Source organism: Rhamphochromis sp. 'chilingali' (assembly GCF_963969265.1).
Source record: "Rhamphochromis sp. 'chilingali' genome assembly, chromosome: 3".
Lineage (NCBI taxonomy): Eukaryota > Metazoa > Chordata > Actinopteri > Cichliformes > Cichlidae > Rhamphochromis > Rhamphochromis sp. 'chilingali'.
Genome location: NC_137931.1, coordinates 10,932,133 through 11,076,311, shown reverse-complemented (window position 1 = coordinate 11,076,311; position 144,179 = coordinate 10,932,133).

Below are 144,179 nucleotides of genomic sequence, written 5' to 3'. Positions count from 1 at the left end.
ATTATTTAATGATAGTGATGCAGTAGTGAACCCAGCCAGGGAACAAGTAAAGGGAAGAAATATGAAAACAGCACATAATGATGTTTATTATTTTAGCTGTTGTTAGCAGTAAAACGTGTCTTTTGGATCGTATTGTAGTCTTTTCTTTAATTCCATTTTTCAAGTTAATAAGCTAAAACGTGGAGCACCTATACACTAATTTAGTAATGTCCTCATTTAGTGGCAGCCTCGCTTTATGTATTATTCAAATAGAAAAGAACAGTGTGCTCGCCTTCGTCAATTAAAGCAGCTTTTCACGCGATGTAAGACAACACAGCTAAATGCTGTCCTTGGCATGCTTACCCTTATGTTTCAAGACTAATTTCCCCCATGGGACTGCCCCAAGTGTTTGCATAGCAGAAAGGTGGAGGGTTTTATACATATGGAGTTTTGCGTTACGAATAATACCATCAATTTTTTGGGTTGTCCTTGAGAAGGCAAAAAAAAAAAGAAATAAAGCGAACGCCATGGTGCTTATTAAATGCTCAGTTTAATTCTGTGGTGTATTCAACAGACACATGAAAATCTAGGGTAAAATTTAGAAGATGCCTTAGAAAACGGCATGCACAAATAATACTGATATTTTATTCCAGTTGAACACTGATAAGAGAGAAATTTTAATCATCTGTCCCAATCCCTGAGCTCCCCATCTTGTCACGCCGGTATCCAAGAAATTTGTATTTCGATTCGTCTTTGCATTTCAATCAGCACATTACTAAACTGCTTCTTCCAAGCTTCTTTCATCACAGGGATATCGCTAAGATCAGCTTCAATGTGTCATTCCAGGACACAGAAGGTTATTCATGACTTTGTCATACCCCATTAGGAGTACAGTCGTTCATCTTGTCTTTATTCATCTTGCAACTCCCTTTTAATGGATTTTGCTATTTTTAGATGAAAAATTTGTTTAATGTAAGTTTTTTTTCCTTCTACACCAATCCAGAAAATACCTTAGTAGTTAAGAGGACCTTTTACTCCCCTGCAACCTTTTTTTTTTATTTACAAATTTACAGATAAATGCTAGGGTGTTAGTGTACCTGTTCAAAGGTGGATGTGCAGTCTCTAAATAAGACAAGAAGTTCTCAGAGAGCAAAAACCAAGGCACCTCACTCTCTGGGCAGTATTTTGGTAAATTTGTATTTTGCAATGTGTATTATACACTCTAAGAAGTTTGTAGTGTAGTAAAAATGCTGTATTGGTCAGCTTGAAAGAAAGATACATATAAATGGTAAAGGTGAGATGGGTCGCTCTCAGGAGCTCATTGAAGTACCTGTGATAGTATCACCGATGCAACAAGTCCAGTTGTGAAATTTCTTCACTACTAAATATTCCACAGTCAGCTGTTATTGGTATTATAACTAGGGATGGGTACTGGTATCTGACATAAACGGTAGTAACCAGACCAAAAAGCAGCGCACATTTCGGTGCTTTATTTTGGTGCTTTTTTTTCCTGAGATGTGATGCACTTCAGATTCTAGCCAATCATTTTATGTTTCCAAGGATAGTAGGCGGGCCCAGGTACATACATTCGTTTAGAGAAGAGCTACAGATTAATAAGGCCCAAGACAAAGCAGTCAAAAGTCTGGCTGTACTTCACAGCAAAAGATGCAAACTCAGCAGCCTGCAACAAGTGCTTTAAGGTGATACTGTGGAAAGGAGGTAACTCCTTGAATCTGATGAAACACCTGGCGACGCATAGCGCTTTTTTTCAAAGCCAAAAAATGCACTGTACCTACTACGGGTGTGGTTCCTGTTATCGGACCCGGAGTTAGCAACATCCCCCAAGAACCCGAAGAGTAGAGTCTTGGCCCCTAGCCCTGCCAGTGTAGCAGAAATGATGACGGATGATGATGGCAGCAGCAGCCGTTCTTCTCTGCGTGAGTAGCTTAATGTTGTTTGTGTGTAATTTACGTTGAGTACGCTTACCACGTTTTTACATTAATGCATGTAAGGTGAACTAGCAAACACCTTCGTAGTTACATGCACCTGTCTTCTTGTTTGATGGCAGATACTCCCTTCACCCTGGCCAAAAGGCTAAAATGACCAAAGAAAAATTGGAAAACAGCTAAACATGAGAGGTTTTTGGACAAAGCTTGTGTTTTTTCCATTGTTTAAGCACTGCTTCCAGCCAAGAGTGATACCATATATGCCCTATAGCTGCAGAAAAGGCTAACATTGTTATCTTTTTACAAAAAAACAGCTAAACATGAGAGGTTTTTGGACAACGTTTGTGTTCTCCATTCTTTAAGCACCGGTTCAAGCACTGTTTAAGCACCAGCACCGTTTCAAATGTACCGGTTTGGCACTGGTATCGGATAAAACCTAAACGATACCCATCCCTAATTATAACAAAGTGGAAGCGATTGGGAACAACAGAAAGTCAGTTATGAAGTCATATGTCATGTAAAATCAATAAGCAGAGTCAGCAGATGCTCAAAGGCACATAGTGCATAAAGATCAACAACTTTCTAATGATTCAGTCCCTACAGACCTCCAACCTTCATGCGGCCTTCAGATTAGCTCAAGAACAGTGTTTAGAGAGCTTCATGAAATGTATTTCCATGAGCAGCTGTATCCAAGCGTTACAACACTAAGAGTCAGATGCATTTGTGTAAAGCACACTGGCACTCAACTCTAGAGCTGTGGAGACGTGTTCTCAGGAGTCATGAATCACATTTCTCCATCTGCCAATCCAAATGGCTAGTCTGGGTTTGGCGGTTCCCAGGAGAACAGTTCGTGTCTCACTGCGTTGTGCCGACTGTAAAGTTTGATGACAGGGGCAATATTGTGACATAAGACATTTTGGACAATTTCATGCTCTTAACTTTGCGCAAACAGTTTGGGGATGGCCCTTTCCTCTACCAACATGACTACGCACCAGAGCACAAAGCAAGGTCTATAAAGACATGGATGAGTGAGTCTGGTGTTGAAGAACTTGACTTCCCAGCACAGAGTCCAGACCTCAACCTGAAAGAACACTTTTGGAATAAATTAGAGTGAAAACTGCGAGCCAGGCCTTTTCATCCAACATCAGTGTCTGATTTCACAAATGTGCTTTGGAAGAATGGTCAAAAATTCCTATAAACACAAAACCTTCCCAGAAGAGTTTCTGCTGTTATAGATGCGATAGGTGGGCTGACATCACATAAAACCCTATAGATAAAAAATTAAATGTCACTGAAATTTATATATGTGCGAAAACAGATGAGCGAGACTTTTGGCGATACAGTGTACTTGAATGGAAACTATAATCTGATTTTTAGAATACAGCGGTCCCTCGCTATATCATGGTTCACCTTTCGAGGACTTTCGTGGATTTTTTTTGTGCAATTTTGTATGCTTTTGTAATTTTTTTATTTTTTTTACAGCGCATTGTGTTCTGTGTCCTGATCTGCTGTAGACCATTGTCAATCAATCTTGTGCTGTGTCTCCTGTACAGTACAGAATGTGTTCAGCTTGTCAAATTTACATAAATATTCGATCGCTAGCAGTGTGACTCTGAAGCGCTGTACTGTATGTTTGTTTGTAAGTTTTCTCCCCAATAAACAAAACAATGTCGATGAGACCTTTTGCACCATCAAAGGCAACTGCGGGTGCCTTTGGTTTACTGGACTTATTTTTCTATGAAGGTTTCAACTTTGAGAGTGTTTTCACACTTTTCTCTCTTGTATAAAGTGTGTAGTGAGCCTTAAAACATGTATAATAACTTAAAAAAAATAAAGTTGGCTACTTTGCAGATTTCACCTATCGCAGGTTATTTTTAGAACGTAACTCCCGCGATAAACGAGGGACCACTGTACCTATATACCAGTATCATTTCTAAATTCTACTTTAGGGCACTGAAATTCATTGATTAAAAGATAAAATGCTTTTTAGAAAGTTTTGTCTCAGTTGAAACATTTTAAATATCTATGTAATATATTTTACATCTTTTTATTGTACTTTCTATATATTGACAACACAGTTTATAATAAGGTGTTTTGTTAATCTTCAACAAATAAATCAGTAAGTTGACATCAACAATGCAATAATTTGTTTGTTGGCAAGTGTCTTGATTTTATCAGCATAGTGGCATTTCTTTGCTCAGGTATAACCCGGTATTATGGATCCACCGCCCAAAATATGTATACATATAGATTTCATGAAGTCTCAGTAATTTGGTGACACATTAAAAAAGATCCTTTCTGGCTGTTTTCTGTTTTGCCTCTGTGGAGGCTCTTAAGGACAGCCCGGCTGCTTGCTGTTTTGTATAAGAGTATGCAGAACCTTACTGTGGTCTGTTATCTGGAGGGAAGATGGAATTCAGGTGCATGTATAAAGACATCCCTATGTGAAAGGATAAACTCACAGAGCACAGATGACCATACCTGCTGTAACATGTGTGTTCATGTCTCTTCTTTATATTAAATATTTGCATAATCTGTATTTTATACTTCATCTCATGAGAGATTATTTCAGCAGGAAGAAAACCTTATCTTATGATATTTTTATAACGGAACTCACCAGAAAGCAAAATGAAGGCAGTCAAGCGCAATTTTATGTTAACGACGTAATCATCATTGTATAGTCTTCACTTCCTTTCCATTAAATCTGAGCATCTGAGTTGAGTTAGAGCTAACGCAACCTAAAAATCTTACTCCTCCTGCTTCATAGTAAGTGTTTAGACAGAGAAGGTCCCAAAATCTTTTGGTGTGTAATTTCCTTATCCACCTCTCAAGGATGTCAACGATGCATCAATTTCTTACAGAGAAATGCAAATGGAAAAAATAAGAAATAAAGAAATATATATATTTCTGTGACAGCTATTATAATACACTGAGGTGTATTGAAAAAGCTTTGCCTGAAATATTCTTCATCAGCTGCAAAGTGTGTGAATATTACAAGGGATTGTGATATTAATGACAGTCTGGCGAGAGAACGACAAATTGGATTTCAGCGCATATATGCATGAAAATACATTTTTAAAGACGAGTGGAAATAACACCGAGCAACACAAAATTGTGTCACAATATGAGAGCAAAACACCTGGTAATGTCAGGTGCCAGAGAAGCAGCAGCAGCTGGAATGAAGCAGGATGTGAGCTGATGACTGGAGGGTACAGTTTAATTACTGTGGCAGCATATGACATAAAGGTTTATTAAGAATCAGAAAAATGAGGCATGCCAGTAAGTAAGTTAAGGTACAACAATGGTAAAATTATAACTACACGCATAGACAGATGTTTGCATATGTGTGTTTATTAGCTTTACCCACATGATTGGAGCAGAATTGAATGAAATCTGTGTGTCTATAATCTGCAAAAATGTTTGTACTCAAGATTTAAAAATACATTCATGCAGTGTGTGATTTTGTGAAATTTTATGGTGTCATTGTGACATCATGAGGCATTGTACTGGAGAATAAAAGGTGTGTTTTACAGCTCTCCTCATGTCCTTTTACATGATACTTATATGGTTAGTTGCAAAGCTTTTCTAAGGTTGACTTTAACCATGGGTGCTAACAATAAAGGTCAAGGTCAAATGGTACTCATGTCCTTATGTATATTATTGTGAGTAATATACAGGGTGGGCCATTTATATGGCTATACCGTAATAACATGGGAATGGTTGGTGATATTAAAGTCCTGTTTGTGGCACATTAGTAAATGTGAGGGGGCAAACTCCTCAAGATAGGCGGTGACCATGGTGGCCATTTAGAAGTCGGCCATCTTGGATACAACTTTTGTTTTTTCAATAGGAAGAGGGCCATGTGACACATCAAACTTATTGGTAATGTCACAAGAAAAACAATGGTGTGCTTGGTTTCAACGTAACTTTATTCTTTCATGGGTTATTTACAAGTTTCTGACCACTTATAAAATGTGTTCAATGTGCTGCCCATTGTGTTGGATTGTCAATGCAACCCTCTTCTCCCACTCTTCACACACTAATAGCAACACTGCAGGAGAAATGCCAGCACAGGCATCCAGTTCCATAGTTCCAGGTGCTGCACATCTCGTATCTTCACACCATAGACAATTGCCTTCAGATGACCCCAAAGATAAAAGTCTAAGTGGGTCATATCAGGAGACCTTGGGGGCCATTCAACTGGCCCACGACGACCAATCCACTTTCCAGGAAACTGTTCATCTAGGAATGCTCGGACCTGGCACCCATAATGTGGTGGTGCACCATCTTGCTGGAAAAACTCAGGGAACGTGCCAGCTTCAGTGCATAAAGAGGGAAACACATCATCATGTAGCAATTTCAAATATCCAGTGGCCTTGAGGTTTCCATTGATGAAGAATGGACCCACTATCATTGTACCCCATATACCACACCAAACCATCACTTCTGTTGTTCCAACAGTCTTGGAGGGATCCATTCAATGTGGGTTAGTGTCAGACCAATAGCGGTGGTTTTGTTTGTTAACTTCACCATTTACATAAAAGTTTGCCTCATCACTGAACAAAATCTTCTGCGTAAACTGAGGGTCCTGTTCCAATTTTTGTTTTGCCCATTCTGCAAATTCTGTGCGCCGATCTGGGTCATCCTCGTTGAGATGCTGCAGTAGCTGGAGTTTGTAAGGGTGCCATTTGTGAGTAGCTAATATCCACCGAAGGGATGTTCGACTAATGCCACTCTCCAGTGACATGCGGCGAGTGCTACGCTGTGGGCTCTTGCTGAATGAAGCTAGGACAGCCACTGACGTTTCTTCATTAGTGACAGTTTTCTTGCGTCCGCATTTTGGCAAATCCAACACTGAACCAGTTTCACGAAACTTAGCAAGCAGTTTGCTAACTGTAGCATGGGAGATGGGTGGTCCCGTAGGGTGTCTTGCATTGAAATCTGCTGCAATGACCCGGTTACTGCGTTCACCAGATATCAACACAATTTCGATCCGCTCCTCACGTGTTAACGTCTTCGATGTGTCAATGGCTGTGAACAAAGAGAAACTTGTAAATAACTCATGAAAGAATAAAGTTACGTTGAAACCAAGCACACCATTGTTTTTCTTGTGACATTACCAATAAGTTTGATGTGTCACATAGCCCTCTTCCTATTGAAAAAACAAAAGTTGTATGCAAGATGGCCGACTTCTAAATGGCCACCATGGTCACCACCCATCTTGAGGAGTTTGCCCCCTCACATTTAATAATGTGCCACAAACAGGACTTTAATATCACCAACCATTCCCATTTTATTACGGTGTGTCCATATAAATGGCCCACCCTGTAGTTTTAAAGTTTTTACTTAAAAGACTTTTACATTTGGTGTGACCTTGGCACAATTATCTAAATTATTAAATCGTCTCAAGCTGGTATTAGTCTCTACAATAACACCAAATTTGATCACCTTGGAAACTGTGGATGTTAAAGTGCTAACACTAGAATGCTATCAAATGGACAGATTACTTATATTTTATACAACATAAGGACAAGCGTGCCCTGGTACAGTAAAGTGAATCCAGGACTGAAACAACCATATTATACTGCTAACAGAAGCTGAACTTTTTGCAAGTACCGGCACACACAGCATACAAAGCTTGCCAAAAACCCTGAGTGATGATAATGCTGATCCCAGTCCAGCAGCCAGAGCCTGAACTTCACCAGGTAACAAAGGAAGTGGTGAACAGTCAGGCTTACAGCACTGATGCCTCCACTTCTACCTGTTTATATTTCTATAGTTGAATCTGTGTGGGCAAAGTCTCTTTGGGATGGTTTTTCTTTTTGCTTTTTGTTTTCAACATTGTGTTTATATATAAAGAAAGAAAGACCACATCTGTGTCCTCGTGAGGATGGGTATGTGTGTTGTGGGGGACTGTAGACTGTAGGTTTGTATTGCTAAGTAACAATTATGTGACAATACTTTTACGGCCATTTATGGAGTAATCTGAAACTAATGTGACAAATACTGTAGCAAAATATTTTCTCTGGTGAATAATTAAGTGTGTGCACCTATGTGTGTATTGTACTATAAAGTTTCTAGTGATATTTATTAAGTTTTTTGTAAATGCCTAATTGCTCATGTCACGAGAATGTAAGTGTTATTATCTCTTATTAGCCATGATACAATACACGTTCCAAAATGAAATTAACGAATCAATGGTTTATTGACTACCTCAGAGACAGGGGGACTATGACACTGTGACGGGCTGAGTGTCTGAGCTCCACAGGGGACTTTTCATGATCACACACAGTACGACATGCAGTGAAATGCTTATTGCTGTGTTATTCCCAACCAGATACAAGAATACAACTAAAATTAAAAATCAAGCATAAAATTAAAGTTAAAAATTAAGATTAAAAAAGGTGTGCAAATCAGCAGTGTGTGGATTGACAGTGAACAGTCAATAACAATTATGAGGTATATTATTGAAGTACATTATTCTTATTAAGTGCATGTACAAGAAGTTCCTCCTCATTTTCTCTGTGTTGGCCTAAAGGGAGCGTGATGATGACATGATAGTAAAAAGGGAATGATCTGGAGGATATCAGCTGCTTCTAAATGGAGCTAAAACCACAGAGGTTGTGAAGAAAAAAGAGAGCAGCTGCATGATTAACACAGGGTCTTGGCAGTGGAGGAGTACAGGTATCTGTGCTTTCACATCGACCTACTAGCAGTATACATAAACACATGTCGTTATCTTACTCCTACAATATTTTTCTCACACTATTTAATGGCAAATAAACATAAATTTTAGCATTAGTAATGATAGTTAACTATTTAAAATAGCTTAATTTGCTGTTAATTTGACTTTTCAGTTTTGCAGTTTAAGTCATTATTTAAATCTGTAAAATTAAAATCAAAGCTTTCAGGCACTGGCTTACTTGGTGACATTTAAATCTAACAGAAATACTCAGACACAATAAAAGAAAACCACAGGCTTGTGTTAACAGTGTCATTGTAAACCTCCATGCAAGTCATCCATTTTAGACAAATCTAGTAGACTCCTATAATCCTTTTGTGACTCTCACTTGGCCAGCCCCATGGGTCCCATTTAAAAAGCCTTTTCAGGATTGTCCCTCTAATCCTCCTATCCTGTCCTATTATGGCTGCTTGTTTGGCGGGGATTGTTGGATTTGTTAAAGGTTGTTTGTGTGTATCTAAGTATGTGTGTGCATTTTCTCTTCCTGCCCAACACTTAAATGCTCATAACTTGATTTTGACGAGCATAGTATTCAGTTCTGAGAACCAGTCAAAGCTGTTCAACAGTGATTTCAAAGATACCAATACTATCTTAATGTAATATGCGTTATTGCATATTATGTATGCAAAATTTATAAAAACTATTATAGTTTACATGTTGTGTTCAATCAGAGTCAAGATTAAGTTATTTAACCCCAATACAAGGATTAGCCCAACCTAAGCACCCTATTTTGTAAAACATTCACCCAAAATTCCAAACTATTTCTTGTGGTCTTGAATGTAAATCTAATTTTGTTGCAATTTAGACAGCATTTACAGCATTGCCCTGGATTTCCCATACAGTTGCAGTTTTAACTCAGCTGACCTTAACTGAGGCAAATTCCTTAGATGCTCTTTAGATGTTGTTCTGGGTTCTTTTGTGACCTCCCGGATGAGTTGTCAGTGCACTCTTGGAGTAATTTTGGTAGGCTGACAACTATACTGTTCTGTTTTCTCTATTTGTGGATAATGGCTCTCAATGTGGTGTGCTGCAGTCCAAAAGATTTAGAAGCGGCTTTGTATTCCATACAGTGAAAACTATGCCAAAAGAAATGACAGAAATCAGGATAGGAGGCAAATATTTTTTTCACAACACTGTAGCTTACAACAAAATAGAACACAGTTATCAAAACCCAGGACTGGATCACCACCCTCAGCATGTCTTTCATTGTCAGGGGAACTTCAGCTTGGCAAGACTTCTGTTTATCGCTTCTTTTTTTGTTCACTTTTGCAACTTCTCTCTCATTTTCTTAATCATTTAAAGGTGTTTTCCCAGGACTGTGTCAGTGGCCCTTCACTAATCTCTTGACCCTCCTTGGGAATATTGATTTTCCCTGGCTCAGAGTCTTAACTTGGAAATTCTCCCTGCCTGAATTACTCATATTTTGTACACACACTTGTTCTTCTCTGTGTTCCCCATATCACTGTTGACTACCATTGAATGTGTTGTGAGGCCACTCTATTGTGTGCAATCTAATGAAGCATGTCCAGTTAATTACAGTTAATACATCACTGCATCTCATCCCTCTTTAATCTATAAGAGTCTGTAATAGCTACTGGTACAATAAAAATGGCAAAATGTTCTGTGTTAAATGTCATTTTTCAACAACTAAAGAAATACATTTTAAAAACCTACTTTTCCACCAGTACGTGACTCATTTTACTGATGAATTTTTATCACGCTTCTCTACAATGACAAATCAAATGTAAAATTGTTTGTATGCTGTTAAAGACATGGGTCAGTAATTCTAATTTTCTCTAGTCAGACCGTGAAATAGTGTGAAACCCATACAGTATTTCATCCCTGTTGTGCTCATGTACAGTCTACTCTACTCTTTCGTCACGGTCAGCAAAGGTCCTGCAATCATCTCAAAATATACATAAATCTTCACAATGTGGCTAAAAATGAAGAGCGTCCCCCTCCAGTTGCATCCCCTAGCTACTCAGCAGCATTGTTAAAACCATTTTCTCATTAATCTCAGTATATTGGCTTGTTATCTTAATGACTGCTTAATTAGTCTGAGCTGCAGTACTAGACTGTGCTAAGAATGCTCCTATAGACTGAGGCAGAATTGAAATATACATGAATAATGCTGACTGAAAAGTCTATCCACCTTCCTTTCAGTTCCTCAAAAACCTTGAGAGTTTTCTGCAACTTTCAGTGAAATATTTCTAGCAGGAACTGTGGGGCAACAGTGTGGCTATATCACCTCACAAAAGAATAAAGCCAGTTAAATGGCATTATATCTGCAGGCAATGAGGCACGACGTCATTTGAATCCCCCTTAAAAACTGGCAGATGCGGCTTAATTGGAGCTTTAGCTGCAAAAAATAAAAAATAAATTTAAAAAAGTTAATGAAACTACCCTGTTTCTTTTGTAGCTTAGAGTCCTATTTGTTGCTGACAACAGCTATCACAGTGGCAAGCAAATAGGAAAATACCCTGAAGAGAGGAAAAAAGTAAAATTCACTGCATTTTTATGGCGCTTTGAGTAATTTTGTTTCACAGGGTTCACAGCAAGCTCAGATAACTCGAACCTCTTTGTTCAGTTACCTAACAACTGAAGAAAGATGAGCTGATAGCTGCTCACTTTGGTTGAAATAACTCAGCAACTCCTTACTGATTTTCTGTAAAATGCTTTGAAATTCAAAGCACTGTATGGTTAGATATTAATACTTCCTTTTCCTGTGATCTCTATAGAAACTGGACGGTGAAATATCTCTAAACATACAGTGAAATACCTCCATGTATTGATTAATTGTTATGTATAATTGTTAGAGTTTACATAACAGCTTACGTAGCACTTTTTATTGTTGTGGATTCACTATTTTAAAAAATCACTAATTAAGTGTCATATCCTGTATAAGATGATCTTCAGAAATTGTGTTATGCTTTCAAACTTTTAAGTTTTTTATTTTTTTATTTTTTTATTTACTTTTTACAAAGAAATGCCTGGAACACTTTGCATAAGTGTTGCATGGGTGAAGTGTACAAGAATGAAGACTGCTGCAGATAAAGTTGAGGCCAAAATTAATAGCCCTCCTTATGAAATTAGACAACACTCTTGATTTCAATATGAAAATGTCCATTAACAACAAGTGTTTGGAAACAGATACACTTTAAAAAACAAAGTAACAATGTCCACTACGTTTAATTAGGATATTTATTGATGCACCAAGTTGAAACAAGAAAGGGCAAAAATGATCCATCCAAAATTATTAGCCCCATGGCCATTAATAGTCAATACCGCACCCTTTCTGAGCCACAACTGACAACAATTGCTTAGGATAGGTCTTTACTAGGCTGGCACAGGTCTCCTGAGGGATTTTGGCCCATTCCTCCATTGGAAATTGTTGTAGCTGGTCCTAATTACAAAGTTTTCGAGGATGGACATTCACTTTGATCACTCGCCACAGATTCTCAATACTATTGAGGTCTGCACTTTGTGTGTGCCACTCCAGGATCTTGGTTTTAGTATCCTTGAGGAACTGTTGGACTAGTTTCGATGTATGCTCTGGGTCATTGTCTTGTTGGAAGACTCAGCAACAACCTAAGTCTAGACTACAAGCAGATATCTGCATCTTCTTACTCAAAATGTCAACATAATTTTCTTTTTTCATGATGCCATGCACCTGGACAGGGCTCCCTGTGCCCAAGGCTGCAAAACAGCCCCACAGCATGATGCTCCCACCACCATGTTTAACTGTGGGAACAGTGTTACTAGGGTTGAGGGCCTCTCCCTTTCTTTACCAAACATAACCAATATCTATGTGCCCAAACAGTTCCAGTTTAGTCTCATCAGACCAAAGTACAGACTTTCAAAAATCATCTTTACATTTCAAAAGTTCATGGGGAAACCCCAGTCGGGCTACGATGTGCCACTCTTTGAGTAAGGGGCTTCTTCTGGGACGATGCCTCTGAAGCCCACCATAGTTAAGAGCGCTCACAACTGTGTTTCTTGAAACATCAACTCCAGAAGAGGCCAGGTCAGCAACAATCATCTTGGCAGATGTCCGTGGTTCCTTGATGACATCTCTTGACCATTTTCCTCTCCAGAGTTCTTGAATTCTTGAACTTACGACCACTGCCAGGTTTGTTTCTTATACAATTTGTCTTCTTGTACTTGCCAATGATGCAATGTACAGCAGTTCTAGACACTGTGAATTGCTTGGAAATGGCAGCATAGCCTTGCCCCTTATCATGAGGCTCTACTATCTTCTTTCTGAGCTCCAGACTGACTTCCTTTGTCTTTGGCATGGTAAGTAACAGTAGTCCCTCTCATGTGTTCAAGTGCCCTGTTCCTTGGAGTCTTTAATGCTAAATGAATGTTGTTAGGAAGCCAATTGACTGCACAGGTGTGGTTCAAAGCTGATTGGTTAATCACTGTAGGTGTGTTTTAAAAGCAAACATTCACATGGGGCTAATATTTTTGAACACACCATTTTTTACTATATTTGAAATAAAGCAAACCTAAAAGTGTATTTTATATAACAAAATGTACCAAAAGCTACTAAATAGCACTGATGAATGTTTGATTATATCAAGTTTAATCAATCCTGCAAAAATTATGAAGAAGTGTAGGAAAATGTTCCATAATTCATGGATGGCTAATAATTTTGGCTTCAACTGTAATAACTCTCGGCTAGGCTTCACTGTGCTAATCAACAACACTGAACTGAGCCTCTTTAACCCTTGTATGGTGTTCGGGCCTGTGAGACCCGTTTTCAGTTTTTTTCAAAAGAAAAATTAAACAATTAATTATTTTTTCAACCTGAAATTCATTGGCTTTGGCTTATTTTCTGCGAAGAACATAAATCCGAACTAATTTTCAATGACCTCATACTGTACCTCCCCCCACGCATTTACATTACATACAAGGTGTTCGGGTCCACTGGACCCAGGTCTAATAAAAGTGTTGAAAGTGCAGGTCCTGTGTTCCCACACTCTGTCTTCCTCCTTTCTGGTGCTGCTGATAGTGTTTTCTTCCTCTCCTGCTCCCGCACAAAGTTGCAACATTGTTGAAAATTCAACTATCAACACCGTCTGCTCTTACATTCCCACACATTTTACCCTCTTTCTTGAGGGATCCAAATTTTATGTTCTCATACCCTGTCCCACCTGCAAATTAGGGGCATAATACTATAAATAAGACTTTGCCAGTGTGGTTCTTTATCACAACTGATCAAGATGGCAAAAGATTATCTGCTGCGAGGGCCATCCAATTGATTTTGGAAGAGAGAGGGGCTTCGGATGATGATGTTGACAAAGAGGTTTCAGAATATTTCACATTTCTGAAAATTCAGAGTCTGACAGTGACTTTGAAGAAGAGGATGAGGTCGAGCACCATTTAGTAACAAAACGAAGACGAGTACCCCATCTGCAGCCAGCTCCAGGACCAGAACAAGCCCACCAGACAGCAAGTGAAGAAATATGGACGTCAATAACTGGTGACATTGAATGGTCTTCTTGCTCAAGAAATGAGCCACCCTGCAGAGCTGCTACTGTGATAAGCCAGGGCCAACACGGCTGACAGTTACTCATGTGCAGGACATCAAGTCTTCATTTGAGCTTTTCATCCCAGATTCCATCCAGAAAATTATTCTGGATTGCAGTAATCTTTGTATTGTATTGTATTGTATCTTTATTTGTTTCAGACATATAAAACAAAAAACAATATATACACACTACATATATTTTCATTTACAGATACGAATATATATGTAGATATACACACACACACGTATGTGTTCAGATAAACAAAAAATATATAATGAAATAAAACAAAATCGTCTGACATAATGTAACAATGTTTGGTCTGAAAAGGAGTAGGAAGAAGTATGAACATACTTATTAATTCCTACCCCTGCTCAACATCTTATTGATCCCACATAATTCACCTAATTCCCATCATCACATACTCCACACGATACACGAGGAGAACCTATATAAACTTGGCTACCGTGATTGATATAATTTGGATATAATTTGATATTTTTATACATACAATGGGTGATCATCTTTATCGGTATCATATTCTTCCAAAATCAGTTTTCGAAGTATTTTCATGAACTTACTAATTCCTGAGCATTGCTGTAGATCTATAGTAAAACTATTCCACAGTTTTACCCCATAAATAGTGACACAAAAGGTTTTAACCTTTGACCGTGCTTTAAGAATCCTTAGATTCAATTTCCCCCTCAATTCATAGTCTCCTTCTCTGTCATAGAACATCCTCTGTATATTTCCTGGTAACATATTGTATCTGGCCTTGTACATAATTTTTGCAGTTTTATATTTTATAAGATCCATAAACTTCAGTATTTTTAATTTCAAAAACATGGTGTTAGTATGGTCTCTATATCCAGCTTTACTAATTATCCTGATTGCTTTTTTTTTAATTTTACATATTGGTTGAAGTGCAGTTTTATATGTGTTTCCCCAAATTTCCACACAGTATTCCAAATATGGCAATATAAGTGAACAATAAAGTACCCGGAGTGATTTGGAAGGCAAAAAATATTTAACTTTACTTAGTACGGAGATGCTTCTTGACAGTTTGGCTTGTATATGCTTTATGTGAGGTTTCCAGCAGATTTTGTTATCTATTATCACACCCAGAAATTTTGTATCCGAAACTTGCTCTATTTCAACATTGTTTACTAATAATTTTGCTCCTGCATCTTTTTTACAATTTCTGAATAACATAAATGTAGTTTTTTTCCAAATTTAATGATAGCTTATTTCTATCAAACCATGTTTTCAGTTTAATCATTTCTTTTGTGACAATTTCCAAAAGCTGCTGTAAATTCTCTCCAGCACAAAAAATATTTGTATCATCTGCAAATAGAATAAACTGTAGTATATCTGATGTTCTGCATATATCATTGATATAGAGGATAAACAGCTTTGGTCCCAATACTGACCCCTGCGGAACTCCACAAACAATGTCCATACACTCTGATTGATATTCCCCAATTTTCACAAATTGCTGCCTGTCTCTCAAATAACTCTTTACCCATTCTAACACCACTCCTCTAATGCCGTAGTACTCCAGTTTATCAAGTAATATGTCATGATTAATTGTGTCAAAAGCTTTTTTTAGGTCAATGAATACACTAACTATACATTGTCTTTTATCTATATTGTTGGTGATATTTTCGATCAGTTCCATTAATGCCAATGATGTTGATCTATTTGATCTGAAACCATACTGACTATCCATTATTATTTTGTGTTTATCTATAAATTTGTCAAGTCTATTACTAAAGACTTTTTCCAGTATTTTTGAAAATTGAGAAAGTAGAGAGACAGGCCTATAATTTGTGAATTGGTGTCTGTCACCATTTTTAAACAGTGGTGTTACTTTAGCTGTTTTCATTTGTTTTGGGAATGTACCAGTTTGTAAGGACAAATTGCAAATGTGTGTTAAGGGTTTGGAAATGCCCTCTATCACTCTCTTAACGATTTCCATATCAATGTCGTCAGAGTCTGTAGAGTTTTTTGTTTGTGATTTCCCAACAATATCAATGATTTCCATTTCTTCCACCACCGTTAAGAACATTGAATGAGGATTGCGGTCAATGAGTATAGTTTCTTTCTCTACAGAATCTGTTATATCAGGAATTGTTTCAGCCAAGTCTGGCCCAACACTTACAAAGAATTTATTGAACTCATTTACCACATCTCTCATATTAGTAATATTTCTATCATTATTTGTGAAATACGAAGGATAGTCTGCCTGCCCCGAGCCCTTTTTGATGATGGTATTTAATGTTTTCCAGATCCCTTTAATATTATTTTTATTCATAATCAGTAATTTTTCATAGTATTCCTTTTTACATGATCTTAAAATACTCGTTAATTTATTTTTATATTTCTTGTATTTATTTTCAGCTTCTGTACTTCTGTTCATTATAAATTCTCTGTATAAGGTATTTTTCTTCTTACATGCATTTTGCAATCCTTTTGTAATCCATGGGCACTCTGCATATTTTTGTTTTTTACTATATTTCTTTACTGGGCAATGACTATTATATAACAGTTTAAATTTTCCTAAAAAACTCTCATAAGCTTTATCAATATTTTTTTCCTTATACAGCATCTCCCATTTTTGCTTGAGTAAATCACTTTTGAATGCGTTTATTGACTCTTCTGTTCTCACTCGTTTGTATTTTATTGTGTTTTGCTGTTTAACCTTCCTGTAATTGCTGTTATACACTATAAAAACAGGTAGATGATCACTGATGTCATTAATTAGGAGACCACTTATGGTTCTATTTTCTATTTCATTAGTAAATATATTGTCTATTAGGGTTGCCGACTGTGCTGTAATCCTGCTGGGCTTAGTGATCACTGGAAAAAGTCCCAAGCTATACATTGTATTAATAAATTCCTCTGTCGCTCTCTGCTTGTTTGGATTTAGTAGATCTATGTTAAAATCCCCACAAATGAACATGACTTTTTGATTTGTCCTAATGAATGTTTTATCTACCCACTCCTTAAAAATTTCAATATTAGAACCTGGTGTTCTTTATATACAGCTTACAATGACATTTTTCTCTTTTCCCATACTAATTTCTATTGTTACACACTCTAATATATTATCTACCGCCATCGTCATTTTTTCTACCATCTTGTATTTTAAATTTTTATCCACAAACAAGGCCACACCACCGCCATTCTTATTCTTTCTATTTGTAAGATTTAATTCATATCCATCTATTACAAAGTCCTCTCCTTTCTGTTTATTAATCCATGTTTCAGATACTGCAATCACACTGAATGGATGTGTAAATTTGCTTAAATATTCCCTTATTTTGTGAAAATTTGCATATAAACTTCTACTATTAAAGTGGATTATAGATATTTTGCCGTCGACCTTGACAGTTTTGTTGAATTGTTCTTCAGTATGATAGTAGCAGGTATTTTTGATGTTAAAAAAGTTCAGTTCTGGATCAATGTCCTGCTCTGTGAAGTGTGTTTTGTATTCCGTGTTTACTGGTGAATTTATCTCCTGATTAGCAATCCTTTGTGGTAGCAATGTATAATTCCCAGATAATGAATTAATTGATTGTTTCATCCTTGAATACGTTACGCTTTAGCTTCCGTTGTTGTCTTCTATTACCTGCTTTGATGACTGTAGATTGTTTGTCCCGCTCCTTGCCTTTGTAGTCAAGTGACCTGTTAATATTTTTCCAGATCCTGGATGCATTTGATGACCAGCACCTTGGCTTCCTCCGGTGTACCGTTGAGCTTTATAAATATTTTACAGTTTGCAGTCCAGGTGTTCTGAATTTTACCCAGTTTCTTTAGGTATCGTGCTTTCTTCGCTATGTCAGCATTGGATTTGGTTAGATGGTCATTCATGTAGACGTTCGATCCTTTTAGTTTCCTCCCCTGCTTCAGCAGTGCATTCTTGTGTTTCCTGTTTACAAATCTTATGATGATAGCTGGTTTATCACTAGCATTTCTCCTGGGCAAGGGGTGGCATGCCTCGATGTTATTACAGTCCAGGTCGATCCCTTTCGACTGCAAGAAACCAGCTACTTGTTGCTCCGCAGAGCTCCCATCCAGATCTCCTTGCTCCTCTTTACTGCCAGCAGTCACAGCCCGAGCATATGACCGGGGTTTTATGTACAGCCCTGTGATGATCACGTCGTTCATTCTGGTATATTGCTCCAGGTCCGCGACCCTGCTCTCCAGATAGACGATCCGTTTCTCCTTCTCTGCATTCTGGTTACGTAGCGACCTTATTTCCTCGACTAAGTCTAGGATATATCTAGAAGGAAGGTGTGTTTTTGGAGAGAGGTGGAAGGAGATGGACCAAATTGATCTAAGAACCCCAAAGGCCTACTTTGGGGTTCTTATCCTTGCAGGAGTTTTCAGGTCCAAAGGGGAATCCACAGAATCCCTGTGGGATGCAGAAACCGGCAAGAACCTTTCCGTGCATCAATGTCTCTGGAAAACTTCCACAAAATTTCCAGGATTATCCGTTTTGATAATCGAGACGACAGACCAGCTCGACGGCAGTGAGACAAGCTAGCTGCCATCAGGACAGTGTGGGATAAGTGTGTGCACCACCTCCCCCTGTTTTACAACCCTGGGCCCAATGTCACCATTGATGAGCAGCTGATCCCATTTAGTTGTGAAACATGTTGCTTCACGTGTAAATGTGTTGTGTCTTTCCACTCACTCCACTTGATTATAACTGATTTTTTTTTATAACATTTTATAAAAACAAAAAACGAGAAGCACATTAATTCATAAATGTGATCTAACAAAGGTAAAGGAAAAAAATTAACCATGTTTGCTGTTCATATGGCTTGTAATTGGGATGAAGTAAATATCTGTTGAGTAATTTAACATAAAATTGTTTGATAGTGTTAATTTGGAAAGCCAAAACTCTAGCGGGTCCACCAGACCCATGAACACTGGCTGAGTAACAAAAATATGAACACCACACAAGGGTTAAAGAAATTTCAAAAATAATAATTCTCTGACAAATACAATGGCTTGTTGTGTCTTACAGGGATTCTAAGATGTTTTTGCTAGTATTACTACTCTGTTACTGAGTGTTTATAAAATTTATAGATGAAGCTTGCTATCCAAGCAAGGTTAGCAAGCTTGCAAAACCAAGCTCCTCCTACTCAAGAGGGTGGAGTGATAACTTAGTAATAGAACTGTCAACACTGGCAAACATAAGACTAGCAATGACGCTTTAAAATGTGTGTTTAAAATAATACATGTAATTCAAATAATGGGCAGCATGGTGCCATAGTGATTGCCACTTTTGCCTCACCGTAAGAAGGTCCTGAGTTTAAGTCCACCACCTGGCTGGGACCTTTCTGTGTAGAGTTTGTATGTTCTCCCGTGTTTGTGTGGGTTCTCTCCGGGTACTCTGGCTTCCTCCATTAGGTTAATTGGTAATAGGTGTGAATAGTTGTCTGTCTCTATGTGTCAGCCCTGCAACAGACTGGTGACCTGTCCAGGGTGTGTCTGCCTCTTGCCCTAAGACACCTGGGATAGTCTCCAGAGACCCTGAGAAGGATAAGCAGAAGAGAATGGATGGATGGTCAATAAACCAGAACGTTTAAACTTTTTTTCTTATTTGCAGTAGTCTCTGAATTGAAGATCTTTCTTGATAGTATGCATTACTTAAGTAGCTCCTTCCCAAAAAGCTCTCCAGAGAGTGATCCGTACAGCAGAACGCTGCTGCAGGATTGCTCTCCCCCCGCTTCAGGACACCTACACCAGGAGATGCCGGACTAGAGCAGCACAGATACTGAAGGACCCGTCCCATCCTGGCAACAAACTGTTCCAACTTCTGCAATCTGGTAGAAGGTTCCGCATCTTCCGGGCAAGGACAGAGAGACTCAAGAGGAGCTTCTATCCCCAAACCATCCGTGCCCTAAACACACACACCCGCCCTCTCACATCATCTATAATTGACTGAGACAGGACTCTTCCAGACACTAAACCAAGGCACAATGTACATTTCAATTCCTTTAATTTTAAATATGTTTATATTGTCTATCCTGTAAAATAGTCAGATGTCTATTCATATTAATGTACAGAATTCACCTGCTTGCTGCTACTACTGCACATTCACCCAATGTATATACTATATATATATATATATATATATATATATATATATATATATATATATATGTATATATATATATATAATTCCTCTACACCCCCCCCCCCCCCCCCCCCCAAATTTTTTGCACATGTCGAAGAGCGTGTCAGGCTACATTTCACTGTGTGTTATACTTGTATAACTATGCATGTGACAAATAAAGAACCTTGAACCTTGAACCCTTTTCTAGAAGTCTAATTTTTTGTATTTCATTTCCATGTCTTCCTTATTTCCTTCACATCTCGGTCACCCACTCCGGTTTTTTGCCTTTCCACATTTCCATTTCTTACCCTCTGTGACCTCCACACCTAGCCTTAGCAACACCAGCCCCTCCTCCCCTGATCTCTGAGCATCTCACTTCTGACTTCCCCAATCCACCCACCCCGCTTTTTCCCACCTCGCCTTGTCATTTTCTTTTCCTCTGCACCACTCTTTCTGTTCCCATTGCTCCTCCCTCCCTCCCTCCCTCCCTCTCTGTCTCGCCCTCATTCGCCCCTTCTTCATTTAGAGACTTGGTGTGGCTCTGATTTCTTTAAATAGCTCACATTGCCTCCAGCAGGTTGAAGCTGCAGTCTGGTTCTGCTAATAAATGACAGCGAACAAATGTGAAAGTTGAATCAATCGCATTGAGACACACAGATAGGCAGACAAAAACTCACATCCAGTAATTGCATGGACACACAAGCCACATCAGATCACACAAAATGGAAGGACATCTTTTGCAGAAAAGTAAAACTCTTCTATTTGGTTCCCCAAATCCATGTGGGGAGTTTCAGCTAAGTTAATGAGTGACAACTACACAAGCATGGTTTTAACCTTTTTTAACTGAACGTTAATGTTACTCTGTCAACAGCCTATTGTCTAAATTACCGAGCTAACAGAGCTACGTAAACAGAATGAACATGAGAGCAGCTGACTGCAGACGTCAACAATGCAGCGCAATGGAATAATCTCCCGATCTTTGCGAAAGTTATAAACCGTAATCCAGTTAAGGTACAAAAAAATCATTTCAACAAAAATAGTGATGCAGTTCACTCTTTTTTTGCTCAGCCCAACTGTCTCTGTTGATGTGTGGAGCAGCCCGTGTCAGTCGCCTCCTTCACATGTCACTCACTCATCCAGTCATGTTCTGCGGTCTCATAAAGAAACTCAGCGTTTTGATATAAAGTTTTTCCTTGTTCCCGAATACAAATATTTTTAAAAATAAATATTCGTAAAAAACACGTTATTTGTGCCTTTCCGAATACCATATTCAGGTTCGGCTCCACCCCTAATCTCCACTGTCTTTTGAGCGTTCAGCACCAGGTTGTTGTGGCTACACCAGGACACCAGACGTTCAACCTCCCTCCAGTAGGCAGACTCATCCCCATCCGAGATGAGTCCGATAACGGTGGTGTCATCTGCAAACTTGATTAGCTTGACAGACTGGTGGGTGGAGGTGCAGCAGTTAGTGTACAGGGAGAAGAGAAAGAACAAAGCCTTGGGGCGAGCCGGTGCTGATGGTCCGGGAGTCCGAGACATTCTTTCCTAGTCTCACGTGCTGCTTCCTGTCCGTCAGGAAGTCAGTGATCCACCGGCAGATGGGATCAGGCACATTCATCTGGGAAAGCTTGCCTTGGAAATGGTCTGGAAGGATGGTGTTGAAGGCACAGCTGAAGTCTACAAACAGGATCCTGGCGTAGGTTCCTGGGGAGTCCAGATGCGGCAGGATGAAATGTAGAGCCATGTTTATAGCATTGTCTACAGACCTGTTGGCTCTGTATGCAAACTGCAGGCGGTCCAGGAGGGGGGGCATGGGGGTCTTAAGGTAGGAGAGGACCAGGTGTTCAAATGACTTAGTGACCACAGATGTCAGAACCACAGGTCTGTAGTCACTTAGTCCAGTGATCCTTGGCTTCTTGGGGACAGGGACTATGGTGGAGGACTTGAAGCAGGAAGGCAGGCACATGACATGCTTGCAGTGAGGAGATGAAAATGCCAGAAAAAACTGGGGCCGGCTCATTTGCACAGGCGTACATTGGAAAGGAAGATCCCAGGAAGAGCAGTTCGTAGTCCGCGCCTCCTTGGACGCACGAGTGCGCCAGTTCTCTTTCCTCTCCTTCGGCGTCTCACTTTCCTGATCAAAGTCTGTAGTAAATCCGTCGCAGATGCGATAAATACTGGAAAATAAATCCACAGGTGTAGCAATCCTGTAGTTAAGAAGCTCTTCTCTGGTGTAAGAATATTCCGAAGAATGTTCAGACACACAAATTATGCACAAAAACAAAACAGAAGTAACGCACTGAAGTACCAGGGCATCCATATGCAGCGCCATCTTGGAAACAATCATGCCATATCCTTCAGTGGAGTCACTGTGATATCAGTTCACTTTATCTACCTTGCATTTAATTATTTAAACCCAGATTATCGAGCTATGACTAGCCTTTTAAATCAAACAGGTGACCAATGAGCACAATGGGGAAAAAACCCACTAAAACTAAAACACTACTAAGTTGCCCTCTGTAATTACCATTTTCCTGAAACTGGGATTTTTCATCAATAATGAAAGTTATTGTAGATTCAGAATATTTGACTGAAAGTTTGAATTGAATGCTCCCATGTAATTGCAGGGAAACGAGTTTAAAAATTTTGTTATCCAGGATATTTAGGAAAGGTTCAAACTTAAAGATTTTTGTTTAGCAATATCAAATAAGCAGTGTGGTATACTTTGCTGAGTATAGTACTTTAAGTCTTGTAGGTCTCAGAGGGCAAACTTGAGTTTTGCTTCATTGTTAGCTTTACCGTTATCCTCATCCTATGCATTGTTGATGAAGGATTCAATTGAGTTTTATTTATCCAGGGACAAATCACAGCAGCAGTCACCTCAAGGTGCTTTAAATTTAAGGTACACACCCTACAATAACAGAGAGAAACCCCAACAATCGAATTACCCTCTTTGAACTCCATTTTAACAGGAAGAAACCTTTGGCAGAACCAGGCTTATGGAGGGGCAGCAATCTGCCATGAACAAAATTGGGATTTACTGCTTATTCTGCCAATAAAATATATGAATTGGCTTTTGTTAGCTTGTAATGAACACGTCTGTTTTCTTAATTGTCAAAATGTGTGTGATATTGTAAAAACAATATTTTTGATAGAGAAAGAAAGCTGCTCTGTAACTGACCTTTGACCACATCGCAGTGTTTTCAAGGCATCCCTTAATATTCAAATCTGACCACAATGGACCACTGTAAGTAATTTGTCAACCAATTAATAGTTCCATGCCTGAAAAAAAACACACAATCTTAAAAATCAACCCTTGGCATTATTGATCACACATTCATTAGGGCCAGAAAGACAACTTTATATCTCAGTTATTCTCATTACATCTCATTATTTGTAAAATTGTCATGATCCTGGGTCCTTTTGACCCAGCGTTTTGTGTTTTCTCTTCGCGATTTTGGTTCTGTTCTCTAATTGGTGTTTACCCTGTTCCCCCCGTGTGTTCCTGTTTTATTGTGAAGGTCTGCGTCTTATGTGAGTGTTTTCAGTTTGCCTCCCTGGTCTCGTCATGTTAATCACTCCCAGCTGTGTCTCCCACCTGTGTGTAATCTCCCTGTGTTCTGAGTGTATTTAAGTTGTATTTTCTGTCTTAGTAATCGCTGGTTCGTCTGTGTTGTTTCCCCTCGGTCTCCCTGTATGTATTTCCCCGGACCTCCCTGCACCGTCATTCCTGGTTTGTGTTGTTAGTTTACCCAGTTTAGGTTTCGGTTTCATGTTCACACCCCGTTGCTGTTTGTACCCACTGCTGTAAATAAACACTCACCTGCACCAGAGCTGCCGCCTTTTGGGTCCTTACTACAAATCCACACGGCTTGCCCCGCAAACCGTGACAGAACGAACCAGCCACCATGGACCCAGCGGCAGTCAATCCGTCCGAGGAGCTCCAGGATGACATCGGCTACAATGTGGAGATCCTCCTCGGGCTGTGGCTGGAGAATCCTCCGTACGAGCTTCGCCGCGCCGTGGAAGGTCGGCTACAACGTCTCTTTTCCGGCCTGCCATGGCTACTGAATTCACTTCCTCCGACCATACAGGCTTTTCTCCGGCACACACCTCACCTTCTCTCAGCCACTCCTGCCTCACTGCCCGACTCGCCGGATGTGATCTTGCCCGGCCTGTCGGAGCCGTCTGCGGGGAGGAAACGCCGATCGCGCCGCAAGCGCGCCACCCCACAGCCGGACGTTCGGGCTTCTAAATCGCCGGCTGTGGTGAGTGAGGACTCTTTTTCATTTTCAGACTGCATGACTATTCATTCAGGGGCTGCGTTTTGTGTGGCGGATGTCAACGCAAGCTGCTTATCGCCTGTGCAGCTACCGGCAGCTCAGTTAGCTCCCCCGCAGCCACTCTCAGCTCGGTTAGCTCCCCCGCAGCCACTCTCAGCTCAGTTAGCTCCCCCGCAGCCACTCTCAGCTCAGTTAGCTCCCCCGCAGCCAGTGCTCCTCTCAGCTCAGTCTCCTGTGCCTCCTTCAGCTCAGTCTCCTGTGCCCCCTTCAGCTCAGTCTCCAGTGTCCCCTTCAGTTCAGTCTCCAGTGTCCCCTTCAGTTCAGTCTCCAGTGTCCCCCTCAGTTCAGTCTCCAGTGCCACCCTCAGTTCAGTCTCCAGTGCCACCCTCAGTTCAGTCTCCAGTGCCGCCTGTAGCGCAGGCCCCAGTAGCTCCAGTGCCGCCTGTAGCGCAGGCCCCAGTAGCTCCAGTGCCGCCTGTAGCGCAGGCCCCAGTAGCTCCAGTGCCCCCGCTACCCGTAGCTCTGGCTCCAGCAGTACCGGTTCCACTCATTCACTCCATGCAGGGAGAAAATTTAAGGTCCAGTCAGGGAGTTTCTCGCGCTTTAGCTGCTTCAGGCACCGTTCTGCACTCCAGGGCTTCCCCAGAGGCTAGGTCTCAGTCCCCAGCTGATTCTGGACAACTGAAGATTAAGCAGCCCTCAGAGAACAACTCCGTGTCAGTGCTGTCTGAGCAGGGCCAGTGCTCAGCACAGCACCCATTGCCTTCATGTCTGCCAGAGGACTCCATGCCTGCTGGCTTTGTGATGGCTTCTGCTGGAGGGTCCAAGGGGCCCGTCCAGCCTTCGTCTCGTGTCTCCGCTGGAGGGTCCGAGGGACCGCTCCGGCCTTTGTTTCCTGTTTCCGCTGGAGGGTCCGAGGGACCGCTCCGGCCTTTGTTTCCTGTTTCCGCTGGAGGGTCCGAGGGACCGCTCCGGCCGTTGTCTCCAGTCTCCGCTGGGGGGCCCGAGGAGCCCGTTCAGCCACCTGTCTCAGCTGGAGGGCCCGAGGAGCCCGTCCAGCCACCTGCTGCAGCTTCATCATCATCCTCGCCGGCTGCAGCATCATCATCATCCTCGCCGGCTGCAGCATCATCATCAGCCTCGCCGGCTGCAGCACCGTCATCATCCTCGCTGGCTGCAGCATCATCATCAGCCTCGTCTGGTCCAGCCTCAGAGCCTTCAGCCTCGCCTGGTCCAGCTTCATCCGAGTCTTCATCCTCGCCTGGTCCAGCTTCATCCGAGTCTTCATCCTCGCCTGGTCCAGCCTCATCCGAGTCTTCATCCTCGCCTGGTCCAGCCTCATCCGAGTCTTCATCCTCGCCTGGTCCAGCCTCTGCAGCCTTGCCTGGTCCGGACCACCATCGCCTGAGTGGCCGCCGTTGCCTTCCGCACGGCCGGCCCCCGGACCGCCATCGCCTGAGTGGCCGCCGTTGCCTTCCGCACGGCCGTCCCCCCGAACTGTGTCCACGTCGCCGCCGTTGCCGTCCGCACGGTCGGCCCCCCGAACTGTGTCCGCGTCGCCGTCGTTGCCGTCCCCACGGTCGGTCCCCCGAACTGTGTCCGCGTCGCCGCCGTTGCCGTCCGCACGGTCGGCCCCCCGAACTGTGTCCACGTCGCCGCCGTTGCCGTCCGCACGGTCGGCCCCCTGAACTGTTTGGACTCCTCTGCTGTCGGCCCCCTGGCCGGCCCCCTGAACTGTTTTGGACTCCTGTGCTGTCGGCCCCCTGAACTCTTCTGTTTTGGACTCAGTTTTTTCCTGTGTTCTGGTGTGCTTCGTTTCTTTTGGTTTTGGGCTCGTTTTTTGTTTTTGTCTTTTGGCCTTCTGGTGCTCCGGTTTTGTTTTGCTTCGGGCCCTCCTTCCTGGGCCCCCGCCGCCCGCCCTGGTCGGGTTGTTTTCTGATTTTTCTGGCTGTTTTGTTTCTTGTTGGGCTGTCTGGAGCCAGCCTTTGAGGGGGGGGGGGGGTACTGTCATGATCCTGGGTCCTTTTGACCCAGCGTTTTGTGTTTTCTCTTCGCGATTTTGGTTCTGTTCTCTAATTGGTGTTTACCCTGTTCCCCCCGTGTGTTCCTGTTTTATTGTGAAGGTCTGCGTCTTATGTGAGTGTTTTCAGTTTGCCTCCCTGGTCTCGTCATGTTAATCACTCCCAGCTGTGTCTCCCACCTGTGTGTAATCTCCCTGTGTTCTGAGTGTATTTAAGTTGTATTTTCTGTCTTAGTAATCGCTGGTTCGTCTGTGTTGTTTCCCCTCGGTCTCCCTGTATGTATTTCCCCGGACCTCCCTGCACCGTCATTCCTGGTTTGTGTTGTTAGTTTACCCAGTTTAGGTTTCGGTTTCATGTTCACACCCCGTTGCTGTTTGTACCCACTGCTGTAAATAAACACTCACCTGCACCAGAGCTGCCGCCTTTTGGGTCCTTACTACAAATCCACACGGCTTGCCCCGCAAACCGTGACAAAAATGTTGCAGCATGAAAACTATGAACCATGAGCTTGAACTAAAAAGCATGCACACAGTCATAGACTCAACATGTAAAAATTCAAGAGAAAACAAAGTGATCCGTGAAAATCGAAACACGTTCATTTAACAGCCGCCCTTACCAGTTACATGCCTAAAACGTCTCACTCGATTTAATGGCAGGACACTCCATTTGCTTGTCTGTCTGCAAAGTGCAAATGGCAATTTTTCTGTGTGAAATTGCATGCTGACAGTTCCACTGATGACCTCCAATCACAGGCGCTAAAAAAAGGAAGGAGACGATTGTGAGCAGATACACAGTGACAGGCAGACAGAAGGTTCTTAGAGTCACCAACGAAGCGTGGGTCTCTAACATCAGTCATCATAAACCTCACCTTCAACAAAGACCCTGATAAGTCATGGAGTATGCTTTCTATCAGAACGTATGGAGTTCAGTGCAAGGATTTATGACAAGGTTGTATTCTTGCAAGCAAGGGTGTAGTATTGAGGAAGGTACCATCTACTTGTTATAGGAACATCGCTATTGTCCAACGTTTCATCACAAAGTTAGATTCAGGCAGCTTCTTTTTTAAAAGAGCAACATTTACAAAAATAAAAGTAGTGATTATGCGTACTTTGAAACCCAGTAGAAAATCTAGGTTTTGTTCTTCAGATGTGGAGCAATTGTAGCAAACACTGTAGCTCAAACAGAATAAATAATTATTCTGTCACTGGGCTACGAAATGTTTTGTCACCATCTAGGATGGAAGTGATCCGCTGGTAATGCTTTTCTAATTAAGTCACACTATTTTCTCTGGCTTTTTTTTTTTCGCTAACTTGGCAGCCACTTTAATCACATCCCCAGCAGCTGTTGACCCAGCTCTGTGGCACTCTGTCTGACAACCTCTGACAGATGCTAATTTGTTATTGTTACTTCCTGCAAACAGCGTCACCTGCAGGCATGATTGACACCACGGCATGTCAGTCTATCTGTCATTGGAGACAGCGCTTGACTGAAGTGGTTTGGCTTTAAATGGGAAGGTAAGGGGGGAAAAAAATTCTATATGGATGGAAATTTTATTTAAGATGCCAGGAATCAGTTGAAGAATACCAGGTAAGTAAACAGTTATCTCCAGTGAGTAGCATAACAGTGTGTCTGTCAGAATGCAGGAATCTAATGATTTATACAACAGATACAACATAACTGAGATTTTGAGAAAATAAAGTAAGCAAATGCAAGATTTTCATTTACAGTGGATGAACTGAGCGCATAAGCATGCAACATTTAAGATTATTTTGAACTTTGAACTATGAATCCTGGAAAGCTACTTCAGGGCAGTTCAGGAATAAACATAAGGAAAAGTGGAAATGAGGTTGGAAAAATAAAATGTAGACCATGTATGATATGGTACTTGGTAGAACTACTTAATTTTTTCTTACTTTCAGTTATTTTTGACTGCATCCTTATTTACTTTGTGTTGCCACAGCAGGTCGCTCTGTATGTTTGATTTAGCACAGTTTTTATGCCATTTCACTTTTTCATGCAACAGCCAATGAGATTTGTGTATACCTTCACATTTTATGAATTAAAAAGTGGACCTATTTCTGTTACATATATAGTTTTACACTGGGAGACTATGGAACGCCAGGACTGCCATAATGAATTAATTAAATACACCATTAAATAATTAATTAAATGTGGCAATAATTAATTAAAATTGGAATTAATTAATTAAATAAATAGTTATGACACATGTAATTAATTAATTATTGACACATTTAATTAATTATTTATGTATTTCACATTTTAATTAATTATTGACACATTTAATTAATTAATTATTGACACATTTAATTAATTATTTATGTATTTCACATTTTAATTAATTATTGACACATTTAATTAATTATTGACACATTTAATTAATTATTTAATGATATATTTATTTATTTCATTTTGGCAGTCCTGACGCCTGGCTCTCATCATGAAATAATTTTATCTGTCAGCCTCACCCATCAAACTCAGGGGGCGGGGTTAACGCTGATCGAGTCAAAACCATTGCTTTGGCCTGGTGGCCATTGTTTCTAGCACACAACAACCGGCATGTGGAAGCTAACAGAACTGAGCTTTGAAAAACCCTGTTTGTGTGTTACCAAATACCGTTTTAATATTTTTTTAGCCGAGAATGTAGTGGTTTAATCTTCATGTGTCTGGTCGGTTTGTCAAGATACAGCCTCTTTGCAAAAGTGTTTCGATGATTTCGGAGATGTATGCCCAGTCTCACGGCAAAGCGTGGGATAGACCCGCTCGCCTCGCAAGCAATCCCACCGACAAAGCGCAGGCCCCGGTACACAGCTGTAGTAACCCCCGCTGACTTCTTTTACTGAGGTTATATTTATCGATGTTTTATTTCCTGATGTTCTTATGTGTCCTACGTGTTTCAGTCGCCAATTCTGAATTATAACTAACATTAAAAACATGTTTAAGGAGGAGAGAGAGCAAATAAATCTGTTTAACATCTGATCTTTGGGTTTTTGTTCAGTAATCAGCGTGACCTGTGTATAAACACATAAAAGAGATAACGTTGGTGTTTCCGTCATGTAGTAACTGCTGGCTTTAACTGTACAAAGGTTGTTCGACACTATGAAACACATACAGACTTCATGATGTTCGGCTAATATTTTTATTGTGAATATTAATCATGCTGACCTCGCTCTGTACACCACGCAGTGAGGTCAGCATATCCACGATATCCTCAGCTCCATGAGTTAACACAAAGTTTCCCAGCTGACTATCTAACTTCCAACTATTCCAGAGACGTGAAAATATACAGCATAAAGAAAAGTGTAAGAGACTCAGCAGCAGATTAGAATAACAGTTATACATTTAATAAATCACCAAATGAATCCAAGAAACGAGCAAACCTGTTCCGACAATTTGAATTTGTATTCCCTCAGCTGCAGACTCGCTGCTGTTTAAATGTTTGAAAAGGAAGATTAGATATAAAAAACGTCAAACATAGACTCAGTCTGCCTTCACATTTGATATGAGGCCAGCACGTATAGTGGCCTCAGCAGGCTATTACTGAAATACACGTGCTATATCATAAACTATGATATAAACAGGGAGGTCCTATTAACATGTTTAGTTTTAAAGGACACCTTCCTGCCTTTAGTCTCATTCATGAGCAGTATTAGTTTTCTTCTAACATCCAGAAGTCTGCACAATGTGTTTCATAGTTTGTAACAAGCCTTTGACAGGTAAACATAACATGACCGAAAAAGCAAAAAAAAAAAGAAAAAAAAAAAGAGAGAGAGTGTTGACATAAGAAGAGAAAATTCTCTCAATTATGGAGACAGGCAAATGGTTCATTTATGTTTGATGTGTGTTTATTCCTCCCTAAATATCGTCGGTGAAGTTTGCCATGCACGTCAGATTTTCCTGCGCATTTTTATACCTCTGCCAACAGAGAGAGAAAAAAAATCACATTCTAACAGACAGCTGGTGCTTAGAATACAGTTGAATAACTATTAAAAAACAGATGATATTTAGATGATAGTTCAGTCTAACACATGTGCCAGTGAACCATTAAACGTCTGTGAAACTATGCAGTTATGAAACGTAACTTTAACCTCAGCCAAACCGATTTGCTCAGTTGTAAATAAAACAGCGAAGTAAACGTGACCCGACAGACAGAACCTGAGTGAATGAAGTCCAGCGTTTAACCACTGAGAGCTAAAACTCAGCTGAGGTTTGAAAGCTGTGTGCCGGTGATTGGATAAAGCTGTTCGCCTATAAAGTGCTCTGTAAGGAAACGAGCTCCAGCAGCTCTGCGCTCGGGGAAAACACTATATTTACTTATCTTGTGCAGAAAAATGCGCTGACATTGCGTTATATCGAGCACCGGCTGCCCAGTTAAACTGTGACTATCACCAGGTAACTAGGCGTGTTTCTTGAATTAGCAGCAGGTGTTAAACAGCTGACAGATGAGGAGGAGGATGCATGCAGGTAAACTGAGGGTCTGTTGAGCTGATCGCTGGTTTCGTGAGAAAAATGTCAGCTCGTTCTTTATGTTACAGAAGCACAGAGACACAAGACCAGGCGGAAAGAGACGATCGTTCGGTGAAAATGAGAATCTGCGAATGCAACATGTGGAACACGGAGAGTGGAATATGTAAACAAACCGGTTAACGTAACCCCCTCGGTGCACTCTGCATGCTAACTGTTAGCAGAGCTAGTGAAATCTCTGAAAACATCTGAGCACTTTTGCAAACATGTTCTATGTTGACAACCTGACCAGACATACGTCGCGACATTCGCGGCTAAAACACTGTTAAAAGTGTAGCTGGTGACAGAAAAACGGGGTATTTTAAAACTACACCACCACCATTGCTGCCTGTGATTTGATCTGCATTCTGGGATAACTGGCTGCCCCAAGTCTACACAAGCAATCGATTTTCTAGGATCGACCTGTTTTGACTTACTTTGCACGGCAACCAATCAAATGTTAGAGAAGCTGCATGGGCAGCGTTAACCCCGCCCCCTGAGTTTGATGGGTGAGGCTGACAGATAAAATTATTTCATGACGAGAGCCAGGCGTCAGGACTGCCAAAATGAAATAAATAAATATATCATTAAATAATTAATTAAATGTGTCAATAATTAATTAAATGTGTCAATAATTAATTAAAATGTGAAATACATAAATAATTAATTAAATGTGTCAATAATTAATTAATTACATGTGTCAATAATTAATTAAAATGTGAAATACATAAATAATTAATTAAATGTGTCAATAATTAATTAATTACATGTGTCATAACTATTTATTTAATTAATTAATTCCAATTTTAATTAATTATTGCCACATTTAATTAATTATTTAATGGTGTATTTAATTAATTCATTATGGCAGTCCTGGCGTTCCATAGGAGACACCCATACTGATATTATTATTTGAAGTGTAGGTCATATTCAATATATGTATAATTAATCCATGTGATCCAAAAGCGTAGGCGTGAGAGTGCACTAAACACTTGGTTTTTGTCAGTTTTTCTACTTTCTACTTTGGTTTGATTATACTGGGAGAGGATGCTCCCAATATGGTCATCTCAGGCACATTTTACCTATGAGGTCAGAAGCCCCACCCACGTTCTGTTGATGAGTGGCAGCCAGTAAGAAGAAAGCTTGCTTAATTGTAAGGGGAAGGGACCTAAAATGGTTTGCTTTAGGAAGTGGATGAAATGAGGAGTTGCACCAAGGCCAAAGCTACTGTAGTATAGTCCAAGAATGAAGTATGTAGCTGTATATATAGTATAACAGAGCGCCATTAAATTAATAGGTAGCAAAGCAAACCTAGAAAATTGTTTATCCTTAATCTTTATTGTTGTGTGATTATTATGGTCCTCAGGTTTACTTGTCATTTTTTAAAGTACTCATATATTTATCTACTCACCATCGTTTTAATTCACTTTGCTCTTTTCATCACCATCAATGAAATAAAAAGTTGGAATAGACAGAGGGAGAAAACAAAACAAAAATGTTTCTACCTTCACCGATGGTCACAAGTGCTTAGTAGTGACCGAAAGAAAGAGATCACGGCTACAAACAGTAGAAATGAGCTTCCTTCAAAGGCAGGTGGGCTCTCCCCTAGGTTAAACCTTCTAGTTCTCAACATCAAAAGGAGGCAGTTGAGGTGTTTTAGGCAAGTCCTACTGAGACTAGGCCCTGAAGCAGACTCAGGACAGGTTGCAGAGATTGTATCTTGTTTGTGGTTAGGGAACACCTTGATGTACCTCGGACGAGCAGTAAGAGGTGACTGAGAAAAAGGAAGTCTGGGTTTCTCTGCATTGACTGCTGCTCCTGTGACCCAGACCAAGGTCATTACAGATTACTAAATCTAAACTTAAAACTAGACTTGAAAAAATGTTAGAGCAGAAATGGCTGGATGCTTTGAATTTTTATATAATTTGTTTTGAGCTTTCAGTCAAGTTCAAGTTCAACTTTATTGTCACTTCAACCATATACAGTTTAAAAATACAAGTCTTTGGGTTGATGCTGCTTCCGCTGCCAGGCCTGCAAACAAAACAGGCCCGGCATAGTTCGACCTGATGCAGTCCCGGATTGCACTGCACCATGGGAATTGTTCCTCTGGCATCACGGGGAGCGGGTAGATCTCACACAAGAAACCACTGGAAAAAAAAGTTTACCTGGAGTGACTTACTTATGCATTTCTTCAGTGCAGATATTCCAATTGCGGGTTAAAATAAAGAGTAGAATTCCTTGAAGACAATTTTTGCATTAATAATATGAATCAGAACCATGACATTGACTAAAACAAATCTGACAACTTCTGATGTCACTGGCTACACGCAGGGTTAATTGATAATTAAAAGCTATCCTAGCTTAGCTGAGGATAGTTTAACATCAAAAAAGTGGGCCAAATGATGCCAGAGCACATGTGCACGCTTCCAACAATCAGCCCTTCTGCCAATTAGCATAACCTGGACTCGTAGTTCATGTCAGCCCTGGTTCATACAGGTTCCCCAATGGACATAGTACCAATGCATCCCACTCAGTGACACTGATGTCCTAATAAACTACATCTGTCTCATCTTATACGCTCAAACCTGAAAAGCAAATCCTTGTCTGTTCTCATTTATCACTCAGCTGCTAGTATTCCAACCCCAGCTTTCGATAAAAACACACTGACACAAGCACACACACGCGCACACACACACACACACGCACACACAGAAAACCCCAAATATAGTCCAACTTCCATTACAAAGCAGAAACAGTGTCATTTATAGGAACTTTTTATTTTACACTTTACAAAAATGCACACATCGTAGATGTTTTAAGCCCTCTAATTGAGAAATACATGGCATCAGCAAGACTAGATCTCTATTTTTTATGTATTCTGTTGGCTCTAGGCGCATTAAAAAATGTATATCACACTAATAAATGAAGGAATCTCTCCTTCTCTCTCCATTAATGCTCCCTGAGTTTTTCTCACACTTACTACTTTAGACTTATTAAGCTTAAGGTCGTTAGGACAAAGATCAGAGGGTTGTACTACAAAGCAGGATTGTGAGCTTAGGAAGGTAACTATACTAACCCTGGGTTTTTTAGTTTTCAGAATATAATTCACCTCTTATTGGGGCACAAAACTTATGCTGCAGGACTAACCTGCTCCAATGAAGCTTGTGTTTGAGCTACAATCCCAACAACTACTGATCAATCAACTCACTGAGTCATCGTTACATGAAGATCTTGCAGAGACTGGTGTTCGTTTTTGATGACCACCTAAAATCATTTTTCTTTGCATAATGAGCATCATTAAGAAAGAGTTACAATATTTATCTACAAAAAAAATAAACCAGGTGAAAATATACAAAAAATCCCACCAAGAAACTGAATCCTGATTTTAAAGTAACACTATTGCTGCTACTACGACTACAACAACAGTGAAATCCATTACACATTTTCACACACTGTATATAAAAGATGGTCATGGTGATGTGACATAACCCATTTGTTCTGGAGTGGACATTTTCAATCCTCAGTGTTTTGTGCCACATTGTTTTTTTTTTTTTAATTGTTTGTTTGTTTTAAAACCATATTTAGACAAGAGACTGGAGTGCCTAAAGTTATTAGGTAAGCCTAGCAAGCTAGGTCAGCAAGCTGCATCCATAAATTGTAAGTAATAAGCTAATGAAGTACTTCACTCACCAAAACCAAAGCGCCAATCCAAACGTAGTGAAGAGGTCCGGTAAAGGTTACTGTCAGTCAAAGAGCCCACACTGCTACCTTTAAGCCTTAGGCCTAAGTAGCACAAGGTTAGAGACTGGTTGGCAACCCCCTAGCAACCTCCAAACACAAGTAAAAAATGTGTATTTCCAAATCAGCTGATGAGTGGTTGCTATAATTTGCTGGCTGTTACCAGTAGAGCAAAGAGGATGCTGCACCACAAACCTCCTCGCTGCGTGACACAAACCATAAATGGAGATCATTCACCTTCAAAATAAGAGCTGTGCCTTGACGCTGCAGCACTTTTCAAACGCTGCAACTTTTAATTTGAAGGTGAACAGTCTCTGTTTCTGGATTGAGCCACACTCTTTTCACTCCCACTTAATCAATATTTTGTGATCGCTTCTGTTGCTAGCAGGTTGCTGTGATCCCCAAAAGTTACCATGGAAGATACTGACTGGTCTGCAAACGCTCACAAAGAGGTTTTTAACCAGTTTCATGCCAACGACTCCCACCAACTATTGCCAACCAGTTATCATATAAACACTTTAAAAAAAGTAATTAGCAAGTCACTCAGAGTTGTTACAAAGGCAGAAACTATCCAAAGAACAAAACCAAAATCGTCATACTCAAGCATCAAGCAAACATATTAAAAAATTTACAGACATCATGTTATTGGTAGAGAAACAGGCAGACATTGATGTAGGCTTCTTAAGGGCAGCAGATGAGACCCCATGCATGATGTAGCACTAGAGTTTAAAAAAAGCAGTGTCTTCTGTGCAACAGCAGGTCGTCTACTTAGATAAAACCAGCCCTTATGACAGATTTTATGTCCTTTGCTTGTAGGTGTGAGAATTTGATGCATTACTATAAAGGTTCCCTTTCACTTTTGATCCACTTGTTTTGGCCGCTTGTGTTACACAATAAAGCTGTTAAAGTCTCCATAACCTCAGAATGGTTCAAAGATTCTGACTTCGCAGCGCTGCATTTCAACTTGCATGAACTTGTCTGTCTCTGTGCGATCCTGCTTTCACACGTGGCGTCATCTTCAGGACGGCAGCAGGAACCCTGTCTTGTAGTAATTATTCATGCTTCCATAAACATTAAATATACACACGCACACTTACAACATATGGTGTAAATGAGAACAGCCTACACATACGCAGAGCTCTATACATTTGTCCAGAGTGCAGTCATTTATAGAAGCTGCCTGGCCAGCTGCACGCTGTGCATTGCAGAGACTGTGCTTTATAGCCATAAGCACATTTTTTTACAGCATGCAAGCAGTTTCCTTTTTGTGTGAAATTATCCCCCAACCCCCCAGCCGCAAGATTGCTTCTAATTTAAAGCCGCTATCTGGCTACATATTTCAGGTCATATTCACTTAGATTCTTAAAGAGTAGAGGAAAACTTGTTAATGTAAGCGTTTTCTTTTTTTCCTTTATAGCTGTTGCGAAAATTCAGGCCACTGTATTATGAAGCAACTGCAGGATGAAAATACATGCAAAATTATTCACATTTGCTGAGTGTCATGATAAAAATGACAGATTTTAAAAAACAGTAAAAGTTGCTTCCTTATTGTTTTTTATGCTTAAAAGGATGACACAGATACTCTTTAATGCAAATCTGCCACTCGGATAGATATTTGAACTCTGTGTAAATCAATATGATATCAGGTTATTGCATCTAACTCATATTGCCACTGATGTTTTACTAAATATTTTTTTTAACTTCTCTCCTTTATCATTGAGCCAGATTTGCACATGAAGGCCACTGCAGTCCCTGGGAGGCTGATAGCATTTATAGTCAGCAACAACAAAAGAAAACCAAAGATGCACACAATGTCTTTCTGACATTAAGGTGCGAACATGAATGAACATTGTCACTGACAGCTCTTCTGAAGCTTCCTTTCTGAAATTAGCAGGTAGCTGTACACTCCCTGGCCACTTTTTCATCTGTTCTATTGTTGCTAAGACATCTCAGTCAACCAGATCTAGCCAATATCATGACAACAACTTAGTGCATTTAGGCATGTAGACATGGTCAAGATAGCCTGCTGAAGTTCAAACTGATCATGAGAATGGTTGAGAAAGGTCATTTAGTCATCTTGAATGTGACATGGTTCTTGGTGCCAGATGCTTCAGTTTGTATATCAAAAGCTGCTGATCTCCTGGGATCTACTGTGATTTTACTTTCAGTTTACAGATAATGGGACAATATACACTTAGTGGGCAAAAGTTCCTTATTGATGTAGGAGGTCAGTGGAAAAACATTGGTTGGTCTAAATAGTCTTAATCTCATGACAGCAACTTATTGCATTTCAGCATGTAGAGATGATGTGAACATGAATTCAGCAGCATTCCTTCAGGACAAAAATAAGACATAAAATAAATAGTGAAGTGATCACTCTCCTTTCATCTCAGACAGCGCTTTCAAAAAGCTCCTCGCCTGTTGATTATTATGTGCATCCATACTTGACATTACTGCCATCTTGTGGCCACAGCTGGCCATTGTCACTGAAAGCTGCAAATAATTCCGTTTCATAGGAATCGAACTAATGTTTGTGGGGGTTTGCGCATGTATATTGTGGCTAAACCTCTGGTCTTTGAGGGCAAACTGACGGGAGAGCAACATGTTTAAGGCAAGCTGCTGTTGGCTAAGCTTTGGTCATATATATTAGCACTTCACTACATAAGCCAGCTAATAAGCTAGCTAATTAGCCAGCTTGCCATTCCCCACCTTTATAATGCAGATTTTTGTTAGTGTCAATTATATTCAGTTAATAAAGTCGGAGTCATTTCCATTCATGGCTAATGCAGATCTGCTGCTAACTGAATTATTTGCTGCACATAAGTGTACACAGAGGAAGAATTAAGTACTTGGCTGTAATTAAAACCATATTGTGTGTGAAGCCTGGATCTAATATAAAATGTGATGGGTAGATGGGTTTCGCAATGATGGTTCAACTTCCAATTCCATACAGGACAGGCAATAACTAGCAGGTTATTTAACAGAGCTGAGCAGTGTAGCTACCATTAAGGATAAAGACTGCGGTTCTAACTTTATTTCAATTATACATGGTAATTTAATATCAAAGCATAATTATAGCGATTTCACACTTCACCTCCGCTTCTCCGCTTCTCTTTGCTCTTTTTACAGCCTTCTCTCATCCTTGCTGGATTCCTCTCTGCTCCACTTAGGATTTCAACACACAGCTGGAGAACCACGGCTTGTCTTCAGAATCTGAAAAGTAGCCTCGAGTGTTTTTAACCGGGAGATGTATTAGATGTCAATACAGGCACCAATCAATGTGTTAAAAGGAAAAAAAACTATAAAGCTTTCATGTGGTGAAATCATCAAAACGTAATGATTATTTATTTTAAAAATGGATTTAGGACAAAATTATTAATTTCTGTTGTGGTGAAGCACTATGATTAGCACGCTTTCATCACAGTCAGAAATTGAAAGGTCTTTTCAAGTTGTTAAGGTTTGAGTATGCTCTTCTGGTGTCATGCAGAAGGGAAAATTAAGTGTTTGAATTGTGACTGTTTCCTACTGACCAGGCACAGCACCTCTAATCAGATTATACCTTTAGCTGATGGTTAAATTAGTCTTAATCCTGAGCGCTGATTATAGAGCAGCAGGTGCCATTAGGTTTAAGTAAACCTTGTACGAGTAAGCTATGAGGATGCTATCAGATGTGCCGCGTTCACCACATATCACTGCCTGGTTGACTGTATTTGTTTTTCTGACACAAACTGAGAGGCGAGCTAAAAAGACGCATAGCAACGAAATGCCACATCCATTGTGGCTGCTGTGCTTCTCCCACTTGCTTACAATACAGTTGTCATGACTAAAATGAGGTATCGCTCTCAATGCCAATCAACTGGACTTTTATTTCCATTGTTCCCAGTTGTTTTTTCACAAGCAAAATGAAAAATATGATTTCAATTCCAAAATAATTACAAGTCCAAAAATGCCATAGCAGAATCAGGACACCCTGAGCTGCAGTTTGACTGTATCCAACAAAAACAGATAATACCCTGAGAAACAAAGAACAGTTTTCTTCTGTTCCATGTCTACTGAAAGACTCCTTTTGCTCTGCCAAATATAGGTATTAACCCCTACTTCACATAAATTGCAGCACAGCAAACTTTCAGAGTGTACCCACTTGGCTTAACAGACTTTTAACTTGATGCTGCTGGTTATGATGTGCTGTAACAACCACCCAAACACATATAATTTCTTCCCTATCCATACTTCCCATCAGAAAATCACCACCTAAAGCAGCAATTTGGGCATGTTGCTGATTTTTATAACAGAGAAGAGGAGATGCAATTTGCTGAGCATCTGTGTTTTTCTCTTGTTGGGGGTCTGTCAGCATATATGCTTCCAGATGCAGTAGGAAGCAGCTGGAGCTTTGAGACACCCTGTTTCTTGATTTAAACTTCATTTTTATCCCATAATACAGTCAGAAATAGCTCAAGCAATGTTTGGATTAAAACAGACCTTGATCAGGTCGGATCAGAGACTGGTTAGCGAATGTTGATGAGTTTGCTGTCCCCAAAATACTGCAAAAGAATACATGATTGATGACTTAATTAGTTTTTTGTCTCATTTCTTCAGCATTATTTTCCTAGGGACATCTGAAAATTACCCCATCACCTCTTTTTCAAGTGGATGAGCAAATTAATTTCATGGTGCCACTTTCTAATAAGACACTGAACCATCCTCAAGATGCCTTTTCCACAACTAGATGTCTTATGCTGGTTCATGGTACAATTACTTGAACATAATTTCTCTAAAGTTCAGGAGTTTAAACTCTTCCGTCTCTGTCAGGGGCATCTACCATGCCCAGGAGCTTCATTGAAAACTTTGTCCTCATCTGTTGATCACCACTTCTAATTCCATTGTCAACAAACCGTCTTTGACCAATTTTAGGATTCTGCTCCTTAGTTTAGGTAGAGTGGGAGGATCTGACCACATGAGTTGGTTTGCAATAACAAGGTTGGTGGATTCTTGCCACCAAAATCAGGAAACTTTCCCAGTGTTTTTCCAAATGTGTTCAAAAGTCAATTGTTACTAGATTCTGATCATGTTGATCAGAATATGAAGTTAATTGATAACAACTGAGGTTATTATTATTGTTTTTATTAATATTAGAGTTAGAAAGGAAGATGCACAAGATTCATTGACAAATCACATTTCTTGCACAAGTTGTTAGACAACAAGTGTACAGGACAGACAGCCAGACTCAACCCTCATTTGTCATGTCCAGTTTCAAGACACAAATATTACAATATCAGAATGACTGGCCAGCACGCCATGGAGTGGGTGGGAGGTATTGTCCTTATCTTGGACAACATCCACCTCTCCAACACCACCTGAAGGGAGTCCAGTGCCATCCCCACAACATTACTGACACATGTTTAAAGATCTCAGCTGCCTCAGAAAATATATACCACTCTGGCTTTTTTACTAAATATCCATCCATCCATTTTTTTTCATGCTTATCCGGGTTCAGGACGCAGGGGCAGCAGACAAAGCAGACATTTCTCTTCTTCATTGATATTACCAACATCTAAATGCCAAGGTTCTTTTCTTTTTCCTTCCTTTGTGTGGTTCAACTGTGCTACATCACTTAACTGAAGTTTAATCACTGAAATACTTTTATTACCTAAAATGTTCTTTCTAGTTTTGAATAACATTTAAAATTGCATGCAAGTCCAGCTGTTGATGTCAAATTAGACTGTATTATTGGCTAAAAAACACTGAAGAGGGAAGACTGTTCAAACTCCATCTGGCAATGCAAAGAAAGGCAGATGTCCAGTATTTCTTTTTTGTTTGTTTGTTTGTTTGTTTGTTTGTTTGTTTTATAGTTGGAATGCATCATCTCACAACCCACAGTAAATCTAAAGTGCCCTTTAGAACATTCACTCATATTCTGACTTTCATGGGGTAAAATGGATAAAGAGAAATCGCGCTGCTCTCAAGGCCATCTACAGATGTCCTCTCATCATAGGTTATTATTGCACTGGAGGGCTTTTGTCATCATTCCGGTACTTTTATAATCACTGGCTCAAATCAAAAATTACCATTCAGGCAAAATAAGGTTGATGTTTCATTCATGTATCAAATGCAGCAGAAGTATTCAGTGTTCTAGGCAAGACAATGGAAACACATCGATTTGCCCAAAAATCTATATGCCACCATCCTGTGCATAAGATTCTTATGGAACACTTGTTTTACAAGAATCTGTTAAATTAATACACATTTTTAAAAAGCCCATCAGCCTCCTTCAGCAGTTAGTGGTAGTTCCTCACTCTGCAGATGAGCAGAAAAAATACGAAATGTTCAGTTTTTTGTTGTCATTTAAAAAAATGTCATAAATGAAAATAAATAGCTGAAGTTATTAAAATTGGTCAAATTTATTGTCCATCTAACAATAACTGAACACATTCAATTTAAAAAAAAATATCGAGAAATTAGGAATAATTGCATGAACAAAACAATAGGTTTTTTTTTTTTGTTTCTTGTTTTGATTTTTTAGTGTGACTCATACAGAAGACATTTAATTTTTTTTCCATCCATCCATCTTCATCCGCTTTGTCCGGGGCCGGGTCGCGGGGGCAGCAGCCTAAGCAAAGAGGCCCAGACCTCCCTCTCCCTAGCCACCTCCTCCAGCTTATCCGGGGGAATACCAAGGCGTTCCCAGGCCAGCCGAGAGATATAATCTCTCCAGCGTGTCCTGGGTCTGCCCCGGGGCCTCCTCCCGGTGGGACATGCCTGGAACACCTCACCCAGGAGGCGCCCAGGGGGCATCCTTGTCAGATGCCCGAACCACCTCAGCTGGCTCCTTTCGATGTGGAGCAGCAGCTGCTCTACTCTGAGCCCCTCCCGGATGGCCGAACTTCTCACCCTATCTCTAAGGGAGAGGCCAGCCACCCTTCGGAGGAAGCTCATTTCTGCCGCTTGTATCCGCAATCTCGTTCTTTCGGTCACTACCCACAGCTCGTGGCCATAGGTGAGGGTAGGGACGTAGATCGAGAGCTTCGCTTTTACACTCAGCTCCCTCTTCACCACGACGGACCGGTGCAGCGTCCGCATTACTGCAGCTGCAGCCCCAATCCGTCTGTCGATCTCCGGCTCCCTTCTCCCATCACTCGCGAACAAGACCCCGAGATACTTGAACTCCTCCACTTGTGGCAGGAACTCATCCCCGACCCGGAGTGGGAACTCCACCCTTTTCCGGCTGAGAACCATGGCCTCAGATTTGGAGGTGCTGATCCTCATTCCTGCTGCTTCACACTCGGCTGCGAACCGTTCCAGTGCGAGCTGGAGGCCTTCACCCGATGAAGCCAACAGAACCACATCATCTGCAAAAATCAGAGATGAGATTCTGAGGCCACCAAAGCGAAAGCCCTCCGCCACTTGGCTGTGCCTAGAAATCCTGTCCATAAAAATTATGAACAGAACCGGAGACAAAGGGCAGCCCTGGCGAAGCCCATCACCCACCGGGAACGAGTCCGACTTATTGCCGGCAATGCGAACCAAGCTCTTGCAACGGTTGTATAGGGATCGAATGGCCCGTAGCAATGGGCCAGACACCCCATATTCCCGCAACACCTCCCACAGGACACCCCGAGGGACACGGTCGAATGCCTTCTCCAAGTCCACAAAACACATGTAGAGTGGTTGGGCAAACTCCCATGCACCCTCAAGTATCCTGGAGAGGATAAAGAGCTGGTCCAGTGTTCCGCGACCAGGACGAAAACCGCATTGTTCCTCCTGTATCCGAGGTTCGACTAACGGACGAACTCTCCTTTCCAGCACCCTGGCATAGACTTTCCCAGGGAGGCTGAGGAGTGTGATCCCCCTGTAGTTGGAACACACCCTCCGGTCCCCTTTCTTAAAGATGGGGACCACCACCCCGGTCTGCCAGTCCACAGGTACTGCCCCTGATCTCCACGCAACATTGCAGAGGCGTGTCAACCAGGACAGCCCTACAACGTCCAGAGCCTTCAGGAACTCGGGGCGGACCTCATCAACACCAGGGGCTCTGCCACCAAGGAGTTGTTTAACTGCCTCAGTGACCTCGCCCCCGGAAATTGGCGGGTCATTCCCCTCATCCCCAGACTCTGCTTCCTCCTCGGAAGACGTGTCAGTGGGATTAAGGAGGTCCTCGAAGTATTCCTTCCACCGCCTGACAATTTTCTCAGTCGACGTCAACAGAGCTCCGCCAGCACTATACACAGTGCAGGTAGAGCACCGCTTTCCCCTCCTGAGACGTCTGACGGTTTGCCAGAATCTCTTCGAGGCAGTCCGAAAGTCTTTTTCCATGGCCTCTCCGAACTCCTCCCACACCCGAGTTTTTGCTTCAGCCACTGCCCGAGCCGCATTCCTCTTGGCCTGTCGATACCTGTCGGCTGCCTCCGGAGTCCCACAGGCTAACCAAGCCCGATAGGACTCCTTCTTCAGCCTGGTGGCTCCCTTCACCTCTGGTGTCCACCATTTGGTTCGAGGATTACCACCACGGCAGGCACCCACCACCTTGCGGCCGCAGCTCAATGCAGCAGCTTCGGCAATGGAGACTCTGAACATGGTCCATTCGGACTCAATGTCCCCAGTCTCCCTCGGAATGCTGTCGAAGCTCTGCCGGAGGTGTGCGTTGAAGATCTCGCGGACTGGGGCCTCTGCTAGACGTTCCCAGCACACCCTCACTACACGTTTAGGTGCACCAGGTCTGTCCAGCGTCCTCCCCCGCCACCTGATCCAACTCACCACCAGGTGGTGATCAGTTGACAGCTCAGCCCCTCTCTTTACCCGAGTGTCCAGAACATATGGTCGCAGGTCTGCTGATACGATTACAAAATCGATCATCGACCTACGGCCTAGAGCGTCCTGGTGCCACGTGCACTTATGGACACTCTTATGTTCGAACAGGGTGTTCGTTATGGCCAAACTGTGGTTAGCACAGAAGTCCAATAACAGAGCACCGCTCGGGTTCAGATCAGGGAGGCCGTTCCTCCCAATCACGCCCCTCCAGGTCTCGCTGTCGTTACCCACGTGAGCATTGAAGTCTCCCAGCAGGACAACAGAGTCTCCAGGTGGAGCACCCTCCAGCACCCCCCCCCCCCCCCCCCAGGGACTCTAAGAAGGCTGGGTACTCTGAACTGCCACTCGGCGCATAAGCGCAGATGACAGTCAGGACCCGTTCCCCGACCCTAAGGCGCAGGGAACAAACCCTCTCGTCCACCGGGAAAAACCCCAACGTACCGGCAGCAAGCCGAGGGGATATTACGATACCCACCCCAGCCCGCCGCCTCTCACCAGGGGCAACTCCAGACTGAGACAGAGTCCAGCCCCTCTCCAGGAGACTGGTTCCAGAGCCCAAGCCATGTGTAGAGGTGAGCCCGACTATATCTAGCCGGTACCTCTCAACCTCACGCACTAACTCAGGCTCCTTCCCCACCAGAGAGGTGACATTCCATGTCCCTATTGCCAGTCTTGGCAGCCGGGGGTCAGTCCGCCAGGGCCTCCGCTCCTGGCCGCCACCCGGCACACAATGCACCCGACCCCTATGGCGCCTCCTGCGGGTGGTGGGCCTGCGGGAGGATGGGCCCATGTCTCCTCTTCGGGCTGTGCCCGGCCGGACCCCATGGACTAAGGCCCGGCCACCAGACGCTCGCCCTCGGGCACCCTCCCCGGGCCTGGCTCCAGGGCGGAGCCCCGGTAACCCTATCCCGGGCAGGGTAAACTGTTCCCTCGGTGTCCTTTTCATAAGGGTCTTATGAATCGCTCTTTGTCTGGTCCCTTAATTTTTTTTATTTAAAAAAATTAAATGTCAGAATAGTCAGCATCCCACAATATTGTCCTTTGAATTAGTGGTTTCAAAGCTTAGAATATGATCCAGAAAAGCACAGTAAAAAAATGAAACAAATAAACTAAATGATTTCAAAATCAATCATTTATTTAGTAAACATGAAGCTTCCAGAAGGCTTCTCTGGTAGCACAACAGAACCAGCCGAGAATCTATTACATTTCTAACCTGACCGACCTGTGTTAGGGGGGCACATCAGAGTCATAACACAGGTGTAGGTACAAATGTGTCATTCTACAAGTCTGTTCATTCCTGCTTTTACTACCTGCTAACAAACATATTTTGACTGCTTTGTTGGGGTTTCCATACCCTCTGGGTATTCCTCGCTGTTAGCTTTGTGTTAGCATCACTGATTGTGTAGCATGTTTGCAGGTCATTGGGAAACACTGATGTTGTTTTTGTGTTTTTTTGCAGTCTAATTATCCTTTTGCTCAATAGATTCAAAGTAAGTATCTAAGTAACTAAGTACAAAAGATATCCTGCAAGAACTGGCATTCAGTACTAAAAACTTTGGAAGTCATTGCTCCCAACACTGGTTGCAGGCCACACAAAAGGTTCTTGAGGGCAGACAAAGGCCCATGAGGCTACTTTGAAAGGTTTCAAACAACTTTGAAAACTTTGGATTTAAATTGAATGTGAATGGTTAAGTCCAGCTTTTTTTCCATGTCGGGATCTGTATCTTCTATCGGCCAAGAGAAAAAAAAAATCCTCCAATGCTGCACTCACTTAATGCACTGTTTGCTTGGCTACATTACAACAAAAGCATTAGTACTTTATAGGTGCTGGGGTGGAAGGCTGAAGTAAAAAAAAAAAAGAAAGGAAAAAAAGAGACATATTTGTGCTGTGCCAGCACTGTGCTGTGGTAAAAACTAAGAGAATTGCTGGATAAAATATGCAATCCAACGGAATGGAGAAAATGACGATGAGAGAAGATAAAAAAAAAAAAGTGGTGTGTACTGTTGTGCATCGCGCAGTTAAAGCCGGGAAAAAGAATGAGCATCACATAACAGAGTAGCCCGAGGCCAGAGCTGCTTGGGGCTCTGCAGTATGGAAAATGCATGTAGTTTGCTGCTGATGCATTAAAATAGGGGGAAATTCAGGAAAGATGTTATTTCTATTGACAAACATGGGCCAAACATGGTTACTTGGATCCGAACAAGGAAGCGCAGCAAAGCCATTCATCCACTCAGACTTAGCTTGCGCAAGAGAGGCCGGATCAATACGACAGAGAGCTGCATCAGGCAAAACTAATTGTGGAGGTGGAGGTCGGGCAGTGCACCGTTTCTTTAAAGTGCTTTCAAATGTGCAGGGATCCTTCTGCGCAGAGGTGAGACCCCTTCACAAACTCAAAGTACTGAATGACTGTTTGATTGCTTGTCTGCTGGCTCAGTTAAAAAATAAATAAATAGAAAGAATAGTTGAAGTCTTCAGGTGTTCAAGCCAAAAGGATTTAGAAGTTATTTGACTCTTTTACAGCAGGTGGAGGCTCAGTGGTTAGCACAGTCACCTCACAGGAACCAACGCCATCTGTGGCTCTTTCTGTGGGGAATTTGATTGCTCTCCCTGGACTCCTTCCTAAATTTCAAAGTCAGATTGATTGGAAGCTGTGGGGACAAGTGTGAGTGCTGAGGATGACTTCCTCCTAATGTATGCTGGAGCAGACTCAAGCCACAGTTTCAGCAGGGATTTATACTAAAAAGTGTCCCCAAGGAGGGCACCGAGTATCTGACGTGTGACCTTGGAATATCAATAAAGCATCACAGAGCACAGCTGTGTCTTCGTACAGACAGGTGACAAATTAAAGATAATAGAAAACATAAAGCATCTTTCTAAGCTACTGGGTCAATTAAAGTGCTTGAGAGGTGATTTAGCTTTTTGAAACAGCTTGATATCAATGGCTAAATGCTATATGATACAATTAATACACTGTGGATAGGTTTTCTCACACTTAAAATTATAAATTTAAATATAATACAGGGCTGTTTCCATTCTGATTATACTTCTTCCTTTAGATAGGCTTGACGGTTTGCTTTAAAGCTCAAAATAATCAAGAGTAGATCGGGGTGCTTATCTGAATCAAGCTTTGGAAAGCTGTTGTGGAAACCGATGTCCTAAACTGTTAATAATATTGCAATTGTTGCAGTTGTTAATACATATATACATTTTGTTTATAACATCATTTCCCATGCACAGACAGCATAAAACATCCATGCAGCTTCGTCTTATTACTCAGTTCCTTAGGTAAGAAATATCTTGTATGTTTAGTGTATCAGGGATGTCATGATCCTGCTATATATATATATATATATATATATATATATATATATATATATATATATATGAATGTTTAAAGAGTTTTTTGTTAACATGAATGTTCAAGATGTTCAATAAACATGTTAAGTGTGTATATTTTCCCTTTTTTCTCGAGTCTGTTTGCTCATGCAAAATGAAATGCGATTACTATAGAATAAAAGCAAATGATATTAAATTGTGATTAATCAAAATGAATCCACAGTGACCCTGTGATGAATCTGATTAAACATTTTAATTGTTAATTGCACTTATATACAGTGGGGCAAAAAAGTATTTAGTCAGCCACCGATTGTGCAAGTTCCCCCACCTAAAATGATGACAGAGGTCAGTAATTTGCACCAGAGGTACACTTCAACTGTGAGAGACAGAATGTGAAAAGAAAATCCATGAATTCACATGGTAGGATTTGTAAAGCATTTATTCGTAAATTAGGGTGGAAAATAAGTATTTGGTCACCTCAAACAAGGAAAATCTCTGGCTCTCACAGACCTGTAACGTCTTCAAAAAGACGCTTTTCTGTCCCTCACTCGTTACCTGTATGAATGGCACCTGTTTGAACTCATCATCTGTATAAAAGACACCTGTCCACAGCCTCAAACAGTCAGACTCCAAACTCCGCCATGGCCAAGACCAAAGAGCTTTCGAAGGACACCAGGAAAAGTATTGTAGACCTGCACCAGACTGGGAAGAGTGAATCTACAATAGGCAAGAAGCTTGGTGTGAAAAAATCAACTGTGGGAGCAATCATCAGAAAATGGAAGACATACAAGACCACTGATAATCTCCCTCGATCTGGGGCTCCACGCAAGATCAAATTCAAATTCAAATTCAAATTTTTATTTGTCACGTACACAGTCATACACAGTACGATATGTAGTGAAATGCTTGGACAACTGCTCGTGACCTAAAGAAAACAAAAAAGGAAAAGGCTATGAATAAGATAGGAAATAAATATGAAAAATTAAAAAGGGTAAATTTAACTAGGAAGGAATAAAATATAAATTAAGGTTAAAAATGAAATAACTGTACAACACAAATTAGAATGAAGGGTAAATTTAACTGGGAAGAATAAGATAAAATATATAAATTAAAGTTGAAAATAAAATAACTGTACAACAAAATACACAATATAGAACTATATAAGAATGTATGAAGAAATCTAAATATAAATAAATATATACACAATAACAGCAGCTGTACAAGTATTAACCGGAAATGAAGAATATAGTGACCAGTGTTGTGCAAAACCAAAGTCCAGAAAGTCCAGTGTGTGTGTAAGGGCAGATGGGCAAATGAACTGAATCATTTCTTCAACAGATTTGACTCAGCCATGAGGCAGTCTGCAACATCGGCTGCAGACTCACCCACCCCCACTGCTGCTGTTCCACCTCAGACACTTCACACCTCCTCTATTCACCCTGCTCACTCCCCCCCACCCCCAACAACAGCATCCAATACACACTCAACACAAGGCTCCAGCCTGTCTCTCTCAACCACCCAGGTTAGGAGGGAACTGAGGAGGATTAATGGCAAGAAGGCAGCGGGTCCAGATGGCATCAGCTCGAGGGTCGTCAGGTCCTGCGCGGACCAACTGTGTGGGGTGATGGAGCACCTCTTCAACCTGAGCCTGAGGTTGGGAAGAGTCCCACAGCTCTGGAAAACCTCCTGTGTTGTACCAGTGCCAAAGACTTCACGCCCCAAGGACCTCAACAGCTACAGGCCGGTGGCTCTGACATCCCACCTGATGAAGACCCTGGAGCGGTTGGTCCTGGCTCAGCTTCGGCGCCTAATAAGCTCATCACTGGACCCACTTCAGTTTGCCTACCAGCCTGGCATTGGAGCGGATGATGCCGTCATTCACCTCCTACATCGTTCCCTCGCTCACCTGGAGACCGCTGGAAGCACTGTGAGAATCATGTTCTTTGATTTCTCCAGTGCCTTCAACACCATTCTTCCCTCGGTTCTAAAGGACAAGCTGGTGAACTCTGGAGTGGACCATCACCTCACTACCTGGATCCTGGACTTCCTCACCGACCGACCACAGTATGTGAGGACTCAGGGCTGTGTGTCGGACAGGGTCGTCTGCAGTACGGGGGCCCCACAGGGAACGGTTCTGGCTCCGTTCCTCTTCACCATCTACACTGCAGACTTCTCCCACAATTCCACCCAGTGCTTCCTGCAGAAGTTCTCTGATGACTCTGCAATAGTCGGCCTCATCACTGATGGGGACGACAAGGAGTACAGAGGTCTGACCCAAGACTTTGTGGACTGGTGCCAGCTGAACTACCTCCAGATCAACGCCAGTAAAACCAAGGAACTGGTGGTAGACTTCCGCAGGCACAAGCATTCTCCACTGCAACCACTGAACATCCAAGGTATGGACATTGAGGCTGTGGACAGCTACAGGTACCTTGGTGTTCATCTGAACAATAGACTGGACTGGACTCATAACTCAGACGCCCTCTACAGGAAAGGGCAGAGCAGGCTGTACCTGCTGCAGAGACTCAGTTCGTTTGGAGTGGAGGGCCCACTCCTGAAGAAATTCTATGACTCTGTTGTGGCTTCTGCTATCTTTTATGGCGTGGTCTGCTGGGGCGGCAGCATCTCTGCTGGGGACAGGAAGAGACTGAACAGGGTGATCCGAAGGGCCAGCTCTGTTCTAGGATGCCCTCTGGACCCAGTGGAGGTGGTGAGTGACAGGAGAACGGCGGCTAAGCTGTCATCCCTGATGGACAACATCTCCCACCCCATGCAGCAGACTGTGACAGCACTGAGCAGCTCCTTCAGTGGGAGACTGCGGCACCCACGGTGTGGGACGGAGAGATTTCGCAGGTCTTTCCTCCCCACTGCTGTCAGACTCCATAATAAAGACTTTAACTGATCAAGCACACACATCCATACATATGCAATAATACTAAGTGCAATAATCCTTTCTGTCATCGTTGTATTTTTACTCAGTTGTATATAGTATTTGTATTTGTATTCTATTTTTATCTTATTGTATATTTATTTTATTTTATTCTACTGTATATAGTATTTTATTTTATTCTATTCTGTACAGTTGTGTACTGTATTTATTCTTATTGTATTCTAATTTTTGCCTCATAACTTTTGCACTGTCCACTTCCTGCTGTGACAAAACAAATTTCCCACGTGTGGGACTAATAAAGGTTATCTTATCTTATCTTATCTTAAGAACTGTATGTGTGGGTCAGTACTGTGTGGTGGTGTGATTGAGAGACCGTATCGCCTGCGGGAAGAAGCTCCTCCTCAGTATCTCTGTGTTGGTCTTCAGGGAGCGGAATCGCTTTCCTGACCTCAGCAGAGAGAACAGTCTGTTGTTGGGATGGCTGAGGTCCTTCACGATCTTCCTGGCCTTGGTCCAGCACCGCCTGCTGTAGATTGAGTGCAGGTCAGGGAGCTCGGAGCGGATGGTGCGCTCAGCTGACCGCACAACCCTCTCTAGAGCTCGTCTGTCCTGCATGGTGCTGTTCCCGAACCAGGTTAAGATGTTTCCCGCCAGGATGCTCTCTATGGTGCACGAGTAAAAGTTCCTGAGCACCTTGGAGGGCAGTTGGAAGTCTCTCAAGCGTCTGAGGTGGTAGAGACGCTGTCGGGCCTTTTTCACCACAGTGTTGATGTGACAGGACCATGACAGGTCCTGCGTGATGTGAACTCCGAGGTATTTGAAGCTGTCCACTCTCTCCACTGGGCACTCGTTGATGACGGGGGTCTGGTAGTTCCTCTCCTGCTTAGTGCTGAAGTCCACTATCAGCTCCTTTGTCTTACTGACGTTTAGAAGGAGGTTGTTCCTCTGGCACCAGTTCTCCAGATTCCTAATGTCCTTCAGGTAGGCCGTCTCGTTGTTATCAGAGATCAGGCCCACCACGACGGTGTCGTCAGCAAACTTGATGATGGTGGTGGAGCTGGTAGTGGCCACACAGTCATATGTGTACAAAGAGTACAGCAGGGGGCTCAGAACACACCCCTGGGGGGCTCCAGTGCTGAGAGTGGTGGAGGCTGAGACATGTCCGCCCATCCTTACTGCCTGTGGTCTGCCAGTTAGGAAGTTGGAGATCCACTGACACATAGATGAGCTGAGTCCCAGATGCTCCAGCTTGGTGGTGAGTGTGGAGGGAATTATGGTGTTAAATGCAGAGCTGTAGTCTATGAAGAGCATTTTAACATAATTCCCCCTTCTAGTGTCCAAGTGAGTGAGTGATGTGTGGAGGAGATGAGAGATGGCATCGTCTGTGGAACGATTTGGACGGTAAGCAAACTGTAGTGGGTCCAGTGTGTCTGGTAGTGAAGAAATGATGAAGTCTCTGACCAGGCGTTCAAAGCACTTCATCACTACTGAGGTGAGGGCTACAGGGCGATAGTCATTGAGAGAAGCAGGGTGGGGTTTCTTCGGGACAGGAACAATGATGGACTCTTTGAAGCATGTGGGGATCACCGACTGAGATAAAGAGATGTTGAATATCTCAGTGAACACAGGAGCTAGCTGGTATGCGCAGTCTCTGAGGATACGACCTGGGATGCCGTCTGGTCCTGCTGCTTTCCTGGTGTTCACTCTCTTGAAGGCTCTCCTTACTTCATGCTCGGAGATGACGAGCACGTTTCCGGTGCTGGCAGTATCTTCCTGTCTGCAGCCGTTAGCGCCGCTAACACTAGCATTGTTGGAGACCTTAGCTGCAGCCTTGAAGCGAGCATAGAAAGTGTTCAGCTCGTCTGCCAGAGTCACGGCCGCGTTCGTCATACCGGTTGTTGGTGCTTTATAGTCCGTTATTGTCCTTAGTCCCCGCCACAGGCTCCTAGAGTCACTCTGTTGGAGTTGTGACTCTAGTTTCCTCCCGTAGCGCTGCTTCGCCTCTTTCACCGCCCTCCGCACGTTATATGACGCGGATTTGTACGGGTCCATGTCCCCCGTCATGAGTCCCGTGTTGTAGGCAGCGGTGCGGGATCTCAGAGCGTCGCGGATGGTTTTATCCACCCACGGCTTCTGGTTGGGAAACGTTGTGATAGTCTTTGTCTCCACGGTATCATCCGCTAGTTTCCCGATGAATCCCACAACCGCTTCCGTAAACACGTTGACGTCATCGTCGGAGCTGTTTCTGAACATGCCCCAGTCTGCGTCATCAAGTGCGTCCTGTAACGCGGCCACCGATTGATCCGTCCAGCGCGCGACCTTCCTCTGAACCGGAACTTCCTGTTTCAGCCTTTGTTTGTATTTTGGCATGAGGAAGATGGCGGCGTGATCAGATTTGCCAAACGGGGGGCGGGATTGTGCCTTGTAGCCGTCCTTGACCGTAGTGTAGCAGTGGTCCAGTGTCCTTTCACCCCTGGTGGGGCAGGTGATGTGTTGATAAAAGTTCGGCGCTGCACGTTTGAGGTTGGCGCTATTAAAGTCCCCCGTCACAATAAGCGCAGCGTCCCGGTGTTGTGTCTGGTGCTGTGTGAGTGCCTCATGCAGCTCGCATAAGGCGGTGACCGTGTCCGCTTGTGGTGGAATATAAACGGCACTTACAATGACCGATGTAAATTCCCGAGGTAGATAAAAAGGATGACACATGATGGACAGTAGTTCCAGATTTGGTGTGCAGGAGCGTGTGAGAGGAACAACGTTCGCACTGTTGCACCAGTTGTTCTCATCCCATGGGGTCAAAATGATCATGAGAACGGTGAGCAAAGATCCCAGAACCACACGGGGGGACCTGGTGAATGACCTGCAGAGAGCTGGGACCAAAGTAACAAAGGTCACCATCAGTAACACACTACAACGGCAGGGAATCAAATCCCGCAGTGCCAGACGTGTTCCGCTGCTGAAGCCAGTGCATGTCCAGGCCCGTCTGAAGTTTGCCAGAGAGCACATGGATGATACAGCAGAGGATTGGGAGAATGTCATGTGGTCAGATGAAACCAAAGTAGAACTTTTTGGTATAAACTCAACTCGTCGTGTTTGGAGGAAGAAGAATACTGAGTTGCATCCCAAGAACACCATACCTACTGTGAAGCATGGGGGTGGAAACATCATGCTATGGGGCTGTTTTTCTGCCAAGGGGACAGGACGACTGATCCGTGTTAAGGACAGAATGAATGGGGCCATGTATCGTGAGATTTTGAGCCAAAACCTCCTTCCATCAGTGAGAACTTTGAAGATGAAACGAGGCTGGGTCTTCCAACATGACAATGATCCAAAACACACCGCCCGGGCAACAAAGGAGTGGCTCCGTAAGAAGCATTTGAAAGTCCTGGAGTGGCCTAGCCAGTCTCCAGACCTCAACCCCATAGAAAATCTGTGGCAGGAGTTGAAAATCCGTGTTGCTCGGCGACAGCCCCAAAACATCACTGCTCTCGAGAAGATCTGCATGGAGGAATGGGCCAAAATACCAGCTACTGTGTGTGCAAACCTGGTAAAGACCTATAGTAAACGTTTGACCTCTGTTATTGCCAACAAAGGTTATGTTACAAAGTATTGAGTTGTATTTTTGTTATTGACCAAATACTTATTTTCCACCCTGATTTACGAATAAATTCTTTAAAAATCCTACCATGTGGATTCATGGATTTTTTTTTTCACATTCTGTCTCTCACAGTTGAAGTGTACCTCTGGTGCAAATTACTGACCTCTGTCATCATTTTAGGTGGGGGAACTTGCACAATCGGTGGCTGACTAAATACTTTTTTGCCCCACTGTAGTGTACAGGAACATCTGTGCCGAGTATAACCTGGAAGTCCCGAGGTCAAAATGGGAGATGCCCCCAAGGGTGATGGAGAATGACCGAGCTAAGATCCTGTGGGACTTCCAGATACAGACGGACAAAATGGTGGTGGCTAACCAACCGGACATAGTGGTGGTAGACAAACAGAAGAAGACGGCCGTAGTGATCGATGTAGCGGTTCCGAATGACAACAATATCAGGAAGAAGGAACACGAGAAGCTGGAGAAATACCAAGGGCTCAGAGAAGAGCTCGAGAGGATGTGGAGGGTGAAGGTAACGGTGGTCCCCGTGGTAATCGGAGCACTAGGTGCGGTGACTCCCAAGCTAGGCGAGTGGCTCCAGCAGATCCCGGGAATAACATCGGAGATCTCTGTCCAGAAGAGCGCAGTCCTGGGAACAGCTAAGATACTGCGCAGGACCCTCAAGCTCCCAGGCCTCTGGTAGAGGACCCGAGCTTGAAGGATAAACCGCCCGCAGGGGCGTGCTGGTGTTGTATATACATATATATATATATGTACACACACACAAGTGTATATATAAATGTTGTTGTCTTCTTCTTCTTTTTCCAGCAGTTTAACTGTACAAAGGTTGTTTTGACAGTTTTTTCAATAAAGATTTGGTGGGTTTTGGTGAATACAGTTCTTCTCGTCTCAGATTTCTCTCTTGCACTCCAGCTGGGGAGAGCCAAGATATGAGACGTGCAAGTGAGGGATAAAGAAGCCACATTACCCAAATAGGAAGCACTCATGGATTTACAGTCACTCTGAGCGTTTTCTGCACATTTTCATATATGATGACTGACATCAGTCATAATTTGATACACTCTGCTTTACAGCTTTATGGGAACATGTGCTGCCATTTGTCCAGAAATAGGATAGAAAAAGGATGAAAGTGATACACTGCATGCAATTTTAGCCAATTTAGTCTTCACAAGTTGAAACATTGGCAAAGACATAAACTGAAACACCAACATGTATCACCATAAATATATTATGAATTGTATATTAAAAATAGTAAACTAGCATTTATTGGAAATCAAAAAGACGTGTGAGTGATTAGAAGTTAACATGGAAATAACATATTGACTACACTAATGGATCAAACCTAGAAGCAGTTATTCATACATGTAATGATATGTTGAATCATTACACCACTCTACAAAATGTATTGCTCACTTATAATTTCTACCTTTGTGAAATTGTGGGGGTTGACCTTTAAAATGAATAAATACAAAGTCCTGCTCCAGAAAACAATCTATGTATTTCATATTTAATATATGTAACATATTGTTAATGAGGTCGGTTACTATGCTTGCACTATTTGACTATTTCTAAATTCCTACAATAGGATATTTATAGGATATACAGAACCTAAAAAAAACTTGTTATTAATTAAAGTGTTAAATAAAAGAACTACATTGGCGCTCAAACACTAGTGGGACATAGACACTCCTTTCCTTTATATGATTTATTGATGGCTATACTTTTGGCATTATACATCAACAAGGTTGTCATCTAGCAGGGATGATTTTGCTAGTGGTAACAAAATCAAGTTAGATGTAACTCGCCAGCATTGCACAAATGGAGAAATGGTCTGTTTGTAATGTCAGCTGGTAACGTCATAGCAAAATAACTTTTATACAGAGTTTGGGTGGCTTCATTTACCTTAATGAATGAAATCGTCATTTGAAAAGGGAATTTTGTATTTAGTCAGGTTATCTTTGTCTACTATTAAAATTTGTTTGATGATCTGAAACGTGCAAGTTTGCAAAATGACCAAAGTCTCATTACATAAAAATGGCTTTCTTCTGGCTAATGCTAGCCAACGTTAGCTTACCGGCTAATGCGGACAATTTAATTATGCTTTGAGCTGATAATAAACTGATATTAGAGGTCTCTCATTCTAAACAACCTATTGTTGCCTACTGATGATGTTGGGAGCAGAAAAGGCACTGAAGCAAGGAACTCTGGAGCAAACATAAACCTACCTTTGTTTATACTTTGCATAACGTTCATTTTTTAGACATCTGTTTAGTTCTTTCATTTTCTGCAGCTTGGGTTTCATGAGGCAGGGAACCAAATTAAGTTGTTTACCTGATGTTTTATGAGTTTGTAATTGAACTCTTGGTTTAGAGGAAAATGCTTCATAAATTAGCAGCTCTTCTGATAAATAAACAATTCAGCAAAGAAAGAGCCAGTCTCTGGCCCCATCTGCAAACATCCACACAGACACACAAAATCTGAATTGTTTTCAGTATTGCCTCTCGTCCATCCGGCAAGGAAAAGAGGGGTCAGTTGGAATCTAATGAAACAGCAATTTCATATGACAAATTGAGTCTTGATACCAAAAATTCAATTTAAGCCAGAGAAGGCTACAATAACTGAATGTCTACACATGATTATGCAATTTCCCTGTTAGCCAATGAGACCTGGCTGATGTGATTGGATTTGAGGATGCATGCTCATAGAGGCACTCATATGTTACTCCGGACAGCTGTTATTGGACACTTTATGTGCACACACATAATATGTTTATGTGTATTATTAAGCCTACAAGATAGCCTAAAAATCAGCTGATCTTAAGACTTATTGAACAATCAGCACTGTGATTATATCAGGAGCCACTAAGGTGATGTACTAGACTTCATAAAAAGCCCTGGAAGGGCCCTTCAAGCTCAAGTAATGTGAAAACAAAATGTAAAATTAATGCAATGTCTGACTCCGACAAATCAGAGGTCCAGATATCCTTAATACGCCTCACTAGTTGCAGTGATGGAAAACAAAACAGTGACATCTTATATGATATGGAATATATATGTCAATCAATCAAATCTGTATTTCAAAAATGGTGTTGCTAGAGATAAAAAAAATAAACACAAAACCACTGAATGCTTTCTTATTCACAAGGAAAAAAACTAAACAAAAACAAAATGCTGACAATTTCCTGTTTGAAAAGGAGCGAGAGGAAGCAAAGCTTGTCAAGTCCTAGCCCTGTCTACGTCATGTAACCTTTGCAACTCGTATGAAGATACGATATATGAATTGTTATAAGGACAATTAAAATACTAGGACCTCTAAAAAGCTAAATAACCTGATTTCCTCTTCTCAGTAGAATATTGATGAATGTCAAAAATATATTTTTTTAAAAAGTCTCAAAATAGAGCTGCACCTATATTGACTGATTTAAAATCTGCAACAAGAGAGAGCCATTAAATCCACTTCCTGCTTCACTACCATCCCCCCACTGCTGATGCCTGAGCCAGTCGGATCAGTGAGAACAATGAGAATATGACACAATAACCAAAAATGACGATTGCCCACTTATACACAAAACGCAAGGAAACTTTAACTTTAATTATCAAACAAACACACCATACAATGAGTACGTGTTAATTTATTTTCAATATTCACAAATAAATGAAGCAGGAAATGGAAGTTTTCAGAGACTAGACAATTTAAATTTGTACAGTTGTCTTCATAAAAGTAATTTGTGCAAAAATGTTTAAATTGCTGTTGAATTGTAGATTAGGCTTAAGTGTACACTGTTAATTAGATTGATAAAAAAGACTTGGCTTCTCACTTCTTAATAATTGACACCTATTTTCCCAGAACAAATCAGAGGCACATGGAGCAGATGTGAAAATATTCTTGCAATAAAAAGTAGCTGAAATGTTCAATATGACAGAAGAAAATCTGTGTGGTGGAAAATTGTGTCTCTGGGGGTAATAAACAAATCTGTTTAGCTATAAAGGAAAGGAGTTACTGTGAGAGCATCCAAAAGAAGTCTTTCAAGACATCAGAGACCTACTGCAAAGAGTTGGATCTATTTTTCTGACTAGCTTCCCTTTGTACTGCTACCCCTCCTTTTCAACTTTTGAAAGCAGGGGATGAATGAGAGAGGCAGATTTAAGTCCTCTGGCAAGGCCCTTTTTTCTCTTTTCTTTAAAATGTAAAAAGAAAAAAAAAAGCTTTTTCAGTTTGTCTGCTGATCTCCCACTTAGCTGGTACAGTATGTTACTGAGAGCAAAAATGAAATGAATACTCCTATGTCTTCATAAATCCTATTTATGACTGTTTAACTCTACAAACAAACAGTATTTTTGACATTTGCGCACAAGTACCTTCATCTACTCTGCAGCTGTTTAAAACATTTAAAAACTGGCCTTAGAATTTTTTCAACATAATATAGCAAATCATCAGAGCCCTTTGTTGTAGCCACCTACACACAGTACCTTGTCAAGTTGTTATTGTAAGCCTTTAGAGTCTGACAGAAGCTGCTGGGGTGCTCCATTTTCTCTCCAAAAGGCTCATATTTGGAATTATGTAAGACTGAAACTTTTAACTCCATGCAGTGAGCTTTGCAATGAATGTCACAGACCCTTCATATGTTGGAGTGAAATATTTGTCAGGCCAGTGCGTCATTTTCTTACACATGCTGATGTGGCAAGTAAATGGCAAAAGGAAATTTAATATAAGAAGGTAACTATAAAGAAGCCCTTAATGGAATTTTCAGTTGTTTATGGCACTGGATCACCAAAGGTTAATGACATTGTAGTGCAATGTTAAACAAGTCCTGTGTGGGTTGGTGTATTGAAAACATAAAGTAAGTAAGTAAGAAAGAAAGATAGACATGCAGTATTGTGCGAAAGTCTCAAACCAACCCTTATTTATTTATATTTTGTTAGGAAAATGGAAAATAGTTGCAGCAATTTACAGAAACATTCAAACATGTATGGAATACAACATAGTTTGTACAGTTGTAATAAACCTGAAAATTTCACAAGGCCACCGTTACTCTTCAACATAGTCTGACGTCTCTTAGGCAGCTTTCTCATAATTTCTTTGAGTAGTCTTCAGGAATAGTCCTCCAAGTTCCTTGAAGCACACTCCAGAGAACTGCCTTTTGTTACTTTTTCTCTCGAGATAATTCCACATTGCTTCCATGTAGTTACATGAGGTTTAGGTTCTGGGGAGGCCAATCCATGACTGATAGTGTTCAGTTGTGTTTTCTTTCTGAATGTGCGAATATGTATTTGGGATCACAGTCATGTTGAAAAGCGAAGACACTGCCAGATGTTTTTCAGATGGTATGGCATAGGTTGGGGTTCTGACTTCCTCTGCACATACTGACAACTATTTGACTCAGAAATTTCACATTTAGAGTTATCACTCCATCAGACCTGTTGCCACTGATTTTCAGTCCAGTTCTTGTGCACTTTGGCGTTTTCTTAGCCTTTTCTCCCCATTTCCCTGCATTAAGTGGCTTTTGACAGCCACCCTGCGACTGAGATGTCTGATGAGGCTTCAGTAAACAGCAAAGGGACAGATGCATCTCTTAGGTCCAATGTCCAGGAACGTTCAAATACTGTTCATCTGCTGTAGATTGTTTTTTTAGATTTGGGATTTTACTTTCTCTTCTCTGGTGTTTTGTGTGTATGTGTGAGAGAAAGTGGTGGTGGCCAGCACTCCTCGTTTGTAGTTCTGCTCTATTATACTGTACAATTCAAATTGGAAGTCCCACTCATACCCCACTGGCCTTTTCCATTTGACTCAAAAATGTGTCACATTACAGAAGCTAAAAGTGCTACAACTACCACTTCATTGTGAATTTAGGACACACTGTGTCCCCAGCATGAACAGTGAAAATGCTGTTGGAAGCTTTTTTTTTCTACTCCAAGATCAAAACGATCACCTGTTTTTCACTGTGACAACCTACACTAGCTTTATGGATATTATTGACAGTACAAAAGAGGCCTAAAGGAAAAAAGGTTCCCAAATTTTGCTCTTTTCATTTCAAAACACTCCCATGATGTCATTTTATGTGTGGATTCTTTTTTGTCTGTTCAGACAGCCAGACAGAATGACAAGTACTTGTTTGGCCTTCCGTACAGGTCACTTATTCATGTCAAACAAAAAGCAGAGAAAATACTACACTCTTCACATCCCTCCATGGGGTTGCAGTTTCACATTCGACCCACAGTGACATGCTAAAAGGCTTGACTTCAGCTGGGTTTATGCTGTCAGGCTGGCAAGCGGGATGTGACTGTTAACATGGCAGCCTGACTAGAAGCAGCTCGTACCAATGAGAGGTGACCTTATAGCATCACAAAAACAAAACAGAGGTGTAGGCAGCCCCAGGAGAACAAGGGTTCTGATGTAGTGCAGTTAGAGGAGACAAGCTGGACTCCTGTTACTGATGTTGGGATAACAGGTGTGCCAGGCATTAAAAGGATTATCTATTCGATTGGTATCTTAACTAAAAGGGTAAACATGTCAAATGTAAGAATCCACAGAATACAACCAACTAGTAACATGAATGTAAAATTAGTAATGTAGGTAGGCATGTGACAAATGGTTATTTTAGAAATGGCTAAAAACTTAATGACCTTAAATTTTTAAAGATGCATTTTCTGGGTCTAATATGCAGTCATTTAAAATGTGTACTTAACTCAAAAGACAACAATTCCTGAATAATGCAAAAGGCATCTGGGTGTTTACTGTGAACATAACCAGAATCTTTTTCTATCTTAACTTATCCTAAAACATCGGTCATGTGAAGGTGGTCATTATCATCAATACACCACTCGGGGCTTTCCAGTCTACGTGTACATGTACATACAAGAAGAACTCCAAGAGCACAAACCAGTGGATGGCAGCATGCACTTTTAAGGGATTATATTTTATGCATATTAATTTTGCTTTCTTTGTTCTTTATAAAACTACCTTAAGAAGTTTGTACTGCCGTAAAAACAAGTTGACAGTACAAACAAGCAGGTGAAACCATTTTGATATACTTGACAGAATGTGTAACATTCATATTTAGAGAGTTAAAACTTGTTCCTGCAATGTACATAACAATGACATGTTAAAGTGCTGTTTAGAATTCCCATATATCATCTATATTATATCTATATCCCCATATGCACAAACAATGACAGTAAGAAACATAGTTTTAATAAATAGTTCTATATAGCATTTTTATCATTTTGACTATTAGATCAATCTGTTGACCTTTTAAGAGATTTCAGAGGTCAAATAAAACGTGATACCTTAAATCTTTATACAGTACTTTCTATATGCTGGTAATACACCACCACTTGTCAGAATCATAGTTTCTAAGTTCTAATGGTTTTTGTCAGTTTTCAGCCAATAGATCTTCAAGGTGACCTTGAAGACCTTGGGGGATGTAAGCCAAATTTTAATGGACTGTTAACATGACCCCACTCTATACCCCTACAGTTTTATCAGAATTCATTCAAAACTATTTGAGCTGTCGTGTTGGCAGACAGGATGACGACATGCATATCCGCAAGCTAAAAAATATATAATCTCCTATGAAGAGGTACAAAGGGTTGGTTTTTGGTTTTTGTAGCAAGTGGCAAAAATGGCTTAAATATGGACTTTAAAGTAAAAAAAAAAAAAAAACAGATAGAAGGGTGCATTAAAAAGTACCAAGAGGTTAGAAAAATACAGTCTACAAGCTATGTTATTGCTGGAATGTGACTCTATAGCATGCATTCATTAACTTGTTTCAGTTCAGTTTAATTTCCATAGCACCAGTTCACAGCAACCATCATTTCAATGGACTTTGTACCATAAAGACCTAAAGTCTTGGGGATTATCTGATCGCTGGTGTTCTCTCTAAGAGCAAGCACTTGACAAGACCAGAGAGAAACAGAAAGCGATCACTGACAGCAAGCCAGACAAAACACAAAATACTAGAGAGAACAGCCAAAAGTTAATGACATGCTATAGGGGCTTATAAATGCAGTGGGTATGAAAAGATGGGTGTAGAAGAGAATTATTAAGTGCTATGGGGTCAGAGGCCTGAGACCTAAGCCAGATCTTAAAAATAGAGAGGGAATCTGTCTACTAAACCCAAACGGGGTGCTATTTCCACAGGAGAGGAGTGTGAAAGCTGAAGCTCCACCAGCCTGGGCTACTGCCATAATACAAATCCATGAGTTCTATTAGATATGATGGGGCATGATTAATCAAGAGTTTGTATGTTAGAGAAAGATATTAAAGTCACTTCTGGATGTTATATTTAACAGTTTAATGAAGGCTAATACAGGATAGATATAATCTCTTTCTAGTCACTTTAGTACTCTCGCTGCAGAATTATAGATCAACTGAAGAACGGTCCAGTCCAGAAGCAACAACTGGATTTGCAGGCATTAAAATACATAGACTAGTTTCTATGAAAGTGTTTTAGTATCATTGCTTCACAGCATTCCTTCAGTGCTGATCGTGATCGTGATCTTCTTCAATATGCATGTCTGGTGATGTTGGTTTATCCAAGAGCCAGAATTCAAATCGGTAAAAAGGCTGTTCTGGAAATTTAAAAAATAATCAACAAGTAGGCCAGAAGCCATAGGAACCCTGTTTTAGGATTATGCCATATTAAGGGTTTTTAGAACAAAGAATTAATGAAAATTGTGCCTCAAAAGTTGAATTATAGTTTATAGTTTATACTTCTTATTGATCCTGATAAGACAAATATCAGGATCAATAGGCTGTCTCTAAACAGTAGATCTTATTATCTGAGGTCAACAGTAACTGATGGGTTGTACTTAACCTGGTGTGCGGCATAAATAACCATGACAATGATGCCACCTTTGTTACCCTGACAACTTGAGGGTTAAACCTGAAGTAATCTCATTAAGCTCATCACCCTGCTTTGTAGTAAAGCACTCCAGTCAAATGCTTGCGAGGTACATGAAACGCTCTTTCTCAACAGAAAGTGAGCTTTTCAGATGGATAACTGTTTCATTTCCTTAACAAATGTGTGTTGTAAGAAAGCGATGATAGTTGCAGGACTCTGAAGTGGTAAAAGAGCTGGACCTATCCATGGGCAGAATAATGGGAAACAGCAGTGATAAATATTGAACATCCTCTAATGAAAGAAGATCAAAAAGCCTGAGCCGAAGACGTGCGGAGCCGACACATCTTCGTCATAAATAAAACATGAGATACTGCGGGCTTCTGCTCCCAACCCAGATTTAATGAGAGAAATAATAACAAACACATATGGTGGGACGTAACTTTGCAAGACACTCTCAGATTATGTCCCAGCAGGGGACAGTGGTAAAGGAAACCCTAAAGATGATTTAAAAATTACTGTCATTAATGTATTTGCTTCTGTTAGGGAAAAAAGGGGCTTCTTGTTAAATTCCAAGCAAGGAAACAGTACATGAAATTATTTTCCTGGGCTCAAGGTGTTTCATTTTGCTAATCAAAATGTGTGCATGTGCAGTATATCATTTCAAGGTGAGTTCTCCATACATAAAACATTAAACAGAAATCTCAGTTAGAATCCTATGATGTTATGTCACTATATTTCTCATTTATTCATGGCTAAACTAAGTAGAAAACAATATGTGTGCAGTATATGTTAATGTATGCAGACATCACTGTCAAAGTGTGATCTAAACCACATTCACTGTAGTAAAGAGGTCCAAAAGAAACGGTTCTAGTACAATTTTGCTGGAATCTATTTGGACATACTCAAGAAGAACATGAATATGACATTTCATTTTTTTAAAGTATCTTATTGTGTTTTTTATTCTGCTAGAAGCAGCACTCAGCTATGTCCACCCCTTTATGTGGTCATAAAGAGATGGACATGGTCAGCAATAGCACTCAGGTAGGCTGTGCTGTTTAAATGATGCTCAGTCTGTATTCAGCCAAGAAAATATCCCCCACACCATTACACCACCAGCAGCAGCAGCCTGAACAATGATAGAAGGCAGGATGGATCCATGCTTTCATGTTGTTTACACCAAATTCTACTCTCCCATCTAACATTTGGATGGTCAAAACTGACGCATCAGACCAGACAACAATTTTTACAATTTTATCTCCTTTTTGTCCATCTGTTTGAAGGTTTGGCATGTGGTGCATTCAGAGATGCTCATCTACATACTTTGGTTGTACTGAATGCTTATTTGAATTACTGTTGCCTTCCTATAAGATGAATCCTGTGACACCAGTTGTTTCATATGTGATGCATGGGTTCCTGAGACTTCTACATTATCAGTGTGATTTTTTTCCCCTGAGAACCCTGATATATACCATCGGGCACATGCATGTTTTGGGGTAAGTTACTAAGCGGTCACATGAAGGTGGTTTACATTATCCCTTAGCCAGTGCTTTCCAGTTTAACTATGGGTACATTTACATAATGTACCCATAATACATTTACATCCAGGGCTTATCCCAACCAAAAGCCCTGGATGACCCGGGAGGTCAGGCAGCTGCTGAAGGAGAGGAACATTGCGTTCAGGTCTGTCCATATGGAAAAGAAATAGTAAAAACTTATATGTGATTACTCATAAAAGTGGCCACTTTCATGAGTAAATCATATAAGGCTTACATGATTTACTCATGAAAGTGGCCACTTTCTCATTACTTTCATATATTGTTTTAGTAAGTATCCAAAACATACAAGTTTCATTATATCATTTTTCAAGGGATCTTATATCTGTTTTCACTCTTATATGCTTTTCATATAAGTTTCACACAAGACAGATACAAACTTTATAAGATTTATATATATCTTTTCCATATGGGTGGCAACAGGGATCACTACACCGCAGCCTGATCCAACCTGAAGAGATGCATCAGAGAGGCGAAGGGGGACTATAGGAGGAGGATTGAGGACCATCTGAAGAGTAACACCACCTGGCAGGTGTGGCAAGGCATCCAGCACCTAACCAACTATAAGATCAATCTCGGAGCTGCGGACGGTGACCTGGAGCTGGCAGAGGAGCTGAATATCTTCTTCGCCCGCTTTGAGACCAGGGTACCGGAGGTATTGGAGCCACAGCAGCAACACGCCACCCATAGCAGTACCACCCTCACCCTGGAAGAGCACGAGGTGAAGCGCATGCTGCAGGCTGTTAACCCGAGGAAGGCGGCGGGTCCTGATGGTGTGCCAGGTCAAATATTGAGGGATTGTGCAGAACAGCTGGCTGGAATCTTCACCAGGATCTTCAACAAATCCCTCACACAGACGCCTGTCCCACTCTGCCTGAAGTCCTCCACCATAGTCCCCTTGCCTAAGAAGCCCCACATCACCGGCCTGAATGACTACAGACCGGTGGCACTCACCCCAGTGGTAATGAAATGCTTTGAGAAGCTGGTCCGCAGACACATCACAGCAGCCCTGCCCCGCAGCCTGGATCCACACCAGTTTGCCTACAGAGCAAACCGGTCCACGGAAGACGCTGTAGCCACAGCCACTCCATGCTGCATTAACACACCTGGAAGAGCATGGTAGCTATGTGCGGATGCTCTTCGTGGATTGCTGCTCAGCTTTTAACACCATCCTTCCACACAAACTGGTGGCCAAGCTACAAGACTGGGGCTTCCATACAGCACCTGCATATGGATCAATAGCTTCCTCTCGGGCCGTAGACAGAGAGTCAGAGTTGGCCATCACACATCCTCAGCCCTGAGTCTCAGCACTGGCTCACCCCAGAGCTGTGTGCTCAGTCCACTGCTCTACTCTCTCTACACACACGACTGCACTCCTCGCCACCACAGCAACATCTTTGTGAAATTTGCAGACGACACCACAGTGGTGGGGCTCATTTCCAAGGGAGACGAGGCTACGTACAGAGACGAGGTGGAGCAGCTGACATCATGGTGTAAGGCCAATAACCTCCTCCTCAACACTTCAAAAACCAAAGAACTCATAATAGACTTCAGAAGGAAAAAGGCAGAGATTCAACCACTAATCATTAATGGGGACTGTGTAGAAAAGGTGGCAAGCTTCCGCTTCCTGGGAGTCAATATAGAGGAGAACCTTTCCTGGAGTGTGAACACCTCCGAGCTGCTGAAAAAGGCCCAACAGAGACTGTACTTCCTGAGAATTCTCAGGAGGAATAACATCACACAGAGACTGCTGGTGTCCTTCTACAGAGCCACCATTGAGAGTGTTCTAACCTACTGCATATGTATTTGGTACACTAGCTGCACAGGGGCTCAGAGGAAAGCACTCCAAGGGATCATTAACACCGCCCAAAAGATCACTGGCTGCCCTCTCCCCACACTGGAAGTTCTACACAACATCCACTGTCTTAAAAAGGCCCAAAACATCATAAAAGACACCTCACATCCTGGCCACTCCCTGTTTGAACTGTTGCCCTCAGGCAGACGGTACAGGGCAATCAGTGCAAGGACTAATAGACTCAAACACAGCTGTTATCCAACTGCAATAACACATCTGAATGCTACAAAAAAAATGCCCATCACGCCACTCTTGTGTTAATCTATGCACGGTCTGAAGCATGTATGTGGGAATGTATGTGAATGTTTTACTGTTACGTCTTATTAGTATTTTAAGTATTCTATTTTATTTATTGAATTTTATTGATTTATTTATATTTTGATATTGCTAGGGATGATGCAATGATCGGGGAACATTCTTAATTTCTTTGTACCTGTGACAATGACAATAAAGTTTCTGATTCTGATTCTGATAAGATAGGTTTTAACAATATTTCATCTTTTTCAGACCATCCTCTGTAACCCCCTGCAGATGGATTTGCAGGAAGATTGCAGTAGGTCAGCAGTTTCTGAAAGACTCAGACTCAGGCCGTCTGGCACCAACAACCAAGTCATGTTTAAAGTCCTCTGAATCACCTTTCTTTGCCATCCTGATGCTGTCAACTTAGCAAGTTTCCTTGGACATGTCTGCATGCCTAAATGCATTGACTTTATGGTCAAAGGAGCTTGCAAAGAAAAGCGTCTGGACTTCTTTAAGTTACTTGAAGACGTTTCACCTCTCATCCGAGAAGCTTCTTCAGTTCTAAGGTCAAATGGTGGAGAGTCCCAGATATAAACTTAGTGGGAGTGTCCCCCCACAGAGGGACAAAAGGACCCCCTGGTGATCCTCTAATCACCTGAGCCAAGGTGTGAAACTGGGTGTGGGTCCCAATCAGCCAGAGTTCCGGGTGAGTTCATTGTGAAACCTGGCCCCACCTTATCATGCGAATTCCTGAGATCAGGTGGCCCAGGATGTGAGTGGGCGTTAAGGCGTCTGGGAAGGGATCTCAAAACTGGATTATAGATGGCAGAGGCCGCCTCTGTTCAAAGATGGTCGCTCACAGTGGACATAGATGGCTTCTTTCACTCCTCTTTCAAACCATCTGTCCTCTCTGTCCAAAATGTGAACATTGGCATCCTCGAAAGAGTGTCCTTTATCCTTAAGATGCAGATGGACTGCTGAGTCTTGTCCTGTGGAGGTGGCTCTTCTGTGTTGTGCCGTGAAGTGGCTGTTTGGTCTTTCCAATGTAGAGGTCTGAGCATTCCTCGCTGCACTGTACAGCATACACCACATTGTTAAGTCTGTGTTTTGGCGTTTTGTCTTTCGGGTGAACCAGTTTTTGTCTGAGCGTGTTGCTGGGTCTGAAATACACTGGGATGTCATGCTTGGAGAAAACTCTCCTGAGTTTTTCTGATACACCGGCTACATAGGGGATGACAATGTTGTTGCGTCTGTCTTTCTTATCCTCCCTCGCTGGTGTTTGATCTTCTTTTCTGTGCCTCTTTGCTGACTTTAAGAACGCCCATTTAGGATAGCCGCACGTTTTGAGTGCTTCCTTTACATGTGTGTGTTCCTTCTTTTTTCCTTCAGGCTTAGAGGGAACATGTTCTGCCCGGTGGTGTTTGGTCCTAATTACTCCAAGTTTGTGTTCCAGAGGGTAATGGGAGTCGAACAGGAGGTACTGGTCCGTGTGTGTGGGCTTCCGATGAACTTCGATGTTGAGTTTGCCATTCTCTTCAATTTCTTTTCTGTGCCTCTTTGCTGGCTTGGACAGTCTCGGTCGTTGTGTCCTTGGGCAAGACACTTCACCCGTTGCCTACTGGTGGTGGTCAGAGGGCCCAGTGGTGCCAGTGTCCGGCAGCCTCGCCTCTGTCAGTGCGCCCCAGGGTGGCTGTGGCTACAATGTAGCTTGCCATCACCAGTGTGTAAATGGGTGGATGACTGGATGTGTAAAGCGCTTTGGGGTCCTTAGGGACTAGTAAAAGCGCTATACAAATATTGGCCATTTACCATTCATTCTTTCTGTTAACTTCAAATTAAAGGTGATTTGGAGCATAGGCAAATGAGGTTCTCCCTTGGGGCATCACCAAATAGATAAACACCAAAGAGAATTTAATTATTTGTAATTAATTCCAGACATCGAATCTGCTTTTAAAGGTCTGTCACAGATTTTCTGGGTCGCTTATGGTGAGGTGAACCATGGAACAACAAAATAAGCTCTTAATGGAATGGCAATCGGCAATGGAATGAGAGGAGGTGTCAAAAACAAACATGAACAAAAGTGCTTTGTGTTGTAAATAAGGTTATTTAAGGACTAAACGTGACCAGAAAGCCTTTAGAAGGGACACCTTCTATGAAGCATCTACAGGACAGCACACAAATTATGGGAAACCACGTTACATTTAGCACAGTGCCAACAGCTCTCAAGCCTTCAGCTGCGTAATTCTGACTGCATAGTCCACATGATGATGCTTGCAACTCAAAGTAGAATTTTAGTCATGCTCAAATCAAGAGACAAGTGGACTATTTTCACAGCATTCCATCACAAAAGAGCAATTTTGATTCCTCAGAGCACCGTCCCTTTGGCCCAAATAGATGACCCAACTACACTGTCCAGACTTCATGTGGGTGAATCCTGCCATTTGTTGATCTTTGAGTCCCCTTGATTCTGCTATCTCTTGACAAAAGGGGAAAAAATATTGCATTTTCAAGCCATATAAGCTACATGAAATTGTTTGCTATTATGTATTTTTATAAATGTCATGTCACTGCTGACTATGAGGCGTAGCCTTTACTAGACAGCTGAATTGACCATTTTGCCTGTTTGCATCAGTGGGTGCTCCTTATCTGGTTGCAATATATTTCTATTGTCATTTTCACATTAACCATGACACGATTGCCAACATCCTGTCATATTGTTGACATATTGCAGTTATTTCTGTCAAAACTGAAAAGAAAAAAGAAGAAGAATCCCTCCATTTTCTTCTGCTTCTCCAATTCAGGGTCACGGGTGGTCTGGAGCACTATCCCAGCTGCCATAGAGTGAGTGAGAAGTGGGGTACATCAGTTTGGACAGGCCACCAGTTTGTCACAAGGTTAACACAGAGAGACAATCAACCATTCACTCTCACATGCACACCGTAATTTAGAATCACCAGTTAACCTAACCCCACTAACAGCATGCCTTTAGACTGTGGGAGAAAGGTAGAACATGCAAAAACTACACACAAAGGCCCCAGCCACATGGTATAATAATTCCATCTATTTGGATAATGTTGTTTAACATAACATAAACTATACTGATATCTTGTGGTGGCAGTTGTCTATTGTTGTGCTAGACGAGATACTCCCCACTCTTTTCTGAGATCACTTACAATCTGTGTATTATTACACACATGCCCAGATATGTGTGTAAAAACAGGGACACCAGCAAGTAAACAAGTAAATAACTGTGATTTATCAACTTAACAGATAAGTATTGTTATCCCTTTTCTTTTTTTCTTTTTTTTCTTTTTTTTTTTCTTTTTTTTTTTTTTGCCTGTCCCGTTTGGCTCTTTTGCCATCAGAATTGTTGTCTAAAGGCAAAGAAAGATGCCCAACGGATTTACTTTACCAAATTGACCATCCCAGCCTTGCCATAATGGTCCATATGATTCACCTTTTATTGTTTATTTTATTTTCACTTACTGAACATGGGACAGACTTGACTGGGGGAAAGAAGGGGAGAAAGAAAGAGGGAAAGAGAAACAGCTGAGGAGAGGGACGGGGGAGAAGGGCAAAAACCAAAAACCAACAGAATGAGCAGAAAAAGAAGAAAAAGAAGAAAAAAAGAAAAAAAATGCATATATCAATCACCTGGGTCACCTGCTGAGAAAGAAAAAAGAAAACAAGCAGAAGAGAACAAGAGTAATAGAATAAACAACATCACAATGATATATGGGAATATGACAGTAAATACTAAATATTAAACATTATTGTGCAGCACATAAGATCAACAGAACACAGTGTGCTTTGAGGTAGGAGCCAAAAAGGGTGTAGTTTGTGGGTGTGATCACCCGTGTGTACACCTGTGAGCATGGACGCGCTTGTTTTTTGTTTTTTAAAAGGTTCCTTCATGTAATGATCTGCTAGAGGGTGTGGGGGGGCCACAGCCCCGTCCTCCAGGGCATGAAGCAGGTATGGAGGAGATCAAAACTCCAGACATCCAGAGGCCCCCAGAACAGAAGAGACCAAGGAAGACCAACAGAGGGGCAGCCGCGCCACTGTCCCAGAAAGAGCTGAGGAGAGTCCCAGATGAGGGCTCACTCAGCAGCCGCGGAGCAGAAGCCAGGGGGAGTTGCAGTGACGCGCCCGTGAGCTCCGCCGGCAGCCAGCCGTGCCTGAGTGACCGAGCCCCAGGCCGAGAGGCCGGGGGCACCCCACCTCCGAAGTGGCCCGAGCAAGCCCCAGGCTCCAGGCCCCGATAAGCAGCCGCCAAGGAGTGAGCCGGTGTGTACCTGGACGCCCATCCCCGGACACAAAGAACCACCAACGCACCGACGTCTGAGGGAGTCCGCCACTGGCAGGGGAAGTGGTGGTAGGGAGAGATAGGCCTCCATACCTTGGAGGGCCTAAGATGTCCCCAGAGAGGTGGCGCCTGACACCCAACCTGACATATAGACACAGAAATACAGGCACACACATATACAAACATCCATTCCCACCCTCATGCTCTCATATACACTTACTCCACACTCAACCAACGTGGAGACAGACATAAAGAGACGCTGTACACACGATCACACTCCCCAAGCGTACTCTAAGCCCCGGGTCTAGGTACCCTTGCCCCTTTTCAAGGTGTAAGCCTGTTTTTCTTAGCTCTTTCCACACGCTGTAAGAATGTGATTTTATAGAATATAATGCATTACTGTAGATTAAACAAAATTTTAAGTATTTAAATTGAGCTCAACCATCTGCACTAACAATACTAATGCTTATAACACTAATTGGAAACTTTTTTTTTATGCAGAATAAATGCTTAGTTAAAATTTGCCATAGTGTCGTAATGCTTCTTTTTCAGAAAGAAAATGGTTTAAAAAGATTTCTTTAGGACTCCTTATTTTAGCTAATACTGTATAAGTGTAGTGTACCATGTGACTAAGTCTCCACACTTCACTGCCTTGATGACACCTGTTTACAATCTTATGAGTATCCCCTATGCAACTTGAAGTTTGTAGAGTTGATTGTCGTTGAAGTTTTCTTTAAATACATATTGACCAGCTGTTATACATTTAAAGAATTTTGATTTATTAGGGCAGTTATTATGTATCTAAAAACACATTCGGTTTAATTGTTTTATTACGTTTGTATGACAAATATGAATCACATTATGTTAACGCAAATGCTAAGCAGGGAAATTGTGCAAAAACATGAAAATATGAAAATTATTATGCAAAAATTTGAAAATCGATATTTTATCATATACCTTATTCATCATGTATTTTCTTCCTGTCATAGAATTATTTGTTCAGGGAACTGATCAAATATTCTTCACCCTTTCAAACCAGAATATGGAGACAAAGCTTCTCATGTCGTAAACATTGTAAAAGTGTCCATTTTAACCTAAACAGCGTCCTTTTCCTAAAGCCAATCAGTGATTAAAAACCAAATTAAAAAAGTAATTAAAAATATAAACTAATAATAGTCCCCAGTCTTCTAGTAATGATCCCCAGACTACTGGATTAAAGTCTTTAGGCTTCAAAGGGAATCTCTGTGATTCATCTCGAGGTTACCAGACAAGGAAAGTCAAGAATTCTCAGTATTCAAAGCAACAGTACAACACAAGACGTAGTGTCTACATTGTGGACCTTGTAGTAAGTGGGGTTACAGCGGTTGACCAAGAGCTTCAATTCAGACTACAGTCAGCTATAGAAAGCCACTTCTTTGACTTGTGCACAGTCTGTAGAACATCATTCAAAACCACACTATTGCAGAAAACAATCAAATTTAATTCCAATGCCATATCTCTGCTATTCCAATTAATTATACTGTGTCACTGTGTAGTTTTGTATTTCTTTGAGGGTACATTTGTCCTGTTTCCCACTTAATGATTTCCATTTAACTTAATTAAGTGCATTAGCCACCTGGCTGGATATAAAAGAGTACCAGGCCCCTGGGACTGAGATAAAGAACTGCTGATCTTGCAATAGTGAATCATTATGGCCCAAATTCCTGTAGGTTCTTGTTGTAATCACTGATTAGAATGTGTTCAGTCAAAAAAAAAAAAAAAAAAAAAAAAAAAGATCTTTGAATTCTCTGCCATTGCTGCTAAGTTGTAATAAAAACATTTACTTTTTGGTTTGTGACAGCACACTGCAAAATAGTTTCATTCACAGTGCAGTGGACATTAAAGACTTGTAAGCTAAAGACCTGGCATATAAATTGTATTAGCGTGCAAAAGCAGGCAGACTTCTTGTTCTCATTAGTGTCAATTAAAGCACCTTTTTAAATATATAAGTAATGCACAACATTGCTTATATGAAATATTGCATCTCCAATGGGTAGGGTAGTTCCATATTTGGTTCCAAACTAAGGGTACAGGTATGCTACAATGAGAAAAGGATTTTTTTTATTCCTCTGGAAACAATAACCCATCAGTCCACAATGGGAATTAACAAGTTCATTTCACATAGAAGGATGGAAATAAGTCTGATAAGGTTAACTGAAATAATTTCAAGTTTTTGCAGAATACAAGAGCTCATGTAAATGATTGGAAGTAAAAATAATTACTTCGCTCTTTGAATGGGGCAACATCCCAATTAAAATGAATCAGGTTAATAAAATTCCAATTACCTGTGTTTGGGAAAAAGCAATTCACAATAGGACCAATGTGTCTTTAATTGCCTGTCATATAGGTAAAAAGCAACCTACGTCATTAATATTTGTAATTTTTCTTGTAAATAATGTGCGCCTTCTCTTTCGAGTTCCTCATGGATGCCAATTACAGCTAAAGCCTCTTTGTTTTCTGCAGCTATGGGAAGGAAATAGGCCTGGGCTGCTGCCAGTCAAATGTACTAAAAGCATTTGGAGGGCCACATTAATTAATAGTCTGTAAATACTTGGAGGCTGGTTAAAAAAGGTGACTCCTAATACACCTCAAACTCTTTCTTTCTGACCGCATTAACTTGTCAGTCTCCTCATTTGAAAGCCCCTGAGCTCAGTAATTACACTTTATACAATAGTCTGCATGCTAAGTTGCATAATTATGTCCTGATTTGAGGCTTTCCCAGCCTCTATCCCGTCCCTTTCTTTTATTTGTTGGCCTCATGGGTAGAGTGAGTAGAAGGCAAAAAGGAAGGGCAGTTTAGAAACAGGCGTGCAGGGTGACTCATCACTTGAAGCAAGAGGATTACCACCACTGGGCATAATGTTCACAGTGGAGTCAAAACTGATCATCAAGTGTGACTAAAGGCAGGTTAGCTTTTGCACGGATCATTCTTTTCGAGAGCTGACTTGATGCTCTGCTATTTAATATTTCACTGCACCGTCTCGCTCTGTGAATATGAATTAACACTGTGTTCCTGACATTTTTAAACTGGTTTCACACTGATGTATAACAAGGCAGAAATTTACTGGTGTATTATTACTTGGAGCAACATTTTTGTCTGAGTCGACCTCTCTTCATTAATTGGGTGCCAAAACCTCCTCTATAATATTAGGGCATAACATTTTTTATTTTTTTAATGTGACATTTATTAGTTCATTACCTAGTGCCCTTGTAATGACATACATCTGATTAGTCTTTATATATATGACTGTATGTCATACAGCAATAAACTGTGATTCAGCAGCTACCACTTTTAGCACCAATAACTTGAAGTGCTCGTTCTCAGTTTGCCTTTATCACTCCCACATTGTTCTGAAATCATTTTGACCCACTCTTTATAACAAATTGAAGCAATGCTGTTATCCACTGAATTCATTCATTCATTCATTCGCTGGTTTGTGGGTATTTATTTATGCACAGCTCTTTTAAGGTTGTGCCACAGCCTTTCAATTCGCATAAGTTCTATACTATGACTGAGGCATTATAACACTTTGATTCTTTTCTTTTTCAGCCATTCTGTTGTAGATTTGCTGATACCCTTAGGATCATTTTCCTGTTGCATGAAATGAATTTGGCCAGGCTTTGGCTGTCAGCAGATGACCTCCCAACAGTATATAAACCACAGACTTCTCAGTATACCAATGTGCCCAGGTCCTGTGCCTGCAAAATGCCCAAGTCATGACCAATGTTCACTCTAATTTTTCATGTGTCTGAGTGAACACACAAACTCCCTGAGCGGTCCCTTGGCAGCAGCAGTGTGGTCACGCACTGTGGTCACGCCAGCATCGAATCCATACAAGTTACATGGTTTATTAAAATAATCAAATTACAGCATTTACATTTATGTTAGACGTCGACTGAGAAAATTGTCAGGCGGTGGAAGGAATACTTCGAGGACCTCCTTAATCCCACTGACACGTCTTCCGAGGAGGAAGCAGAGTCTAGGGATAAGGGGAATGACCGGCCAATTTCCGGGGGCGAGGTCACTGAGGCAGTTAAACAACTCCTTGGTGGCAGAGCCCCTGGTGTTGATGAGGTCCGCCCCGAGTTCCTGAAGGCTCTGGACGTTGTAGGGCTGTCCTGGTTGACACGCCTCTGCAATGTTGCGTGGAGATCAGGGGCAGTACCTGTGGACTGGCAGACCGGGGTGGTGGTCCCCATCTTTAAGAAGGGGGACCGGAGGGTGTGTTCCAACTACAGGGGGATCACACTCCTCAGCCTCCCTGGGAAAGTCTATGCCAGGGTGCTGGAAAGGAGAGTTCGTCCGCTAGTCGAACCTCGGATACAGGAGGAACAATGCGGTTTTCGTCCTGGTCGCGGAACACTGGACCAGCTCTTTATCCTCTCGAGGATACTTGAGGGTGCATGGGAGTTTGCCCAACCAGTCTACATGTGTTTTGTGGACTTGGAGAAGGCATTCGACCGTGTCCCTCGGGGTGTCCTGTGGGAGGTGTTGCGGGAGTATGGGGTGTCTGGCCCATTGCTACGGGCCATTCGATCCCTATACAACCGTTGCAAGAGCTTGGTTCGCATTGCCGGCAATAAGTCGGACTGGTTCCCGGTGGGTGATGGGCTCCGCCAGGGCTGCCCTTTGTCTCCGGTTCTATTCATAATTTTTATGGATAGGATTTCTAGGCACAGCCAAGTGGCGGAGGGCTTGCGCTTTGGTGGCCTCAGAATCTCATCTCTGATTTTTGCAGATGATGTGGTTCTGTTGGCTTCATCGGGTGAGGGCCTCCAGCTCGCACTGGAACGGTTCGCAGCCGAGTGTGAAGCAGCGGGAATGAGGATCAGCACCTCCAAATCTGAGGCCATGGTTCTCAGCCGGAAAAGGGTGGAGTGCCCACTCCAGGTCGGGGATGAGTTCCTGCCCCAAGTGGAGGAGTTCAAGTATCTCGGGGTCTTGTTCGCGAGTGATGGGAGAAGGGAGCCCGAGATCGACAGACGGATTGGGGCTGCAGCTGCAGTAATGCAGACGCTGCACTGGTCCGTTGTGGTGAAGAGGGAGCTGAGTGTAAAAGCGAAGCTCTCAATTTACCGGTCGATCCACGTCCCTACCCTCACCTATGGCCACAAGCTGTGGGTAGTGACCGAAAGAACGAGATCGCGGATACAAGCGGCAGAAATGAGCTTCCTCCGAAGGGTGGCTGGCCTCTCCCTTAGAGATAGGGTGAGAAGTTCGGCCATCCGGGAGGGGCTCAGAGTAGAGCAGCTGCTGCTCCACATCGAAAGGAGCCAGCTGAGGTGGTTCGGGCATCTGACAAGGATGCCCCCTGGGCGCCTCCTGGGTGAGGTGTTCCAGGCATGTCCCACCAGGAGGAGGCCCCGGGGCAGACCCAGGACACGCTGGGGAGATTATATCTCTCGGCTGGCCTAGGAACGCCTTGGTATTCCCCCGGATAAGCTGGAGGAGGTGGCTGGGGAGAGGGAGGTTTGGGCCTCTTTGCTTAGGCTGCTGCGAGGAGAACAACAGCCTGATACCTGCAGGCCTGACAACAGGAGATGTATCACTTCTGTAACACCTGTAACATTCAGCAGCCGCCTCATTGTTCTGACACACACAACAAAACTATTGACTACACTACACACTAACTACACAAGATTTGTGCTAAACGTCGAAAATCTCTCACATCTCAAACCAACGCCGTCACTCCTAAAACTTCCCCCTTCCTAAACAACTAAATGCCATGTTGCCATATAATTTTTTGATTGGTCGACATGGTACATTTTTCGACCAATAGGAAAGGGTGGGGTTTTTTGGTGTTGTTTTTGCTCACAGGCGGAGAGTGCTTTCAAGTGTCTTCCTTATAAAACGCCGTTTTTACCATTTCTTCCCGCAGTAAATATAAACAAAGATAGTATTCAGGAAGGAAACCAAACATTGCATATATTTTTTATCATAACTCTGGTTTTACATGGCCTATCAACACAATTTAAAAACTGGTATAAAGTCCACACTTTTTCCATCAATTGTTCCGTCTGTCCTGTCATTCCTGTCATTAACGTGGCTTCACTCCACATCAGCCACGCCGCTTTGCTAGATAAAACACCGGTGTCGGCACATAAGGACACTGTCATAGCCTGTCAGCGACGTTGAATAGCTGCGTATATACGACTGTGAATCGCATTATTGGCTGGACTATAGGATAAGGTGGCATCGTTCTAATCCCATACGGGAGCAGCCAGTCACTCACTGACTAACACTGCAAAACAGAATTGTTAAAGTATTCATTTTAATTTCAATTCAGGTTAGATTTTTTTTTGTGCGCAGCACAGATTTTCTGTGCGCAGACACCGTGCCAGCAGTGCGCAATTGCGCACGCGCGCAGCTTAGAGGGAACATTGGTCATGACCTCACCACAACCATGCTTGACAGCTGTTTGTGCCGATAGGCTTGTCTATCCAACCAATGATCTGTTAAGTGCATTTGATTTGTAACACCTGGCTACTATTTACCATCCTAATTTCTTCTGAAGAGGTAAAGGTGAACTCATTAATCATTAATAGTTGGTTAATCCTGTGAAAAGGAAAGTGTTCACAGGACTTTGTGCAGTCCCGCAAAGACTTTCCATGTTTTTTTTCAGAGATAAGAAGGACTTGTTGCTATTATTGCAATGAAGAATGTCAGCATCGACTCTAATGAAGTCTAACCACACTTTAAAATGTTCAGTTCTCTGTGCCTTTGTGCCTCAAGGCCTGCTTGCATTGTGGTGAGAAAGACAGCTACCCCTGCCCCTTGCAGATAAGCTCAGAGAAACTTCTGGAACAGGAATAACAAGAGTAAAGTCTTGTTCTTATTGTCCATTTTTTTTAATCTTTTATAACTGGTAATTAGGACATTGTCCCAAAACATATTTTTGTATTGTTAATTGAGAAAACAGCAAGAATAGTTTTGAAAGTTATACATACATTTTTGATGGTCTGACCTAGAAAATGGTTACCTTTGCGGATTCTATGACGGATACTCATTAGAGCAGGAAACTGAGACATTCAGCTTCCATAGGTTAAACTGAAAGAAGCATTTTTCAAAAGGGCCATATTCTCACAACTAGACAAATCTGAGTTAAAAATATGAAATTCTAATTCATGCATACTAATGACACCAACTTCCAAGACACCTAGACCTGCACATCATATTGATTCTGGTGTGTTGACTCAGGGTGATATCTAAAACCTGCAGGACACCGCCACTCGAGGCCTGGAGTTCGACACCCCTGCACTAAAACAATGACACACGATTATCTTACACAGTGGAAGATACTATGGTAAAACAGTTTTCTGTTGTTGGCTAGGGCAGAGTTTTCCCATTTTGTCACTCAGTTCACACAAACCATGAAAGTGTTACATTTTTATTCTAACCTTGCTTTGATATCAATATTTCTTTTATGGTGGCTCACAGAATTAGTTTCAATGATAGTACTGGGTGTCTAGTATAGAAATTTGAAATAAGAATGTAGAATGCAAAGGGAGAAAGTGAGGGTCCATGCAGCGCTTTTAAAAATGTGAACAGAGGGAACTAAACTTTTTGGGGGGATATTATATTTGACATTTCATTTTGAACATTTGCAGTATTCACAGGTAAACTCACAAAACACTTTTGTGCAACACAAGTATCAAACAAAAGTATCCAAAAACCTTCACACACAATCACTAAAAGTGAGCATAAGCCACAAGGAAAGGTGTGTCACCTCTACCTCTTTATTGATGCTCCATTAGGAGGATGTAGGAAGCAGGTAGAAGCAGCAAAGGACATATACTGCCTGTACAGAGTAGCACCCCTGCAGGACAAAAGGATAAAATATATTTTCAGAGCTTGTTTGTAACATCACCGAAGTTCACAGCAGACCAACACAATTCTTGAGCTACTGGGAAATGTCCTGAATATTCAGATACTGAAACTGTCCTGGCATTTTCGTCTTTTGTGCGTGTGGAGTCCGGACAACATTGTCCATCCAGCCATCCATCCATTTTCTTCCACTTATCCACTTTAGGGTTGGGTTTGTGCCCTGGAAAGACAACCATTCATGGTGACATTCACACCCGCGGCCATTCACCTTACATGCATTTCTTTGGACTGTGGGAAGGGAACCATAGTTCCTGGAGAGAACCCATGCAACCACAGGGAGAATATGGAAACTTCCAAAAAGGCAAAAAGGCCCCAAGATTGAGCAGATAGATTCAAACACATGACCTTTTTGTCGTGAGGCATCGGCGTGTTGGCAGGAGTTCATCTTCTCAGCCAGTTCTGGTATATTTATAGTAGGGGTGCAACGATACCCGTATCGATATTGAACCGTTCGATACAGTGCTTTTGGTTCGGTACGCATATGTATCGAACAATACAAAAATTTTAATTTATTTTATCAACTTTCCTTCTGACGATGCTGTCTGTGCTGAGCGCTCAGTGGATCTGCGCTCGACAGTGCAGCCTAGGCGGAGTAGTTGAACGCAGATTCACTGAGTGCAGGGCAAGCTAGCAAGACAGAAGTTAAGCTCTCCTTGCAACATGGCAAATTGAACCTCCCCCACCCTCATTCAGATGTGGTGTTTGGAACTATTTTGGTTTTCATGTGAAGTATGACCCTGAAGGTAAGCGCGTCATGGACAAAAGTAAAACAGTATGTCGGATGTGCCAGGCAATGCTCAATTACATTGGTGGGAACTAGTGTGTTAGCGCAGTTAGCTCGTTAACGTGTTGACGCTGTCCAGCCCCACGCACGGGGCGATCCGCGGTAGCTCGTTAACGGAGTTTTGCCGTGTTGTGGCGTTAAGGTCATTTCAACGAGATTAACCTGAAAGCACTAGTGGGAACACAATGAATATGACTGCACATTTACGCCGACATCATCCTAGTGCAAAGACAAGTGGAAGCAGACAAAAACAACAAGCACGCATGCTACAAACTTTACCCGAGTCATTTAGGCTATGTTCACACTGCAGGCAAAAACGCATGAAATCTGATTTTTTTGACCCTATGCGACCCATATCCGATCATGCTATGACAGTGTGAACGGCGCAAATCCGATATTTTCAAATCCGATCTGGGTCACTTATGTGGTACTGAATCCGATACATATCCGATGTTTTAGAAAGCGACTGCTGTTTGAACGGTCATATCGCATTAAATCCGTCTTTTACGTCACTGACACAAGACAGATGCCAATTATCAGCGCCAGAGAAGACATCGTGAATGCTTCCTGGCCATCCCGTGTACATGTCAGTGAAACTGTTGGGAAGACAACATTGGAGAAACGTGAACATTTTATTTGTACTGTATAATCTGCAGATTCTGACAGAAATCTGCAACTATCCTTTGAAGCACCGCTCCTCTCCTAAACAGCAATAAGGATAATTGTTAGGTTATTTACATTATTATGTAAATAACAAAATAACTTAAAGCAAAAATTGGGAAACGTAAAGTCCGAAGTCTTTATATTAATGGCCATCTGTCAAACAATACTGTTTGCTCTGGGTCTAAACAGAGCGTGTTGTGTGTGAAGTCTTCTTTTGCGCATGCGGGCCGCTTTGAGCGTTCACACTAGAGCGCGTTTGCTGTCACATTTTATTTGTAGTGTGAACACACAGACAAAAAAATCAGATTTGATCAAAAAAATCGGAATTGAGCATAAAGACCTGCAGTGTGAACATAGCCTTAGACAGCCGTTAGCACATGATTCTCCTTATGGGGACCTGATATGTTTAATATGCTGCTGAGAATATAGCCCAGAAGAAGGTATAGTATAGCTTTTATTTTGGAAAGAGACATTTCTCAGTAATAAACTCTCTTTTCCAAAGATGAGTGAATCCTCAATCAGATATATATATATTTTTTTATTACTTTGTTGTTTCAGCAACATTAAATTTAAAAAAACTGTACTTTTGAGTTAAAATATATATTTATAATTTTAATAAATGACAAATTAAAAAGGCATGAACATTTTTTTTTGTATGGAAAAAATATTGAACCGTGACACCAAAGTATCGAACCGAACCATGAATTTTGTGTATCGTTGCACCCCTAACTTATAGGTGTCAGTAGTACCTTCAAGTTGATACCATTACCAAGACATACATGGAAAGAACCTTTTCCATCTCATTATATGTTGTCTGTATTTCAGGTTTTGATACTGTATCTTGTACAAAAGCTGTACTATCTCAGATCGACCAGGCAAGGTGAACCGCATCCCTGTTAGTCTAGCTAACTTTAATGTTCCCACAGTTCTGAATAAATAAACCTATGTTTTTATTGTGATGGGAGAAAAAAAATTGTGTTGACCGGGATTCTTTGCAGCTCAGCTTTGCATTAATTATCTCATGCATTGATCAGCAATGCTTTTTTTCATTTTACTATCGCCTGTGAAAGTCTCCCTTGGAGAAACGTGTGTAAACCGTGCAGTCGCAGCTGGAGTTTATAAAGCACTGGCACATTCATTAGGCTCCATCACATACTGTTGCCTGCAGGGACAAGATAGGTGTAATGTGATACTCCTTAGAGCCCCTTTCTCTACTTCTACCAGCACTCTACCTGCTAATGAGATTCAAGCTTGTGTTATATTTCTGTTTTTACTTGAACTGAAACACGCTTCACCCGCATGTTGGCTGAAATCAAATTTGAAAACAAATTTCATTGAGACTCAATTACACCTCCCACACATAATAGATTCATAGAAAACTATATTTCCTAACTTGCATTTTAATGTCCTTTGTCTGTATTATCTAATTCAGGTGTAATTAGCACAAGGAAGATTCAATTTACTTTTTTATGGCAGTATTACAGCAAATTAGAAACATAAGAGAGATGACATTTAAAATGCATAATGTACATAAAGTCTCCATTTAGGATACCTATGCTGATATACAATGAATCACTTCAGTTTGAATGCGATGCAGCAACAGCTGTTGTAAATCAAAGCCCTTGTAATACAGTGCTGAATAAAAATATTATCAAGAGAGTCTGATATTATTACCATATATATCATCTACATGCCACATGCTGCATAAAGGCACATCTTCCATCTGCTGGAAAAAACAAACAAACAAACAAACAAACAATCTTTTAATTAAATTTATCCCCAATGAAGAATACAAATGATCCAATGCACAGGCTACTCTACTTCAAATGGAGGATATTGATTGTGGCCCACTTAACATTTGGTTGCATCAGACAGAAACAGGTCCACTTGTGTTGACCTATGAGGAGAAGATAATAACCACAAAGCATCCTTTGATCCTTTATTCTCTGAATATAAAGTCCACCAATGATACAGGCTGGATGAGCAATTAGTAGTTAGGGTCCAAAAGACCAGTTGCTAAAAATGGCTCAAACACACACTTAGCGATACCCTTTTTAAAACAGTGGCCTTTTCTGTGTGGATAAGCTAATTAAAATGCTTTTGTGTAAAATCTCTCTGTGGCTAACAAAAGTTTTATATCACCTAGATATGTTTCTAAATAATGACAGAAAACTTGGTAAAAGCTCTTTTTTTTCCACCCACTGGATGTTTTACTACTTGGAAGGATCATCCCACAGTTCGCAAATACACTTAAAAAGGGACTACTGAACTATAGCTCAGACAGCTAAACCCAACCAAGTACAGCAGGCTTTTCTCCCCCTTCCATATTTTAAGCCCCTTCTCTTTAATAGAATGTCTTTAATCCGGAGGCATGTTGTGCGAAGCTGTATGAAAAATCATGTTTAGGAGATTAGCATTGGAATCCTCGTTCTTCTCGCCAAGGCTTATCACTTGAGGGGCTTTTTGATGCAGACTGCAGGGCAGCGTTGACTCAAATGTTTGTGTTCATGAGGCGTGTGTGTGAGTAAGTGTTGGCCTGCAGAGATGTGCAACTGGTGCATTACTCAGCAGCTTTTTATAGCCAGTTTTTCCAAAAGCAGAGTCTCTATGGAGAACCTTCCCTATTTTAATGCTATCAATATCCCTCCACTATCAACTGCACTTCTCTACCGTTGTTCTACATATATATATATATATATATATATATGTATATATATATATATATATATACATATATATATATATGTATATATATATATATATATATATATATGTATATGTGTATATATATATATATATATATGTATGTGTGTGTGTGTATATATACAGTGGGGCAAAAAAGTATTTAGTCAGCCACCGATTGTGCAAGTTCCCCCACTTAAAATGATGACAGAGGTCAGTAATTTGCACCAGAGGTACACTTCAACTGTGAGAGACAGAATGTGAAAAAAAAATCCATGAATTCACATGGTAGGATTTGTAAAGAATTTATTCGTAAATTAGGGTGGAAAATAAGTATTTGGTCACCTCAAACAAGGAAAATCTCTGGCTCTCACAGACCTGTAACGTCTTCTGTAAGAAGCTTTTCTGTCCCCCACTCGTCACCTGTATGAATGGCACCTGTTTGAACTCATCATCTGTATAAAAGACACCTGTCCACAGCCTCAAACAGTCAGACTCCAAACTCCGCCATGGCCAAGACCAAAGAGCTTTCGAAGGACACCAGGAAAAGTATTGTAGACCTGCACCAGACTGGGAAGAGTGAATCTACAATAGGCAAGCAGCTTGGTGTGAAAAAATCAACTGTGGGGGCAATCATCAGAAAATGGAAGACATACAAGACCACTGATAATCTCCCTCGATCTGGGGCTCCACGCAAGATCTCATCCCGTGGGGTCAAAATGATCATGAGAACGGTGAGCAAAGATCCCAGAACCATACGGGGGGACCTGGTGAATGACCTGCAGAGAGCTGGGACCAAAGTAACAAAGGTCACCATCAGTAACACACTACAACGGCAGGGAATCAAATCCCGCAGTGCCAGACGTGTTCCGCTGCTGAAGCCAGTGCATGTCCAGGCCCGTCTGAAGTTTGCCAGAGAGCACATGGATGATACAGCAGAGGATTGGGAGAATGTCATGTGGTCAGATGAAACCAAACCAAAGTAGAACTTTTTGGTATAAACTCAACTCGTCGTGTTTGGAGGAAGAAGAATACTGAGTTGCATCCCAAGAACACCATACCTACTGTGAAGCATGGGGGTGGAAACATCATGCTATGGGGCTGTTTTTCTGCCAAGGGGACAGGACGACTGATCCGTGTTAAGGACAGAATGAATGGGGCCATGTATCGTGAGATTTTGAGCCAAAACCTCCTTCCATCAGTGAGAACTTTGAAGATGAAACGAGGCTGGGTCTTCCAACATGACAATGATCCAAAACACACCGCCCGGGCAACAAAGGAGTGGCTCCGTAAGAAGCATTTGAAAGTCCTGGAGTGGCCTAGCCAGTCTCCAGACCTCAACCCCATAGAAAATCTGTGGCGGGAGTTGAAAGTCTGTGTTGCTCGGCGACAGCCCCAAAACATCACTGCTCTCAAGAAGATCTGCATGGAGGAATGGGCCAAAATACCAGCTACTGTGTGTGCAAACCTGGTAAAGACCTATAGTAAACGTTTGACCTCTGTTATTGCCAACAAAGGTTATGTTACAAAGTATTGAGTTGTATTTTTGTTATTGACCAAATACTTATTTTCCACCCTGATTTACGAATAAATTCTTTACAAATCCTACCATGTGGATTCATGGATTTTTTTTTTCACATTCTGTCTCTCACAGTTGAAGTGTACCTCTGGTGCAAATTACTGACCTCTGTCATCATTTTAGGTGGGGGAACTTGCACAATCGGTGGCTGACTAAATACTTTTTTGCCCCACTGTATATATATATATACACACACATGCTTTTGTGTCTGTGTGTGTCTGTCTTTGTATCTGTGTGTGTGTTGTGCATATTCATGGTGGTTATTTATTTAACAAAAACTAAGCCAAAATGCAGATGAACCTACGTCCGGCCTTACTGTTCACATTGGAATTAAGAAGGTAAGCGTAAGGCAGGTGCTTCCCAACTGTGTCATTTGGAATAAAATAATCATTCCCAAATTTAAAATCCATCATTCTGCAGTAAGAATTATTCACAAGTGGAAAACATTCCAGACTGTTGCCAGTCTTGCCAGGAAGGACGTCCCAGCATAATCATCTCAAGGTCAGAGAAAGTGTAAAAAACCCTACATCTCAGACTCTACAGGTCTTAGTTACAGTCGCTTGTTAAATCTTAAAGTTCACGACAGTGCAATTAGAAAAAGACTGGTTGGAAGGGTTGTCAGGGAAAAGCCTCTTATTTCTAAAAAGAAGTAACAAACATCTGTGGATACAAAAGTATTCAAGCATCAAATGTGAGGCCTTCAGTCAGATAATTAAATCTTGGTTGAAACTGGATCATGCAACAGGACAAAGATCCCACAGCAGAAAGATTAAAACACCTTAATTTTTTCCTAAAATCCAGACCTCAATTCGGTTGAAAGGCTGCAGTGGGATCTTAAGAGAGCTGTGCGTAAACAAATTTCCTCAGACCTCAATGAACTGGAGCAGTTGTGGGCCAAAATTACTCCACAACAATCCGAGAGAGTAATTCTCCACAATTACTTAAAATCATTGCCGCTAAAGGTGGTTCTACAAGCCACTCTTTCATGGGGTGTATTTCGTTTTTTTTTTTTTTTTTTGTTTTTTAATCATGTCCTGATATGTAAACCTTAGAACTTTCAGAGAGAGTACAACTACAGCAGACTGTGCACATTTTTCCAGTTTTTGCTCTATAGGATGTCAGTAAGAGTGGATATACCTAATATGGTCATCTCAATGCAGAAGCTCACAGACTTTTCTGTTCAAAATCAGAAAACAATCTGGCTTAAATGGAGTTAAAGGAGCTTGTTTCAGACAGTGGATGAACTGAGAAATCTCAAGCTCGAGTTTAGAATAATAAAATTATTTTGTACTGTGAATCAGGAAAAGCTACAGTATGTAAAAAATGTGTAGCTTCAAATGAGCATTACAGGTCCTCTTTAATAGAGGTGACTGAAGGAAACTCAACTTCTGAAAAAATACAAAGGGTGGCTAGGCTTTCTTTTCAAGATGGGATGAGGAGCATGGTCATTTGACAGGGTAATCCAACTAGTTTCAATGGGTTAGCAATCAGAAAGAGGAACATGAACTATAGGTACACAGTGAGCAAAAACATTGAGAGCCGGGCAGACTCTCACAGTGGTGGGAAAAAGAAAAAGGCAGGAAATAAAGTCAGTTGAAAGACACTAGAGGGTTTTTGTTGAAAAAAAGTATGTGATTTGGAAACTAAAATGGCTCAAAGTATTGATAAGATTTAAAATACTCTACAAGTAATAATTGAGCTTGTAACGGCAGCAAAAGAATACATAATGATCCGAGAACCTCAGCTCTATGGAAAATGCCTCCCATCTGTCCTTCCGTTCAGTCTGCAGTCTCAATTACACTGCAATGCAACAAGACTCATGCAAATGGTGGCATAATTAATGTAGTTATCTTGAGAGGCGCATTTAATTGATCAGAGACCTTAGTTTCTAAGACACATCATGCTATGAATAGCAACAAGGCTCGCAACGGCATTAAGGAGGTGCGATGCATTGAGAACGAGGCAGAAGATAGCATTCTTTCCAGTGCTCTTGTTTCACAAGTTTCAATTTTAGATTAAACATTCATACTTTGCCTGCTTTTCTTTAGAAATGACTGCCAGATTATGTCAATTTGTTAAAAAAAAAGTCAAAATTGAGCTTTAACACCAAGTTGGTAGTGCCACCATGAATAGGGTAAGTGTCATGGGTACTCTTTTTACATTAGTTAGGGTTGAGGTCATTTGTCAAGACTACGTAGGATTAAATGACATGGGAAAACTAGACTTTATGCATCATTGGATAAGTCAGTCCATTTAGCTCCTAGTCCTTAACTCATCAAGGTGATGCTAAAAGGTTTGGGAAGTGTTGTGGAGCAAAACAATGACGTCAATGAATACTTTTATATCTCGAAGGGCCAGGCAGATACATCAAGTCATTTATCTTGGATTGTAATCACATTATAGGCACAGCTGCCTTGTACTCTGGCTGAGGATGACTTTCTTCATTCCCCATTCCTTTGCTTGTCTGTTCTATATAGTACACTTGAAGTTTACTTTTCTTTCCATATGTAAGTTGTTAGTCCACTGCATCTTCTACTGTTTTTCCTCTAACTCACCAAAAAATAACAAGTCAAATTTCTCTCTCAAGCACACGTTTCACAACAGTGTGACAGTTTAAGTGAGGGAATTTGCAGAGCACAGAACAGTTTGTGATATATATATATATATATATATATATATATATATATATATATATATATATATATATATATATATATATATATATTACCCACTCGCCCCTGTGGGCGGTCAATCCTTCAAGCTCGGGTCCCCTACCAGGGGAGCTTGAGGGTCCTGCGCAGTATCTTAGCTGCTATTAGGACTGCACTCTTCTGGACAGAGATCTCCGATGTTGTTCCCGGGATCTGCTGGAGCCACTCGCCTAGCTTGGAAGTCACTGCACCTAGTGCTGTGATTACCACGGGGACCACCATCACCTTCACCCTCCACATGTTCTCGAGCTCTTCTCTGAGCCCTTGGTATTTCTCCAGCTTCTCGTGTTCCTTCTTCCTGATGTTGCTGTCATTCGGAACCACTACATCAATCACTACGGCCGTCTTCTCATGTTTGTCTACCACCACAATGTCCGGTTGGTTAGCCACCACCATTTTGTCCGTTTGTATCTGGAAGTCCCACAGGATCTTATCTCGGTCATTCTCCTTCACCCTTGGGGGCATCTCCCATTTTGACCTCGGGACTTCCAGGTTATAGTCGGCACAGATGTTCCTGTACACTATGCCGGCCACTTGGTTATGGCGTTCCATGTATGCCTTGCCTGCTAGCATCTTGCACCCTGCTGTTATGTGCTGGATTGTCTCTGGGGCATCTTTACACAGCCTGCACCTGGGGTCTTGCCTGGTGTGACAGACCCCAGCCTCAATGGATCTTGTGCTTAGTACTTGTTCCTGTGCTGCCATGATTAGTGCTTCCGTGCTGTCTTTCAGTCCAGTTTTGTCCAGCCACTGGTAGGATTTCTGGATATCAGCCATATCTGCCGGTGGTACATACAGTGCAGGGCCCTGTCCTTCCATGATGGTTCCTCGCCTTCCTCCTCTTTCTTGGGTTTCTGCTGCCTGAGGTATTCACTGAGCACGCTGTCAGTTGGGGCCATCTTCGTGATGTATTTGTGGATGTTCCTTGTCTCATCCTGGACTGTGGTGCTGACACTCACCAGTCCCCAGCCCCCTTCCTTCCACTTAGCGTACAGCTTCAGGGTGCTGGACTTGGGGTGAAACCCTCCATGCATGGTAAGGAGCTTTCTTGTCTTAATGTCAGTGTCAGGCGTTGTGTGGAGGTGAGGAAGAAGGAACCCAAATGCAGGACTCGCAGGTAGGTGAAGACTGGTAAAGGTTTATTATAAGGAGTGGATGAACAGAACAAAGGTAGAAAATGGCTGGCTGGCTGGACGACTGACTGAAGGACTGACTGAAGGACTGAATGGCTGGAAAACACTGGTTCAATGACCCAGGACAGTACCCCCCCCCCCCCCCCCCCCCCCCTTCGAAGGCCGGCACCCGACAGCCAAAAGAAAGAAAAAACAGAACAGGGCGGGCGGAGGGGCCCAGGACGGAGGGACGGAGTCCAAAACAAAGACCGTTCCGGTGGGCGGCCCCGTGGCCGGCGGCCGAGACGGGACAGTTCCGGTGGGAGGCCCCGTGGCCGGTGGCCGAAACCGGACAGTTCCGGTGGGCGGCCACGCCGGCGATGATGTCCAGAACGTGGCTTGGGCGACGGCGTGGCGGCCGCAGGACCAAGCGAAGCAGAAGCAGAAGCTGAGGCTGGACCAGGTGAAGCAGAAGCTGAGGCTGAGTCTGGACCAGGCGACGGGTGCGGAAGCCCCTGGCTGGAGACAGGCAGGGCCAGCGGGTGCGGAAGCCCCTGGCTGGAGACAGGCAAGGCCAGCGGGTGCGGAAACCCCTGGCTGGAGACAGGCAGGGCCAGCGGGTGCGGAAACCCCTGGCTGGAGACAGGCAGGGCCAGCGGGTGCGAAATCCCCTGGCTGAGGAGTGGCCAGGCCAGCGGGTGCGGAAACCCCTGGCTGGAGACAGGCAGGGCCAGCGGGTGCGAAAACCCCTGGCTGAGGCGCGGCCGGGCCAGCGGGTGCGGAAACCCCTGGCTGAGGCGCGGCCGGGCCAGCGGGTGCGGAAACCCCTGGCTGAGGCCCAGGAGAGCTCACAGCTGGCTCTGGGTACTGCAGGTCTAGGAACTGAACAGGATGGTGGACGGGCGACTGGGAGACGGGAGGCGACTGAACTACAGACTGGACAGGAGCAGACTGGACTGACTGGACAGACTGGACAGGGGCAGACTGGACTGACTGGACAGGGGCAGACTGGACTGACTGGAGGACAGGAGGAGACAGAACTACAGGGGACTGGAGGACAGGAGGAGACTGAACTACAGGGGACTGGAGAGAAAGCTGAACAGCAGGTGAGGGAACTGACTGGAGTGAAAGCTGAACAGCAGGTGAGGGAACTTGCTGGAGTGGAGATGCTAAGGGAGGAACAGAGGTAGGTGAGGCTGACGACGGAGCTGAGGTTGGTGTGGCTGATGGCTGAGCTACAGACTGAGCTAGTGAGGGAGGTAAAGCTACAGCCTGGGCTAGTAAAGCTGGTGCCTGAGCAGGGGACACTTCAGATAGCCTAACCAGGGATAAAGCTAGTGCATGAAAGGCTGGATCAGGCGGTGGATGAAGTGGTCGACTGATGGGTAAGCAGGCTAGCTCTTCCAAGCCTCCGGAGCATGAGGGCACTGGCTGGAGAGTCTCGGCTGAGCCTCTGGGATGGTCAGGTTGGATTCTGGCTGCCCTCAGCCTGGGCGCTGGGACAGGCACGGGAGGTGGCTGGACACCAGTCACCCCCGCCCGAGAAACAGAAGCGGGTGTGGAGGTAGACTGGGTTGCAGCTGCCCTCCTCCTGGGAGCTGGCACTGGTGTGGGTGTAGACTAGGCCCTAGCCATCTGAGGAGGTGAAACGGCTGAAGGGGAAGGCCAAATCTGGGCTGCCGTGCTAGTGGGAAATGGCTGAGTAATGGGTGTGGAAATAGTCACTGGGTGGGTGATCCTGGCTGGTTTATCGGGGATTGTGCTGGTCCTTCTGCCACCACTATTTACAGTCTTTGGGGGAGCAGAGCAGAAAAACTCTTCCCAGTCCACATCCTCCAGGAGGGAAACATCCCATGAATCAGAGATGGGTTTATTATTGGTTGTAAGTGGAGAGTTAAATGAGGGTGGAAAACAGTCGCTGGAACTCACCACCGGGAATTGCTGGAAATAGTCCATTTTATGGCGGCGTGTGCGCCGCTTTCTCCGGGAAGAGGAAGCGGCCGGGGTAAACAGCTGAGCCTCTGGTGCGGTAGCCTCCGTTGAGCCGAGGTGGGAGGCGTAGCTGCTGTGCCGTGGCAAAGGTGGAGGTCTGGCGAATGAGGCGGCGGGTGTGTGAGCGAGGAGCGGAGCGGCGAGAGAGGGAGCAGCCGAAGCGCGGCGTGAAATGTCCACTCTCCGCGGCAAATGCTCCGGTGCAGGTAAGGCAGCAGGTGGGGGAACGCGGCGTCTCCAAGGCCCGCCCAGAGCCAGGCGAGTCCCCTCGAAAACGTGCTTTCTCTGCGCGAAGAGTCACTGTTTTCCCCTGAGCTCCTCTGCCCAACAGGAAAGCACTGCCTCCTGCCGCTCGTAGAGGTCCGAGTCCGTTGGGTTCCAATCGTGTCTTCGTGGCACGGGTTGTGTCATTCTGTCAGGCGTTGTGTGGAGGCGAGGAAGAAGGAACCCAAACCCAAATACAACTTCAACCTAAAGCGCTCTATCTATGCAAGATAGCATGGGTGCTGTGTAGGAGTAAAGTACAACAAAGGTAGAAAATGGCTGGCTGGCTGGCTGGACGACTGACTGAAGGACTGACTGAAGGACTGAATGGCTGGCTGGCTGAACACAGGCGGAAACGACAACATAACATCACATGTACATCAATGACACGACCAGGATCGGGTGGAACTGAGGACTTAAATACACGCTGGGTGGTGAATGATTAGAAACCGGTGAGTACGCAGCTGAACTTAGTCTGACTAATGATACATGGAAATAACTGGAACACAATACGCAGGCACAGAAAACATAGATGAACATGACAAAACGGAAAACACTGGGTCAACGACCCAGGAACCCTGACAGTCAGTGGCTTCTATCTCCTCCTTTGTCCAGCCTATTACCCCAGCAGGGTACCTGATCATGGGCAGGGCGTAGGTGTTGATAGCCCGTATCTTGTTCTTACCGTTCAGCTGACTCCTCAGGACTTGCCTGACCCTCTGCATGGTCTACTACTGGTTGCAGCTTTCCTAGCGGCCTCTTCATGGTTCCCATTCGCCTGCGGGATCCCCAGGTACTTGTAACTGTCCTCTATGTCTGCAATGTTGCCTTCTGGTAGTTTGACTCCCTTCCCTCTCTTTGTTACCATCTGACTACACTTCTCCAGCCCAAATGACATTCCGATGTCATTGCTGTATATCCTGGTAGTGTGGATCAGTGAATCGATGTCTCGTTCACTCTTGGTATACAGCTTGATGTCATCCATGTACAGGAGGTGGCTGACAAGTGCTCCATTCCGTAGTCGGTATCTGTAGCCAGTCTTGTCAATTATCTCACTGAGGGGGTTCAGGCCTATGCAGAACAGCAGTGGGGACAGCATCTCCTTGGTAGATCCCGCACTTGATGGTGACTTGTGCTATGGGCTTGAAGTTGGCCTCCAGTGTTGTCCGCCACATCCCCATTGAGTTCCTGATGAAGGCTCTCAGGGTCGTGTTGATCTTATATAGTTCTAGGCATTCTTGTGGGGTTTTGTATATTCCAACAACAAAACAGGGCGTTGTTGTTGGAATTACATATATATATATATATATATATATATATATAGCAACTGAATGGCTAACTGAAGGCCGGACGGTCCTGATCCCCAAGGACCCCAAGAAGGGACCGGTCCCCTCCAACTACCGACCAATAACCTGCCTCAGTACTACATGGAAGCTCCTGTCAGGCATCATATCGGCTAAGATGAACAGGCACATGGGTCAATACATGAGCGGGACACAGAAAGGAATTGGCAAGAATACCAGAGGCGCAAAACACCAGCTACTGGTAGACAGAACAATCAGCCGAGACTGCAAGACCAGACTGACCAACCTGTGCACTGCCTGGATTGATTACAAGAAGGCCTATGACTCAATGCCCCACAGCTGGATACTGGAATGCCTAGAATTGTACAAGATCAATGGGACCCTAAGAGCCTTCATCAGGAACTCAATGGGGATGTGGCGTACAACACTAGAGGCCAACTCCAAGCCCATAGCACAAGTCACCATCAAGTGTGGGATCTACCAAGGAGATGCTCTGTCCCCACTGCTGTTCTGCATAGGCCTGAACCCCCTCAGTGAGATCATTAACAAGACTGGCTACGGATACCGACTACGGAACGGAGCAGTTGTCAGCCACCTCCTGTACATGGATGACATCAAGCTGTATGCCAAGAGTGAACGAGACATCGATTCACTGATCCACACTACCAGGCTATACAGCAATGACATTGGAATGTCGTTCGGACTGGAGAAGTGTAGTCGGATGGTAACAAAGAGAGGGAAGGTAGTCAGAACTGAGGGGATTGAACTACCAGAAGGCAACATTGCAGACATAGAGGACAGTTACAAGTACTTGGGGATCCCGCAGGCGAATGGGAACCATGAAGAGGTCGCTAGAAAAGCTGCAACCACCAAGTACCTGCAGAGGGTCAGGCAAGTCCTGAGGAGTCAGCTGAATGGTAAGAACAAGATCCGGGCCATCAACACGTACGCCCTGCCCGTGATCAGGTACCCTGCTGGGGTAATAGGCTGGCCAAAGGAGGAGATAGAAGCCACTGACATAAAGACAAGAAAGCTCCTTACCATGCATGGAGGGTTTCACCCCAAGTCCAGCACCCTGAGGCTGTACGCTAAGTGGAAGGAAGGGGGCCGGGGACTGGTGAGTGTCAGCACCACAGTCCAGGATGAGACAACGAACATCCAAGAATACATTGGGAAGATGGCCCCAACTGACCGAGTGCTCAGTGAATGCCTCAGGCAGCAGAAACCCAAGAAAGAGGAGGGAGACGAGGAACCATCATGGAAGGACAGGCCCCTGCACGGTATGTACCACCAGCAGATAGAGGAGGTGGCTGATATCCAGAAATCCTACCAGTGGCTGGACAAAGCTGGACTGAAAGACAGCACAGAGGCACTAATCATGGCAGCACAAGAACAAGCTCTGAGCACAAGATCCATAGAGGCTGGGGTCTATCACACCAGACAAGACCCCAGGTGCAGGCTGTGTAAAGATGCCCCAGAGACAATCCAGCACATAACAGCAGGGTGCAAGATGCTAGCAGGCAAGGCATACATGGAACGCCATAACCAAGTGGCCGGCATAGTGTACAGGAACATCTGTGCCGAGTATAACCTGGAAGTCCCGAGGTCAAAATGGGAGATGCCCCCAAGGGTGGTGGAGAATGACCGAGCTAAGATCCTGTGGGACTTCCAGATACAGACGGACAAAATGGTGGTGGCTAACCAACCGGAAATAGTGGTGGTAGACAAACATCAGAAGACGGCCGTAGTGATCGATGTAGCGGTTCCGAATGACAGCAATATCAGGAAGAAGGAACACGAGAAGCTGGAGAAATACCAAGGGCTCAGAGAAGAGCTTGAGAGGATGTGGAGGGTGAAGGTAACGGTGGTCCCCGTGGTAATCGGAGCACTAGGTGCGGTGACTCCCAAGCTAGGTGAGTGGCTCCAGCAGATCCTGGGAACAACATCGGAGATCTCTGTCCAGAAGAGCGCAGTCCTGGGAACAGCTAAGATACTGCGCAGGACCCTCAAGCTCCCAGGCCTCTGGTAGAGGACCCGAGCTTGAAGGATAAACCGCCCGCAGGGGCGTGCTGGGTGTTGTTATACACATATACACGTGTGTGTGTGTGTGTGTGTGTGTGTGTGTGTGTGTGTGTGTGTGTGTGTGTGTGTGTGTGTGTGTGTGTGTGTGTGTGTATATATATATATATATATATATATATATATATATATATAGTGGCTCAAGAGTTGGGAGTTCGCCTTGTAATCGGAAGGTTGCTGGTTCGAGCCCCGGCTTGGACAGTCTCGGTCGTTGTGTCCTTGGGCGAGACACTTCACCCGTTGCCTACTGCTGGTGGTCAGAGGGCCCGGTGGCACCAGTGTCCGGCAGCCTTGCCTCTAATTTGTCATTTATTAAAATTATAAATATATATTTTAACTCAAAAGTACAGTTTTTAAATTTAATGTTGCTGAAACAACAAAGGGATAAAATAATAAATCTATCTGATCGAGAAATCACTCATCTTTGGAGAAGAGAGTTTATTACAGAGAAATGGCTCTTTCCAAAATAAAAGCTATACTATACGCTTCTTCTGGGCTATATTCTCAGCAGCATATTAAACATATCAGGTCCCCATAAGGAGAATCATGTGCTAACGGCTGTCTAAATGACTCGAGTAAAGTTTGTAGCATGCGTGCTTGTTGTTTTTGTCTGCTTCCACTTGTCTTTGCACTAGGATGCTGTCGGAGTAAATGTGCAGTCATATTCGTTGTGTTCCCACTAGTGCTGTCAGCGTTAATCTCGTTGAAATGACGTTAACGGCACAACATGGCAAATCTCCGTTAACGAGCCCCGTGCGTGGGGCTGGACGGCCAACACGTTAACGAGCAAACTGCGCTAACACACTAGTTCCTACCCATGTAATTGAGCATTGCGTGGCACATCCAACATACTGTTTTACTTTACTCCATGACGCACTTACCTTCAGGATCATACTTCACATGAAAACCAAAATAGTTCCAAAGGCCACATCTGAATGAGGGTGGGGGAGGTTCAATTTGCCATGTTGCAACCAGAGCTTATATTCTGTCTTGCTAGCTTGCCCTGCACTCAGTGAATCTGCGTTCGACTACTCCGCCTAGGCTGCACTGTCGAGCGCAGATCCACTGAGCGCTCAACACAGACAGCATCGTCAGAAGGAAAGTTGATAAAATAAATTAAAAATTTTGTATTATTCGGTACATATGCGTACCAAACCGAAAGCACTGTATCAAACGGTTCACTATCGATACGAGTATCCTTGCACCCCTAATATATATATATATTAGGGGTGCAACGATACACAAAATTCACGGTTCGGTTCGGTTCGATACTTTGGTGTCACGGTTCGATATTTTTTTGATACAAAAAAAAATGTTCATGCCTTTTTAATTTGTCATTTATTAAAATTATAAAGATATATTTTAACTCAAAAGTACAGTTTTTAAATTTAACCCTAACCCTTGTGCGTGTTTTTTATTTTGACAGCGAATGCGCACCTGCGGACCACTTATGTGCAGCCCTGGTTATTTAGCTCATCATATCGCAGCCACAGAAATAATTGTGTCCATGAAACCATAAAGCTGCACTTTCTTTTTGCCTTATAGTCTGATTTGTCATAACTTTTCCGTTTTGTGGTAAGCTTTTCTTTGGCTGTCACTTCTTCACCCTGACCTGTCTTATTTGGCTCAGCAGAACTAAAATATATATCTGTCTGTGAAGGTTCTCAGTCATGCAGGTCATCGTAGTCAAATATAAATCCTGCTGCTTTTACCCACGCACTCACATAAGCTCAGCGATTCTCTGTGCGATCAACCTCTCACATGTTTAAGCTGCGGGAGATTTCACTTGTCATGTTTGCATAGTAAGCTAACGATTAATAAGACGATGTCAGAGGAATTGGTGCGCAAATTATCATCACTCACAGATCAGTGCTGTCGCTCTCTATACACAGTTCGCGAGATTGCAAAGTGAAAGCAAAAAAACAAGCGCAAATTCAAACGCGATTTCAATATGTCACATATTGACAGTGGCTCACCGATGCCAATGACATAATAACCCAGCTACATTTCCGAAAGAATGCAAAAGCATTGACATATATTTTTTCTTCCTACAATAGCCCGACGGGCAGGGCAGAGATAGATTTTGGTACCCCGACTGGAAAAATCGCTAGCCCCGGGACGTCAGGCTATGCGATATTGCGAGCCCTGTATCTGATTGAGGAATCACTCATCTTTGGAAAAGAGAGTTTATTACAGAGAAATGTCTCTTTCTAAAATAAAAGCTATACTATCCGCTTCTTCTGGGCTATATTCTCAGCAGCATATTAAACAGCTGTCTAAATGACTCGGTTAAAGTTAGTAGCATGCTTGCTTGTTTTTTTTCTGCTTCCACTTGTCTTTGCACTAGGATGATGTCGGCGTAAATGTGCAGTCATATTCGTTGTGTTCCCACTAGTGCTTTCAGGTTAATCTCGTTGAAATGACCTTAACGCCACAACACGGCAAATCTCCGTTAACGAGCTACCGCCGATCGCCCCGTGCATGGGGCTAGACGGCCAACACGTTAACGAGCTAACTGCGCTAACACACTAGTTCCCACCCATGTAATTGAGCATTGCATGGCACATCCAACATACTGTTTTACTTTAGTCCATGACTCGCTTACCTTCAGGGTCATACGTCACATGAAAACCAAAATAATTCCAAACGCCAGATCTGAATGAGAGTGGGGGAGGTGCCCTGCGCTCTTCCTTCTGACTATGCTGTCTGTGTTGAGCACTCAGTGAATCTGCATTCGACTACTCCGCCTAGGCTGCACTGTCGACCCTAGGCGGAGTAGTCGAACGCAGATTCACTGAGCGCTCAACACAGACAGCATCGTCAGAAGGAAAGTTGATAAAATAAATTACAAATTTTGTATTGTTCGATACATATGCGTACCGAACCGAAAGCACTGTATCGAACGGTTCAATATCGATACGAATATCGTTGCACCCCTAATATATATATATATATATATATATATATATATATATATATATATATAATGTGTGTGTGTGTTGTAAGACGTGTATTTGTATAAGATTCTAATTAAAACTGCTATTTCAGGTTAAAGCAAAAGCAGTCAAAATAGACTTTTTGTATGTGTGACTCATGTTGGGTAGCTTAATCCCAAGATGAGAAATAGCGTCAACACTCATCTTGTTGACACCCCTCTCCGATGAAGGTTTTAAAGGAAAAATTGCTGCTTTGTTTTTGGTCTTCTTTTCCTCCAGGTTTTCATAGCTTTAACTCACCTCTCTCCTTGTGCTCAAGAGAACCCTGATATGCCAGCATTCTGCTCCAGTGTGCCAGACTAGTGCTTCACAGTGACACCTGCCTGCCTGCTCTCCACCAACAACTCCAAAAACAAGCCTTCCTGCGACTTGACTTCTGTCATCGTGAGCTCACGGCCTTCACGTGGACCTGTAAGATTGTTTTTCGTAAAGGAATGTAGCAATATAAGATATGTAAAGATTATTTGGACTGAATCATTCAAAAATGATCCAGTAGAGTAAGAAAACTAAGAAAGAAAAAAAAGTAATGGATACACTTTAACTTCGACTTCAGAGTATGAATAACTCTGAAAAACAGTATTACAGTAAGTGCTATCATTTTATTATCTTGCTTACAAATAAAATGTTAAACATGTTTTACCTAAGGATCTAGTCACACATACCTAGAGACCAGTTCAAATTCTCAAATTCAAATTTTATTTGTCACACACACACAACCATACACAGTATGACATGGGGGTGAAATGCTTGTAGCTGTACAATGCCCGACCATTAAATGACAGAAGAAAAGTTCTACAATATTTACAATTTACTACAAAAATTTACAAATTAACTTAGGAATTTACAGTAAAGAACGTGCAAATAGCAGAAGAGATTATAAAGATAAGGATTATAAATTATAGGAATTATAGGATTATAGGAAATGTGTGGTGGTGCGTGTGGTGACGTGTGTGAGAGTCCAGTCTTATAGTGACGTGTTTGGGAGAGTCCAGTCCTACACCTGGTTCAGGCCCCGAATAGCCTGGGGGAAGAAGCTCCTCTTCATTCTCTCTGTTTTGGCCTTAAGGGAGCGGAAGCGCTTCCCAGACCTCAACAGTGAGAAGAGTCCATTGTTGGGATGGGAGAGGTCCATCATAATCTTCCTAGCTTTGGACTTGCACCGCTTGGTTTAGATGGACAGCAGGTCAGGGAGCTCTGATTGAATGATGCGTTCTGCCGAGCGCACCACCCTTTGCAGATCTCGTCTATCCTGCTTGGTGCTGTTCCCAAACCAGGTGCAGATGTTTGACGTCAGGACGCTCTCGATGGTGCAGGAGTAGAAGTTCTTGAGCACCTTCAGTGGCAGATGGAAGTCTCTAAGTCTTCTGAGGAAGAAGAGACGCTGACGGGCTTTCTTAACCAGGGTGTTGATGTGACAGGACCATGACAGGTCCTGAGTGATGTGGACACCCAGGTATCGGAAACTGTCCACTCTCTCCACTGGCGTGCCACTGATGATGAGGGGTTTGTAATTCCTCGCCTGCTTTGTAGTGAAGTCCACGATCAGCTCCTTAGTCTTGCTGATGTTTAGGAGGAGGTTATTCTCCTGGCACCAGGTCTCCAGGTTCCTAATCTCCTCCAGGTAGGCCGTCTCGATGTTGTCGGAGATCAGGCCCACAACAGCAGTGTCGTCAGCAAACTTGACAATGGAGGTGGTGTCGGATGTGGCTACACAGTCATAAGTGTACAGTGAGTACAGCAGGGGGCTTAAAACACAGCCCTGAGGCACTCCAGTGCTGAGTGAGATGGAGGGGGAGACTTGTTTTCCCACCCTCACTGATTGGGGTCTGTCTGTGAGGAAGTTGAGGATCCACTGACACAGTGATGAGCTGAGTCCTAGATCCGTCAACTTGGTGAAAAGCTTAGAGGGAATTATTGTGTTGAATGCTGAACTGTAGTCCACGAACAGCATCCTAACATAATTCCCTCTGCCAGTGTCCAGGTGACTCAGGGATGTGTGGAGCAGGTGAGATATGGCATCGTCTGTGGAACGATTAGTCCGGTAAGCAAACTGAAGTGAGTCGATGGTGGGAGGAAGTGAAGAAGTGATGTGATCTCTCATCAGTCTTTCAAAACACTTCATCACAATTGAAGTCAGTGCTACTGGACGGTAGTCATTGTGGCAAGCGGGCTGTTGTTTCTTTGGAACAGGGACAATAATGGACCATTTGAAGCACATGGGAACCACAGCTTGGGCCAGGGAGAGGTTGAAGATCTCCGTGAACACCAGTGCTAGTTGATCAGCGCAGGCTCTAAGGACCCGGCCAGGGATTGCATCTGGTCCTGCTGCCTTCCTGGTGTTCACCCTCCTGAAGGTGTTCCTCACGGCATGCTCTGTGATGACGAATGCATTTTCTTCACTGGTGCACTCCGAGCGCGCGCAGCCGTTTGTTGTTTTAATTGCTGCGGCGTCAAAGCGAGCATAAAACGTGTTCAGCTCATCAGCCAGTGAAGCATCGGCATTCATCATTGAAGAAGCTGGTCGTTTATAGTCCGTTATAGTCCGCAGTCCTTTCCACAGGCTCCTAGAGTCGCACTGTCGTAGCTGTGACTCTAGTTTTTCCCCGTAGCTCCGCTTTGCCTTTCGGACCGCGCTGCGCACGTTGTAGGACGCAGCCTTGTATAGGTCCATATTACCGGAGACAAGCCCTTCATTGTAGGCAGCGGTGCGTGATCTCAGAGCGTCGCGGATGTTTTTATCCACCCACGGCTTCTGGTTGGGAAACGTTCGGATGGCAAATGCCTTGCAACCACTCTTTGATAGGAAAAAATGAATATTCTCCAATTGGTTGCAAGTGGTTCACCTAAGGATGCTGGTAGTCACTGTGAAATCAACTACTAAGCACCAGTCATGGGGGTGTAAAGAGTGATCAGTGACCCCATGGTAACCACCAGTTGCTAGAAGAAAATGTGTAGGTGAGTTTCTGTGGAAAGTGGTTTGCTGTCGCTAGGAGAGTAGCCGCAAAAAAGTATGCACAAACACTCGCTAAGAACAGACCTTAGAAAAGATCATTCACCTTCAATGTAAAACTTCCGCCTTCTGAAACATCATTCTTTCAACGATAAGGCAAAAACTTTTACTTTGAAGGTGAACAGTTTTCATTTCCAGTTTTCAGTTCTCTCCTGCTTGGTGGTTAATTAGTGAGTGTTTGCAGCTAAAGCCTAGATTATACTTAATTGTTAACTCTGACAGCTGGAGAACCAACAGCCAAGTAGTCATTCCTGTTATTGTTCTTTGAAGTCAGCTGTCTGTGCGCATGAGTACTTGAAGCACTGTATTGTAAATTCTCAGCGTATGAGTCTATGTGGTCACAAAAACCAGGCTTGCACTCTCTGTCTAATGATGACAATGAGTCAGTGTAGGAACCATATGTGAGTTTTCTTTTTTGAGGGGGGGGGGGGGGGGGGGGGGGGGGGTTGGTTTACAATGCACACACTGATGTGCGGTTCATGATAAAGGTGGTTGAATTCACCTGTTCACCTCACCTGTTTGATGAACATAGTGATGGGGCATACGGAATACATGTATCGCCGTTAGGTATTTAACATAGAAAATATGAGTAACTGTATTCCGTTACAGTTGCCGTTTCGAAAGTTGGTATTCAGAATACAGTTACTTTGTTGAAATAAAGGGATTACATGGCAGTCTTTTCATGTTTCATATTTTAGGCTATTCCCTCTCTATTTTTGGTAATTCCACGCCAGTGGAAACCCAAACAAAACACGTATTGAGAGGCTCTAATGCCTGTGTTTCAATCTCGCGGCCCATGTCACCTCTACTTGCGGCCCGCATAATTAAAAATTATTGTACAAAAAATTATTTAATATGAAGACAACTGGCAGAGTGTTAGAGGCATAGCCCTAAAGAATGCAGCCTCCTGGGCAGTCTAACCCAGTTGTAAGTAAGCTATTAAGACTCGGCTGTTCACTGTGTTCATGTTTCCTCCAAAACAATAAGTTCCCTTGGAGCAGCCTTTCAATGCCTCTCTCTGTTGTTTGGGACAACTTTGCTAGCGAGAGACAAAGTAAAGCTAGTTTTCAGCTACCAGCCCGACACGGAACCCGTCGTATTAGCCAGAGGTCCCTTTACTATGGTTAGGAGCCGCGGACCTGTTTTATATACGCGCCAAATAGTTTTCTATACGAGATCGCTGCAAAAAGTGCAGCCTTACCTAATGTCAGCCTGCTGTTACTTATTTTATATTAAGATTTAATCATCTAGTTGGTATTAGTATGGCGAGTAGCCTTCAGTAATAGTAATAAATCACATAGCAATAGCACATTCATGTAGTTGTAAAAAGCATGATAATATATTAAGTAATCCAAAGTATTCAGAATACGTTATTCTCATTAAGTAATGTAACAGAATACGCTACAAAATACATTTTGGAGCATGTATTCTGTAATCTGTAGAGGAATACATTTTAGAAGTAACCTTCCCAACACTGTGGACACAAAAGAACTTTCTGTTGACTGCAGTTTGATACGCCATTTGATATGTAGTTTGATACTGTAGATTGATACACAATTCGATGTGCGAGAGTTTGTAGGTCGCAGTAGCATTTTGCTTTGTCTGTGTAAAAGCAAATGTAACTGTTGTATGGATCCCGTGTACTAGTGATGTGTCTGTCGTGAACGAAATGGCTCTTAGAGCCAGATCTTTGACGTGAACGATGCGAGCCGGCTTCTTATCGTGAGCCGTGGGGTTTTTCTTTTCTTTCTTTTGTGCGGCTTCCCCGGGTCAGTGAAAAATTTCAAAAGAGAAATGAATGAACTTGCCAGGTTGCCCGATCTCTTCACATATCTTCCTCCAAGCTCGGTCCTTTTTATTCCTGTCAGAAAGCATATACAGAAAGCAGCTGGTGTCGTACAGCTCCGGGTTGTTTGCTACAGCGTTGATTAGCCTTCCCTCCATTGAAGAATGAAGGGCTTTGGCTGGATCAGCCCCTTTGACCTAGGTCACAGCCACGTCACCAGGCTCCTGATTGGTTGTCGCGGCGCGATTTGATGCTGGAGTTCAGATTTTTCCAACTCGAGCGGTAGACGCCAAACGCGCGTATGCACCAAATGCAACACAAAAACTGACGTGCAGGGGTTTTTTTTGCGAGTTTCGCGTTTTCGCAACGCAGATCTGCTTCCGAATTTCCGCAGGACCCGCAATCGCGGGTCATCGCGCTTTTCCATTGACTTTACATGTAAAACTGACACTCTGGCCGCCTCTATCGTGTTCGGTGTGAACACACCATACACTCGCAGTAGCACAGGAACAGAGCGGGAGGGAGAGAGAGAGAAAGAGAGCCAGGGACAACAACGTCACATTTGAAAGGTATAGTAATCATCCACAACTATTTTCAGTTGCAGATGATAAAGGATTCAGAAAGCTTATTCATGCAGGCCCATATGACAGAGAATATGCATGTTCTTTTTGTTTTCATATTTTTGTGGTTTGCAGTGTTTTGTGTTGTTTCACTTTAAATTTGTTTAAAAGGAAAAAGCTGAAAATTGAAATAGTTAAAAGTTGAACTGTGAATAGTTAGTTTTTGTATTATATGATTTATTTATTACATTTTATGTGGAGTGAATAAATAAAAGTATATTTACGGTGGCCCCTACAGACAAAGCACGTACAAAAGACAACAGAAGTGCTCCAGGATGCTAGGAGCAGTGTAGTGGCTATACAAGCCAGCAAGTACCAACGACCGGATTTGGTGTGTGGTAGTAACAGGTAAATGAACATTTTTTAAAATTATTTGAATATATATGAGTGCTTGTGTATAAATACACAAACAATGCACATATGCTTTCAATTGTGTAATTTAAGTGATCTAGGTAGCTGTTTTGGAAGTTCAGTTCATGCTAGAAATGTGTTTTTGGAGTTTGTACGTGCTTTGTCTCTAGGGGCCACTGCATATATTTAAATATAAACATATATAAATAAAACCACTTTTTTTACATTAGTAATTCCTTTTTGTGCATAATTTTATATTATTGTTGATAATAAATTAATTAAAGCAACAAGAGAACCTGAAGAGCCGGTTCGGAGCAGAAAGAGCCGGCTCTTTTTAGTGAGCCGAGCCGAAAGAGCTGGTTCTCTAAAAAGAGCTGTAAATCCCATCACTACCGTGTACTGATTTGTGGTTTGGACAGTGTTATGGTTGAAAAAATTGAACAAACAACCCATAATTGCATTTGGTGTTTTTGGTGTGTGTCATCAATACCCCATTTTTTAGCTTGCTGCGGCTGTTATGGAGCAGACGCAATAGTTGGTGAACACAAATTTCCCATAAGCAACCAGAGGTCTGAGTGTTGCCGACTAGTCTCTAGGCCTGTGTGATTAAGCCCTACCATACTGGCATGATGCTAATAATTGGATTTACAATGCAAATGCATTTCCTTGAACTACTGCCCAGAATAGCTGTATCACCCTCACCAAGACAACAGAGTGACTTTGCGACTATTTACATGCTACTGCCCGCAAGGTGATATGAACACAGATAAGACGAGGCATCCTGTTCTTGCATGCAGTTCATTTTTCCATGCTGAGACTGGAGGAGTATGTATACAGCCAGCAACTCTGAAAAGTCAGCCACACTCTTTAATCCTGTCATTGTCTCTCTTTGGGCTCTGGGAAACTTGAAGCATTTGTCTCTCCTCCCAGCTGTGGCTGTGAGAACACTTGACACAGCTCTGCTCGCACAGAATCGAGAAACAGCCCACGGCTGTTTGAAATGCGCAAGTCCCCAGAACTTGTCTAGTTGTGAATGATCTGAACAAGTGGAATGCAGCAAGTAATATGTGGGGACTGGGTTCAATGTCACATTTAATACAATCCAGCAGTTATATGATCAAATGGGTGTTTCAATACTCAAGAGCAATTGGGCACAGAATATTTCCATGCCTGTGAGACACGCTTGAAATAATGACTGCATGTTGTAATCTGCATGCAATATTGTTTTGTTTTTGTGTGTTTTTTCAAGGGGGAGCTGGGGATGTTTGTGGATGTGTGTTCGCTTAGTCACATAGTCCAGACATCCTTTGAACTTCCTGGCATTGCATGTGACTAGATGCCACTGAATTCAGGGATTGGTTGATTTACTGTAAATTCCTAACAGGCAGCACTTGATGCTTTACAGTTGTTGCTTTATTTTATTTTATTTTTTTTTATTTTATTTTTTTTTTTACTTTTGCTGCTTGGGTACAACCAGGGCACATTCTTGTGTAGCGACAGTGCTAACCAATAAATCACCACGCCAGTCAAAGAGGTTAAAAAGTATTACATTTTGGTGCTGAATACCACTAAGGCTGATGAGATCATTTTATGTGTTTCTTACTAGTTTTTGGACATCAACTGATACCTCAAGACCAATATACAAATTTAACATTCCTTATGAAAAATTATTTTGTTAACATGTGAGCACATCATTTTTCATGTCTCATTTGGAAGAAGTACAAGAGGTTAATACAAGGGTTAAAACAAAAAAGAAAAGTGAGAAGGATGTATCCCCTATTCTGAAGTGAAATACTTGAGGTTGTACAGGATCAGCTCCACACTGACCAAAGAGAACGTTCACTCTCTTCTACAGTTGCATGCCGTAAGCCTAAACATGCATCAAAGCCATCCCAGGCCTATTTGAAGTCTTGGGGAAGAACTGACTTGCAAGTATTTCCTTCTGCAGTCAGCAGACTTCAACCCGACTGAGCATGTTTTTGAAAAGAAAAAAAATTAAAGGGCGCAATGTACTTTTATTGGGGGGGACATTTTTAATACTTTGGAGCCTAACTTCTGCCAGAGATTAAAAACTTGAAAAGTGACATGCTAACTTTCTGCAATTCTTCATTCCCCTAGAATACAATCGCATTTCTTTAACAAAGCCTTTTTTCTGTTTTCAGTCAGCCTGTGTTTTATTCTGCTCACATAAGGAAGCACAATGGTCATGTGATTCTTAAATACAACTTAATAATTTAGTATTTTATGAGAGAGAGAGAAAGAGTGTATGTGTGTGCGTGTACATTGCCCTCTTACAGTTTAGAGAGAGTTTGCTAATTATATTTGCTAACATTAGCGGCTAATTTAGCATTTCAGCATGTCTCTTGTTCAAATATTCTTTATTCTGCCTAAAACAAACTACATTTTAACTAAACAAAAATAGTTAAAATGTTTAGATTTCAGTGTGTTCACAAAACCAATATGCCATGGTGCTATGTCTTTTAGACTCTGATCTATAGTAGCAACTGGAAATGAAGCCACATTAAGCTAGTCTACAATGTCTTCAACTACAGGGAGTGCAGAATTATTAGGCAAGTTGTATTTTTGAGGAATAATTTTATTATTGAACAACAACCATGTTCTCAATGAACCCAAAAAAATCATTAATAGCAAAGCTGAATGTTTTTGGAAGTAGTTTTTAGATTGTTTTTAGTTTTAGCTATTTTAGGAGGATATCTGTGTGTGCAGGTGACTATTACTGTGCATAATTATTAGGCAACTTAACAAAAAACAAATATATACCCATTTCAATTATTTATTTTTACCAGTGAAACCATTATAACATCTCCACATTCACAAATATACATTTCTGACATTCAAAAACAAAACAAAAACAAATCAGCGACCAATATAGCCACCTTTCTTTGCAAGGACACTCAAAAGCCTGCCATCCATGGATTCTGTCAGTGTTTTGATCTGTTCACCATCAACATTGCGTGCAGCAGCAACCGCAGCCTCCCAGACACTGTTCACAGAGGTGTACTCCTTGTAAATCTCACATTTGATGATGGACCACAGGTTCTCAATGGGGTTCAGATCAGGTGAACAAGGAGGCCATGTCATTAGTTTTTCTTCTTTTATACCCGTTTTTGCCAACCACGCTGTGGAGTACTTGGACGCGTGTGATGGAGCATTGTCCTGCATGAAAATCATGTTTTTCTTGAAGGATGCAGACTTCTTCCTGTACCACTGCTTGAAGAAGGTGTCTTCCAGAAACTGGCAGTAGGACTGGGAGTTGAGCTTGACTCCATCCTCAACCCGAAAAGGCCCCACAAGCTCATCTTTGATGATACCAGCCCAAACCAGTACTCCACCTCCACCTTGCTGGCGTCTGAGTCGGACTGGAGCTCTCTGCCCTTTACCAATCCAGCCACGGGCCCATCCATCTGGCCCATCAAGACTCACTCTCATTTCATCAGTCCATAAAACCTTAGAAAAATTGGTCTTGAGATATTTCTTGGCCCAGTCTTGACGTTTCAGCTTGTGTGCCTTGTTCAGTGGTGGTCATCTTTCAGCCTTTCTTACCTTGGCCATGTCTCTGAGTATTGCACACCTTGTGCTCTTGGGCACTCCAGTGATGTTGCAGCTCTGAAATATGGCCAAACTGGTGGCAAGTGGCATCTTGGCAGCTGCACGCTTGACTTTTCTCAGTTCATGGGCTGTTATTTTGCGCCTTGGTTTTTCCACACGCTTCTTGCAACCCTGTTGACTATTTTGAATGAAACGCTTGATTGTTCGATGATCACGCTTCAGAAGCTTTGCAATTTGAGACTGCTGCACCCCTGCATTGTGATAAGTTAATTAATATCGTAGTGTCTGATTAATATGGCTGTTCTTCCACACAATAGTCAAATTAGAGGCCACACATTTTACTCTTCTCAAATGAACCAGTGCCAGTACCAAAAAACGGAAGATTAATTCATAACACGCGGGATAAGACCCAGGGAAACCGAGTTAGTAAAGCTTACGCCTGCGTGGCTGGCGTAGGCCTCCCCCCCAAGGCTGCGTGTTTGGGGGGGAGGGAGATAACTAATTCATTTAACATAACATATCATTTATTTTATCTGATAAAATTATTTTTCTTTTCAACGATGCAAGGTTTATACGTTACTTATGCTAATGGACTGCTTTAAATCTACCAGAGCTTGGATTGTGGAAACATTTATGTAACAAAGTGGCAAAAAGAGAAAGAGTATTTGCGGTGTCCTTGTTCATACTGTATCAGTTTACCTATTGTAGGGGTTACAGTATTTTCAACAAGTCTGAAAAAATATAAACAAATTTTCTAACCATGAGTCCAACTTGCTGAATGCGCTTCGGGCATCTTTGAGGCTTACTAATGTCTTGGTCATACTAGAGTAATAGGACATCAAACTGCAGCTAGAACAAAGAAACAGTCATTGCTCAGTGCAACTGCAAGTATCGCAAGTACAGGTCATTTAGTAGGAGACAACGTGTCTCTAAGCAACCACAATCTGACTAAGACTGACTGCAGTCACTTTCAGACATATTGCCAAAGACAAGAACTGATTGCTTGCATTTTAATTTATAAATGCAGACAGATTGCGAACACGTTGCAATCAGTCTAAGTGAGTCTGTGCCAAAGAACGCAAATAAGGGACTATTTGTGGAGGATCTGTTTCAAATCGTTAAAGTTCTGACTGGGATCTGAATCTAAGTAGTTAAAGTGAATATCTAAGGAAGGAAAAGAAAAGCATCTGGACTTCTTTAAGTTGCTTGAAGACGTTTCTCCTCTCATCTGAAAAGCTTCTTCAGTTCTGAACTGATCCATCAGAACTTTTCTTTCCAAGCTCCTTAGACTATGATGACCTGGATGACTGAGAACCTTCACAGACACAAAAGTGAATATCCATTTACCTATGAATTTATGTGTATGCAGATGCCAATAGATGACAAGAGATTTGTGATGTTCCAAGTTTATTACAGTTAATCACAGTATTATCACAAATTGCATTTAATTGCTGACTTAACCCTATTTGATCGCAAACTGATAGCAGACTGATTCCTTTTTATTGCCATGTTATGGCTGTCTCTCTGAAGGCAGCATCTTACTGCGAGGGGTCATAGACCTGGTTCCCTTCTTCAAAGCAACCATTTCAAAGGCAATGACACCACAAGTATATTGCACACAGTGGCAGTAATTTTGACTGTGCCATAATCCCCAACCGCCTTTTTCTCTAGTGTGAATAGTATAATTGTGTCAACCCTTTTTCCTTTTCCTTTTTGCTAAATCATATAGTTAGGGCTGGACCAGGTGACCCTGAATCCTCCCTTAGTTATGCTGCAATAGACATAGGCTGCCGGGGGATTCCCATGATGCATTGAGTTTTTCCTTTCCAGTCACCTCACTATGTATTAACAGACCTCTCTGCATTGAATCATATCTGTTATTAACCTCTGTCTCTCTTCCACAGCATGTCTTTTATCCTGTCTTCCTTCTCTCACCCCAACCGGTCGCAGCAGATGGCCGCCCCTCCCTGAGCCTGGTTCTGCCGGAGGTTTCTTCCTGTTAAAAGGGAGTTTTTCCTTCCCACTGTTTCCAAAGTGCTTGCTCATAGGGGGTCATATGATTGTTGGGTTTTTCTCTGTATCTATGAAGCGCCTTGAGGCGACTTATGTTGTGATTTGGCGCTATATAAATAAAAAAACCCTTTTCTGAAGACATTTCAATAAGTACAGATCATTTGAGAGAATTGAAAATTTTTTTTTGATATACAGAAGTGTATTTGGCACATAGACGCAGAAGACCCAACTTGGCAGAGCAGAATCCCAGCGATGGGATTTAGTGCAGGATCCCCCGGAGTCATTGCTGGTGGTGGTGAGGATGATACTGAGGCTTGAGTGGCTCCGACTGAGGTGACTATGAGGTGGAGATGGAGAGGAGGTGGGTTGCAACGATGCCATTCTGAAAGACAGAATGACACAATATAGGATCAACAAGAAAAGATTTTTAGAATATCAACAAATTAAATCTATAGTAAAAAAGAAATTTAAACCGGGTCAAGTTGAACTACAAACACCACCAAGTGTGGTTCCATTTCTTACTCTTAAAATCCCAAAATTACTTTCCAAAATATACAGAATGCTTTCTAAAACGGATGAATCAATATCACTTCCTATTGCAAAATGGGAAGCGGATTTATCAGTTAACTTAGACTAAAACTTCTGGTCTCATATATGCTTAAAAACCTTTCATTTAATTAAAAATCCCAGTCTTCAAATAATTCAATACAAAATACTACATAGAGTGTACTATACAGGTCATCGGATGTTCAAGATGGGCTTTACGTCTACCAACAACTGCTCACACTGCCAAACCAATTCACCGGACAGTTATATCCACGCTCTTTGGTTCTGTCCACCAGTTCAGAAGTTTTGGCGCGAGATATGTGAAGACTTATCGAAGTGTCTGAAATGTAACATTCCAACTTCCTCTTTAGTGTGTTTGTTGGGCAGCTTAGATAATGTCACTACAGATAAGAATATAGCCCATATGGTTTTCACTGCCCTATGCATAGCCAAGAAAAGAGTCCTCATGAACTGGAAAAATAAAAATAATCTTAATTCTAACTGGTAGGGGAGGCTGTTACATCTTGTAGGTCTCCTCTCTTCAGGAACTCACTCTGCAGGAGGGGGAGATATAGAAGAGGTGGAGGAAGATCTCAGCCTGGGCATCTATTGTCTTGTGTAGTCTGGTAGATGAGTGGATGACTGGGTGGGTGCAGTTTTCTCTGTGGTGGGGTCGGGTGTGCTGTCCCAGGCTCTGTGGGGCCAGGCGGCGCTGCTGAACTGGGCCCTGGTCCGGATGGGCTTGTGCCCCGTTTACCTGGAGGGTTGCAGAGTATGGGGGTGCCTACTGGGGTCAGTGGGGGAGCTGGCCCCAGGGAGGGGTCACTTGCCCCTCCCTTCCTTCCCTCCCCATCTCCAGCTGCCTCCCTCTTTCCGCTCCACCACAATCACCCACACGCAGGGCCTTGGGGTAAAGGTGTGTCACCAGGGTGCAGGGGAGGCATCCCCCCATCTGTTCCCTTCTGGCTGCCTGTGCCTCAATTTTATCCCACAACTTAGACATTCACATTACTCACACTCTCATAACACATACATATAGGATCCTGGGGGTGGGCACGCTACACGGAATCCAAAAGACCATCAGGGTGTACACCTCACCCCTGGTGTCGTTGCCCACTTCTCAATTTTAAATACATGTATACATTGAGGGCTAGCAGGAGGAGCTATGCGCTTACCTGCTGCCTCTCGGCCTGGGGCTCGGTCACTCAGGCACAGCTGGCTGCCGGTGGAGCTCACGGGCACGTCACTGCAACCCCCCCTGCCTTCTGCACCGCGGCTGCTGTGACCCCTCATCTGGGGCTCTCCTCAGCTCTTTCTGGGACAGTGGCGCGGCTGCCCCTCTGTTGGTCTTCCTTGGTCTCTTGTGTTCTGAGGGCCTCTGGATGTCTGGAGTTTTGATCTCCTCCATACCTGCTTCATGCCCTGGAGGACGGGGCTGTGGCTCCCCACACCCTCTAGCAGATCATTACATGAAGGAACCTTTTAAATACAAGCGCGCTCACCCTCACAGGTGTACACACAGGTGATCACACACACAAACTACACCCTTTTTGGTTCCTACCTCCAAGCACACTGTGCGCTGTCGATCTTACGTGCTGCACAATAATGCTTAATATTTAGTATTTACTGTTATATTCACATAGATCATCGTGATGTTGTTTATTATGTTGCTCTTTTTTTTCTCAACAGGTGATCCAGGTGATTGATGTATGTATTTTTTGTCTGCTTATTTTGTTGGTTTTTGTTTTTTGCCCTTTATCCCTGTCCCTCTTCCCCGCTGTTTTTCTTTCCCTCTTTCTTTCTCCCCTTTCTTTTCCCCAGTCAAGTCTGTCCTGTATTTAGCAAGTGAAAATAAAATAAAATAAACAATAAAAAGGTGAATCAAATAGACCATTACGGCAAGGCTGGGATGGTCCATTTGGTAAAGTAAATCCGTTGGGCATCTTTCTTCGCCTTTAGACAACAATTCTGATGGCAAAAGAGCCAAACGGGACAGGCAAAAAAAAAAAAAAATGAAAGACAGAATGACACAGAGGACACTGATTGGCTCAAGGAAGGCAAGCAAAAGTTATTGGTCTTGGGAAATGATGACAGTATTTGGTTTTGACAGCGTGGGAAACAGGTAGTGAAGCAGAGAATAGACTAGAAATCGAACACCCAAAAAGCAAGCAGATGACTGGCAACAGATCTTCCTTATTAACTTAAACATGCTACACAAATGAAGCTTATGTATATGATCACCTTTTCCCTCAACAATCAAAATCAGCACTAGAACAACACCTTATCTGAATGTTCAATGTTTTGTTTACAGCAAAAAATAATTTCACTGCCTTCTGAAAACTATGTATGAAAGAAAGGGGTAAGGGTTTGATGTATAAATCTTCAGATTGTATGATCTACAATGCCACGAGAAAATGCAGGGTAGCCAATTAGAGCACTGATTCTCAGCTGCCTTGACTTTAACTGTAAGGCTACTCCTGAGCCAACAAAGCCCTCATTAAATATATTTGGAGATGTGCATTGGATGTTCAAATGTACTCATGCTGTATCTGTTTTAAAACCAAAAAAGCTGGCAGAAGCTACGCTGACTCCGTATTTAAGGAGCTTACAACTTGGACAGTACTCATTGTCTTGTTTTTCAGCAGGCTCAGCTAAAGCACCACCAGTCTGATATGTACCTCAGTGATATTAAACCTGACAGGACATGAAGCATTCTTGCAAGTAGTGACAGAATTTATTATGGGAACTCCTTATGAGAAGACTTATGTTCATTTTCACTTGAAAATTTGGATTTGTGTTCCAAGAAAGGCTCACAGTAATGTGATTTTTCCTCAATTACAAGACCTCAGACTAAAGAATTTATAGTTATCACAGTTGTTGAGTATGCATGGGTTTTGTGGGGCCTCTTTTTAGTCAATCCAATTATATTAAACCTCTGAGGGTTCCCAGGGTTAATATTATTGAGCCTATAATCACAGATAGAAACAATCTGTTTCAGAAAAAACAAAAATAGTTCAGGTAGAATGATCCTTGTCTTTGTTTTCTGATTGCCAAGACATGGGAGAACAATTGAATAAAAACAAAAGTGGCATATTCTAATTACCGAGAGTTATAATAGAGAAATGTCACCAATGACAACTTAAGGGTTTAAAATGATTTCTACCCTTTTTTGTCTTCTGCAATCCCTATGTGTTACAGCTTGTATGATTCATAGAAGAGGCATGGGTTTTTTCTCTTTTTCAAGGGAATGAGGTATGCTGTGGGTATTTGAAAAAAATTTCTTAAATAGAAGAAACTTAATGTGCTGTGAGACGGTTACATACGCACCCAGATTATGGAAGAAATATAGTATCATCAGAATTCAACTATTTTTAGACATTGAATTTATAACACTGAATTTTTATCCTCCAAATTTCCCGGCAAAAATATTCACCTGCAAAAATTCACCTGCAAAAAATTCACCTGCAAAAATTCACCTGCAAAAATTCAACTGCAAAAGTGATGAACTTGAATGACCCAAGCCAGAGCAATCAGCACTAAATCGAGTCGAGTGGCTCTCAGCCAATTAAATTACTCTTCTTGATCACATGACACCGTTAACAGGCAGTGTGTCTCCTAAAAGAGAGCTGTTTAAAGGTGAGTGATTTTTTCTCTTAAATAGAAATCATTACAGGACGCCTAGTCCTACTTAAAACCCCATTCATTTTTCTTTTATTTTATCATCTACTCGAACTAAGGAAAACGTTTGACTAACTCAAAGACAATTTCCATGCCTCCCCTGCCTGTCTGCAGAGGCAGTTTTGAATTTAGGAGCGGCAAGATGGCAGCGGCAAACCCTGGCGGTTCTCCGGTAAGTATATTGTTTTTTATCTTCAAGTTTGTCTTTTGAAACGTTAATTTTATTTAAATCCGTTGCTCACGTATAAAGTACACAGACGGGGTCTTTGCTCAACTCGTCTGAGGCGTGTCTCACTAAGCGCTACATGCTAGCATCTTGCTAACCGAGCTACCCTTTACATGCTGTGCTTTAGAAAATAGGATACTCGGTACAAAACCATACTCCGCAGATTTTGATAGATAGACGAACACTGCAAATATAATGTTGGAAACGAGAACGGCCTTTGGTGAAGGGGTAAAATACACCATGAATAAAGCCATAGAGTGAATGGCTGTCATGGTTGCAGAACGGCCTGATTTAATGACAAGAATGGGGAAGAGTGAGGTGAAGTGAACCGAACCAAAGCCACAAAACACGGTCAGACAAGGCGGGAAAAGGGCAGTGATCTGTCCGTCAGTATGAAGTTGGTGTGTGCTTTGGTGAACAAAAACTCGAGACCGGTAGCAGGAAGATGGGAGACTCGTGTTTCACTGGAATAGTGGTGAATTAAAACATCCTTTGTTGGGTGTAAATGCATCCATACAGGCGAGACAGAGGCAGACCAGACAGTGAAGAAAACAAGGCAAACATTAGAAATATTAAAACGGAAATATAGGATTAATATAACATACAATTAGGGATAAATGTAAGGAACACAATGTAAATTATATTGTAAAGTCATTAAAACAGCATACTCTGATTAAAAGAAACATAATTGAGTAGGATAATAATAATAATAATAATAATAATAATAATAATAATAATAAACATGTACAAGATGGGTATGTATACTTGTACCCAGAATTTAACAACTATAAAGTTGTAGCATGTCAGTACCTTACCCCATCCATTATATCCACACTTTCAGAAAAGGATATGGTCAATATCTTTAGAAATACTATCTAAACTTAAACGGGATATTCCCTCTACCTCTTGTATACACCCTCAGGGTTTGTGATCAGCCAGCGGCTGATATGATAATTAATCCTGTAAAATAATATTCTTTCGGTTTATGAATCTGTTTGTGTAACCCGTTCATGTGTTACGCCTGTTGTTCTTGCGTTGTGTTCTGGCGTGAAAGTAAGAGGCAGGAGACAGTACTGGGTGTTTGGCTCTTTACTGCACATCTGCAACACAGAAATATGTGTCTGATCTGTGTGTGTCACACGCCTGCCAGTACACCTCTCCTGACGAAGGAAAAAAGAGTGCATGCTGTTAAAAAGCGAGTACGCTCTCAAGCCGCTAGCGATCAGGCTAACTTAGCATGCGAGCATTTCAGCTGCGTTCTCAGCTAAAGCTCATTATAAGCGTATATTAGTGAACTCCGCCCTCCACAAAACTTATCCCGAATGAGTCTCTTAATGACAAACAAAAACGCGGCGGTTCAGCTGTATTCACATTGCAGCTTGGGGTCTGAACAAACTTTAATTCGCAGAGAGCAACGTGGCAGTGACTTACCTCCGGCCATGCTGAAAGGAGCTGTGACCGGGGCACACATGCACGCGCCTACGTCACCACGCAGCGCACACACACACGAACGCACACAGACTCAGATCACACAGGTAGGAGATTAAGATGCAAAATGACATATTTAATTTAAAAAAGGGTGTTTTGGGTGAAATTCAAAAGTATTTAACACATATGTTACATTTGCATGGATTTCTTAATCCGTTTCCACTGTTAGCAGAAGTTGTGCATGCAGTTTTGGCGTGCTGCTCTCCAAGACTACAAGCTGCGTTAAAGTTGGAAGTAACTGGGTGATGTTCCACTGTTGAAGATCAGCTGTGCCCATTTGTTGCACATTGTTGGAATGGAGAAGTTGAGGCCCTTGCAGGCTACCCACAATTTCCCCAAACTGAGCGATTATATATCTTGCTTCCATATTTGTATCTTGTTTAATTTTATACATTGATTAATGACCTGCAGAATCTCCTCATATTAAGTGATTCATAATTGTCACTTTATGCTTTCTCCATCTCTAAAGTGATGACATCCTTGCATTACATACTTTAGGTTCATTTTCTGCAGGCAGGTTTCTGACAGAGAACAGGCAGATTTACACTATAACATGCAGCGTTTTATAGATGGACACATAAAGAAATGAAAAATTACATGTAACTTTCTAAAACACTTTGTTACATTTATGATGAAGTAGATTAAACACATTTATGTCGGCCTTGGCTGATAGTTCTTGTCTTTAAATGAACTTTGTGTGTGTTTCAGGTACTGCACTCTCAAAGACTGAATGAACCAGCATTGCAGCCATGGGTCACTGTGAGCATTACAGGGAAGGTTGAAGCCGCCCACTGCACCTGTAAGGCCGGAGTCGCGGAGACCTGCACCAACGTCACTGTTCTTCTGTTTAATGTAGAAGCAACAGTGTTGATGAACGGATGGTCTTTCAGGGTTGACCAAGCTGGTACCCTGGCCACCTGGACTCTGTTCTCTGCAAGATGTTGCAAAAAACAAAATCATATGGAGACAATATTGGACACAAAAAATATATATATAACATTTTAGTTAAATGTAGCATTAACTCATAAACCCATCCCTCTTCTCAGCTGTTTCTCTTTCCCTCTTTCTTTCTCCCCTTCTTTCCCCCAGTCAAGTCTGTCCCGTATTCAGTAAGTGAAAATAAAATAAACAATAAAAGGTGAATCAAATGGACCATTACGGCAAGGCTGGGATGGTCAATTTGGTAAAGTAAATCCGTTGGGCATCTTTGTTTGCCTTTAGACAACAATTCTGATGGCAAAAGAGCAAAACGGGACAGGCAAAAAAAAAAAAAAAGCATTAACTCATAAGTCTTGCTAAAGTACCTTGTATTCTGATTCATCACAGCAGCAGTTCGATTGGATGATGTCAGCAACTGCAGCAAGTGTCTTGCTGACTGAATAATTTCATTTTACATAATCTGAAAGAAACACATAAAGACAGAAACAATTTATAAATTAACGTTCGATAAAATCTAAGAATTAATCATTTATTAGCAGTGTTGGGACTAACGCGTTATTAAGTAACGCGTTACAGTAACTACGTTATTATTGTGGTAACGAGCACGGTAACTAGTTATTATGCCAAAACCGGGAATGCGTTAATCGTTACTGGGATTTAGATAGGCTCGTTATTCGTTACTTCGTGTGGTAGCTATCGCGGAGCTTCCACAGATTCAATAACATTAGCAAGTGGTGGAAGCCAGCAGGTGCATGAAGGATAAGGGAGGCAAGAGGAGAGACCCGAAGCAGCCGCCGGTCCGAGTATCAGGTGAACTGAACTTCAGGTAAGAAGTTATGACCTGCAGTGTATCTGAGTCACATATAAATCAAGTTTAGGTGGAGTTTATTTTCGTTATGCTGACTTTTTCATACTGCGTGCTAGCTAGCATGACTGAGTTTCTATACAGCTGGGTGGGTGCTATGTTACTGATGTTGAACTTTATTTTGTTCATACGGTTAATTATTAGAGTTGCCAACTGTCCCGTAAAAAACAGAATCATCTCGTATTCAGAGAAAATATTACGGGTTTCGTATTGAGGTGAAAATAAACATTTTGTCCCGGACTTCAGCTACAATGAAAAAGACACAAAGTTATTCTGTGTTTACGCCGCACAGCTGCCTCTTCTTCTCTCATTCTCTCTCCTGTTTCTACTTCAGTCATGAAACTGATCAATGATCAGCTGATCGGCTTTTCTCTCTTGTTTATTTATCGCTCACTTTGCGCCAGAAAGAGGAAACCAGCGGATGTCGCGCTAAACAACAGCAGCACGTTTAAGCTTGATCAGCTGTTGTTAGAATTTATTTAATATTAATTTCTACTCTGGGCAACTTTGGGCTGACTCAGCATGTAACAGAGGCCACACATAATAGAGGACACACTCTCGACCTACTGATCTCCAAGAGCCTGAGCATTTCAAACATTACTGTGTCTGATGTGGGCTTATCTGATCATTACTGTGTTTTCTTTGAAAGTAAAATCTCAGCCCACACAAATATATCAACAGCAGTGATCACAAAACGGTGTATAACTGAAGACAGTAGTGAGATCTTTAACCAGGTCTTCCCATTAACACCTGACCTGTCCAAAGGTTCAGTCAATGAGCTCGTCAATAGCTTTAATGCAGAAATGTTAAATGTAATGGATACTATTGCCCCCATTAAGGTGAAGGTTATTTCTGGAAGGAAAAAGTCTCCATGGAGAAACTCCACACTAGTGAAAAATGAAAAAAGAGAGTGTAGGAAAGCTGAGCGCAGATGGAGAAAAACAAACCTCCAGGTTCATTATGACATCTATAAAGAGAAACTTCACAATTATAATTTACAACTGAGGAGTGCAAGAAGGTCCTACTTCTCTGACATCATCACTAAAAACAGCCATAATGCTCGGGTCTTATTTTCTACAGTTGACAGGCTAACAAACCCTCCTGTGCCAGTGGCAGCTGAACTTGATTCAACCATGGCCTGCAATGACTTTGCCAAATTCTTCACAGACAAAATCCAAAAGATTAGACAAGCAGTTGGTACATCAACAGCAGATCCAGGATATGTACTGTGTCCACCGAAAAACTGTTTAAACACCATCAAACAGTTTCACCCGATTAACAGCAAAGACCTGGAGGACATCTTAGGTCAACTGAACTCCTCCTCTTGCTGTTTAGATGTCCTGCCAACAAGTTTTTTCAAAAAGGTCTCAAAGACTTTAGAGTCAGACCTGTTACAGATCGTCAACTTTTCCTTAATGTCAGGTGTGTTTCCAGAACCACTAAAAACTGCTGTAATCAAACCTATACTGAAAAAGGACAATCTTGACAAGACACAAATGAAAAACTACAGGCCGATCTCAAATCTCCCATTTTTAAGTAAGATCATTGAAAAAGCAGTTTCTCAACAGCTCAATTACTTCTTAAAACAGAATAACTGCTACGATGCCTTCCAGTCAGGTTTTAGACAGAACCACAGCACTGAAACCGCTCTGACAAAAGTGTTTAATGACATATGTCTGAACACAGACAGTGGAAAAATGTCAGTCCTAGTTTTACTGGATCTCAGTGCAGCATTTGATACAGTTGACCACAACATATTACTCAAACGACTGGAGAACTGGGCAGGTCTTTCAGGAACTGTACTAAACTGGTTCAAAACATACTTAGAAAACAGGAAATACTTTGTATCAATAGGTAACTTCACATCCGAGCAGACAAGTATCACATGTGGAGTTCCCCAAGGTTCCATCTTGGGACCCCCTCTGTTTAACATTTACATGCTCCCACTGGCACAGATTATAAAGAACAACAAAATAAACTACCACAGCTATGCAGATGACACACAAATATATATCACAATGTCACCAGGAGACCGAGGCCCTGTACAGGCTCTTGGTAAATGCATTGAGGAAATCAATGACTGGTTGTGCCACAATTTTCTCCAACTAAACAAAAACAAAACTGAAGTAATAGTCTTTGGCGCCAAAGAAAAACGATTACAGGTCACCAGAGAACTTCAATCTATACATCTAAAAACCACAAACCAGGCGAGAAATTTGGGTGTAGTGATGGATGCAGACCTAAACTTAGAAAAACACATTAAGACAATAACAAAATCAGCTTACTATCACCTCAAGAATATTTCAAGGATAAAAGATCTGATGTCTCAACAGGACCTGGAAAAACTAGTCCATGCATTCATTTTTAGTAGGCTTGATTACTGTAACAGCATCTTTACAGGTCTACCTAAAAAATCAGTCAGACAACTACAGCTCATTCAGAACTCTGCTGCTCGAGGCCTCACTAAGACCAAAAAAGTGGACCACATCAGTCCAGCTCTGAGGTCTTTACACTGGCTGCCTGTCCGTCAGAGGATAGACTTTAAAGTTCTGATGCTGGCCTATAAAGCTCTGAATGGTTTAGGACCAAAATACATCAGTGACCTCCTGACCCAGTATGAACCTTCCAGATCCCTCAGGTCATCTGGATCCGGTCTTTTATCAGTTCCCAGAGTCAGAACCAGACACGGAGAAGCTGCATTCAGCTTTTATGCTCCTTATATCTGGAACAAACTCCCAGAAAGCCTCAGATCAGCTGAAACACTCAGTTTATTTAAATCCAGGTTGAAGACTCACCTATTCTCAGCTGCATTTGAATAAAGCACCAAATCCACACTTTTAAGCTTAAATTTCAAAACTTACACTAACTACTGATCTTATCTATTTCTGATTTTATCCGTTTTGATTTTATATACTGTTTTGTTTATTTGTTAAGCTTAAATTTCAAAACTGATTTTATCTACTGTTCTGATTTTATCTGTTTTGATTTTATATACTGTTTTGTTTGTTTGTTTGTTTGTTTGTTAAGTGGGTTTAGAGCTCTGGGTAGCTCCCCAGCTGGGTCTAGACTGGGTCTAGAGAGTATTTTAAATTCAGGGAATTTAAAATAGAAAGTAGCTCGTCCACAGAAGGACTGGTAGCTCCCCTTACGATAAGGGTTCAGATCGCACAAACAGGTGTGGGATTAGAGCTCTGGGTAGCTCCCCAACTGGGTCTAGACTGGGTCTAGAGAGTATTTTAAATTCAGGGAATTTAAAATAGAAAGTAGCTCGTCCACAGAAGGACTGGTAGCTCCCCTTACAATAAGGGTTCAGATCGTGCGAACAGGTGTGGGATTAGAGCTCTGGGTAGCTCCCCAACTGGGTCTAGACTGGGTCTAGAGAGTATTTTAAATTCAGGGAATTTAAAATAGAAAGTAGCTCGTCCACAGAAGGACTGGTAGCTCCCCTTACGATAAGGGTTCAGATCGCGCGAACAGGTGTGAAATGTGTGTGTTTAGTTAGTTTGTTTGTTTGCTTGTTTTAATCAATTTTAAATCATGCTTTTTATTTGTTTTTGTTTCTAATGTCTCTGTAAAGCACTTTGAATCACCTTGTTGTTGAATTGTGCTATACAAATAAATTTGCCTTGCCTTGCCTTGCCTTGCCTAGTATCAGCTGATGTTTGCTGGAGCCACAGCTGTAAAGCTGCTGGTCAGGATGTCGGTTTGGATATGTGGTGAGATGGAAACATGAAGATGAAACCAGGAGATGTCCTTACTGGATCATCAGAGCTGAACAGGTGATGGAGAAACAGGTTTACCTTTTAGGTGACATGAATGAGTTGAAGGGAAGTTATGAACTGTTTCTGAGAGACAAATAACACCAGGATCCTTTTTTTACTTAGCTGACAGCTGGTAACTGTGCAGGGGCGGGTCTAGCAAAGTGTTGCCAGGGGGGCAGGTAGGGCATTAACAGGGAGAGGGGGGCACAAGGAAATACTTTTCTTTCTTATTCTCATTTAAAATGTCTCGCTTTTAAAAAAATAATTATCTGAGTCTTACAACAAACGATTGATAGATTAATGCATATATACCATCAGAACAGTGTACATCATTTGTTTTCATTCAAAGGCTTTATGATTTTTCCTATAATGGTGGGCCGGTCTCTAGTCAAATTCCCCGGGACGATTTTTTTTTTGTCCCAGTCCAGCCCTGTAAGCAGCTCATCTGCAGTCTGGTGTTACCTGCATCTTCCTATTCAGAAGGCAGAATTTCCGAGTTCTGAGTACAATCGAAAGCACCACTACTGCAGTTTTTGTGTTGGATGTAAAAAGCAGGGTAGAATCATGCGGCGGTCAACGACGATCCAGGCGTGGGATTTCTCTCATGGAACTGTGCACATTGTTTTTGTCCTTTCTATTGGTAGGTGGCACAGTGCACTTGTGGCAAGTAAGCAAGCTAGAAGACTGGCAGTCTGGCTGGGTAACCAGTTACGGAAGCAACACATTAACAAGAGAATTCTGAGTAAAACCAAAGTTACTTTCCCTAGTAACTAGTTACTCTGAAAAGTAACAAGTAACTTGAAGTAACTGAGTTACTTTTGATAGAAGTAAATAGTAATGTAAATAAGTTACTAATTTAAAGTAACTTACCACACACTGTTTATTAGATACCAATATGAATATGTCTACCATAAAACCTGTGTGGAGCGAAGTTATATTCAATCAAGATGGTCTGGCCATTCTCGTTTCCAACATTTTATTTGCAGTGTTCGTCTATCTATCAATATCTGCGTAGTATGGTTTTGCACCAAGTATCCTATTTTCTAAAGCACAGCATGTAAAGGGTAGCTCGGTTAGCAAGATGCTAGCATGTAGCGCTTAGTGAGACACGCCTCAGACGAGTTGAGCAAAGACCCCATCTGTGTACTTTATACGTGAGCAACGGATTTAAATAAAATTAACGTTTCAAAAGACAAACTTGAAGATAAAAAACAATATACTTACCGGAGAACCGCCAGGGTTTGCCGCTGCCATCTTGCCGCTCCTAAATTCAAAACTGCCTCTGCAGACAGGCAGGGGAGGCATGGAAATTGTCTTTGAGTTAGTCAAACGTTTTCCTTAGTTCGAGTAGATGATAAAATAAAAGAAAAATGAATGGGATTTTAAGTAGGACTAGGCGTTCTGTAATGATTTCTATTTAAGAGAAAAAATCACTCACCTTTAAACAGCTCTCTTTTAGGAGACACACTGCCTGCTAACGGTGTCATGTGATCAAGAAGAGTAATTTAATTGGCTGAGAGCCGCTCGACTCGATTTAGTGCTGATTGCTCTGGCTTGGGTCATTCAAGTTATCACTTTTGCAGTTGAATTTTTGCAGGTGAATTTTTGCAGGTGAATTTTTTGCAGGTGAATTTTTGCAGGTGAATATTTTTGCAGGGAAATTTGGAGGATAAAAATTCAGTGTTATAAATTCAGTGTCTAAAAATAGTTGAATTCTGATGATACTATATTTCTTCCATACCAGATGCCCACTAGTGCAACATGCAAATGTCACTTTATATTGAGACCCACTGTTTGCAATTCATTTCCATTCTGGTTTTAAAGTAATTTAGCAAATCGTGTCTGTTGCAAAGTACATACAATAATAACTAGCATAATATTATAGACTTGAGTTTAAAGTACAACAAAAAACTTGGTAAACAACTACACAAAGTCTAAGTTATTATTTACCTATTTAACCCTGTGGGGTCATCATTGTATGTCATAACCTTAATCCTAACCATCGGCGTAACTTTGTGCTGAAGATTGGAGGAGGGGGTGTCAAGATCTCTAAATAAATAACTAAATAAATCTGGGTAACTTCCCAGATGATCGAACATGCAGCTATTTTGCTGGTAATAACTAAAATGAATAAAGAAAACAGCCTATTTATATAAGATAATTCATAATTTTATTTGGGGGGTTTTATTGATTGGGTCAGATTATTTGGGGGGGGGCATTTTAATAAAAAAATTATTATGATTGTCGGGTTAGAATTAAAGTTAAAGTTACGGTTGGGGTCATCACTAATAATGACATCAATGATACATGATGAAATACATCATTCTGTTTAACAATGTTTATATTACACACCTTGCTAGGTGAGGAAGAAGAGGCATGCTGCCATCATGCTGCTTCAACAAGATGTGCCATGAGCAAATTGTAAATGGTGCGTCAGTTTCATTTGTCAGCATAAATCTGATTATTGAACAACATTGCTAACAAGCTCCAATGTTTCCTTAAAAACCTTTAAACCTTTACTAAATTTCATTTACTTTATCTGCTTTTTTTTTTTTTTCTTTACCTCAGTCCAGTGTTGGTGAGCTTGTGAAGTGGGAGGTGTTTTAGCAGTTTAATGTACCAGTTTAATGTAAGTTCTCTAAAAGATTTTAAATCAGTTGTGACTAATGTGCTCAGTTGTTTTTATCTGAGACTGGTGTTTGCATATGTGCCTATTTAATGTGTTTTTCATTGTAATGCCTGCTTTGATGAAGCTATTCTCCAACCCCAAGATAAGCTTCTCGTATGGGAGACAATAAGTAATCTTAACGTTAATTAAGCATTCTGCTCTGTGCTTCTAGAATTGTCTTCATTGTGTGCCCACTTGTAGTGAGAGCAGCCTCAGTCCTAATTCATCTCCATTAATGGATAAATGCTAGTACGCACAGATAAATTTATGTTTTGCGATTATTTGTAGTTCTAATAGGCCTAATACAAATCAGCATCTTCATTTTTCGTTGTTTTTTTTTGTTTGTTTTTCCGCAAGCCACGGTTCACATTAGCAAAGGCTTCTGTGAATAGCAAAATGTTTGAATTTTTAAGTCCAATTAGCATTTGATAGAACATCCAGAAGGTGGTGTGTTCCATCCAAACTACAGGCAATCATGTCAATCTGCTAATGATCAAAGCAACTCAACGAGGGAAAAATTTCCCTCAACAAATTTCCAGCAAGCAACTTCTCTCAACCACATGATAAATACATCACTGGAAGTACAAATTTTTCCCGAGCAAACAACAGTTGCCAGTGGGTCACTAGCCTTGACTTTCTCAGCAGTTGCGAACACCAATTGGGGAATACTCACTTTCCCCTGGCGTTTGGTGTTTGCCAGGTAGCTGCCAACCGGTCTGTAGGCCTACGTGACTGAGGGCTTATTAGACCGCCACAAATAAATAATTGAAAACGTGACAACAAAGGACTACTTAAGAATGGGAAAAATAACAACATTTTATGATCTACTTACATGCTAAGTTAAATCTTTAAAATATAAAAAAACCCATTAATGGCTTGTTTACAAAATGTAAAGAACTTAAAGGGAAACACTTTTCACTGTGTTTGAAAGTTTAAGACATTTGGGGAAAAACTCTATATGATATGACAACGTTAGGCTAAAAAAAATCCCACTTGACCCAAAGTTGTTCATGCTTGATTAGTCTCCAGAAGAATACAATTATTATAATAATAGGAGTAAAGGAGGTGTTTTGTTTTCATCCAATTTTGCTTCAACAATGCAAATCTCTCTGGGGTGGTATCAAACAATGATAGATTTTTTTGGCATAATACAATAAAATTATAGGTGACAGCTTATCTTACATTCAGTCAGGACCACTGAAAGAAAAAGCTGCAGTGATTTATATATGCCAGCTGTCTGAGCACATCTCCCTACCCAAATGTGTGGATACATGGAAGCCTAAAGCAGAAGCAAAAAACTCCCACCCAAAGTTTAAAAACCATTTTCATGAAACAGCAGTGTTTTTTGTAAAGTCTTGTTTCAGCAAGAAAATGCTAAACCACATATTTCTCATATTATAAAAGCAGGACTTTGTAATAAAAATCCTATATCCAGCAAGAAGAGGAACAAATTTTGCTTTCAGAATTACAGCAGCTCCCAAGATAGTAGAGTGGTGTTGAAACAAAAGGCAATGCACTTTATTCCTTTGCATTTGTATTCTTAGTTTTAACATTTAGAAAGTCAACAGTACAGTATTCATTTGAATTAATGATTTAAATTTGGAATGTCAAAGCCACTTTAAAGTGATAGTGAAAAGAAACTACACCCTCTGTCAGTTCAGGACATAACAGAAGTCATCTGGTTTTTAGCAGATTTTAAAATTAGGTAAATATAGCCTCACGTGAATGGCACAACATATTCCACATTTCTTTATTTAATGAACAAAAACTAAGCCGAAATGCAGAATAGTGTGTGAAATACTAAGAACAGAATTACTGCTTCTATAGACAGCAGCCAGGTTCTGTTCACTTGATTAACTGATCAGTCGATTGATTAATTCACAAGGAAGTGTGAAGATCTCTATAAAAGCACAGGTTTTGTCAGTTTGTTGGTCTGGAGCATTCAGGTATGTGTTAACACAATGCCCAGGAGGAAAGACATCAGACATGGTGTGAGAGAAGCAATTGTTGCTCTCCATCAATCTCAGAAGGGTCGTGAGGCCATTTCCAAAAAATCAGAAGTCCATTATTCCACAGTGAAAAAGATTCACAAGTGGAAAAGATTCAAAAGAGTTACCAGTCTTCCCAAGAGTTGATGTCCATACTAACTTATCCCAAGGTCAGACCATACATTGCTCAGGGAAAAAACCCAAGAGCTTCTTCTCTACTCGAGTTTGACTCTACAGGCTTCCCTTAGCATGCTAATTGTTAAAGTTCATGACAGTGCAATTAGAAAAAGGCTGAACAAGGATGGCTTGTTTGGAAAGTCTCCTCTTTCTAAAAAGAAGAGGGCAGCTCAGCTTGGGTTTGTAAAGTTGCGTCTGAGCAAATCACAAGATGTTTGGACAGATGAGACCAAAGTGGAGATACTTGGCTGTGATACTGTGGTATTATCGTAAGATAGCTGTGTATGAACAAATGGCTGAAAACCTCAGTGAACTGAAGAAATGTTGAAAAGAAGACTTGCTCAAAATTCCTCAACAGCGATGTGAGAGACTGATTAAAGTCGTACAGAAAACTATTACTGCAAGTTACTTCCAGTTACCGATGATAAAGGTAGCTCTACAAGCTTAGTTTTTAATGTAGTATGTCAGTCCGGATATGAATTATCTTTTCTTTTTACCATCAATTTACATCTTGGGCCACAAGCAGCCTAAGTGGGTTTCAACTGCTCCCATTTCTTTTAGTGTAATGAAGTTTAACTTGCAAACTGAATCACTGACGTGTCTTAAGAAAAAAGAAGTGAAATAAAATGTATCAGTTCTTCTACTTTATTAAAAATGCTGGTGTAGTAAATCAAAAAAACCTGTCAGCACAGCTCACTGGACTTAAGCAATGCAGTCAGCAGACTGGACCTTTCGGGAAACTGATTCTTGCCCACAGGCCATATGTTTGACACCCTCATGTTTAAATCAGTTGTAGCATTCCTGTTTTAATGTACATTCCAAACAGTATCTCAACCTTATTGGAAATTCTGCTGCACTACGACATTACAAAAAAGCATCCAATTGTCTGCAATGAAAACCTACTTGTACAAATGCATAGGTATACTTACTTACTTACCCAATTGTTATTCATGCCACAATGAATGCATTGAAGTGAACCAATGTGGCTCTTGCTCATTATGCAGTGACATGATCCAGACCACACAAAGGCTCTGCAGATTTAAACATATTCAAACAGAGTCACAATGAAAAGTTGTAAATGTGCTGCAAGGCTGTGTGAGTTAGATAGTGTCATGCAGACATCCTCAGTCCATCTGTGGTAACTAATTATGTCAGCATCAGCAGCTAATTAGAAAGGGAAAAATGTGGAAATGCCAGATGTTGAATGCCCAGATCAATCAGGCTGGAATATAAAAGTTGCTGCTGCAACTTAGTTTCAGTACTGGGTTGGTTTATTCTCTCTAGCACCCATGAGCTCATGTGGATGTGAGAGTGAGAGCTGCCTTTAGAAAATGTTTGTGCTTTAATAGAATACGAAAAAAAAAATGGAGAGGGGTTTCTACATTTCTCTTCTTTTTTTTACCCCCCTTTGGATCAATTGTGCTGAAAAGAGCGACAAGTAAGATTGCTTTTTTTTTTTGACTTACTACCATTATCCGAATGGAATGAGCACTGAAAGTTTCTCCCATTAATCATTACAGCAACCAAGTCGCTCTCACTTTTTTCCTGTACACGAGTGGTATGTCCTGCACACACACAACTAAAGGTGGAACGCAAACAGTGGAAAAGCTACCTAAAAATAATATGAGATCATATTGCACTCAGACACCCAGACAGGCTCAGGGACAAATAAATACACACATACTGTATAAAAGCTCCCAACACTGGCATTGAATTCCCGGCCTGATCTCAGCAGGGTCGGTGCAGTTGAAAAGCTAATCCAGAGGTGTGTAGGTGGTGCAGGGACACATAAAGGAAAGGGCTGGCACGCACAGCAACACAAGTCTGTCATTAAGTAGAGATACAAAAACAAAGTGGAGCAATTTGTTGGAGATGTGAAGCTGTCCAAATTATAGACGTTCGATTAAAACGGTCAATAAAGCTGTTATTGCAGCAATATGTCAGCAAAGTCTTTTAAGAATATTTGGCTTTTATCTGTGAAGGCTTTAACGAGGTAACCCTTCTTATAGTTGTATACAGACTATATGAGAAAATGAGAATGAATACCATGCAAATGACAAGTCATTTTTGTTACTGCAGCACTTTGTTTTTTTGTTTTTCCATTTTGTTCCATGTAGTAATTATCACACAGCAACACTCAACACTCAAGCTTTTATATATACAGAACTAGATATAGATTTAGGGTTAGTATATACAGAGTATATCTATGAATATGTATGTGTATCTATATCATATATAGAGCGACACCCATTTTTTTTGGTATTTTAAGTGGTTTTGAGCAATAGTAGTTCAGGCTTTTTGAAGAACTTTCAAAGTTTTTTTCTTTCCAGTCTTTGTACCTGAACATTTTAAGGAAGGTTTTGTATGTGTGTGTGTGTCTCTGTGTTAGGAGCCTTTTTTTTTATGATTCATAGGTCAGTATTAAGTGGCCTAACTCCTAAGGTGATTCAGAAAGAGCTATTTACTGGAAATCATAGTTCATCAGTTTCCACCGACACAGTGGAAAACTGTTAGTCAGGTGTAGCCCAGATGGAAAAAAATCATACTTATTCTCTTTACATTAACTGTCCACATCAACAAGCGTCGTATTTCCTATGACCATTGAATGCACCTCTCAGTTCACCCCACGTGAGGGCACCTAGCTCAGCAACCAATCAGAGCCTACCCAGGCCGCATTGACCCTGTCAGCCAGGAAGTGAAGTGGAGGTGCATGGTGCTCCCGGGTTTTTTCTCATCTCAGCAAGAGGAGTGGAGGCATCTACTACTCAAACCGAGAAATCCACGGACAAAAGAGAGGAAAACTCAGGATTGAGAGGAAGGAAAGCCAGCGCACTTACCTGCTGGAAGTCCGGAGTCGAGTGGCTGGATGAAGGAGAGAGGCAACGTCGGTAAGACGAGTGTTATTCTGATGGAAAAAACTTGTAGAGACTTACCGTCGCGATCATGCTAATGCTAGCTCGGTGTCTCACAGGCTAACCACTCACCTTTCATCCGGAGAGCTGCTGCAATTCCAACGCCAGTGTGTGTTGGGCTTTTGTGAAACAGAGCAACGGTGAGCAACATGTTCTTAGCTGCTCTAAAGCTAATTTTTGTCAGTTCACTGTGAGTTTAAAGTAATCTAGAGGGTAATTTTTAGTGCATTTCTCTCTCACGAATAGGCCTATAGTGTGGAGAAATTAAGCACACTGCTTTAATGCCTCTGAACTGAACTCACATGTACATTTTGTTGCTTATTTGCACATAGTTCTGAATTTGTTATGGTATATTGTATTTTGAGTGTCAATGGTTACTTACCATAAGTATTGTTTAATTAATGTTTACATGAATAGAGAAATATTTGAGCAACTTAGATGTTTAGTTCTCATATTTGATATGCTTGAAAATTGAATGTTGTACAACAGAACTGTGAGATTTGATAAGATTTAAGATGTTGATGCAATGAATATGAGGTGATGCAATATTTTGATTTTGTATTTTAACCTTAAACAATGCATCTGAAACAGACTGATTAGAATGTACATTTTATGACCTGGATTATAGGTCAGGTTTTTTGGAGAGGACGGAAAAGTCCAAGGACCAGGACGATATTCTGGTTGTGATAGATGGCGAGCCAACCACTTTGAGGACGATCTACCCCAAAGAAGATACACACCACACACTCATACATTCCAGTTACATTCACAAGGACCTTTGAAGTTGGCTATCGCCAGCTTAACTCTAAATTCTTAAAGGGCCCCAACGAGTACTTTTATTTTGTTGAGTGTGCACACTATTTATTTTATTTTATACTTTATCTGTACAAATTGGACAAATACCTGTTATACTTTGTAACAATACAAGAGTGGCTACTCAAAAGTTAACATTGTGTCCAGGTCATTATTGCTGCTCAATACTTTGGCTCCATACGAATTTGGTGTCTTCTGATTCTGGCCAGGGTCTTATTACGAGCCCAAGTAATTGTTGCGCTGTAATTCACCTTTATACCTTAAAGTTGGTTACAGAAGTGGCGAGCCAGCCAGGAGCCAATTGATTTGAGCATCAATATTGAGGCAATGACCAGCATGGATTTCATACAAAAGTCTGGTGTCAAAATACCTAATGCGGTTGTTGTCGCTGGGATAACACAGGTATCTGAGAAAGATGAACAGGTCATTGACTTTCTGAAACAGTATGGTAAAATCACAAGAGTCCTTTTTGTTGATGATTCACTGTCCAACTTCTACCAAAACCTGATCGTAGAATACTCTAGCAGTTCAGCCTTAGAAGGTTTAGAACCTCGTTTACCATACACATACACAGCACAAGCTGATCCCAGCGTTGTCTATGAAATTAAAACACTCAGTAGCATGTACACTACCACGGTTGGGAGTAATGTTACAAAAACCTACTTGGCGGAACTCAAGGAACTAGCCAAGCTGAGTGGCAAAGACTACGGTGAGGTGCTGAAGGAGATGATGTGTCAGATTGGGGAGGATGTTGAAGCCATGCGACCTACCACTGAAGAACCTTCTCCCACGTATGTCGAGACCACTGTTGTATCTCCGCCCGCTTCTAAAGAGCGACAGTGTCACACCTCACATTCAGATGTTACACCAAGTGATACTGGTGCCACTGATGATGTTCCCCTCACTAATGGAAGGAGAGCAGCGTCCCTCTCAGTAAGTGACTTGAACCCACCTGACATTCAGAAGGTTGTGGTAGAGCATATCGTACGAAGGCAAGATGTTGTCCCACACATCCAGTCCCAGGTGAGACTCCGTTCCTTCTCCGGTAAGGTTCCCAGACCTAACAATGAAACTGATTATGACACATGGCGCACACAAATTGAACTGCTCCAAAATGATCCCAGCATGTCCCCCCTGCAAATATCCAGAAAGATCCATGAGAGCCTGCTCCCACCAGCAGCTGATATAGTTAAGAGTTTGCGGCCTGAGTCACCACCTGTGACTTATTTGCAGCTTCTAGATTCAGCCTTTGGCATTGTAGAAGATGGCGAGGAACTTTTCGCTCAATTCCTGAACACCCTTCAAGATCCAGGTGAGAAGTCATCCACTTACCTTCACCGGCTACAGCTAGCATTAAACAGAGCCATGAAGAGGGGGGGAGTCGCATGTGAAGAAGTGGACAAACATCTACTTAAACAGTTCTGCAGGGGATGTTGGGACAACGACCTACTCAGCGCCCTGCAACTTGAGCAAAAGAAGAGCAGCCCACCCCAATTCTCAGACCTGTTGTTAATGATTCGCTCTGAGGAAGATCGACAGCAAGCAAAAACTAACCGTATGAGAAAACACATTGGCACCACAAAGCAGAGAACTCAGTTACAGTTCCAGGGTGCACATGTTTGTGAACCAGAGGAGAAACATGGGAGTAGCATTGCTGCTATTGAGGATCTGCGAAAGCAGGTGGCGAGTCTGCAAAGTCAACTAACTACATTCATGTCACAAAAAAAAACAAAGTTTGCAAACAGCAAGGACCCTGCAGGGAAGCCGCAGAGTAAGATGTCAAAGCCACATGGTGTAGATGGACGTATGCAAAGACAGACTTCAAAGAGGCAAAGGGGCAGACCCAAGCCCTGGTATTGTTTCAACTGCGGTGAAGATGGACATATCGCTCCATGCTGTGTTGACCCCGCTAACCCCAACCTAGTAGCAGAAAAAAAGAAGCAGTTGGAGGAGAAACAACGCCAGTGGGAAGCACGAGATTGTACAGATTCACCTTTAAACATCTAACAGTTCCTGTTGTGGGACAAACAGGAGCTGAGGAGAGTCAACAACGTCCCTCAGACGTAAACAATGGTGACAAAATCACAGCTGAGGTTAACAAAGTAAGTACCCCAGCAAAGACTGTCAAAGCACAAACATGTTCTGGCTTAAACCATTCAGAGCAGAACCAATCTTTCCAACTCCCTAAACAGTTGATTGGTACCAGAAGTACAGCTCAAGTGACTGTGAGAGGTGAAGAAGTCAACTGTCTTCTTGACTCAGGCTCCCAAGTTACCACTGTTCCTGAGTCATTTTACCAGCAGCACCTTTCAGAGCAAAAGATCAAGCCACTACATGACCTCTTAGAAGTGGAAGGTGCTAATGGCCAGCTAGTGCCTTACTTTGGCTATATAGAAATGACCATAACTTTTCCAAATGACTTTATAAGGTGTTCCAGTAGATGTAAACACACTTGCTTTAATCGTCCCTGACACTTCACAATCCCTCATGCTCATAGGCACAAACACCCTAGATGTACTGTTCGACATCTACTCAGAGACTGACTTAGCCAATCGTCAACCCCTCCCACATGGCTACAAAGTAGTCTTCAAAATCATTGAGTTGAGACGGAAGCAGACAAGTGACACCCATCAGGGGGTAGTGAAGCTACTTGGCAAGATGCCTCAAGTCATTCCAGCTGGTTCAACTGTAGTGGTGGAGGGAGTCGCCCTTGGCGAGGGCCTTCAGGATGAAAAATCAGTTGTAATTGAGTACCCATCATCGTCCCCCTTGCCCGGTGGCCTGCTACTTAAAGCCGGTCTGGTGGACTTTCCCCAGCGGTGGCCCCACAAGTTGCCAGTTGTTATAAGCAACGAGTCTGACCACGACATTGTCATCCCTGCCAAGTGTACTATTGCAGAGGTTAGTGCTTATCAGACCATCCTATTAAAGGAACACAACAAGACCAAACAGTCAGAACTATCCCAGAGAACTCCAGAGACTCCGTCTTTCCAAGAGCCCACCATAACCTTCAATTTTGGTGACTCCCCAGTTCCATTGGAATGGAAACAGCGCATCACTCAGCAGCTCAGCGGCATGCCTGAGGTGTTTGCACAGCACGACCTGGATTTTGGCCGGACGGACCAGGTGCGACATCATATAAAACTTTCGGATGGCACGCCTTTCAAACTACGTGCCCGGCCAATCCACCCACGGGACATTGAGGCTGTCCGGAAGCACATTCAGGAACTCCTTGATGCAGGAGTTATTAGAGAGTCAGAGTCCCCATTTGCGTCACCCATAGTGGTAGTCCGGAAAAAGAACGGCCAAGTCCGGTTGTGCATCGATTATAGGCGTCTAAACCTTCAGACTATAAAAGATGCGTACAGCCTTCCGAAGCTAGAGGACACATTCTCAGCCCTCAATGGTTCACAGTGGTTCTCTGTTCTTGATCTAAAATCAGGGTACTACCAGATCGAGGTCGAAGAAGCAGACAAACCGAAGACGGCCTTTGTGTGCCCTCTCGGCTTCTGGGAGTTCAACAGAATGCCTCAGGGTGTAACGAACGCCCCCAGCACGTTCCAGCGGTTAATGGAGCGGTGCATGGGGGATATGCATTTGAAGGATGCATTGGTCTTTCTTGATGACGTGACAGTATTCTCCCGAACCCTTGAGGAACACGAAGAAAGACTCATGAAAGTGCTCACTCGTCTAAAAGAGTTTGGGTTAAAGCTGTCACCAGAGAAATGTGTCTTCTTCCAGACTTCAGTCCGTTATCTGGGACATGTGGTCTCCAGAAATGGAGTTCGGACTGACCCTGAGAAGATTTCGGCCCTTAAAACATGGCCTGTCCCACAGACCCTGCGAGAGTTAAAGTCGTTCCTTGGTTTTGCTGGGTATTATAGAAGGTTCGTTAAGGGGTATTCCAGCATTGTGAAACCTCTCCACAACTTAACTTCAGGGTACTGTTAAGGTTCAAAATATTGGGGATGGAGACAAGAGAAAAACCACAATAACAACACTGGTCCGGTCGGGTTGAGTCAAACGATGATTTAATGATCACACACGTGGGAGATGGACACTGATGCAGACAGCCTCAAAATCTCAAAATGGTGGAGCATTGCTCAAACTTTTATAGCCTCTGGTGCCTCCACCTTATCATACAAAGCCTAAACATTCACATGCTTTCTCTCACACAGCGCCTAAGCTACGACCTTGGCTCCCTGTTTATCTGCTCCTGCTGAAATGGGGCAGAAAACTCCAGCACACTCTGTTCTCTTCTACTCAGACAAATTAGATTTCTTATAACTCAGCAGTATAATGCATCATAAAACAATATCATTCATTCACAACAAGTCAGCAGTTTAATGTAATGCAAATCAGTTTAACTAATGCAATAGTTATCAGCTTCTTCTAATTCAGGAGAATAATGCAAACTAAAACTACATAATAATTCACAATCTTTAATTAGGGGTATAACATGGCATAAAATAATATTATAATCTAACAGTACCCACCTAGCCACAAGAAATCAAAAGTAAACGCAAGACAAAGTGCACATCAGTACCATGACCCAAAAGACCCTTTCGGAGGTTGCTGGACACCAGCTTGCCAGGAAGCCTTCGAGTCAGTCATCCAAAGTCTCACCACTGCCCCTGTACTTGCCTTCGCTGACCCCCAGAAACCCTATATACTGCACACCGACGCCAGTACCACCGGGCTTGGTGCTGTATTGTATCAGGAGCAAGAGGGACAACTTAGAGTCATAGGCTATGCAAGTAGAGGGCTGTCATGGAGCGAAAATCGCTATCCAGCGCACAAGTTGGAGTTTCTGGCGCTCAAGTGGTCAGTTACAGAAAAGTTCAGCGACTATCTCTACGGCAACCACTTCACTGTTGTAACGGATAGTAATCCGCTGACTTACATTCTGACTTCAGCAAAACTTGACGCAACTAGCTATAGGTGGCTAGCAGCACTGTCCACATTCTCTTTCAAACTCCTCTATCGTCCAGGGAAGCAGAATGGAGATGCGGATGGATTATCACGCAGACCACACGGAGGGCTAGCGGACGACCTGAAATCACAAAAAGAGATTGAACGCATACAACAGTTCACTCAAGATCACCTTTGTGATCCAGACAACATCAATGCTGTAAATCAGTCTGTGGTGAAAGCAATCTGTGAGAGGCAGTTCACCTACAGCGTCAGTCCTGACAATGAAAGAGAGGCAGATGCAGATTGTGTTGCCTTGGTGGAGGTGCTTGCTGTGTCTCCTAGTGCTGTACCTGATAGCTATGGGCAAGAGGAACAGTTTGGAGGTCTGCCAACCATTCCCCATCTAACTGAGGCAGAGCTGGCAGACGAGCAAAGAGCCGATCAGTGTATAAAGCATGTTATTTCTCAGATCGAATATGGGGACACACCACCTCCAACCGTGCGCACACAGCTCCCTGAGCTTCCACTGCTCCTCCGAGAGCTTAACCGTCTTGAGCTCCGCAACAATGTCTTGTACCGGCGACGCCAAGAGGGGTCCCAGAAAACCTACCAGCTTGTACTTCCAGCTGAGCTTCGCAACACAGTTCTCACCAGCCTGCATGACCATATGGGTCACATGGGAGTCGACCGTACACTGGACCTTGTAAGGTCAAGATTTTATTGGCCAAGGATGGCTTTGGACGTGGAAAGGAAAGTGAAGACGTGTGGCAGGTGCGTGCGGAGGAAGGCACGGCCTGAAAGAGCGGCCCCCTTGGTCAACATTAATACGACACGACCTCTTGAACTCTTGTGCATGGACTTCTTGTCCCTGGAAGCTGACAGGAGTGGAACCAAAGATATATTGGTGATCACGGACCACTTCACTAAATTTGCAGTTGCTATCCCAACACCTAATCAAAAGGCCCGCACAGTGGCAAGGTGTCTGTGGGAGAACTTTATGGTACACTATGGCATCCCAGAAAAATTGCATAGTGACCAGGGTCCAGATTTCGAGTCCCGCACAATCAAGGAGCTCTGTCAGGTGGCTGGTATCCACAAGGTGAGGACAACCCCATACCATCCTAGGGGCAATCCTGTGGAACGATTTAATCGTACCTTGCTTGATATGTTGGGAACTCTCCGTGATCAAGATAAGTCCTGTTGGCGTGACCATGTAAGACCCCTGGTCCATGCTTATAACTGCACCAGGAATGAAGTGACTGGTTTCTCCCCGTACGAACTGATGTTCGGACGCCAACCTCGGTTGCCAGTTGACCTTGCATTCAACCTGCCAGTGCAAGAGGAACAACACTCATCTCACTCTGAATATGTGCAAAAACTCAAGTCACGTCTCAAAGAAAGCTACAAGTTAGCTATGGACAAGGCTGCAAAGATGGCTCACAAGAACAAAATGAGGTTTGACAGACACGTAACTGCCTCAGACTTGGAAGCTGGAGATCGGGTATTGGTCAGGAATGTCCGTATCCGGGGCAAACATAAGATTTCAGACAAGTGGGAACACACTATGCATGTAGTGGTGAGAAGGGCAGGCAACCTCCCAGTATATACAGTTAAGCCTGAAAACAGAGATGGTCCCCTAAGAACACTACACCGGGATCTGTTGCTACCATGTGGCTACCTACCTGTGGAGGAAAGCAGTGAGCATGTACAGAAGCCAGTATCACGCAGGCCAAGAACCCGTGCAAATCCAGCGCTAGAGGAAGAGAACTCCTCAGACGAAGAAGATGATTTGCTCATTCCTGTTTGGTTGAGTTCCCCTGTCCACACAGTGAGTGAGAGTCCTGTAAATGTTCCTGATATTGACAACCCACCTGTTTTTGACAGCCAATCTGATTTTGGCAACATACCTGATATGCCTAACAGTACTACAGATGATACTGAGTACTTATCTACCAATGGAGTCACACCGACCGAACAAGTGGATGAAATAACCTTAACTGAAAATGACTCACCTGTTGATGACCCAGACGTCCAAGAAAGGCAACTTCCATTTCAGGAGGCTGGCACCAGAGGTGCGGATCCTGAGGAGAGAATGGAGGAGATAGTCCCAGTGGATACAGGGGAAAACATGGATACAAATGATTCTGTAAGGAGATCTGAGAGAAACCGTCGTCCGCCACGACGGCTTGACTATACGGAGCTAGGCAATCCTCTGATCACTGCAGCAAAATCATTCTTGCAAGGACTGTCTTCAGCTTGGGCCGATGTCATCAGTGATGGCGAAGAGCCTGTTTCGCCCTCTTCCTTGACCCGTCAAATAATCATCATTTAACTGTCTACCATGCACAGGGACGTGCATGAGTTCAGGAGGGGAGGGTGTAGCCCAGATGGAAAAAAATCATACTTATTCTCTTTACATTAACTGTCCACATCAACAAGCGTCGTATTTCCTATGACCATTGAATGCACCTCTCAGTTCACCCCACGTGAGGGCACCTAGCTCAGCAACCAATCAGAGCCTACCCAGGCCGCATTGACCCTGTCAGCCAGGAAGTGAAGTGGAGGTGCATGGTGCTCCCGGGTTTTTTCTCATCTCAGCAAGAGGAGTGGAGGCATCTACTACTCAAACCGAGAAATCCACGGACAAAAGAGAGGAAAACTCAGGATTGAGAGGAAGGAAAGCCAGCGCACTTACCTGCTGGAAGTCCGGAGTCGAGTGGCTGGATGAAGGAGAGAGGCAACGTCGGTAAGACGAGTGTTATTCTGATGGAAAAAACTTGTAGAGACTTACCGTCGCGATCATGCTAATGCTAGCTCGGTGTCTCACAGGCTAACCACTCACCTTTCATCCGGAGAGCTGCTGCAATTCCAACGCCAGTGTGTGTTGTGTGGAGAAATTAAGCACACTGCTTTAATGCCTCTGAACTGAACTCACATGTACATTTTGTTGCTTATTTGCACATAGTTCTGAATTTGTTATGGTGTATTGTATTTTGAGTGTCAATGGTTACTTACCATAAGTATTGTTTAATTAATGTTTACATGAATAGAGAAATATTTGAGCAACTTAGATGTTTAGTTCTCATATTTGATATGCTTGAAAATTGAATGTTGTACAACAGAACTGTGAGATTTGATAAGATTTAAGATGTTGATGCAATGAATATGAGGTGATGCAATATTTTGATTTTGTATTTTAACCTTAAACAATGCATCTGAAACAGACTGATTAGAATGTACATTTTATGACCTGGATTATAGGTCAGGTTTTTTGGAGAGGACGGAAAAGTCCAAGGACCAGGACAATATTCTGGTTGTGATAGATGGCGAGCCAACCACTTTGAGGACGATCTACCCCAAAGAAGATACACACCACACACTCATACATTCCAGTTACATTCACAAGGACCTTTGAAGTTGGCTATCGCCAGCTTAACTCTAAATTCTTAAAGGGCCCCAACGAGTACTTTTATTTTGTTGAGTGTGCACACTATTTATTTTATTTTATACTTTATCTGTACAAATTGGACAAATACCTGTTATACTTTGTAACAATACAAGAGTGGCTACTCAAAAGTTAACATTGTGTCCAGGTCATTATTGCTGCTCAATACTTTGGCTCCATACGAATTTGGTGTCTTCTGATTCTGGCCAGGGTCTTATTAGGGGCAGGGATAGCTCAGTAGGTAAAGTGGTCGCCCCATGATCGGAAGGTCGGCGGTTCGAATCCACTTAACGGCTACCCTGAGGTACCCCTGAGCAAGGTACCGTCCCTACACACTGCTCCCCGGGCGCCTGCTTAGTGGGCTGCCCACTGCTTCACTGAGTGAATGGGTCAAATGCAGAGAAAAACAAGTAATTTCCCCATGGGGATCAATAAATCAAATCACTTTTTATTGTCACATCACATGTGCAGGCACACTGGCACAGCACATGCGAGTGAAATTCTTGTGTGCGAGCCCCACAAGCAACAGAGATGTGCAAACACAACAACACAAACGAGCAAAATACAAGAATGGCCAACCTGAAACTAATAAATATATGTACAATATATAATAGTGTATGCATTTCTGGATGTGTATACTAAATATTTTCCTACGTGTGTGTGTGTGTGTGTGTGTGTGTGTGTGTGTGTGTGTGTGTATGTATACACATTTTTACAAATTAAATAGTAAAAAAATAAAATAAAATAATAATAATAATAATAAAATATATAAAATATACAGAGTTGAATATGTGCAAAACAAGTGGCATTTATATACAGTGTGGAGTGCATAATGTTGAAGTTCCAGTAGTGAAGCTGAGGTGTCTATGACGTGTTCAGCAGTCTGATGGCCTGATGGAAAAAGCTGTCTCTCAGTCTGCTGGTACGGGACCGGATGCTGCAGAACCTCCTTCCTGATGGAAGCAGTCTGAACAGTTTATGGCTGGGGTGACTGGAGTCCTTGATGATCCTCCCCGCTTTCCTCAGGCACCGCTTCTGGATAAAGTATCCATTATTATTATTATTATTATTATTATTATTATTATTACGAGCCCAAGTAATTATTGCGCTGTAATTCACCTTTATACCTTAAAGTTGGTTACACATGGATTGGCCTCCAAAGAGTCTGGTCACACCAAATACTGACTTTCAAGTTTGTTAGAATTGCACAAACTCTCTTTTTGCCTTACAATACTGTATTTGCATTAACTGTCAAATAAATTGTTCAATAAATTGCTGCACTTTCCCTCCTTATTTGTGTATCAAAATATAAAGAAATCAGATGTAACTTTAGACTTTGTGCGTTATGCATGCATACATTCGCAAATGTAGAATATAGTTTGTGGCAGTATGTAGTAGTCAGTTAGCATTTCCCTGCTGTAAGCGTCACTCCATGCTGATTAAAACAAACACCTCTAATTATCTGGAAATTGTATTTGAACTGGTACAGAGATGGAACACGATGACAAACAGGCAGGAGAAACAAAAAAGCTTTAGTGTACAAACGAAATCTTTGCAAGCAACTTTGGCATTCAGCATGACAACAGGCAAAAAAAACCCCAAAACAGTGCCAAATCAGTATACAAACCTAAAACAAAGCAGTTCCATTAATAGCGCTTGTGAGATACTTTCTATTTCAAGAGCAAGTTCTAGACCCCACGCAAAGGTGTCTAGGGACAAAATTGGACACATCCTCTCCTAGGTGTTGAGCAAACTACTGATGCTAACATTTTGTGAAGCTCGACTGACACATGCACGTACACACATATACAAGCGCACCCCCTGTGGGATGGCAGGCTGGAAGGGCTTATCCAATCTGTCAGTGTGCTGCCAGCATGCTCTACTCTCCCTCCGCTTCATGACCTGCACGCAAAGAGGCATTTACCCAATAATCTCACTGTAACACTTTTCTATGTCATATACTAAAAAGAGTTCAAAGGTTTCAGTGTGCTTATTTTTATTTTATGCTTTATTGATTGACTTTTTGTAGTAAATAGTGAAATAAGCATATTAAATAAAGAAAAAGGTATTTCTATTGTAAGTAAAGGGTGTGAATCAAATCAAATCAAATCACTTTTATTGTCACATCACATGTGCAGGTACATTGGTACAGCACATGTGAGTGAAATTCTTGTGTGCGAGCTTCACAAGCAACAGAGTTGTGCAAAATACAATAATGTAAACAAGCAAAATACAAGAATCGCTACATCTGAAACTAATAAATATATGTACAATATATAATAGTATATGCATTTCTGGATGTGTATACTAAATATTTTTCTATGTGTGTGTGTGTGTGTGTGCGTGTGTGTGTGTGTGTGTGTGTACACATATTTTACAAATTAAATAGAGTAAACAATAAATAAAATATATAAAAATATACAGAGTTGAGACATGTGCAAAACAGTGGCATTACTGTACAGTATGGAGTGCATAATGTTAAAGTTCCAGTAGTGAAGCTGAGGTGTCTATGACGTGTTCAGCAGTCTGATGGCCTGGTGGAAGAAGCTGTCTCTCAGTCTGAATATCTTTATTCATACACCAAATACTATTTCCAATTCCAGTTAAACATATATATTACACACAGTTGAATGTAATAAGTTACTGAGTGATGCAGTGCATATTCAAAATGGACTTCCCTCTCTACTGCCTGCTGGAAATGGGGTGTCTCCATAATTATGAGGCTGGAGGACAACCTGCTGGTTAATCGGGTTTTCTCCTGAACCACCAAGCCTGAATAAATTGCTCATGAGGCCATACCTGTCGAGGATACTTAACCTCCATTTTGTCCTGGGCACCATTTGCTTCTAAAGTTATAAAGGGCCCTTCATACATTTGTCTCTGTTTTTTTTTGTAGCAAAGGCCTGACTCACTGGATTCTCATTTCACACTAATTTAACATAATTCCACAGTGAAACACACAAATATAGCTTGTCATCTATTTGCATTACATGGTGGTCTGCTTTATCAGTTTTTTATTATTTTTTTCACAGATTTTCTATTAAAATGCTTGGGCAGCTACTCAAAACAATACCAAAGTGTCATTCATATTTTATTAGCTTGAGAACCCAAATTTCACACATGCTCTTCTACTTCTATAATGCACGGAAAGACACACACACATTAATATGGCTTAGGTAAGAAATTTAGATGGTTTTGCAGTGTTTTGTTTTATCATGGTTTATCTTTTACTCGACCATGCAAGGGCGACAAATTTTAAAAGACAGATAAATTTAGTAGGACTTCATTAGAATAAAGACAGCCCCATCCACACCATAGATACTCCTAGTGATTTTGTAGTAAAGAACATACATCTACGTGTTATGAGCTTATGAGAAAAAAAAAATATTTCATGACACAAAAGAAGATATTGGCAAGAAAGTGTGAGGGTTCTGCAGGAAGCTGCATCCTGACACTGAATACAGTGTGATGCAAGTGCTAATATTTCGGTTTTAGTCCACTAAAATTGTTTTGGGCTAAAGTATTTTGAGAACATGCAAATATATAAGAGAGGAATAGGGGAAATTCATTAAACTGTGAGTGTCATTATTTTGTTTGAAACAATTAGCTTGCTAGAAAGCTAATGTTAGCTATGCTTTGCCAAGCTAACTTTCCTAATAGCTAAATTCATTAGCTTACCAAACTAATTGTCCACAGTTGGTTTATCAACACCATACTTCAGACAAAGAACTGTATATTAAGATGTTCATATCCTCTGTGATGTCAGCTATTGAATTTGGAGTTCACATATTGAAGCTTTTCTGTCAACGTTTTAGCTGCCATGGTAGGTCTTTGGAGCCTAAAGCTATCATGTCATACAAGGCAGAGAGTGCTAGATAATGAGCCATTACTAGATGTAGCACAGCAAAGGTTTTTATATTGTCTCTAGTAAATTAAATGGTTTCATGTAGAAGAAATATTTGACTGCAAAACTGGTTAAATTTGAAACAACAGAGATTATTACACTTCATGTGAAATACATAACATGTGCATTGAGCTATAAATGATTGCAGCCTGTTGCTGCGATTACTGCCAGATGAATTCAGACATTGACTGTGAGTGTCTATTGTAGCGACACAAACAAACATATTATTTTAAGTGGTGTCAATAAGCCAACCATTGCTTCTTGTGTTCCGCATGCTCAATTTAGTCATGTTTCCACAAAAAAAAAAAAATCCTGCAGGGCATGTGCTTATTACATGTGCTTATGTATGAATACTGATGTACTTTTCCTTTTGAGATGCTATGATGATGAGTTTGATTAATACGCATTCTGAAAGAAAACTTGTTCTCTGTCTCCCAAATGTAAGCCTTTGCTCCCAGGAGCTGCCTTCCATTAGCATATAATATAATTTCTCCTCCATGCTTCTTTTGATATGCCACTTAGTCTACCAAAAGACTTCTTGCTGGTTTCGTTTCAAAGGGAACTCTGAAAGTTAAGTCAAAATTCATTTGCAGTCAAAGTTCATTTGCAATCTGGTGCCCAAGGAAGCAGCATACCAATGTAAACTCACCATGTATCTTAATTTGTATGTAAATATAAACAGCAAAAGCTTCCAAATTTCAATTTTCACATCTGTGTCTATGCTGCATGATTCTAAATTATCATTGGGTCTATAATATTTTTTGGGGAACTTTTTTTGATACAACTTTCAAGTAACCCTTAAAGCCTATTAAAGCAGCTTTACTTTGTAATCACATTTTCATCAATGGCACCTTCAAAGAGATGCTGGTCTGTGATCACAACACCTACATGAGAATCTGCAGTTACTTTCAACTAATTATAATCACTTTTGTTTTCATATCTCCTTTAATCAACTTTGGTTACAAGAACGTCTGTGATGGTGTGGATGGACTTGGTCTGATGAATTGAGCAATGCACTCTTAGAAAATAGAGTAATCCACCCAAAAAGCTTCAAGGTAATGTTGTACCTTCTACTCAGGGTACTTTCTTACTTTTCTGTGGTTTTACCACACAAACCTTAACCTTGAACCTTGAACCTTGAACATGGTAAAAAATGTAACATTCCAAAAATACTATTTTTTTTAAGTCAAAATTATAATCATTATAATAAATTTGGACAGTTTTTTAAGCCCACATTTAAACGAATAAGAAAATAGTTGTAACTTTAAGTATCAGGAAATTCTGATTTTATTAAAAACAGCTGTGAACGTTTGGCAACTTTATGTACACGGAGAGCACAAGTATCACTAATTTTGCATCAATTTCAGTTTATTGTGGCTTCATTAACCTTCCAGAGTACCAGCACAGCACAAACAGTTTCACTGGTGTGTAGCTTTTAGTTTTTGTTCCATTGTTATTTGTAATTACTGGCTCCCATGTGGTTTATAACTTACACCCTTTTTAAGCTTGTTTTTTCACTTTTATTATTTTTTTTAGTTGTTATGTATTTCTAATGTTTTACTGATTGCTGTTACGGTATTAAATGTGCTGCATAATTCCTTCATGTGGATTTCTGTTTTTACCTCCATCCTGCGCCATAGTATCCCTCTCTTTGGATTTGTGTATATGATATAGCTCTTCTCTCTCAGTTTTTATCATGTATTGTTCAAGCCTCTCTTTTGTTTCCAAATCACCGTAGTCTCTCCAGTTGACTTCCTTGTTTGTGATTTGTTCTTATTTTTGACCTTGTTAGTCTAATAGGCTTCCTGCCATCACTGTGCTGTTTGTTGTTATTTTTCAGCAGTGATTAAAATGTGTCTTTGACTACCTGCCAGCCCGCCTTGGATTCTTCTCAGCATTTCAGTTTTTTCCTATTAACACTATCAATTTTCCACGTGTGGGACTAATAAAGGTTATCTTATCTAAAGGTTATCTTATCTTATCACCAGCACGACAGTTTGTGCATGCAGGTGTTCAAAGACCTGGAAGCGTTCCTTGGATATTTTACATTAAAGCTTATTTAATACAAATGTAGCTAACTACAGCGACAGGGCCTTGGTGTCTCTTGAATTTCAGCTCCATTAATAAATAACAAGTTCTTTAATAAGCTTTAAAATGCATATTAAAATAACCTAGTCAAAGGAATAGAAAACATAGCCAACACTCATACAGATTGTGTATCCAGAAAACAACTAACAGGTAAAAGTGTCTCTGAAGTGATGTAATTGTAGACGTGTCTGTTGTCAGCTTCTGTGATGATGTAATGGATGCAGATATGTTAACAGCATGCTGTCTCAAGGTGAAAAATTGCATACTGTCCATATTTTCCTGGCAATCTGCATTTTAAAAGACCAAAGAGTGTGATGCAATATGAGGTGACTGATGGTGTACATGCAAGGGAGAAAAAAGGATTAAAAAAAAAAAAGATCTGCATACTGTAAGTATGCCTGTGTGTTTCTCTTCATGAATTGTGTGTGTGAGAATGAGCAGAGACACATGCAGACACATCCGGTACCGACTCACTTCCTCTGTGCAGTCGTATATATTAAGAAGCAGCCCAGACGGAGATCAAAAAGCAGGATCAGCAGAGTTGATCTCCATTTGACTGTTTCATATTCCGTTTCATCCTCCTCCCCCAACCGCATTCCTCCCTGCTTCCCGCAGACCTGCTCCTTTGCTGTGATCTGAAGACTGTGGCCATGGGAACTCTCCGGGTCTGCTTTGATCATGATTTTTGTTCGTTTTCATGAGTGCGATCAATGGAGATATGAGACCGGACCAGAGCTGACGGGGAGGGACAGCTCTCTGCGTGTCTTGATCAATAAGTTCATGTCATAGTTCCTGGGAGTTTGACTCATTTCCAGTTTCATCATATCTGGAGGTGGCAGAATTATACTACAATAAAGGGAACTTTTGATTTTCTGGAGGTGTCTGCACAAGTCTTCATCTTCTCAGCTAGTGTCAGTTTAAAGGTTCAAAAGAATGCGTGGGTAACAATTTACTCGCTGCCTAAAATTGCCATTTTCTTTTAATGTAATCAACATGGCCACTACCCCAATTGAGTCGTTTGACAAATGATTGAAAGGTGAATTGAAAGCACAGTAGAAAATTTAAGAGTGACAGAGCTTTTCATTGCTTGGCTTCAGCTTTTCATTGCTTGGCTTCAGCTAAAGACAAATGGCAACCACTTTTAATTTTTCAAAGAAGGAAACAAAGTCATCAACTGCTTCCCTTCTTTTACATGAGAAGAATGAGGCGTTCAACTAAACATGACATGGAAAACTTTAATGTGATTAACAATAAATAGAAAAAAGTGATGGTGTTTATCCGGGGGGCAAAGCATATTAAGGCCTGGCCTGTATTGTATAGCGCTTTTCTAGTCCCTAAGGACCCCAAAGCGCTTTACACATCCAGTCATCCACCCGTGTGAATGGGTGGGGCGCACTGACAGAAGCGAGGCTGCCGGACACTGGCGCCACCGGGCCCTCTGACCACCACCAGTAGGCAACGGGTGAAGTGTCTCGCCCAAGGACATCACGACCGAGACTGTCCAAGCCGGGGCTCGCACCGGCAACCTTCCGATTATAAGGCGAACTCCCAACTCTTGAGCCACGATATTATAATTTGCTGTTGTGGGTGTCAGTTTAACTCAGCTGGTTGAGCAGATGTCTGTATACTGCAAGGCTCAAAGTCCATGTCTTCCTCACTTTCTTGTCTATTCTACACTGCTCACTATCCCCGACAAGGCAGAGCACTCTCTGGGCAATTTTTACATTTTAAAGAATTGCATGGCATTTTCTATATATACATTCATTTTGTTTTGCTTGTTGTTTTTAGGGCAGTAAAATATTTTCTCTGTTTAAAAACCATTGTAATATATTTAATTTTGAGTATAAATATTTTGTTTATTACATTTTATTTATGTGTAAAGTTCATTTCATTTTTTCGTAAAATCCATCAAAGTGCTTGATGATAAAAAAAAAACTTAGTTCCGTCTTCCAAAAATAAATAATACTTATTCAGGAACATTGAACATATTTTC